At 53.9% G+C, this 136,660-nt stretch overlaps 8 protein-coding genes across 15 annotated transcripts; 2 read left to right on the top strand and 6 right to left on the bottom strand.

Annotated features, from left to right (window-relative positions):
* Positions 1-8,012: 8,012 nt before the first annotated feature.
* On the bottom strand, positions 8,013-21,248 carry SLC4A3 (solute carrier family 4 member 3). Of its 2 annotated transcripts, none has more exons than XM_063093864.1 (22): positions 21,198-21,248; positions 20,702-20,867; positions 19,864-20,144; positions 19,551-19,706; positions 18,944-19,196; positions 17,191-17,339; positions 16,852-17,032; positions 16,262-16,397; positions 15,802-15,985; positions 15,262-15,361; positions 14,644-14,828; positions 13,849-14,074; positions 13,412-13,630; positions 12,863-13,011; positions 12,473-12,667; positions 11,725-11,955; positions 11,289-11,378; positions 10,597-10,763; positions 9,782-10,035; positions 9,300-9,469; positions 8,933-9,106; positions 8,013-8,258 (listed from the first exon to the last, which is right to left on the bottom strand). In XM_063093864.1, exons 1-22 carry the CDS (start codon positions 21,246-21,248, stop codon positions 8,181-8,183), a joined length of 3,795 nt encoding a protein of 1,264 aa, XP_062949934.1. In that variant the 3' UTR covers positions 8,013-8,180. The 2 variants fall into 2 exon arrangements, with proteins under 2 accessions (XP_062949934.1, XP_062949943.1); XM_063093873.1 differs by having other exon boundaries at positions 18,944-19,143; positions 19,594-19,706.
* A 13,098-nt stretch (positions 21,249-34,346) lies between these two features.
* STK11IP (serine/threonine kinase 11 interacting protein) lies at positions 34,347-48,801 on the bottom strand. The gene is made up of 24 exons (XM_063105399.1): positions 48,720-48,801; positions 46,303-46,508; positions 46,032-46,106; positions 45,659-45,754; positions 45,162-45,269; positions 44,960-45,031; positions 43,842-43,968; positions 43,517-43,620; positions 43,291-43,386; positions 43,057-43,098; positions 42,708-42,854; positions 42,429-42,513; positions 41,503-41,850; positions 41,135-41,340; positions 40,724-40,840; positions 40,396-40,573; positions 38,401-38,631; positions 38,180-38,283; positions 37,026-37,123; positions 36,759-36,937; positions 36,475-36,556; positions 36,211-36,281; positions 35,437-35,684; positions 34,347-34,688 (listed from the first exon to the last, which is right to left on the bottom strand). Exons 1-24 carry the CDS (start codon positions 48,778-48,780, stop codon positions 34,539-34,541), a joined length of 3,231 nt encoding a protein of 1,076 aa, XP_062961469.1. The 5' UTR covers positions 48,781-48,801; the 3' UTR covers positions 34,347-34,538.
* Positions 48,802-63,824: 15,023 nt separating this feature from the next.
* INHA (inhibin subunit alpha) lies at positions 63,825-66,577 on the bottom strand. Its single transcript, XM_063115209.1, has 2 exons — positions 66,301-66,577; positions 63,825-64,830 (listed from the first exon to the last, which is right to left on the bottom strand). Exons 1-2 carry the CDS (start codon positions 66,575-66,577, stop codon positions 63,998-64,000), a joined length of 1,110 nt encoding a protein of 369 aa, XP_062971279.1. The 3' UTR covers positions 63,825-63,997.
* Positions 66,578-67,317: 740 nt separating this feature from the next.
* Positions 67,318-87,113, top strand: OBSL1 (obscurin like cytoskeletal adaptor 1). 4 transcript variants are annotated; one of them, XM_063092354.1, is made up of 21 exons: positions 67,318-68,672; positions 70,318-70,587; positions 70,672-70,923; positions 71,067-71,369; positions 71,532-71,828; positions 73,080-73,352; positions 74,512-74,784; positions 75,491-75,763; positions 78,516-78,788; positions 79,502-79,777; positions 79,855-80,142; positions 80,431-80,607; positions 81,215-81,484; positions 81,650-81,922; positions 82,915-83,181; positions 84,130-84,242; positions 84,807-84,963; positions 85,124-85,285; positions 85,605-85,709; positions 86,032-86,301; positions 86,976-87,113. In XM_063092354.1, exons 1-21 carry the CDS (start codon positions 67,661-67,663, stop codon positions 86,981-86,983), a joined length of 5,592 nt encoding a protein of 1,863 aa, XP_062948424.1. In that variant the 5' UTR covers positions 67,318-67,660; the 3' UTR covers positions 86,984-87,113. The 4 variants fall into 4 exon arrangements, with proteins under 4 accessions (XP_062948424.1, XP_062948423.1, XP_062948425.1 ...); XM_063092353.1 differs by having other exon boundaries at positions 80,332-80,607; XM_063092355.1 differs by lacking the exon at positions 80,431-80,607.
* A 422-nt stretch (positions 87,114-87,535) lies between these two features.
* Positions 87,536-93,532, bottom strand: TMEM198 (transmembrane protein 198). The gene is made up of 5 exons (XM_063078659.1): positions 93,457-93,532; positions 92,936-93,140; positions 89,795-90,370; positions 88,502-88,704; positions 87,536-88,142 (listed from the first exon to the last, which is right to left on the bottom strand). The coding sequence occupies exons 2-5, from the start codon at positions 93,099-93,101 to the stop codon at positions 88,005-88,007; spliced, it is 1,083 nt and encodes a 360-aa protein (XP_062934729.1). The 5' UTR covers positions 93,102-93,140; positions 93,457-93,532; the 3' UTR covers positions 87,536-88,004.
* A 488-nt stretch (positions 93,533-94,020) lies between these two features.
* CHPF (chondroitin polymerizing factor) lies at positions 94,021-98,910 on the top strand. The gene is made up of 4 exons (XM_063101879.1): positions 94,021-94,595; positions 95,570-96,143; positions 96,728-96,907; positions 97,211-98,910. The coding sequence occupies exons 1-4, from the start codon at positions 94,282-94,284 to the stop codon at positions 98,468-98,470; spliced, it is 2,328 nt and encodes a 775-aa protein (XP_062957949.1). The 5' UTR covers positions 94,021-94,281; the 3' UTR covers positions 98,471-98,910.
* Positions 98,911-99,848: 938 nt separating this feature from the next.
* On the bottom strand, positions 99,849-121,418 carry ASIC4 (acid sensing ion channel subunit family member 4). Of its 2 annotated transcripts, XM_063109954.1 has the most exons (10): positions 120,463-121,044; positions 105,149-105,293; positions 104,923-105,050; positions 104,561-104,723; positions 103,976-104,032; positions 101,932-102,085; positions 100,693-100,784; positions 100,530-100,609; positions 100,124-100,228; positions 99,849-99,962 (listed from the first exon to the last, which is right to left on the bottom strand). In XM_063109954.1, exons 1-10 carry the CDS (start codon positions 121,042-121,044, stop codon positions 99,849-99,851), a joined length of 1,620 nt encoding a protein of 539 aa, XP_062966024.1. The 2 variants fall into 2 exon arrangements, with proteins under 2 accessions (XP_062966024.1, XP_062966016.1); XM_063109946.1 differs by lacking the exon at positions 103,976-104,032 and having other exon boundaries at positions 120,463-121,418.
* A 7,253-nt stretch (positions 121,419-128,671) lies between these two features.
* GMPPA (GDP-mannose pyrophosphorylase A) lies at positions 128,672-136,312 on the bottom strand. Of its 3 annotated transcripts, none has more exons than XM_063103502.1 (14): positions 136,241-136,312; positions 135,319-135,428; positions 135,121-135,218; positions 133,777-133,880; positions 133,310-133,496; positions 132,905-132,964; positions 131,621-131,751; positions 130,966-130,980; positions 130,499-130,633; positions 130,271-130,368; positions 129,898-129,944; positions 129,590-129,682; positions 129,233-129,401; positions 128,672-128,963 (listed from the first exon to the last, which is right to left on the bottom strand). In XM_063103502.1, exons 2-14 carry the CDS (start codon positions 135,356-135,358, stop codon positions 128,863-128,865), a joined length of 1,278 nt encoding a protein of 425 aa, XP_062959572.1. In that variant the 5' UTR covers positions 135,359-135,428; positions 136,241-136,312; the 3' UTR covers positions 128,672-128,862. The 3 variants fall into 3 exon arrangements, with proteins under 3 accessions (XP_062959572.1, XP_062959576.1, XP_062959586.1); XM_063103506.1 differs by lacking the exon at positions 136,241-136,312 and adding an exon at positions 136,063-136,227; XM_063103516.1 differs by lacking the exon at positions 130,966-130,980.
* Positions 136,313-136,660: the final 348 nt, after the last annotated feature.

The raw sequence follows: 136,660 nt of genomic DNA, 5'->3' as shown, positions 1-136,660 counted from the left end.
GTTCCAGAGGCAGCAGCAATACCAGTGGTAACATCTACCACAAGGGGCTCAACTGGGGCATCTCATGTCCTGTGGCAGCAGCAGCTTTCTCACCAGACTTTTCTGTGGCATACCTATGACTGTGGTTGTGATCAATATTGTTTGTGAGTTAGATTCTCCTACTTCCATGGTGGCTCTGTGAGTGGCTTTTAAACAACCCTATTTCTGCTTTAATCAGCTAAAGCTGGCTTCTGTTGGGTGCAAATAAGAATTCTGACTGATGCACATTCCTGCTGGCTCTCAGATGCAAAACCCTCTGGAAAATAAAAACCTCAGCTTCTACCACAGAACATCCTTATTCTTGCTTAGGGGAAATGATTGGAGGAATAGCCTAAATGCAAACAGAACAGTAGAACTCAACCTAGAAGGGCTTACTGAGAGGGGATGCTGAGAGACCAAAGCCATCACTATCTAAGCTGCTTTCTTAGTTGCCAAATACCTTCCTTGGCAGTTCTGATCCCCCACACAGTGAACGTGCATTTAATTACAGTCCGTCCTGTGAGATGAGCAATTTGGCATTGGGTGGAATACACTATCTAGCCTGACCTTGGGAACAAGACAATCCGACACTGTAATCTTATTTTCCCTTCTCTGCTTCCCACTCCCCCCTCTCCTCCTACACTACTGAAGACTCACTGGCTAGGACAGTTTTTATGTCCTGGTGGCTTTTGTGCACAGAAAAGACCACTCCGAGGTTAACTTGGGTTTTGAAAATTAGTATTTGATTTATTAAATTTATAGATTTAAAAAGTGATAGCTCTTCCTTCAGCTTTTAAAATCAGCTTAGGAATCTTATTATCCTATTTACAAGTCTAGCAAAGATGAACAATCACTCTGAGAGGGTTTTTGATTAGTGCTTAGTCCCATTTACACACTTAGTTAATTAAACCTCTTTAACATTTTAAGTGGCATTTTTAATTTAATATATTCAACTCCTTTTTAAGAACTTCATCTGACTGATAAACCTTGCTAAGTACAAAAGTGATTCTTATAGAGTCAATAAATTCAGCATACAAAAAAACTGGGAACCTTAAATTCTCTTAAATGTCCAAACTATGAGTAAACTTAGAAATATTTCAACTTGAAATCACAAATCTCAATTATTCAAATACAAACATTAAAGTGGAACGTTAAAGGTGGCCTATTATTCTAATAGGCCAATTCTCTTTAAAATTGTGCATATATAAGCTATTAGATGGGTACAAATTTTTTAACTTGAAAATATTAAAACTACAGTTTTGATCCCCTTAAACATTTGTGTGCTTAATTTAAAATTTTCCCAGGGCTACTAAAATGTCTACCCACAAGGGAGATCGTTTCCTTCTCAGCTAACTGAGGTTGCTACTCAACCAGAGATTCTGAGGGGATGCCGACTAGATCCTAGTCGGTAACTCTATGGACCTACCAAGCCCTATTTCCAGTCTCTAACTTCCTAACTTAAAGACAGAAGTGGCTGCACCGTGCCGTCTCTTGGATACTAGAAGTGGATTGCTAATTTCCAAGCCAAAATTGAGTCCCTAACTCCCATGCAAGTCCTACACCTAATTTTGTATTTATTTGAGCCTTAAGGTAAGTAACTGTATATTTTTGTCCATCTGCCTCCAAAGAATCCTCCATTCTTTTCATATGTTTCTTATCTCATAGGACCACACAACTCTTAGATATGAAAACTTTATCTAATTGGATTCTGGGTACTTCTCACAGCTTTGTCTGAGATCCCAAGATCATTCTCCAAAGTCATTGCTCAGCTCTACGCCCTCACCTTACCTACCCACCTCCTGTGGTCTCTGAGTTCCCAATTCCCCTGGGAATGCAAAAGTGGGCTCCCCCAGGATCTATGCTCCGTGAGACCTGGCAAGACTAAGGGGAATAGTTCCTGAGCCCAGTCACTTCGCCAAGAAGTTGTTGGGGGTTCCCACTCTTCCTGAACATGCACTGCAGTGGTCTAGGTCTGTTGGCAGAGCAAGCTCTACACAGGAGATGCTGCAGCCAAATTTCTTATCTCCCAGAAGGATGAGATGGCATAACCAAAGTCACCAGCCAATGCCTGAGCCAAGGCTAGAACCCAGAACTCCTGACGCCCTCTCCTCATGTTCTGGCCACTCAGTGGCAAGGCCCTCACCACAGCAAAAGCAGCTAGCAAGGGAGGAGCTCAGGCATCATGGCCCCAACCAACCAACCAAATATTAGGATGTGCTGTATACAACGCTTTCTGTTACTTGGCAAACAGAAGAGAAATAGGCATGGTTCCTGCCCCCGAGCTCACTTTCTAAAATAAATATGCATACCATGTATCTGTATTTCCATGATAAGGAAAAGCAATAATAAGAAACAACTTTCAACTACAGTGGGAATAGAAGTGGAAATCATCCATGGAAAAGAATATATTGGTTTAGGACAGTGGTTAGAAATCTCCGGGGTTTGGTGGAGGAAGGGAGGAAATGTTTAAAAAAATACCAGCACGAACCTATAGTTCTGACATCCAGACACTGACATTATTTAAAACACTCCAGGTGATTCCAATGCTTCACCAGAGTTAGGGACCTTTTTCCTTTCATCTCCCCAGTTAAGAATCTCTGGCTTAAAATCTTTATTTCTGAAACTTCAGCCCTTTGCCTACCACTGCGACAAGACTTGCCGCGTATAACTACTAACCGTACAGCCATAAACTTAGTACTTTTCCTCTAAATCAACTCACTTATTTTTAACTTATGAATTTACTTTAGCCTCACCCTACACAATACTATCTGCAGAATCATGGGGCTGACGTGTCCATTGTATTTTTCTCTAACACACATGAAAACACATAACTATGAACAATTAAACTATCCAAATGCCATCTAAAATCATCTCACGCACACCACTGGTATTCTGCCCCACTTGCGGAAGCACTGCCCAGAGACATCCCCAGTCTCAGAGAAATGTCACCCAGTTCTGGGCCCTTTCCAGTAGCTTTGAGGATTTGCTTTGTATTTCTTGCCACAACTTGGTTATTAAAAAATATGTGGGCCATGCTCACCTGTTTCAAAACTCTGATATCCTGATCAGCTGCTCCAGCCCTTACAGTCTAGACTAGTTGTCTCCAGAGGAGAAACCATTTTCCTGAGAGTGTGTCCATCCTAACCTCCCACCCACCCACCTCCTCTGCTCCCGACCCTTGAAAAGCTCATGTCTTCCCTTGAGCCCCTCAAGCATGAGGACCACAGTGGTCTCTTTTATAATCACCTGTCATCGCAGATAAGAATGAGCAACTCACCAGCTCACCATTCACCCATGGGCCTGGGGAGAAGGGCTGCAGACCAGCCCCCTCCGCACACACCATCCCCCCACCATGCCACCGTGGAGTGGGCTTCTCACTACAAGGAGATCCTCTGAATGGTTTCAGGAAAGCAGGGACCCAAAACCCACCCCCTAGCAAATTGCTCCTATTGAAAATTCTCCTGACCAAGGCTGGAAGGACTGCACATTTAGTGGGGAGACTCAAAGCAACACTCGGCCTTAAATTCCTGCTAAAGAAATAACGAAACAAGAGCCATTGTGAGAGCAGGTTAGGAAGCATAAAACTCCTGAGTGGTTCTAAAAGTACGCTCCAAAGATCACCAGTATTAGGCTTATAAAGGGGAAAGGTTTTAGAGCTGATCAAAAAGCAGATTTCTGTTCAAGGGTTTGGATCCCCTGACTAGCCAGCTGCCAAAAAAAAAAAATGTAGATTCCTGGGCCCCGGCAAAGACCAACTAAGTCAGAATCTTAGGAATCTTAGGGTGGAGTCCAGGAGTTGGCAATTTTACCAAGTTCCTGAGGTGACTCACACACAGATGGACCCCAGGACATTCTAAGAAACTGCCCCAGAGGAAGAAGTAGGGCTGATCCCGAGAGAGCAGGGGCTGGAGGAAGGACAGGGCTCGAGGAAGGACAGGGCTGAAGGGAGGCCTCCCAGGACTCTGGCCTTGGGCAAAGTGCCTACAAGTTCCCTGTACATGACAGGCCTTCCAAAACCCAGAATGGAGAAGGTGCTCTAGTCCTTCCGTCGTTAGCACTTTGAGGAGCCACAGATGGAGTAGGAATCGGACGTCTAAGATGGACCATGGGGTCTTTCTGCTGGCTCGAGCCCAGAGCCAGCTCTCAGGTGGGCTGGCTCCCCATCCACCCCTATCTTATCTCCTGCAGTTCCTGGGGCCTATGGGGACACTTTCTCTCTCCCCCGCCACTGTCTACTCATCAGCCTGGCACACAAGATGTAGGATCGCCAACATCTCTCTTTCCAGCTGGCTAGAAAAGAAGCCAACAAGACCTCTTTGGGTTTTGACTGTATTGTTACTAACAGGCAGAGAAAGAGCCAGCTATAATTGAAATTAACAAACATGAAGACCAAAACATTCTCAGAATTCTTTAAAAGTTCTACTGGTGTAACCTTTGGTCTTCACTGGATCCTAAATGGAGCGTAGTATGTGACCTCTCAGTCCCTCCTTCTCTGTCACCTGCTCACCCCATGACATCCATGCACGCCAGTGACCAGGCATTTGGGAGGTATTAGGGGTACAGAACAGGCTCAGGCTGGGTCTCTGCCCATCTTATGGTCCAGAGGGAGACTGACCACCTGGGCACACAGTGGGAGAGGGGGCGTGGCAGGTACGCAAGGGAGCAGCAGATGAAAGCCTCGTTTTGACTGTCTGGGTCCTGAGCCCTGTCCTGGGAACTGTGGGCATGACGGAGCTCCCGCTTCTCCTTCACGTCCCTCGGATCTGACTGTGACTCATCCACCACTCAGAGAACATCCCAGTGGCTGTCTGCTTAGTCAGCACTTGATAAAACATTATTCAATAAAAAGAAACAGCTCCAACAAAATTAAAAATAATGCCAGCAGCAGTCTCAAATATTAAATCTTCCTTCCGGAACATAAATCCTACAGATATTTGAGTCTGCTCTTTGGACAAGGGGTGAGTCACGTACCCAATCAAATTCTCTCTCAGGCAATCACATAATCCATTTATCTGGAAACCAAATTCCTCACTCTGCATTCCCTCATTTGCCACACTGGACTCCATCTGCCCTTCAGCGCTTGCCCAGAACCTGCTTTTATCGTCGTTTTCAGCAATGGCTTCATCGCCGTGTGAGGGCAGCGTGGGCTCGAGTGCCCTTGAGTTCTGTTCCACCTTTCCTCTGCTGCTCAGAGTTCCCTATGAAAGCTCCAAGTGTCAACATGCATGATCACTATACGAATCACCTGATCTGATACAAGAAGAGGTGTCATACAGGCTGCTAAATGGGACACATTATTGCCAGGTTGTGTGACCTAAATGAGAAACCAGGGCAATCTGAGCAGATGGCCCACCAGCTCTGATAGCCAGAAGCTGTCACAAGGACATCAGACGTCTTCAGTGAGCTGCATCCTCAGCAAGGAATAAGGAAATGACAGCTGTCCTGTTTGCTCAAAGTAAAAGAATGAGCTAGCACTTTTCTGGGCCTGAAGCAGGCTTGAACTTATCTGGGGATAATGAAAGCTTTAGGAGGTTGCCCAAGAGGTGGCTATAGCTGCCCTGTCCCCACTCCCCTCTCCAGCTTAGACAGCTGCAAGGGGAGGGGCAAAGTGATGACGGGCTGGATGTCCCTATCAGAAGGGTCTTCTGCCCTTCTCCAGGCCACTTCCACTCCAGAGCAGATGGCAGTGGAGCCACTGTTCAAAAGTCCCATGACTATATCTCCTTTTTAGTCGCCTGCTCTGTCATATCCCCCAGGGCTCCTCTCTGTGACTCCCCTGTGCAACTTGAAGGCGGTCTTGGTCAAGTGGCCCAGTCCCTGAGGGGGTAAGTTCAGAGGCCCTGGGAAGAGAAAGTCAGAGGAAGCACGGGGGCTACAAAGGTTTCAGGACAATCTTCCCAAAATGACATGCCCTCTGGTCATCCAGCCCCAGGCCAGCCCGGCTGCCTTTCTATGGGCTGGCTGCACGTCGTTATCCCTGCTTCTTACACAACCGCCCTGGCCCCCACTTCACTCCTTTCCCTCCCATCCCAGTAACCTCTTGGGTTGCTGCAGCAGCCCCTGGTCTTCTCAAACCCTCCACAAGTCCCCACCATAGACGAGGAGGAAGTCCCCTAAGAGGCCCAGCTCTGAGTGTGTCCACTGACACCGCCCTCCCTTGGTGGGGGGTGGTGGGAAAGGCGGTGGGCAAGGCAGTGGTCTATAAAGCTCCAGGCTCTTGGGAGTTACTCATTTCTTTCCACCTCTCCACATTGGGTGACATGAGGTTACATCTGGCTCTTTCACTGACATTTTTTCCCCTAATGTTCTGAGGCCTCAGGGCCTCGTCTTACTGGAGGCCACCCTGACCCACCAGCCAGGACCAGGACTCATTCCCTGTTTCAAAAGCCTCCCTGCCCCCTTGATTTTCATCTTGTGGTTGAGGACCACCCACAGTTCTCAGCCATTTGCCCAGCAGAGATGACTGACGCAACCTGTGCCCACTGAGGAGTAGAGCTTTCCTGGCTCAGGTTGCCATTTCCTTGCAGGGGCTCGAGACAGAGCAGGTTTCTTCCTGTGAGGTCTAGGAATCCCCCAGACCAAACTAGGGAACCTCCCCACATCAAGGCCCAAAAGGGGGAGCAGGGCTCGGGGAAGGAACTGGGATCCCCGTGAGCAAAGCCTCTCAGCCAAGCCATCTGTGTTTGGAATCTGCTCTGCACACCTCTCTGTTGGTTTTGCATCTGACCTTGGCTTCGTTCCTTGGCAAAGTTCTTTTGAACTTCCACCTAACCTTGCTGAATCTAAGGGAAGAGAGATTTTGTCTTCACACAGGCCAGGGGAGTCCGTCAGAGACCGGAGACCAAGGGAGACAGGAGGACTGGCATGAAATGCTTATACCTGTAAGATAATCCAGGACAGCTGGAAGGGCTCATCTTCTTAGGAACACAACAAACAGCCTCACAGTGGCCTGTCCCTTCTCTCCTGACCAGCTTCAGGGCACTAGCTAGCTGTTGACCTAAACACCTGGGAGAAAAATGGCAAAAAGATAAGGGGCAGGGCCAGCTCCAGAGAGAAGGGCTATTGTCAGCCTAAGGGATCCCGGACTCAGCATGCTCAGAGCTACCCAGTCTGCAAAACTGCGGAACTTCCCTGACCCGGCTGGTCTCCCAAGGAGAAACTGAACGCGCTTGAACGGGATCCCTGATCGCAGCGGATCCACCAGGTGGCAGTGCCGCTCAGGGGGACTACAGCCCGCAGTGGACGGGAGCAGCCACCAGAGGGCAACACTGGGACCACCGGCTGTACGCGGCTGGCTGCCTAGCAACTGTGAGGTAACCGGGACTCCCGTTCTCACCCTCCTGAGGCCTTCCAGGTTATTTCTGGCAAAACAGAGACTGTTGCACAAGGAGTGGCCTCAGGAATCCCGGAACTGCCTCTTCTTTTAAGCCAGGAAAATCTAAAATGGTTCAGGGACCCCAAATCCAGCACCGCCCTGGCGTCTAGGGGATTGGGCTGCTGTCCCTGCCTCAGAATGCCAGGGATCAAGAAAAGAAGATAAACACTTTCCACTCCCCTCTGTAGCCGACAACCATTGGAGATGCTCTGATTTCCACAGTGGCTAAAGCCGAGCAAACTCCCCGTCTTCCCTCCCCAACCCTTTCTAAGCAGTGGCTAGATTAATGGGCCTGTGACCTTCAGCAGACCTTGGACGTCCTACTCCTCAGCTGTACTTGAGGGGGCCTGAGGGGGTGATGATAAGGCCCAGTTCTGACCTTCTGTGGTCTTGATTCTCCCCCTTTCCCCCAAGGACTCTGTCTTTGACTCAAACCTCTCCCCGGGTTTGATGACCCTGAAAACAGAATTCTTCCAATTCTTCCAATTCCAAATGGATAAGTATGACTTGAGAAACCAGAGATGGAACCAAGAAAGTGAGACAGACACAAGACAAGGAGTGTGGTTATAATGAGTTCAAAGCCTGTGCCGGTCTGGTCTGTGAAAGATTAGAGGTCACTGGCTAGGTGGACGTCGGGGAGGCCACTCTGCTCGTGGCATCAGTAGTGGCTCCAGGCACATCTCTGGGTTGTGAGTAGCCCCTTGGCCCTGGGGCTGGGCTCTGCCTGGGGCCCAGGTGTCAATCGCTACTATGGTGTCGGGGTCTCTGAGGGGCCCCGTCTTGAGGATCACACAGGCATGTGCAGCTCATTGTACTCATCTTGGCCGTCCTCATCAAAATTTGGTTCAGCATCTTCCGAGTCCAGCTACAGAAGGGAGCAGAAGGTTGGGAGAGATGGAGAAGCAGGCTCGTTCCCTCCTGATCCCCAGTTCCTCCTCTGACCAGCAGCCCTCACTGCTCCCAGCCCTTTTGTGGCCCTCACTGTCTGCAGGGACCATGACCCCGAGCTGAGGCATTTCCCTTGGCCAATACCTTCAGGTCACTCCCCCAGACATTTGGCCCTTCCTAATAATACTATTAATAATGTTAGCAGCAACCACATAGCGAGATGTTTCCTAAGGTCACTTCTAGTTGCTACGGTACCTTTGTACACCATGTTTGAGAGCGATGAACTGCAAAAAGATGTTTGCCTCTAGCTAGCAAAAACAGGGCTCAGGCTGGATTTGGGCTCCACGCCACCCACACTCATCCCTTAGCTGGGTGCTCTGGTTCAGGGCACAACTGGCACAGCTGTCTGCAACAGCCCTGTGCTTAGTCTTGCAACAAATCATCATACTACTGCATTACCTGGATTAGTTTTTAATCCTTCCACAGTCCTCTAAGGTAGAATCTATTGTCAGCCCCATTACAGATGAAAATGAGATTTCAGAAGGTTAGATAACTTGCCTATGGTCACACAATAAGCAGGTGGCCCAGCAGAGATCAGAACCCCCTTGCCCATCCGCCCTGATACTGCCGCCCCGAGCCACCATCCCTTACCGCCTGCAGCTCCCTGTCCTTGAAGAACCGGGGCAGAAGGCAATGCCTCAGAGGCACCGTGAGCAGCAGCAGGAAGGGAAAGGCCAGTGAGGCCGCCGTGGACTTGACCACCCAGAGCAGTGCGATGCAGCCCAGCTGGATGCAGGTGAACAGGTGCATCCGCCACGTCTTCACCTGGGGGGACGGCCATGGGCCTCACCACACAACTCCCCAGCCTGCTCCCACCCACATCTTTGGGCAGTTGGCTCCCCAAGTCCCAAGTTATCTTTCAAATTCATCCTGCCCATCTCCAGCCCAGGGATTCCTCTGGATCCTCTTCCCACCACCCCATTCCGCATCTGCACACCGCCATGCTTCCTGGCCTTACCTTCGTCACGTAGGGCTGTTCGGGATGGTGTTTTGCCGGCATAAGGATGAGCAACAGACGCTGGGACAGCTGGATACCAGACAGTGACGTGACCCCCATATACAGGAAAATCCCAAAGAGCACGGCCAATGGAATCCGGCGCAGCACAGCCCCCATGACGATGGACAGGCCTGGAGGAGGTGACATAGACCTACCTGACCCCTTGGACAGCCCCCGTAAGGATGGACAGGACTGGTGATGACATGGACCCATCTGGCCAATCAGTTTGGCCTCATCACTATGCACAAGAGAACACAGAGCAGGATGGAGAACCAGGAAAGGGCTCAGGGAATGTCAGAAAGCAGTCGTGGGGGTCAGAGGAAGGGATAGACCTGACACACTTGCAGATTCAGAAGGGACCTGGGCCAAGCCTGGGATAGAGAGAGGATTTAAGGCCACAGGGTACAAGAAGGCAGGACTGTAGGGACAGGCTGGGCTCTCACCCACAAGGCTGGCGATGAGCACCCCGGTGACCCGCTGCTCCCGGACCTCCTGAATCTGGGGTTTTTCGCCAGGTGCAATGGCCGTGCGCATCACCGTCAACGCATTCACATGCGTGACTGAGCGGACGGTGGCAGCTGTCAGCCAGGGCAACCCAAACAGCCCACAGAGCCCACCCAGGGAGCCAATCAGAAGCAGGTCCAGGTGGAAGCCCGAGCCTTTGAGCAGCCTCCGCGCCTTCTGGCTGACGATGAGCCTGCAGGGAGTAGGAGGGAGTGGGGGAGCGGCTGGTCCACAGGCCAGCAGCAGGGACAGCACGCGCACAGCACCTGGGCCGGTGGCGGAAGGATGCACAGACAGCAGTTCTCCCCAGGACCCGCCAGCCTCCTCTTTCCAGTTCCCAAATTGAAGTTCTCACATTAAAACAAATTAGAGCCAAATTCTCATACTGTGAATATTTAAAGCACCACAAAAACCAGATGCCAGATCTCATCACGTTATTGTGGTTTAACCAGAATGAGAACATACCGCAAGAGTGTTCTGAGGACTGTCAAGTGCCACCCTGCAAACAGTGGCAGCGACAGACAGGCAGCATGTCAAACCATCAAACCACACCCTTGCCCCAAATCCCACGGCTCCCTCCTCCCCCATCCCTACCAGCTCTCGACACACACTCCCTTCTTCAAGGCCTGCCACAAGCATCCTCGCACCTAGCACCCCAGCTGATAACGAGGTCCCTGCCTTAACCCTGACACCCAGCCAAAGAGCCCAAGAGGCTGGCCCATCCCTCCCCCACCGCCTCCCCCAGTCCTCTCACGCCGTGATCTGTGTCTCCATGAAGATCAGGATGAGGACCAGGAGGGCAGGGACAGCGGCTGCCACCATCATCCAGGGCGGGAAAGGACGAGCACTGCCCAGGGGCGGGATGAACCACGTGCGCTTATGGGGCGAGGTCACCGAGAGCCCTGTGGGCACCGTCAGCTTCTACATGGCAGGAAGGAAGATAGGGCTCAGGGACACAGCCTCCCTGTGCTAGGAAACCCACACAGCAGCTGCTCCCAACAAGCTGTGTCCCCAATACCAGGACTCTGGGGAAGTGGGCTGTGAACAGGTTTGGGGGAAATTAGTTCTGCATCCACCAAACGTCACTGCCCCTCCAAGGGCCCAGTAGAGGGAGGGAAATGAAGTATATTCTCCTAGGGCTCCAGGGCTGCAGGAGATCCCTTGCGGGAAGACCTGTCATTCTGCCTCCAGCCCCACACCTGAATCTCCTGAATTCTTCACTCAGATCACAGCTCAGACCCCTTGGGTAGCCCTCAGCAGGATCACATGGTTGCTTCTGAAACCCCAGCCCCACCCAGGCCCCAGCCAGTGTGGCCACTGGACAACAACAACGAGAGCTGGGCTCCAACCCTGACCTTGACCCTGCGGGCAATGGAAGAGTGTCCTGGTCTCCCTCTCCTAGCCCTGAGGTGAGAACCAGCTGCCATGGGCGTCAGGTGCACTCACCTGTGTGTAGGTGTCCGTAATGGAGTAATCGACCAGGACCATCACCAGAATGGAGATGGGGATGCCAAAGTCCCCGATGATGCGGCGAGCCTTGAGAGAGGCCAGGCCAGGGGAGGAAGCAGAAGGCGGGTAAAGTTCAGCAGAATAACGGGGGGGCTTCGGACCCCCGGCCCTTCCTGGGTCCAAGCCAGAGCCAGAAGTCTCCCACCTGTCCCTCTAAACCCCACCGGATGACAGCCCAGCCCAACCCAGGAGGGCATTCCCTCCTCGATGAAACTTCTCTGAGGCAGGAGCGAGAAGACACCGGGGACAAGGGCTGCACAGCCTCGATTTGGGCCCCTGCGAGGAAGGGTGCAGCCTCTCTGGAGCAGAGTCTGGCAATGACAGCAGGAATTGAGGGGATCCCAAAGGGGTCCCACACCCAGCAGCTACGCACCTTGCCACCCAGAAAGCGGCTGTTCCTGAACTTGCGCAGGAAGAAGGCAATGAAGAAGGTCCCAAGCATGAGGATGAGGGACAGCAGAGCCGTATTGGGCCGGTTCCTCGGGCCGGGTGGGCCCTCGGTGGGGGGCAGGGCGCTCCCATTCAGCTCCAGACCTGTCTCCAATGCCCACTCTAGGGCCCCCTCAGGGGGGTAGAATGGCAGCAGTGGGTGCTCTGTGAATACCTGTGTATGGACAATGAGAACACCTTATCACTCACCTGGGTAGGTAACCTGATTTCATCACCATCAGTTCACCTGGGAGGGAGAGGGTGGCCCCTCACATACCTGAACAGGCAACAGTGACACAGACATCCAGCCACATCAAACACACACACACACACACACACACACACACACACACACACACCTCTCCAAAAGGTAACCCAGGGACAAACAGCTCCTTAGCACTGACAGTGCCCCCATTCCATCACATACCTGTGCAGGTGAATCCTCATTGATGAACCTCCAGCCAGTTGCCTGGAGCCTTAAACTGGCACTCTCTGGGTCTGACTCCCTCCCCTTCAGCTCTGACCTAGCCCAGGGTGTCCCCAACCCCACATACACACACCCACACCCAACAAAGCTCCCTCCTTTATCCCCTTTGGCCCCAATGCTCCGTACCCCACTCCCATGCTCTCCTCCCCAGAGCACCGCCCAGCCCCCATCTCCACCCACCCCCAAGACCTCTCTGGACCTCCACCTTGTAGAGCTTGTGGAAGGTCTCATAGATGAAAATGAGCGAGATGAGGAAGGCGAAGATCTCCTGGGTGAAAGGCGAGATATAGCGAACCAGGAAGCTGCCTTCAGCAGCCACCAGCGCAAGAACGAAGACCACCAGCCAGAGGCCAACCCACACCCGGCCAGTGAGGTACTCCAGGTCCTGGGCTCGGCAGAACTAGAAGCAGAGAGGGAGGGGTGGTTGCCACCGGTGGTCTGCCCTGGACGTCAGTGCCCCATGGGATGGGCAGGGCATTAACTCTGAGGGAGAGGCAGGAGAGACCACATGGACCCATCACCTGGGCAAGGAAGGGCACAGAACGGGAGGGATGGAGCAGGGCGGCCCCTGGGGAGGGGCAGGGCAGGGCTTCACCTTGAAGAAGGCTTCTTCAAAGACAAGGAGTGGCCCAGAGAAGCCGACCACAAGCAGCGGCTGGGCCCCCAGCAGAGAGAAGAGGACACCAAGCACAGCCGTGGACACGATCAGCTCGGACACACCCATCAGCCCCTCGGTCTTCTCTCCTGGGGCAGGCGAGGGTCAGCGGGATGGCCCTAGCCTGGCTCTTTCTACCTGCCCCTCCTTCTCATCCAGCTTATCCTAAACTGGAGAACCCCATGAGAGTAGAGTGGCCCCCCAGAGCAATAGACAGGGTCTCCTCCCCACCCCACCCCTTCCATCCCCCTCTCTGCTAGCCCCCCAAGGTGATCACAGGATCCGCCAACCCTCGTACTTCCCTCACTCCCTCCCATTTTACAGCCCCCCAAAAGTGTGATCACTGGGATCCCCGGACCCAACACCTCCCTTAGGTGGTTCCTAGCCCTTCTAACAATCAGCCCCCTAAGGTGATCACTGGGACACCCTGACCCAGAAACCCTGCTGGTGACATTCGGAGTGGGAGACCGCCCCATCCCTCTGCCTCACCTAGCAGCCCCCCAAAGGTGATGGCAGGGCTGAGGGCTGCGAAGTAGATGAAGAGCACGGCGGCCACACACTGGGAGTGCAGGGCATCTCGCAGGTCACTGGGGTAGCGTGGGTACCGGCGCTTCACATCCCGGACTAGCCCCCCAAACACCGAGCCTGTCCGCAGCAGGGGGTCGTCTTCAGGGGTCACCTCGGAGCCCCCCAATTCCAAAGCCAGCTCTGGGGGAACAAGGGGCTGCTGGAACACAGACCACTCCCTCCTGCTTGGAGGCCCCCAGTCGGCCCTTTCCAGCCTGGGACACACACAGAGACTTGGGGTCAGGATGTGAAGACAGCACAAAAGGCTCAGGGAGTCAGGATGGGGTAAGGTCACGGGCCTATGGCCCTGGGATGGGAAAGTGTATGTGCTGGGGGGACTCAGCCCCCAAGGATCTGACCTTTCCCAGGGGCCACGTAGCCTCCCCGGGTGGTCATCTCGACTTTGGTCTGTTCGCGCTCCCGCCGCTTCCTCAGCAGCTCGCGCTGGAAGGCAGCCACGGAGCGCAGCAGGTCGCGGCCCTCCACCTCGGACGGAGGGATCACAATGCTGCCGTCCAGGAACTCGCTAATGGCGCTCAGGAGGTCCTGCCGGTCGTCCGCCTGGTAGGCAGCCTCATGAAACAGCTGGGGGTGATGGGAGAGCCATGGCTCTCAGGGACGGGCCGGGGGAGTCCGTGGGAGGAAGACTTCAGGGAGGAGGTGTTGGGTCATGGAGTAGAGGCAGGGTCCAGCCATATGCACAGGTCCAGTCCAGCGGTATTGGGTGTCAAAATATTCACACACGTCCCTGCTGGCTGCTGCCCTGAACTAATCTCCAGTGCCCTCTATTCCACTAGGAGCCTCCCGACTTTTCCACATGCAGCAACTAAAGGGGTAAAAGCTGGCATAGCAGGAGCCTCCAGAACCATTCTGGTTGGACACTGCCCACCCTCCTGTCTAAGCCTAGAAGAAGTCACAGCAAAGACCAGCACATTCAGCCCTCCTGTTCAAGTCTCATGTCACAACCAAAGCTTTGGGGTATGGGCTATGTCACCACACCTCCCACAGCCCCAGCCCAGGGTTCCCTTTTCTACCCTGGACCAACAGCTTCCCCCAACACCCTCCAGAGGAGGAGCCTGTATGGGCACCACTGTGGGCAATGAGAAAGACAGGGAACAGGTCTAGAGAGCCCAGTCTGGGCGTGTAGGGCCCACCTTATCAGACATGAGGGTGGCAATGGAGCGCCCGAGCTCATGATAGTCGGTGCTGGTGTGGCTGGGCCCCAGCATCACGAAGAGGAAGCGCACTGGCACAGGGACCTCAAGGACAGATTCCAAGAGCACAGCCTCGCTCAGTCGCACAAAGGCTGCAGCTGGTTGCTCCAAGAAAGGCACACAGCCTAGAGGAAGAATAGGGCGCATGGTGCTGGGCAAAGGGGATCAGACAAAGCAGACCCTGGAGGGGCTATCTGGGTCTATCATGTACAGTTGAGAGGTTGTGCACTGCACAAAGAAACCTCAATCTAAAGAAGCACTATTCACTTAAATATTTATATATTTATTACAATTTACCAACAGATAGAAATTAAGGGTATTAAAGAAGGATTGCTTTTTTCTAATTGGTCCAAAATGGCAGAAAACTGGACAAGAAGCAGGCAGGGTGGTTGGGGAAAAAAGGACTGGGGATAAAACAAGCTGTGAGGGAGAGCAGAGACAAGGTGGGGGCCTGGCTGGAGGCAGAAGAGGCAGCCTCCAGCCACAGCTCAGACAAGCAGGCCACCGGTGGAGGCACACACACTCTCGACCCAGCCCCCAAAGCCCGGTTCTCCTCACCCACAAGCACAACGGTGGCCTCAGCATCTTCCGGGATCTTCTCCAGCAGCTTCAGGCTTTTCCCCCGGTGACCGTCTCCCCCAGGCATATGGTGGGGCTTCTGAGGACGCAGGACTGGAATAGGGCTGGGACCCAGACCAGAGGCCATGGCAGGCCCACCCATCCCTTGCTCTAGCCCTGGTTCTGGGCCCTGCTTTCTCCCTCCCCAGCCTGGGCAGGGGAGGGAGTTAGTATTGGGGGGCCCACATCGGGAGGGGACCAACCTGGGATCTGGACCCCTCCCCTAAGCCTCCCACTACCAGCTCAGCCTTATCTTGCTGTTTTAATGGCTCCTGTGGATCTGCCACATCAACCCATTTAAACCTCCTGTGTCTCCAGGGCAGGGAGCCCTCGAGCACATCTCCTATAGACACCCCCACATGCCTAACACGGTGTCAGGCATCAACCTTCCTGACCTGCTAAATGAAGTCATCAACAACCTCAATTGAAAACTGGATGCCCTCTCAGTCTCCCAGCCCAGGCTGGAGCAAGGCCACGGACCTCCTTGGCGTCGGGGTCGTGTGGCCAGAGCAGGGCTGGCTCCCCCAGGTCATCAGCCATGGCAGGCACCGCACCATCAGGGCCATGGCTGGGGGTTGGGTGATGATTCCCCAGGACTGAGTTCACGCTGGAGTTCGATGGGTTTCGGGGAAAGAAGCCACTGTCCTTGTCATCGTTGGGATGGCTGGGGTTTGGGGGTGGAGGAGAGAGATTGGTTAGGAGGAGAGGCTCGTGGTGAACTGAGGTCATCAGGAGGTAAGAAATTGAGGGTCAGGGCCTCCACCCTTCTGCCTCAGTGTAAAAAAGAACGTCCTAATGGTCAGAGCTGTCGACAGATGGAACAACAAGCTCCCTGACACCTGAGGAATTCAAGCAGGGGCTGGGAGGCATTTGGAAGAATGTGAGCCCCTGGAAGGGCAGCTGAACCCCACAGGCCCTCCCCCGTATCCCACCCCGGCACCTGTGTTTCAGCAGCAGTGTACGCAGGACGCTGGCCCTGTCCTCCGGCCGGATCTGGTCGGACACAATCATGGTCTCCACCACAAGGTGTGCAATGCCTGGCAGAGTGGTTTGCTCCAGGTCCAGGAGGGCCGCTCCTAGGGGCACAGTCCCGTCAGATAGGAAAAACCTCCCCCCCACTGCCTTGCTCCCCAAGGACAGGCCAACGTGCTGGCTGAGCCAAGTGCCCAACACAGCCAGGGGACACACAGTTGCATACCACAGCTGGGGAGAGGGTGTGTGTACACGGAGCACGAGAGCGAGGGCATGGGCCTCCCCACCAAGGAGAGGGAAGGCATTTGTTAATCTACCACATGTGGACTGAATGCCTACTGTGTGCCAGCTACCCTACCAGGCACCAACACACAGCCCTGCCCCTCAGAGCTTATACTCAGGAAATTGGACTTCTCAGCCCCCCCAGGTGGCAGCCAGATCTGGCCTGGGCCCCGGACTCCTGACAGTAGTCCCAGGGAGCTGGGCAGCCTGGCACAGGCAGAGCTCCATGATTGTGAAGAAGGCACACAGCCCCAGACCAGGCCCAAGGGTCCCTACCATGGGCGATGGTCCTCCTGAGCTCCAGAAGACTGCGGAAGGACAGCGAGGCCACGTGGGGCTTCCCCCAGCGCTCCGTCTCCTCCTCCACGTCCTCCTCAAACTTGATCCAGCGGGCCGTCTCCCGCCAGTGGGGCTCCTGGGCACGGTCCAGCATCAGCTCGTTCAGCTCCACGAACACCTGGGGTGGGCACCAAGGGTGAGGGCCTGGGGGCAGCCAGTGAGGACAGGCCAGCATGGGAGACGCTGCAACAGGGCAAGGCAGGGGGAAGGGAGAGGAAGGCTCCAGGGCAGAGGGGGACAAGGAAGCCACAGGCCCACCCCCTTGGGGTCCTGTACCTCGTGAGGCCTCCGGTCCAGCTTCTTCTTCTTCTTCTTCCTGCGCAGGATGGGGGCCAGGCCGCTGGGGCTGCCCCTCCCACCCTGTGTCCGGGACGGCTTCTTCACTAAGTGCCGCCGCACACCAGGGTTGTCCTCCAGCCGGTGACCTGCAGAGAACGTGGGCCTAGCATTCTCAAGGGTCCAGCCCAGGGCCTCGGGGTCACTCCAGCCCCTTGCTCTACGCAAGCAGTCTACTTGTTGGGCCCACAGTCACCGAGGGGCCATGCTGACGGGATCACTTAATCCAACATGGCCATTTCATTAATAAGAAAACTGAAGCCCAGAAAGCGGAAAGGACTAGCCCAAAGTCACATAGGGGACCACCACCAAGCCACAGTGAAAAGGCGGACCCCAACTCAGTCCACAGCCCCAGTTAGACCCTCTAGCCCCTGCCATGGCCACTGCCCCTCCCTCTAGGCCCCGTGGCTGACACCAACCCCCCAGGCACTGAGCCCCAGCACCTTCCCTGTGCCCTCTCTCGACATCCCAGCAGACTCAGATGGGGCTTCTCTCCCTTCCTCCCACCTGCCCCTTCCCAGGCCAGCAGCTGGAGAAAGGCCAGCAGCCCCGTTACTCACAAGCTGGTGACCCTGCCATAGGGCTCAACTGGCCCCGGATGGGCTCCCACAGGCCACAGTCCTCAAAGTCCAGCACAAACATCTCTAAGTCCTCTGAGGCCAGAGATTCTTGAGGGCTGGGGGTTGGAGCCTGCCCAGGGCCCTGGGCCTCACCACCCCCAAACCCAGGGCTCAGTGCCCCGTTGGGCTCTGTGACCTCCTCCAGCAGGCTCGTCATTCCGCCCGGCTGCCCTGATGGCTAAGGCCTCAGCCCCTGCTCCCTCCTAGATCCCCGGCTCTCCGAACAGATAGGAGTGGTCTTTGTCCAGTGCGAGCCAGAGGTGGCGAGGCCTCCCGAACCTGACTCCCCACGTCCCCAAACCTGCTCCCTGCCGCTTCCAGCCCCCAGCCTGGGTCTGTAAACACGCCCTCCCCCGGCCCCCCCATTCTGCTACTGCTGCTGCTGCCATCGGATTGTTCCTGTCCCTGTCCTCAGGCCCTGGCAACTTTCCATGACGTATTGAGTTCAAAGCCCTACCCTTCCCCCCCACCCCACCCACACACAGTGGTACTGAGGAGGAGGAGGGCGGAATTAGTGATGCCCCTGGCCTGGGCACAGAGCCCCGTGGGTGATGACAGGTGGCACAGTAACCAGGGCACTGATAAGATAGAAGGAATGTGCTGAGATCACAGCCAGGCCCGCCCAAGGGTGGTGGGATGGGGGTGAGGACAGCCCTGACACAGGGAGAAGCCAGGGCCTGGCAGAGTGGCTTAGACTCAGAGGCCTGGTTTGAAGGGGATTAAAGAGCGAGGAGATAAAAAGAGTTTGCCCTGAGAAGAGGGACATTGTGGGCGGGAGACATAATAATGTCTTTAAACATCATGTGTAAGAGGGGCTGCCTTATTCTGGGGATGACTCAGAGGGCAGAATCAGGACTGAAGGGCAGAGGTGTCAGGATGGGAAATCTCAGCTCTGGCAATCAGAAAGGTGGCTTGGGGAGGTAGTGAGCTCCCTGTCACTAGCCACATTCCAGCCGACAGGAATACTGCAGAGTGGACTCAGACTGGGTGGGGGAGAACACAGCCTCTCCAAGGTCCCTCGCAGGCTGGGAGCCCATGGGAGTGGGCTGTGGGGCTGGCACAGTGTCACTCACTCTTCATGTCGTCCAGGTCTGCAGAACCCAGCATCTGGGCCTCCGCCTCATCAGTGGGCACCTGCTGCTCCGGACCACCCGGGTTGCCCAGGGCACTGCCTGGGCACAGTCGCTCCCGCAGGTCATAACTGGCCGATGGGCTCCAGGGCCGGCTCTTATCCCCAGCAACTCGAGGGGCCCGGGCCCGGGGGCTGGGGGAGCTGAGGAGGCAACACAGCAGCCTTGAACTTGACAGGGCCAGGTTAGTGTGTTCCTTTACCTTCCCCCAGCTTGGGACAGGCCTGGGCACTAGACACAGGCCCCTGTGGGCAGAAAAGGGAGCTCACCTGGGGGGCCCTCTCCCCATCTCGCTGCCCCCTCCCCTGCTCGTCCTCCTTCCGCCTCCATCCCCACCTCCTCCTCTCTGACAGCTCTCTCCTGGAGAACCCTCAGCCGCTCAGCCCTGCTCCTTTCCTCTTGTCTCCGCTCTTGTTCTCTCCTCCTTGCAAATCATGTGGACAGAGAAGGTGCCCCCTCTCCTCTCCTTCTCTCTGATCCTCTGAGGCCAGAGCTGGGGATACTCCTCAGGGTCAGGAAGGAGGTGACTGTCAGGAGCCTTAGACCCTACGTCTCCGGGCTGGGTCCTGCCGAACGGGGGCTGGGGCCAGTACCTGACGGAGTGCTGGGGGCTCTTGTCGGAACGTGTGCACACCAAGGGCAGGGGCTTGGTGAAGGCCGCCCTTCCGGAGAGGCCTGGACTGTCATCATCACTTCCAATGGAGAACTGCAGACAAACACAGTGTGCCCGGGCCCCTGCCTCAACTTACCACTCGGCCCCCAACCCCCCCCTCAGCCTTACCCAGGCCCCCCTACCATGTCCTCTTCCCCTGGTTCTGCCCCCCTCCCTGACCAGTCACCCCTCCTTCAAGGGGCAGACCTACCTTTGCTTTCTGCGGGGACGCCGAGGATGGGGGCTCCGCAGGTTCTGCCTCAGACTCCCCTTCTTCTTCCTCCTCCTCCTCCTCCTCCTCCTCCTCCATTCCAGCTCCCCCCTCCTCCTGGATGGGAGGGGTCCCCTCAGAGGGGGGAGCAGAGGTTTTCTCCTTCTTCCTCTTCCTCCCAGTGTGCCGGGCAGAGGTGGAAGGCAACCGCCGCAGCTTGTGGGGTGGAGGCAGGCGCGCAGAGAGCGGGTGGTGGGTATGGTGGGATGTGTGCCGGTGAACTGGGGGTGCAGGAGAGCAGGTTGAGGCCCCGAAGCAGAGAAGGCCCCCCCCCCCGCCCGAAGGGCACACACCTTATTCTAACTCAAGGCCTTAAACAAGGATACCCTAGTCCTTCCTCCAGAGCCGGGCTCCCCCCACCACCTGTGTCCATGTTCCTGTCATTCATGAGGCCTGCTAGAGTGGGGGGAGAGGAGTGATGGAGAGGGACGGTCACAAAAGGGAGGCTGGTGGAGAGGACATAATACAGGAAGGAAGAGAAAGGCTGAGGAGGGAGGCAAGCAGGGCCAAAGGGGAAGATGAAGGTCACCACGGGCGGCCTCAGGCCCATCTCCCTACATCTCCCCTGGTCTGGGATCCAGCTCCCCTGGCAGGTGGACAGGCGATGGATGAGGGAGGCAGGATGACTTAACATGGCATGGTGGCCCAGCACAGAGTCCAGCACAGTGTCCAGCACAGGATGGCACTGGGTGACCGAGCCAGAGGTGAGCGCAGTGATGTTGGTGATGAAGGTGATGGTGGTGAAGGCGGCCACACTAGGGGTCCGCAGACTACCCACACTCAAAGTCCCGCTCGCTGTAGCTGCGGCTGGGCTTCTCAGGGTCCCAGGCTGGGGGCTTGCTGATGAGGTCCCCAAACCTGCTCACAGCCAAGGTCTTGCCCAAGTCATCGTCCTCCTCCTCCATATCTGGACTCAGAAAGGGCTCCTCCAAGGGCACCCGGACCTGAAGGCCCAGACAGCCTCTCCTAAGGACTCCTGACCCATGGCCCCACGCCCACCCGCAGCTCCAAGCCTTGGTTGGGGGTGGCGGGCCCAGCAGGCTCCACCTTCAACAGCCCCTCCCCCAGCGTCCGGGTCAGCAGCCCAGAAACCACCGTCTCCAGGCTCCCAGGGCTTGGGAGGAGAGGGGGCTACCGATCTGAAAAATACCAAAAGACCCCCCCTTTCTCTATATCCCCCGGGCCAGCTCCATCCCTGGATCCGGGGGGTCCCAGGGTCAGCCGGAGGACGTCTCTCCCGCTCCTCCGCCCCTGCCCCTGCGCGCGTCAGTCACCTGGGGTAGGGGGGAGGCGCCCCCGGGTGGCGGGATCACTCCGTTGGCCATGGCCGGCGAGGTGGCTTGGAAGGCTGTCGCTCACCAAGGGACCTGAGACCGGGCTGAGAAGAAGGGGGCGCTGCGGGGGCCTACGGGGGAGCCCTGGGAGAGGAGGACGGGGTCAGGACCCTCGCGCCTCCGTCCCGCGCCCCCCGGAGCCTGGTCCCCGCGCCCGGCCCGAGCGTCCATCCGCGGCCCAGCCACGCCCGGGCAGCCGGGGCCCCCGCGGCCGCGCCCCGCCCCGCCCCGTCCCGCGGTACCTGGGGGCTCCGGAGCCTGCGGGACCCGGGCGGCCCGCCGCGCCCCATGTCCCTCCCCGCGCGGTGCGGGTCGCGGCCGCCAGGCTCCGGTCCGGCCTCTCGCCGCGCAGAACCCGGCCGGCCGAGCGGACGCAGGCGCCGGATCCCGCAGCCCGGGGCTCCACCTCCCAGCGCTCAGCCCCGCAGCTCCGCCACCGCCGCCGCCGCCGCCGGGCCGCACAATGGGAGCGGGCGGGCCGTGACTCACCCCGCCCCGGCCGGCGCGGCCCCCACGCGCGGGCCCCGCAAGACCCCACCTGCCCACACGTCCCTTTTCCAGGGACCCCACGCATTGCTGGGGGCGGGTGCACCGACCTAATTCCCACAATCCCCCAAGTTCACTCCCCCACCTTGCTCTCAGCCTCCCTTCCCCTCCAGAGCCTTGGAGGCGACCCCCTCCGCAGACACAAGCCCCTCCAGCCTTGGGAACTGAGCTCATAGACTCCAGGAAGCACCCACCACCTCTCTCCCTGCAGTCCCAACACAGCCCCTCAAAGGCCTGGCTTCTGCCTCCCGGCACCACCCACATTTGACCTTGACACATTACCTACCTTCCCTGGGCCTCAGTTGCCCCATCTGGAGCCAGAGGCACCTGGAATAGGGGTGTTCCAAAGCTCCATCCAACTCTGGTTCTGTGGCCGAGTTTCCACATTTCCTCTCCCTCTGACTCGCAACCCCTGAGGTCATGTCTCATTTTCAAGGACAAAGGTCTTAGGAAGGAGCTATTGGGCTCCAACCTGACCCTGTTCTGGTCTCACTGAAACTGGGCACTTAGCACAACACCATGAGCATAACAGACCCTCGTACACATCTGCTGGAGCCACATCCCTGAATCCTGAGGACAAACATAGGGGGATTAAGGGGAGGGACCAGGGATGGAGCCTATGGGCAGGAGAAGGTAGAAGGGCCAGGCCCAGGAGGAGTCAGAAAGGGGAGTGGAAAAGAGGGAAGAAGGGACAGGGCTCTGTGACCTTGGGCATGTACTTTACCCTCTCTGACCCTGCCCTCATCTGATCTCAGCCCAACCCAAGGAAAGACTTTCTACACGCAGAACCTTCCAAAGGGGAGAAGTGAAGGGACCCCTGCTTTGATTTGTGCTCACAGCCCCATGCTAGGTAGGTCTCAGTTCTCAAGGCCTCGTCTCAGGCATGATAATAGGGGGAGCTATTGTTATTCCCATTGCGGCTGAGGACTGGAGATTCAGGGAGGCTTGTTAACCTGTCATGCATGGTCACAGCTGGGAGTCACTTGAAGGTGACTGCCAGAGCCACAGCCATTTAACTGCTCCAGGCCTCTTCCACTGAAAAGATGTGATGTCCTCCCAGTGTCACAGGGTGTTGAGAAAGTGAACCAAGATGCCAGTGCGGGAGTTGTCGGTGCAGAGACAGAGCGTGAAAATTATGCCCCAAAACTCAGAATGTGAGAATTTGTGTCCGCCAAAATTCCTGTGTTGAAGTCCTAATGCCCAGCACCTAATAATGTGCTCTTATTTGGAAATAACATCTTGCAGATATTAAGATAAAAGCAAATATGACTGATGTCCTTATAAAAAGGGGAAATTTGGGCACAGAGGTATACACAGGGAGAACACCATGTGAAGATCAGAGTTCTGCTGCCACAAGCCAAGAAACTCCCAGAAGCTGGGAGAGAGGACTGGGACAGATTCTTCCCTAGCGCTTTCAGAAGGGACCCAGCCCTGAGGACACCTGGATGTCAGAATTCTAGCCTCCAGAACTGTGAGACATTTTTGTCATTTAAGGTATTCAGTTTGTAGTGCTTTGTTTCAGCAGCCCTAGCAAACTATTACACTGTCCCAATCCTTTTTCCATCTGAGCCAGATAACTTGGTCTCAAGTCTCTACCTGGAGTGTTGTTTTGGTGAGCCTTCACTTCCTTAGAGATACGCAAGAGGCTTGGAGGCTTTATCAGTCAGGAACATTGCAGAAATCTACACTGGATATTGTGGTCTTCAATCTACACTGGATATTGTGGTCCCAGCCCCTCTCTTCTAGCCTGTCAGTGAGATAGCAGCTACTTTAATACTCAGACAGTCTGAGGAGGGTCTTGCCACCCTGGGGACCTGGTGTACTGGGCCCTATACATCCAGTACACTGAGATGCCATAGGGTATCACATGACTCATCCCCCTTACGCCCCACCTGCCCCAGGGAAGATGCTGAAGGCCTCATCTTCTGGGAGCCCTCAGACTCCCATCCATCTCCCAGATGGAGACCCCCCACCCCACAGAGTCAGCAGCTTTGCTCTTTACCTTTGCAAGCACCTTCTATCCGTTACCCCTCTGAGATGATGGAGTAAAATTTTCTCTTGAAGGGCCCTTAGAAACCCACGTTCATCTCCCTTTCCAGTGTGGGGGAGAACCGAGATGCTAATACCCCCCAGTCGTTTCCTTCCAGCTCATCCTATTAGACGTGAGTGTGTGCTTACATTATGCCACTCATGACAAGCTGCCTGCAGTACACCTATAATTGTCAGTCCCCTACGGTGTGTTTCTGATGGGGTCTTCATATCTGTGAGGGGACAAAGAGTGCCCCTCTCATGCACAAGGGATGGCCACTCTGGGTGTGTGTCAGCTCCTAGCTCAGAGCCTGTAGATGCTCAAATGGTGAGATTAAAGGTGACAGCCAAGTCAGAAGCCAGCAACAGGCAGGGTCAGAGCAGTAGCCTCCCCTCCCACCCCTCCCCACAGTCCAGTCTGACTTGAACTTCCCCACCCTGCTTGCTGATGCTCCCAAATGCTTGAGTGGCACATGCAGCACCACCATGGCCTATCCTCTATGTCCAAGGGAGCAGGAGCTGTCCCACCATGCCACCCACATTTGGAGACACAACCACACCATTCTCTGGGTTCCCCATGAATGGGCCAAGAGCCCTCTGGGGTGTATCCCCCACATGGCCATTCCCTGGGATCAGGTCCAACATGTTGGAAACTATACCAGAGTGGTAGATATTTGTCATCTGTAGCCACCCAAATCTTTGAAAACCCTCTCTTACATTTTGGTCATTTCCCACACTATAAGTCCTCTCTTGCCAAGGCAGAAAACTCACATTGCATATAAGATCCAGATTCCCTTGCACATAAGATCCCACCAGTCAAACTTGCCTACACAAGACCTGAATTCAGAAGTGAGCAGTGTGCACAGGGGACTTGACCTTCTGCAAGCATGGGAGAAGGTGGAGCCAAGTGGCACTTCTGGGGGCAACAGTGGCAGAGGTTTTGGTGCCCGTGACAGTAGTGTTTCTGCTACAAAAGCCCTCATGTTGCAGCTGGTCATTATTCCTAGCTCTCTATTCCTCCCAAAAATGCTACCTAACATTCACTACTTCCTTCAATAAATTTCTTTCCATCTTTAAGTGGCTGTTGTTTGCAAGTAGGCATCCTGACTGATAGAATCAAGGAATGGGTCTGAGTCCAGGTCATGGGCTGAGCAGACACCGGCCATCAATGGTGCCAACATCAGGGAGCTGGCAGATGATGTTTATTAACAGGGTAGCCCCTGCCTCTCTCGTGATTATTGTGTCATTCCTCATCAGTCCCATTCTTTGTTCTTACTAACAACAACAACTTCATTATCTTAAATTTAGGTTGTGCTTTCTAGCTTACGAGCCACTTTGACATTCATATTCTTATTGGTTCCTCACAACAACCTCAGAGGTAAAGTATCTTATCCCATTTGAAAGGCAAGGAAAATGAGGCTCAGAAAGTTAAGCTGGATTGCCCAAGGCCCAAGACTCATAGACAGCACAACCTAGAAGTGGACCTAAGGCCTTTTGGCTTCATGTCTAATGATTATCCCCATACGCCATGGTGCACCCCCACACCCACTGACATGATTTGTCCCCTCCCCCAACTGTTAATCCTTCCATGCCATGTGCTCAGACTGAAATATATCACTAACTTCCCAGATAAGTTTCTCAAGGAGACTGCATGTTTGCTACTAGAGTCTGCATGGAAGAGTAGCTAAACATGAGACCTCTGGGGCCAAGCAGCCTGAGTTCACGGCACAGCTCTGCCACCTGATCATTGCATGACCTTGAGCAAGTTTTTTCCCTCTCTGGGACTCAGATTCCCTATCTGTAAAATGGTGATAACAATGAGGTTGTTGATAGGGTGAAAGGAATTCACCTGTGTAAATCACTTAGCACAGTGACTGGCACATGGTAGGTGCTTGATTAATGTTAGCTAGTTTTAATACTACTACAAATCCAAGACACAAGTAGCAGAAAGTCCTCAGATAACGTGCAAAGTGAAAAATGATGAAATGTACATATGAAATAAGTAGAAATTAGCTCACATTTGCAAGAGCAATAAGCCTTGCAGGCAAATTAAAGATGCCAACCATGCAAACTTAAAGAAGGTAGGGAGATCCCGAGTGGCTTTTACACCCACCAGGGTAGACACTGACTCCTTGGCCAATGCACAAATATTTGCACTGGAAACCCTAACTTGGCAGGCTGAAGAGTTTCTGGAATATGGTACAGTATGGGTTCAGCTAGCCCCAGGTTGTCAACTAGACTCTTGCCAAAAGTATCTCCCTGCTCCCCAGAGCAGAACACCCAGTGCCATTTGCTGTTGACAGGCCTTGTGGTGAGTTAGACCTTATTTTTACAAGAGACGTAACATGGCATTGAGAAAGTGTCCGGACTCTGGAATTAGAGATGCTATATATAAAATACCAGTTTAATGCTTGGCACAGGAGAGGTACCCAATAAATGTCATTCTTTTATTTACTATTGTTACTCTGCAGCGGCTTATCCCATCATAATCCACGTGTCTCTCAGTAAACCTGGAGTCCGCTTTGAAACAAATCCAATCCTGTGACAGCACCACTGTCCCTGCAGCTCCAGTCTTACTGATTTAATTGTGGCTGGGATAGCCTTTTGAGATAAGAATCTATGTCCTTTCATGCTCCTCCTGCCCCTACCCGAGAAGGTAACCTGCTCGAATTGTGTTGTTTTGGGAGAATGGGTAGGACAGAAAGAGGAAATAGCCTACAAGCCTTTTTGCCTTTTGTTCATCCAGTGCCAAAGCCTCAGGAAACAGAGGAAGGTTTGCAAAGGAAGAAAAAGGAACAGGATTAGCAAGAGACACAGTGTCTTGGGCAGAAGCTGGGGAGTGGGTGGAGGAGCAGACCTTTGTTCTCCCCAGTCAGCAAAGCAGGAGGTTCCCCAAGATGTAGAAGGGAGAGAAAGGTCAGTAGGTCCTGCCAACCCCATGGGATGGGGGCTTGAAAGAAAAGTTAGGTTGTTTTGCAAACGTTATAAAGTAAAATTTCATGAATACCCAAGTGTGTAAACTGGGACTCACACATTCATTCTAAACTCCATGCCAGGTGCTGTGTATACATTGGTGGGAAAAAAACTGGCATGATCCCTGCCCTTGGGCAGTTTACAGACAACAAACAAGCAAACACATAATTTATAATTATGAAACATAGCAAGTGCCATGAAGAGAAAGCCCAGTTACAGAGAACATTCAGGTGGCAGGGTTAGGGACATCATCTGTAAAGAGGTGACAATTAAGCAAAGACTGAAGGACACAAAAGAATCAGCCATGCAATAAAGGGTGGGTTTGGGAAGTGGAGGAGGGGAGAACATTCTGGGCATATGGAAGAGCTCGGGAAAGACTGTGGCAGGAAAGAACAGGTCTGCCCAGATATCTGGGTAGACCTACCAGGTTGGTGTTTTTCTGATAGGGTGTGATATCCCTGGACATTGGTGTCACGAGAAGGACTGAAGAGTGAACCAGGGTGGGCATTCTAGAAGGCTTTAAGTGGCAGTACAATTTAGGAGAAAGAGCACAAATTCTGTAGAGAGAGAGTCCGAGTTTGAGATCCAGGATCCTCTTGGTGAGAATCACCTTACCTAACCTGAGCCTCAGCTTTCACACTTGTAAAATGGAGATCACACTTCTACAGGGTAATCAGACTGAGTGAGATAATGAAAGTCAATGAAATGATTAGTACAAAGGCCGGCACAAAGTAGGTGCTCAAAAAACAGCCATTATTACAATATTCTCCTGCTGTCGTCTTGCCCATCCTTTATGCCTAGCTCCAAAGTGCCTTTCCCCGCTCCCTCGCTGGACTGTAAGCTCCTTGAAAGCAGCAGCGTGTCTGATTTGTCTTTGTATCTCTCCCCCCCGCATCTTCTCACATACAGCCCGGCACATTTTAAGAGTTCAATAAACGTCTGTGGAACTGAAGACGAGCACAAAAGTAATTATAGTAACTAAGAAACTGAGGAATGTTTTTGTGGAGGATGGAGTCACTGAATCCAAAACGATCAAATGACAAAGGATGGGCCAAGAAAAAACATGCGATGGCTTGCTCCAATCCCCGGAAGAATCTGAGGTTCCCTCCAAAGCACTCTGGGGAAATCTCCACTCATAAACACATGGGCAATAAGATGCAGGCTCTCCCTCTTCTGATTACCAAGAGCATTCCCGGGCAACAGTGCAGCTGGTGATAACTAGTGGGCAGGGGTTTTAACCAGCATTTATTTAATGCTTTATGGTTCACACAGTACTTCCACATACATCATTGCACTCAACCATTTGGTGAACGAGGTAAGTTCCTGACTAGTCTCATCCCCATGCTGTAGATGAGGGGGCAAGGATAAGTTATTTGCTCATAGTTAAATAGTGAGCCACAAAACTAAGGCATAATGCTGGATCCTTTAGATCTAATTCCACCGTGCCTTTTCCTATACCACAACCAAACTACACCAGTCCTTGAGTAGACAGATGTGAAATACCGCATGCACCCACAGACAGGCAAAGCCTAACACACAGAATTGTGGCTGAATTTCCAACTGCAGCTAAGCAATCCGGGCAGGGTCTTCTCAGAAGCTACCATAGCATCTAGTCATTTGAAATGACTCGTTGGCAAAGATGGACCTTCTCCTGTTGAGAGAGATGGGTCCTTCGAGCAGGCCTGCTCCTCCTTTCCAGAGTCTTGGGAATCGATGGTTATGCACTGTTTGGCCACTAACCCCCATAGGGCCTCAGATAAACTTTTTAATGTAATTTTTGAGTCTATAATACATTCAGAGGGTTTTAAATTTTTGAAATAAAAAGTTTTTTTATAAAAAGCAAAAGACCTCAGTACCACCCCAGACCCCTTTCTGCCTTGTTCTTGTCTTCATCTCCCACCACCAATTTCTTGTTCATCCCTCTAGGATTTCTCTACACAAACACAAATAAACGTGAATATATAGCCTATCCCCTCTCACCCTCTGTCTACAGAGAATGTAGCACAGTGTCACGAGGTACGGTTTCAGGTGAGTGGACCCTCTCCCTGCACTGCTTTCCAGGAGCCGCAAGGCCTCCCCCTCTGCGTCCTTCATGCCAACGAGCCCAAGGCCAGACAGAGGCCAGGCAATCGATATGCACTTGCTGGAGGGGAGAGGCCAGGCTGAATGGAGAATTGATCCCTCGGGATGGTCCAGGGTGTGTAAGCGAGTGCATCAGTGGCAAAGCAGTCACCTTCACTCAAGAGTGTGGTAGGGTCTGAGGAGATGCGTCCAGGCACCTGTTCCTGGGGAGACACAGAACTAAAGGGTCAGATGTCTCCTGGAGGGGTAACGGCCTCACCCTCAACCACTCCCTCAGTGGCAACGCCAGCACCTGTCTTCTGGGTCACCAAAGAAAGAGCATCTTTGCACAGAAGGCTGCAGGGAACTTCGCTGCATTTTTAAAGAAAACAAGAATATTCACAGAGATTTCAAGCCCAAAGAAATGGAAAGAAGGTCCTCTTTAAATTTCCCAGCCTCACACTTCTTTGCAGATCACCCTAAATAATTGGAGATTATTCTGCCCCATGTGGAGGTGACCTGACTCGCTTCTGAGGAAGGGCTTACAAATGAGCCAGTGGCCACAAGATGGGAAGGACTTCCTCAGGACCAGCACTGGTTCCTGTTTGCAGATGATGCAAAATCACTGATGGGGAAGGGGGCATGCACACTGCCAAGAAACTGAACTCATATTTTGGGGAAGTTTTAATTAGCTTCAATTAAAAATTCAGGGCAGCTCTGAGCAAAACAGAAGTAGGTGAATTTCTTTCCTGAGCCTCTGCACAGGCCTTTCCAGGCCCCCCACCCTCTGCAGGCCTGCTACTGAGGGATCTGTACCCCACCTAGTATCTCCCAAATGGCCAGTTCTAGGATTTACACTATTTCTTTTTTGATTGGAAAATAATTAATTGCACATATTTGTGGGGTACAGAGTTGAATATCCATACTGTGTATGATGTGTGATGATCAAGTCAAGATAATTAGCATTTTCATCATTACAAAATGCAATCACTCCTTGTGTCTATTAACCAATTTCTTGCTAACCCCTCCTCCTCCCTTCCCACCTCTACTAACCACGGCTCTCTTCTCTACCTCTGAAAGTTGGACACATTATTGTGATGGTTATTTCTTTCTTTTTTTAGCTTCCACTTATGATTGTGAACATGCAGTATTTCTCTTTCTGTGTCTGGCTTGTTTCACTTAAAATAATTTTCTCCAAGCTCATTCATGTAGCTGTGAATGGTAGAATTTCATTGTTTTTTGACTGAGTAGTATTCCATTATATATATATACACCACATTTTCCTTATCCAGTAGTCCCTCGATGGACATTTAGGTTGATTCCATATCTTGGCTATTGTAAACAGAGCTGCGATAAACATGGGAGTGCAGGTATCCCTTCAACATGACAATTTCCATTCTTCTTGGTATATACCCAGTAACAGGATTGCTGGATCATATGGCAGTTCTATGTGTAATTGTTTGAGAAACCTCCGTACTGTTTTCCATAATGGTTGTACTAATTTACAGTCCCACCAACAGTGTAGAAGAGCTCTCTTTTCCCCACATCCTCATCAGCATGTGTTATTCTCTGACTTTCTGACAATAGCCAGTCTAAGTGGAATGAGATGATATCTCAATGTGGTTTTGATTTTCATTTCCCTGATGATTAGCAATGTTGAACATTTTTCCATATACTTATTGGCTATTTGTATGTCTTCTTTTGAGAAATGTCTGTTTAGCTCCTTTGCCCGTTTTTTTTTTGTTTTGTTTTGTTTTTTTTGTCTTTTTTTGTGACCGGCCGCACTGCGCTCAGCCAGTGAGCACACCGGCCATCCCTATATAGGATCCGAACCCACGACGGGAGCGCCAGCGCTGCACTCTCCCGAGTGCGCCACAGGGTCGGCCGGCTTTGCCCATTTTTTAATCAGATTGTTTCTTTTTACTGTTATGTTGTTGGAGTTCCTTGTATATTCTGGATATTAATCCCTTGTCAGATGCATTGTTTGCAAATATTTTCTCCCATTCTATATGTTGTCTTCTCATCCTTGATTGTTTCCTTTGCTATGCAGAAGCTTTTTAGTTTGATATAATCACATTTGTTTACTTTTCTTTTTGTTGTCTGTGCTTTTTTTTTTTTTTTTTTTTTTTTTTTTTGATCTTTATCGTGACCGGCACTCAGCCAGTGAGTGCACCAGCCATTCCTATATAGGATCCGAACCGGCGGCGGGAGCGTTGCTGCGCTCCCAGCGCCGCACTCTCCCAAGTGCGCCACGGGCTCGGCCGTTGTCTGTGCTTTTGAAGTCTTATTCATAAAGTCTTTGCCCAGTCCTACATCCTGAAGTGTTTCCCATGTTTTCTTTTAGGATTTTTATAGTTTCATGTCTTAAGTCTTTAATACATTTTGAGTTGATTTTGGTATATGGTGAGATGTATGGATCTAGTTTCATTCTTCTACACATGGATATCCAGTTTTCCCAGCACCATTTGCTGAAGGGGCTGTCCTTTCCCCAATGTATGTGCTTGATGCATAAGTCAAAGATCAGTTGGCTGTAAATACATGGGTTGATTTCCAAGTCCTTTATTCTGTTCCCTTGGTCAATGTGTCTTTTTATGCTAGTACCATGCTGTTTTGGTTACTATAGCTTTGTAGTGTAACTTGAAGTCAGGTAGTGTTATTCCTCCAGTTTTATTTTTTTGCTCAGGATTACTTTGGCTATTTAGGGTCTTTTGTTGTTCCATATGAATTTTAAGATTCCTTTCCTGTTTCTATGAAGAATGTCATTGGTATTTTGATGGGTATTGCACTTCTTTGGGTATGGACATTTTCACAATGTTAATTTTTCTAATCCAGGAGCATGGAATGTCTTCCATCTTTTTTGTTCTCTTTAATTTCTTTCAGCCGTGATTTGCAGTTCTTGTTGTAGAGATCTTTCTCCTCCCTGATTAAATTTATTCCTATGCATTTTATTCTTTTGGTAGCTATTGGAAATTGGCTTGCTTTCTTGATTTTTCTGCTTGTTCATTGTTGGTGTATAAAAATGCTACTGATTTTTTTTGTATTGATTTTTTATTCTGCAACTTTACTGAATTCATTTATCAGCTCTAAGAGTTTTTTGGTAGAGTTTATAGGTTTTTCTATATATAGGATCATGTCATCTGCAAACAGGGACAATTTTTGTCTTTTCCAATTTTGATGCCCTTCCTTTCTTTCTCTTGCCTGATTGCTCAGGCTAGTACTTCCAATACTATGTTAAATAGGAGTGGTAAGAGTGGGCACCTTTGACTTGTTCCTGTTCTTAAGGGACAAGCTTTCAGATTTTCCTCATTCAGGATGATATCAGCAGTGGGTTTGTTAAATATGACCTTTATTGTGTTGAGATTCTTTCCTTCTATACCTAATTTGTCCAAAGTCTTTTGAAGAAGGGATGTTGAATTTTGACAAATGCTTTTTCTGCATCTATTCAGGTAATTATGGTTTCTATCCTTGATTTTGTTGATGTGGTGTATCACATTTATTGACTTGCATATACTGAATCATCCTTGTAGCCCTGGGATAAATCCCACTTGATCATGGTGCATAATCTTTTCAGTGTGTTGTTGCATTGCTTGCTAATATTTTGTTGAGGATTTTTGCATCTATGTTCATCAAGGATATTGGCCTGTAGTTTTTTTGTTGTCTGATTTTGGTATCAGGGTGATGCTTGCCTCATAGAATGAATTTGGGAGAATGGCCTCAGTTTCAATTTTTTGGAATAGTTTGAAAAGGATTGGTATTAATTCTTTAAATGTTTGGTAGAATTCAGCAGTGAAGACATCTGGTCCTGGCCTTTTTTGTGTGGTTGGGAGATTACTGCTTACTGCCTCAATCTCTTTGCCTGTTACTGGTCTGTTAGAGTTTCCTACGTCTTTTTGGTTCAACAGGACTCACACCACTTCTTCCCCACTCTCCCGCCAGACCAGAACAGGGTCCTGCTCGGAAGAAATTAAGCTTAGAAATCAATTTTTTTATGGAGTTGAGTGGCTTCAATAAATACCGTTTTCTGGGGAAAATGCATACACAAGTGTACACGCATTGAATTCCTGGATACACAAAAAATGGGCAACAATGTTTGACTCTAGAGAGGGGATTTAGGGGGTCAGGAATGAGAGCAACTCACTTTTTACTGTATACCCTCAGGCACAGTATACATTTTTTCATGTGCATGTTTATTACTTTTCAAATAAATTTAAAAATATAAGCTTTTTAAATAACCCCTTCTAATTTTTAAACACTTTAATCCCAAGGATTTAGAGATGTAGTAGGCTGGTCAGGCCAGGGCAACCCTGCCAGACCCTTTCCAGGTGAAAGCCCCCAACCTTGACACAGACTAAACCCTGCTGTCCCCCCCAGTCGGGCCACAAACTGGTCAAAGCCTTAGGCCTGGTGGCCTGACACAAAAAGTGCTCAATTAATCATACTGCCTCATCCAAGAATAGGAACCAAGAACCAGGGACTCTCTACACAGATATGTGAGTGTCACTATTCCCATAGTGTTCATTCGTGGGTGCAAGAAACAGATTCCCACTCAAGCTGGCTCAAGTGGGAGTGCAGGTTTGTCTAGTTAGACCTTTCAGTGGCTTGTACTTGGTTCAAATTAGCTTAAACAAAATTAAAAGGTGAGTGTAGGGGTCCTTTAGCTCACAGAACCTAAAATTGCAGGTGTATCTGCCTTCATGCACAGCTGAGCCAAGGGATCCAAAGACATTGCCAGGATTTGGCTGTCCTCCTCTCTGCATGGTTCCGCTTTCAAGAGAGCTCTCCCCTCATGGTAGTAGCTCCAGGCTTATCCTCTCCACAGCCTTCAGGGAAGAAATTTGCCTGTTTCTTGGTTGCTCTAGCAAAGGGCCAGGGCTCAGACTTAACAGGCCAGCCGGGTCACACAGCACTCCTGAACCAATCACTGTGGCCACAGACACGGGGACAGAGGTAAAGGAGTGGGGTCCACCCATCCAAGCCACCAGGCTGACTGAGGTAGTGCTGCAAGAAGGTGGCAAGAGTGGAAAGCACCACAAGCCAGCCCTCCCTCCACAGCCCAACTCCACACACCTTCTCCCTGCAATGTCCTGAGAGCCTCACCAGTTCCCAAATGAAACTTGAGAAACTGAGGATCTAATTAACCCAGCTATTTGCTTGGCAGCAATTCCATGCCAGGCCACATGACAGGCCACTGCCACCTTGAGGACTGGGTGCTCACAGGTCAGGAGCTCTACTTGATCCCATAAGCTGGGACCAGAGCAGGGTTGGAGACAGGGTCTCACAGTACAAACAAGGCTGTGTGGGGCTGCACATCAGGGAAGAGTTATGGGTGGGGCAGTTTCTGTCAGGTTAGGGGAATGGCAGGCCTTCTGAATGACACATTTAAGTACCACCCAGGACACGTGAAATGGAAACAACTTTATTGATACCTGAGAAAAAGTGAAGAAGAAACATTCCTACTGACCACTTAGCCTGTCCCCTTTGGCCAGATCATCCAGAGGCCAGACCATTTCTCTGGCCCTTCCCTTAAGCCATGGGTCATTTGGGGCCTCACTGGCCAGCACCCAAAGGCTGGAGAAGTCTGCACCCAGAGTCTGGAAGCCAGACCTAGAGACCAAGAGTGGGAACATCTGCAGCATGGCTCCTGAGGTCAGGGCTGGGATCAGTATGGAAGCCTCATCGGTCAAGGTCCAGAGCCTCCTGGGTCAAAGTCCGGAGTCCAATGGAAAACAACTCCTCCCAAGGCTCCCGGATCCAGGCTAGCAGGTCTGTCAGCTGCTCCTGACACACAACACGGAGCGTCCAAAAACTCTCCAGCCGAGACACCTGGCAAACGAAGCAGTTAGCCAGGTGAGACTCATAGGGGGCCTCACCACAGTGGGGACAGGGGATGTTTCAAGGGAGGACTCACTGCCCCTCCTTGCCTCTTCCCTCCCCTGAGCCCGTGTCACTCCTCATAAAAGATCCTGACTCTGAGCTTTGTGAACAGAATCCAACCAAAAACAACTGAAAGCCTCCACGGAGCTTTCACATTTACTATCTTAAGAGTCTCTTTAATCTTCTCTGCTGTATAGAATATAAGTTCTGGAGTCAATTCCAAGGAAGTGCATGGGTTCTATTCCTGGCTCTACCACTTGTGACCTAGGCAAGTTGGTTAACAGCCCCAGGCCTCAGTTTCCTCATCTGTAAAATAGGACCAGTAATAAGTACCTTCTCACATGGTGGGTGTGAAGATCAAATGGCTGGCACACAGCAGGCCCAATCACACAAACAAAGCAGGCAGTGACTCACTAAAGGCCTCCCAGCCAACAAACGGCCATGCCCCAAGTCCAGGACGTTTCCACCGCCTACAGCTGCCTCCCTCTCTAGTGGCTGTTCATCCAAACCTAGTGAGCCCCAGTTCCTCACGCCCTAATTCTCTCTGCATTCCCTCCACCATGCCTCCCATCCCTAAGTTCCATCCTGCCCTCAATTCCTAACCTTCCTAGACCCGCTTCCCACACTGCCCACCCCCCTACCCCATCTCTCTCTCTCACACACACACACACATACACACATGCAAGCGCACACACACCTCATCGTAGAAGACCAGGCGCATGTCCTCCGGGGCTGTACGATAGAGCAGCACCGAGCTCAGGCTGCTGAGTGGCTGCTGTTCCCTTACACACATGGAAGGGCCTGACCCCAATGGAGGGACCTTCTCAGAGGCCTCGCCACATGCTGCTGGAAGAGGGGGCTCTGCCTGGGACCCTGCAGGGTCCTCATCTAACAGGTACAGGGTGGACAGAGTCAGCAACAGGGACACAGGGCAGGTAGAGGGGCCTGGAGGGAAAGAGGCAGGGTGAGGACCACAGTGGAAGACCACAGAGGGGCCTGGATGCCTGGGGACCAGCGTCCCAATGCTGCTGGGGGAAGAGGCATGAACCACACTCTGAGGTGGGCCACCAAGCAGCCTGAGCTCTGGGGGCCAAGACATCCCTTTCCCAAACTCCAGGAATCTCTAGCCTCTAAAACCTCTGAGGCCGAAGCCAAAGGGAAGCTGCCCCAGCCCCACCCCTCTGAGAAACAAGGATCCACCCTTGCCTTCTCTAGGGGGACAAGGCGGAGCAGACCCAGACCATCTGCTCCACTTCAGAAAAAGACTGGACCCGAAAGCAAAGGTTTCAGGAGACTGAGGAGCCAGGGTGGCTCGTGACCCCACCCAGAGAGGCAGAGAACACCCAGGCTGTCACTCCAGGAATTGGCCATTGCTACAAGGGCACTATAGAGGTGCTGGGGGCTGGGACGGTGGCCCGGGACAAGATGGGGTACAGAAACGGGGAGGAACGTCACAGCACAGAGGCCTCACCTTCAACCAGGAACACCCGAAGGTAGAAAAACTGCGGAGCCTCCAAGGAAGAGCTTTTTTCCAGCAAAGGCCTGGGGGGGGACGTGGCAGACACAGGAAGGGGGTCACCTAGGGGGTGGGAAGGAAGCGCCCGACCAGGTAGGGAGGAAATACGAGGGCCTGCGGGAGGTATGGGTGTGAGGCCAGGTGGCAGGCCCAGGCCTGCTCAGCACAGGACCGAGTCTGCGGCCCTGTGGAGAGGGCCATGGCCTCCTATCAACTCACCAGAGCCAGTGCTGTGGGGTCACCTCTTCCTCCGTAGCACTGACACAGTTCCTCCGGGTTGGGGGCAGAGACTGCAAGACACCTGGACAGAGGCAGCCCGGGACAAGGAGGCCTCAGGAGGCTCTCTCCACCTCTATCCCAACATCTGCACACCTTCCCCTTCTCCATATTCCTAGATTTCAGAAACTTCTACAAGGGCCGTGTCCCATTGCCTTTCTGTCTCCTGCTGGGTGCCAGACTGGGGAGGCCGCCCTGAGGCCCAGCCCTGCCTTGCCCTCACTCACCCATGAGCTCCTCTAGGAAGGCCCGGCACAGCTTGGTGTCTCGGGGCAGCAGCACGCAGCTGCCTGCCCCAGCTGCCCACTCCAGCCGCAGGCTCTGTCCTGCAAGGCCCAGCTCTACGCCACTCAGGTCCTGCAGGGGGACAGCCAGGGTCAGCTGCAGCCAGCTCGCCGGGGGCCCACTGTGGAGAGAAAGAGGGCAGAGTGATGGCAAAAGTAAGGATGGAGTGAGGCCCCAACCCTGCCCTGGCCACACCCCAGCTCACTCACCAGATCTCCCCCATCACCTTCAACAAGTAAAGCCTGCAGTCAGATATGACCACGAGGCACAGAGATTCCCCTGTGTGGCCTGCCACTGCTACTGGTGCCTGAGGAGAAGAGGAAGTTGATGAGAAAACAGAAAAGGAACCAGAAAAGAGACCTAGGGAGGCAGGTGCCAGACTGAAAGCTGAGTTATTTGCAAGAGCAGCCTGGGCCTGAGCCCCTCCAATGCTAATCCACCACCACAAGCCCAACAGCCCCTCCACGCAGGCCCGTGGCAGTCTCTCAGCTGGTTCCCTGTCTGACATCTCGCCCTTCCAGGCCACGCTCTACAATCAGCTGGACTGCTCTAAAGCACAAAACTGATCATCACTCCCCTGCTTCCAATCCTTCAGTAGCTCCCGGTTTCCCTGAGGATCACATCCAAACTTGTTGGCAGACACACGAGGCTGCTCCTGCATGGGGCCCAGCCTGCCTCTCAAGCTCCTCTCAGGACACTGGCCCCTCGGCCTGCACCTCCTGGCTGCCCTCATCCAGGCAGGTTCCCCCACCAGCTACTCCCACTCATGCCTCTGTGCACTGGTTGCCTCCTTTACCAACAACATCCCTCGCCTCCCTACTTAACTCAGCCTCCAAGATAGGCTTAGACCCCACCTCACAGCAGTTCTCCTGAGCTGCTCAGGCTGGATTAGATGCCCCTTCTAGGACTTCACCTGATTACGGTGCTTTCAAATTGCCTGGTCATCGTCAGCTCCTCCCAGCAGACTATGAGACCCAGGACAAGACCGATTTACTGTAGATCCTGGTGCCTGGCACACAACAGGTGCTCAACAGAGAGGAGCCAGTCACACCGTGTATTTATGATGATGACAGGAGGCCCCATTCACCGAGCATATGTGCTATGCTGGGCAGCTACCAGACATTACTTCTCATGCCACCACACTGTATGATAGGTATTATTAACTCCATTGTAGAGAGATGACAACTGAGACCCAAATATCAAGGAACGTGCCCACGGCCACACAGCAAGTACCTGGGGGAGGTGAAACTGGAAGCCAGAGCTGGTGGTTCTGGGGCACCTGATCTGACTCAATCTGCTATGATGGAAACAAGTGTGCATCTGGCTGGTTAGGGGCACGGGGCAGTGCCACAGTGGCACAGACCTTGATGCAGCACTGGAACTCCTCCTGGGCATCGGTGAACACCTCGACATCCAGGAAGAGCCGGAGTCGGTGGTCCACGGAGCGGAAGCCACAGTGCTCAGGAGCTGGGGGCAACCATGGGCTGTCAGCCTGTCCCTGGCAGCCCCCGGCTCCATCCCACCTGCCCATCAGTGCCCCTTTCCTCACCAAACCTACCCCTGCCTTGTTTTGCCTATACTCACGGGGACTGAGGTTCCAACTGCTATAGTCACGGTTGATTGGTGCCTGAGGTGGGATGCTGTTGGCCCTGCTGTGGTGGTCACTGTGGCCAGGAGGGTCACAGACAGGCCTCAGGGACTGAGAGGGAGATGGCGATTGCTCTCCCTGTTTCTGCTTTCCATTGGGGGTTCCCCCAGACAGAGACAGGAGAACCACATGGTCACTACCACAGTGTGGACACACAGCAGGAGATTCTGGAAGGAGAGATGGACACAGTCCCCTTAAGCCCCCACACAGCATCATAATCCCCCACCATGTCCATAATGCTCCTGCCACTCTCAGACTCCGCGTGTGCCCACACCTCCAGCCTCACACACCACCATGCCCCAACCCACCTAACTCCAGCTCCAGGAGCAGCTGGTGACTAATCGCTCCCATCCCGGTGAGAGGTAAGCCAACCCATGGCCCCCAACCTCCTCAAAATACACCCCACCTTCTAATTTCAGGCCCTCTCAGATGGGGCAACCTCAACCAGGCCCTGCTCTGGTTCCCTCCCACAGACGTGGGCAATCAAGTACGTCAGTGCTCTAACAGCAAAGGCTGAAAGACCAAAATCAACAGATTGGGAAAGGCAAGGAGGACTCTGATGCCAGACTTGGGTCCCATTCCAGGCTCCACCACGTACTGGCTCAACAGTCATGGGCAAGTCATCTAACTCTCTGTGCTTACTTCCTCCCCTGTCAAATGAGGATGGGAAGAGTATATATCTTACAGGGTTAGCAAGGTGACTGAATGGAAGCAAATCCAGGACACAGGTCAGCAAAGAGGGAAGACACACTCTGAGCAGCTACAATGTGCTGGGCACGTGCTAGATGCTATCCCAGTATTATCATATTTCACCCCCATCAAAACTCTCCCTGTCCCACTTTGCAAATGAGGAAAGACAAGATCAAATAAGGTACACACCCTGCCCAAGACCATATAGCTGGGGTAACAACGGCAGCTGTAACTTACTCGAGACCTTGGTTTGGGGCCAGGCACTATGCTTGGCACCTTATCACCACATATATCTCATAACAGCATCATGGGGTGAGTTCATGCTCTTCTTTGTTCACAAGAGGTTAAGTGAGGCACAAATAAAAGGAGAACGCAGCACAGGGTAGCGTTCATTATAATGCCACCACAGAAGGGACCGCAGAGGCCGCGGAACCCCACAGAACATAGCCAGGGTCCAGAAAGCGCTGCGGGAGGAGGAAGGGGCTGCTTCTGCCACAGACATTGTGCAGCTGGGCCTTCCAGGACCTGTAGCCACTTGGGCAGGTTCAGGGTGGGGAACTAAACCTTGAATCAAACTCAGCTTCATTTTCTGAATAAAATTTAAACCCCTGCTCCAGCTGCTGCCAAGAAGAAAAAAGTGGCTAATAAAAATCATGCTTTTCAACACAGCTGGTATCAAGAATATTTCTTTCTTCTTCAATGTCTTCTTCAAAGACACTGCTTTTGGACTGGTCTACAATGGAAAGATCTTATTTTAAAGAACAGAATAGGGAGAGATGCCACGAGGCACTATTTGATATCAAGCAGCTTACAAGGTCAGTCAAGGAAGGACAAACCAAGCCAACTCCCAAAGCAGCTCACTCAACAGCCCGGCGCATGCCAGGGGCAGCACTACCACCCGACACTGCGGAGAGGGCTCGTTAGGTTTTACGTAGTTTCTGAAGTGTTAGTCAGAAAAAGACAAAAAGCCTTCAAGTTATGAAAAAATAATGAGCTTACGCACAGTTACAGAGGTTGCATTTCCTGACTTTCAGAGGAAAGGAAAAACAGGATACAGTTTCCTCCTTTTTTTTTTTCCTTTCTGTAAATGTAGCAGGCAAGAGGTTTCATTTTTCCTCCAGGCAGAACAGTTGGTCCCCACTCCTCTAGTCCTTTCTCCCTGGGCTTCTTCCTCCACACTCGCCTGCTCAAAGCCATTTTCCTTGCAGTGGGGGCAGAGAGGTCAAGGGCAGGGCTTGTACCTGGATTTTGGAACAGAGGCCTCCAGGCTTCCTCACTGTCCAGTCCCCACCTGGGATCCTCTGACTTGAACTCACGGCCACAACGCAGACACTGGAATCTGGCCCCTTGTGGGTCCCTGGCTTCCCCAAGCTGACGCCGAGCTGTGGCAGTGACTGGGGTCAACACAGCAAGTAGCTCCTGAAAGAGGGCAGGTAGAGAGGTGGCTGTGAGCAGGCCGGCCCCAGACGAACACCTCTTGCAGCCTCCCAACCTCCAGGCCTGGAGCTGCGCCCTCTGGCTCTCCTGATCTCCCCCCCAGCCTCCCAGGCCAGCTCTAGGCCCCATCACCTGGATGGCTGCATGGGCATCAGGCTCCAGCACCAAGTAGCGACGCAGCTGACGCTCAAGGCAAATGTAGGAGAAGCGCAGGACAAGGACTGGGGCCCCAGGGCGCAGATCTGAGCCCTGCGCAGTTAGAAGGGGACTGAGTAAAAAACGGCAGTGGGGGGTGGGGGTGTCAGAAGGATTAGTGTTGTACTGAGTAACTCTGGACTCCATTCCAATGCTGTGCTGACATCCAAGCTCTAGCACCAAGTATCTGCTCCTCAGCCCAGCCTCCCCAGCTGCTTTCAAACATGCTTTGTGCCCCAGAAGCTCCCCCCTCAGCTCCAAGCACCAATGAAAGACCATGAAAACACCCAACCTGGTGCCTGGCACATAACGGCCACACCAGCACCCGTTGCAGGGTCCCCTACTTACCTCCGGCACTGGCTCTGTCTGGGTCTGGGTCCCAGGCTCTACCTCAGCTGCCTCCAGACTCTGCAGCTCCAGCCGTTCCAGGGTTCGAGCTGCTCGGAGCTCCACCTCGAACAGGTGGGCAGAAGTGACCCGGAGGAAACACTCCCTGCCCCGCACACCCGCAGGCCCCTTCAGGGGACACACCAGCATGGGGCGACAGAGCTCCACTGTGGAGAGAGCAAGAGAGGAGCCTGTAGGGAGGGCAAAGTACCCAGACTCTGCACTCCTGTGGGAGGGCCTTGCCCAAAAGGGGTTGGCCCCACCCCCTAGTCCATGCTTTCCTTACTCTCCCAGGGGTCTGGCACCACCTACCCCCGCAGCATGCTCACCTTCCACTTCTTTCTGCTCCTGTTCCTCTTCTCCTTCCTCCTCTTTTTCCTGTTTCTCCATCTCTTCTTCTTCCTGTAGTTCTGGCTCCACCCTAACCTCCTCTGACATTTTCTGTGGTGACTTCTCAGGGCCACCAGCTTCCTTCTCTGGGGGCAAAGGGCCGGGGTGGGGAGCCTCTGGGCCCAGGAAGTCCAGAGGAGGGGTGCTCAGGGCAGGAGTCTTGGAGGGAGCCAGAAGGGGGTTCCCACAGGTCTCCAGGTGATTCCTATACTGCAGCCAGTCACAGCCAAACCGCTCCCGGAAGCTGTTCATGAGCTCCAGTTCCCGGTGTTGTTGCACAAACCACCCTGGGCAGGCAGAGGAGCACAGAGCTGAGTGAGCCCACACCTTGCCACATACACCCCAGGCGACCCCAGCCTCTTTCTACGGGTGCTCCTTAGTGCGAGGCAAGTGGGGAGGGGAGCAGATGAGAAGGCTACAGGCCTCCCCTCAGCAGCACGTCCCGAAGTGTGTTCTAGGGAACAGTGCAGTCACGGTCACATGCAATCCAGAGCTGCGCCTCATATGGTACTTTTGGAGATTCACAATACATGGGAGCATACCTAAGGTCCTGAGATGGCCTGCAGGGAAGACACCTATTTAACTTTATTTAACCTAGCATTTCTCAAACTTATCTGGCCACAAAATAATTTTATTATATGACCTGTGACAAAATTAATCTTCCTTGAAAAACTTTGGAAAATGCTACCAAGGAGCAGTTTCTTCTTTCCCTAAACTAAAAGGAAAGAGGAAAGACTAAGAAACCCTCCACAATGCTCCACCCCACCAAAAAATAACATTTCTCCTACCAGACCTTCACAGTAACTTAACGATTAGAAAGAGCTGGACCAGGGTGAGAGGCGTGAGCGGGGTAGGGCTGACTCACCCACAGGGGAGGGGTCCAGAGTTCGGGGCTCTGGGTCTGTATCACTGGGTTCAGAGATGCTCGCCCGCCTCACACGGACTCGGCTCTGAGATTGGGCAGATGGACAAAGTTCTGTGAAAGCCAGGGCCTCCTACCTTGCCATCCATGGCCACCCACCCGACCTACCAAAACACCCAGCTACAAGTAAAGATAAAGCCTTCCTGTTCCCAGCCCATTGGCAACTCAGACTCCTGTAAAGAGACTCAACCCTAGGTACAAGGGGGCAAGGACACAGCTTACCTTAACCTTATGAAGTGGGCGCTGGGCCACCATGCCGCCTGAGGAGAGGCTGTCACTCAGGTCAAGGCCACCTGAGGTTTCGGTGACACTCCCCACTGGCCAGGACAGAGGTGGGGCTATGGGGCCAAACCCCAAGGATGAGGGGCTCTAGAGAGTGACAACAAGAAGGAGAAAGAGATGGGAGCCAGGGGAGTACCTCTGCCCTGACCAAGCCAGCCAAGAGATGGGACCCTACCTTCCACCAGCCAGGAAGACCCTTTAACTAGCCACCCATCTCCCTTGCCAGCACCTTCCCTTCATGGCTTCCCCCATCAGTCCTTGTTTTCCCACTCCCCCCGATGACACTGACCTGAAAATCCTTTGGTGACAAGACCTCACCATCAAGAAGGAACTGAGCAAACACAAAAGGGGAGAGGAGAGTGTTGGTGTTGGAGCCCATTTCTGGTGAGTGCCAGGAGTAACCACATGGTAAGCAGGGGGTCCGGGTCCTTGTCCCATCACTCAGGGAGGGCAAGAGGGTGCAAGAGTCACGGAGGACTGGACAGGAGAGGGGAAGCAAAGTGGGCACAGGACCATCACTCACGCCAGAAGCAGCATCCTTGGCCTGGGGTGACAAGTACTGGGCGGTGGCAGCTCGGTGTGCAGGGTGGAACCACAAAGGGTTCCCCTCCAGATAGAGCTGAGGGGCAGGAAGAGGAGAATGAGTAGGGCCTGGGGGCCCTCCCTGTGTAGAGGAGGCGCTGCCCAAATCAGCACAGGAGGGCAGGCACAAAGGCGGCTCCTAGGCCCTCGAAGCAGCCACGTCTCACCTTGCGGAGCTCGGCCAGCAGCCACAGTGGCGACAGTTCCTTGTGTCCTTCCAGCAGGTTGTACGCCACATCCAGGTGCCGCAGGTTCCTCAGATGCTCCAGGCCTGGGGTGGAGGTGAGAAGGCAGGAAAGGCATGAAGATGAGTGTGCGGGTGAGTGTGCAGGTGAGTGCACAGGTGCTGGTGCAGCAGAAAGACAAAGCACAGGACCTCAGCCCCACGGGTAAGCCCTCGTGAGGCTCTGGGGACACCTGGTGCCCAGGCCACCTTAAGCCTGACATTCCCCTTTTCCCCTCCACATATGCCCACCATGCTCCGCCACTTACCATGAAGGCTCTGAAGCTCATTGCCTCTCAGTATCAGGGTCCCCAGAGCAGCCCCTGAGGGTCCCATTCTGGGCACCAAGTGTAGGCGATTATAGGAGATGTCCAGATGGTAAAGCTCAGACAAATCCTGGCAGGGGGGTAGGGGACAAGAAAGATTGTCTCCTTGACCAAACTCTGGTCAGAAACCTCTGAGCCCTCTTCTCGACTAGGCCTCAACCTTAGCCTATAAAAACTGCAGACTCTCAGCACAAATGATTTCATCTACCCCCATTCCACATTAGAAGATCTGAACAAACACTGGCATAGTTTCTAACATCTCAAGGCCACATCACTAGGATGGCAACTCCAGCCCCCTTATGTTCCTGCCTGAGAAAATTCAAGGCTGCCAAAAGGACTTATTGTTTGTTCCAGTCAACACCTGAAAAAAGGGCCCCTGACTCCCAGTCCTTATGGGAGGGTAGGGTCCTAACTCCAGTAAGTGCCAGTTAGTTGGTAAACCTAGATGGGTTTCACGTGGGCCAGTCCCCCTTCTGCTTTTTGTAAGTTTCCACTTGCTTGACTCTGCTCAAGCCCCCACCATTCCCCTTCCTTAACTACCACATTCTCCCTTTAAAATACCCAGCCACCTCTGTGCAAAAGTGGAGTTCCGTTCATGCTGGACCTTCTTCCCTATTGCAATAGTTTGTGACTGATTAAAATCTGTCCTTACAAAATTAATTAGTTGTTTATCTTTGACAGGGCGATGGGAGGACACGGGAGAAAGGTTCTTCATCATCATCACAAAAGCTACCATATTCTCAGCAAGGCACTGGGCTAAGTAACATTGGGTACCCTTCACAATCATTTAAATACTACAAAAGCAGGTACTCTCATGATTTCTACTTTACAGGTAAAGAAGCCAAGACGTGAACTAATCTGCCCCAAGTCACGCAGGCATTAGAAAGTGAGACATGAACTCTGGTCTTCCTCAGCCCCCAAACAGTCCCCTACTTCCCAGGATGTGGCTCCACCCAGATGGCAAGAGCAAGGTGGGAGTAAAAGCGGGTCCAGGAGAGAGGGAAAGAGCAAAGCAATCAAAGGGCCAAGGTGCACTGGCCTGCCAGGCTGCTCACACTCACCATTAGGAAGCCCTGGCAGTCCTGGACTTGATTGTGGCTCAGGTTCAAGAAGCGCAGAGCTGATAAGAGACGCTGAGGGGGATGGGAACAGGAAGCAGAGAATCAATCTTCACTACAAGAACACCCCATCAGCCAGCTGATCCTACTCCCTAAAGGCCATCCCTGGCCTTTCCCCAAACCTCCTTCCCTCTGGGGTACTCACCAGGGAGCTGTCTAAGGTGGTCAGTGCATTGTGGCTGAAGTTGGCAGAAAGCAGAGCCAGCCAGGGGAGGGCAGAGCAGTGGTCACCACCGCAAGCTGAGAGGAGCTCCTGAGCGAGCGGACGGTGCTTCATTACTCCACTCTCACCCTCCTCCCCAGGCCAGGCCAAGCTCTACCATCCAATCATTCATTCATTCTTTTTACACTGGGCCCCCTTTGGAGATGCAGACTTAATAAAAGCCCAGATCCCTGTCCCCAAGGAGTTCACTGTGGGGAGAGTGGGGAGGCAGACACCAGAATATTTAACACAATACGCTAAGTGTGGTTATAAATATACAGACAGGCACAGGGTGCTGGGGGAGCACAGGTGAGGGAACGAGGACACTGTCTAGAGGGAGGCAGGAGTCAGGGAAGGCTGCAGAGAAGACAGAACATCAGAGCTTGGTCCTTTATGACTCCCAGGACAGGGTATCCTGGCCTACTCCTCACTCTCCTTACTTCTAATGCCTGGATGCTCTTGCTGCAAATCAGGGTCTCCAGCTGGGAATAGATGCCACGGAGGCCATGCAGGCAGTGGAGGGGGACACCTCGGAGCTGGGGCAAGGCAAGGAAGAGAGAAAGGATGGCAGAATTTCAGAGAAGACAAAGACTTCATCCCCACCTCCCCGGTGGGGAGGAGGGAGAAGACAACAAAGCCCAGCTATGATTCAGGGAAGCATTAAACGGAAGAGAGTGGATATCACATTGCTGCAGAGCAATGGGTACACTCGGGACTAGTCTCCCCACCAAAAGAGGCCACCTCTCTTTTCCCTCCCCAAGTGGCTACCTCAAATCTGGTTTTGCACACCAACATCCTCCAATGTCCCCATACCTCCAGCTGCCGAAGGGACTTGAAGGGAAAAATCTTGATGGGTCCTGGGAAGCCAAGACCAGGGACATGGACCAGCTAAAAGAAAAACACTCAGGTTACTGGGGCTCAGCAGATCTCCCTTTCCTCAGCATCCCTTCCTTTGCACACCACCTGTACTTCAGACATCACCTGAAACTTGGCCCTGCAGACTTCTTCCAGTCCTACCCCACCCCCAGCCTCCACCATTCTTATAGGCTCCTTGCACATCCTACCCCAGCCCCACCCCCAAAACCTTGAGTGAAAGTGTTTTCTGCAGCACATCGAAGAGGAATTGAAGCTGGAGAATGACAGAGGAGTCAGCAGGGTGGGAGGGCAGAGCCACAAAGCCCGTCTGGCCAGGGCCCCATGGCCCCAGGTGCAGCTCAAATACACGGTTCAGCTGCTGCAGTGTGGTAGTCAGTAGGCTCAGTGTGCTACCACCAGACAGGACCGCGTCCCCTGCAGGGAGAGGAGCAGATAGGAAGATACAATGAAAGGGTCTTTTCCTTTACTCTAAGACTTTGTGACCACAAAATACACCCATTCCAATCCATACTGTAGATCTTTCATTACAGGACCAAATTTTCTATCTCCTCCCCAGCTCAAAAGCCTTCAATGGCTCCCCCCATCTTCAAAAAGAGTCCCACCTCTTCAGACTGATATATGAGACTACTTGGCTACATGTATACAACTAACTCTTCCAAATTTTCTTTCACTTTCCCCTTTTTTTTTTTTTTTTTTTTTTTGGCAGTGGGCCAGTAGGGGGATCTAAACCCTTGGCCTTGGTTTTATAACAGTGCACTCTAACCAAATGAGCTAACCTGCCAGCCCCCGAAATTTTCTTTCACCTTCTGCTCAAAAGAGCCTGATCTACTCACAGTACCAGAAATACAGTCAGCTTGGTTCACAGCTCTTTCATTTTCTTATACATCTCCTTCTGCTGCCTGCTCAATACCAACCTCCTCCAGAAAAGCCTTCTCAATAAGTAATACTGCTGAACTTTCGCACTGCAATTGCTCATTTTTACATAGAAGTTGGTTGGATGTTTTATTTTTATTTCTCTTTCTAATTGAAAAATAATATGCACATTTATAGAAACTTCCAAACAATACCAAAATGCTTGTCATAGAAAGAATAATCATTCGTTATAGCACTAAGATATTGCTATTTATTGCCCTCTATGTTAAAACTCTCTCTCTAATGAGACTGTCATCTCTGAGTGCATCTTTTGGTCACCTTGGTATTCATCACTGCACCTAAAAGCTACTACAAGCCAGGCATGGAGGAATTTTTTTAACTTCTTTTTAATAAATAAGGATAGAGTCAAAGGATGTTGCAAAAATAGTACAGAGAGGTCTCCTGTACCCTTCACTCAGTTCCACCAATAGTTACATTTTGTATAACTACAGTACAATATCAAAATAAGGAAACTGATACTGGTACAATGTGTGGATATAGTTCTGTGTGGCTTATGTAAATTCCTGCAAACACTCCCACAATAAAGATACAAAATTATTACATCACACAGATTTCCCTCCTGCACCCTCTTTATAGTCACATTCACACACCCCACCATCCCTAACCCCTGGAGCCATATCAGATTTTTGCTGAAAATTAACAAATCCTACAACAATGCATGAAGGATTTTCTGTGTATTAGACACTAAGGATAGACACAGACATGGTTCAAGGACTCTTCTCACCCTGAAAGAGCCTCACAGTCTAGAAGAGGAGATAAGATGTGTGCATAGTTATTAATACAAGCCAGAAAATAAAACTGCCATACAGAGAGAGTCCACAGATACAATCAAAGGGAGTGCAGAGTGATGGAAGGCAGTTAACATTAAGTGGGTAACACGTGCCAGACTGTGTTACCTCATTTGAACCTCATCAGAATCTCTCAAAGAGAAGCACTATTAACCCCGTCCTACAAACATGAAAATTGAGGCTCAAATAAATTAAGAATCTTGACAGAGCACATAGCTTGTAGGAAGTTACTACTTCTGTCTGATCTTAAAGCCGAGGTTTGTTCTACCACAACTAATGCCAACCACATGTTGAACAATACTGTAGCTCCACTATGCCCAGGTACTGAGGGAAGTGATTAAAATAACAATAGCTACCAATTTTGAGCACTTACTATACTTGCAAACACTGTACTAAGTACTTTATGTGAATTAAAGTTAATCCCCACAACGACCTTAGAGTTAAGTACAGTCATTATGCCATTCTGCTTGTGAGGAAAACAGGCTAAGAAAACGTAAACAATTTGGCCAAGTCTTAAAGAGGATTGAGATTCTAACCCAGGTGGGTCTGACTCCAAATCTAGAGCTTTTAACTATGCTATACCCAGTGCCTTGCTATACAATAATGATTATGACCAGTCCCTGGTCTCAAGGAGCTTATAACTCAGTAATGGTTAATTCCCCCTGACAGTATCAGAGAACGCAGTGGCAACGAAAGTGGCACTGAAGTTCGGCCTTGAAGGATGGCTAGGGTTTAAAATGTCAAAGGCAAAGGGAGCATTACCGAACAAACCCCGGAGGAGTAAAGAAATGAACTCTGACACCTCGTGACCCTACAGTCGTAACCCCGTGACTCTTAGTGCATGTCTCTGGAATGCAGCACCCACAACTCGCCCCAGTACCAGCTCAACCGGAAGTCCACTCACCGGACTCCCGCAGCAGCCAGGCGAGCTTCCACACCAGCGAGTCCCGCGGAGCGGTCGTCATGGCCACGGGACGCTGGGGGGTGGAGCCTAGGAAAAGAGGAAGCGGAAGAGCCTCAGGTGGCCCGAAGTACAAGAAGCCTAGGGCGTCCAAGCAACCGAGGCATCTCCTCAATAAAGAGGAGAGAAAAAGAGTGTCCTCCCGGGTGGCCTTTCGAGGAATATAAGGCCTGGTCAGCTAGAAAGATCCTCCCGTCTGGCCCTCCTACCAGCTCTGCAGTCCTGCGCCTATCGGTGATGAACAGGAAGTCCCGCCCCGGAAGAAAGGCGAGTCGAGGGACGACCGGAAAGCACGCCTCCGCTGCCGGAAGCCACGCCCGAAGTCGTGCAAACTCGCCGGAGGGGGCGGGGCGTGCTGGCTCGGGCGGGGCGGTCTGGGTGCCTTCCCGAGTTGGACCTCATCACACCACGCTCTGCACCACTTGGGACTCCCGCTGGACTCGCAGCGGCCTCTCCGGGCCAGTGAGGAAAACCTGAGTCGTTGTTTGCAGACTTGGCAAGGAGGCCAAGTTTGAAGAAATGGAATTTTCTATCAGTGAGAAAAAAACTCGTCCAAAGCGAACTCTCGTTTTTGTAATTAGAGAGCGTGTCCACCATAGGAAGGAGTTTTCCAGTATCTGTGAAAGAGCTGGGGCAGGTGGGGTGACACCTCTGGGGTCTCTTTGTCGCCTTTTCCAAACTCGTTGATCTTTTTTCTTTCAGCGATACCTGTTTCTCACGTAAGGCGCTGATGACGCTGCGCGTGAATCTAATCCTTTGTTTTTACTGTGTTTTGCCCCCGAATGAGAAGTTGTTATCCCGGATTTTAAAACGAGAAAGCAGGTTCACGGAGGCTAGGTTACTTGTGAAGGTCGTTCAATTAGTAACCCATCGCGCCAAGACTGCCAACGTTTCTTGGTTCCAGTTTCCCACTGTAGCTTTCACCAAGCTCCCTGTCAAATGATGACGTTAACTACTGAACTAGATTAAGTAGAGAAAAATGGCTTTTCACAAGTTCTGGTTTTCACAGAGGATTTCTTTTATGAAGTGCCCCTTTTGTAGAGTGAATTAAAATGAATCGTAAGCCAGTTGAGAGTAGGAATAGGGCCATAGTCGTCTTTATCCCAAGTTGTCAAATTTGAAGGATCTTATTTTCTAAAGACAAAATACTTGAAGTGGCAATGTATGCTCCTAAACACACAATTTAGCGTTCATGGCATGCAATGTGTGATCTGAACCAAAAACCTGAAAGGTGGTTAAGTGAAATAAGTGGAAGTACATTGGGAACAGTATTGGGGCTCAGAAATGATACCCAAGGTGTGGTGCTTTGGCATGCTGAGTACTATGAGCTAAAGGAGATTGAAAGGCCTCAGAAGCAGCCACACAAGCAGAGCCCCTTTCTGACCTCGTGCCTTCCCCTCTCATACCCCTCTTACAAACCAAAATTCCTCTTCCCCAAGGCAGGTCACAGAAATTAGAAACCCCTCTCCCAAGCCAGCCATAAAACCTAGAAATATTACTCTGACTTTCTGCCACCTTTCTGTGTGAGATTTGGCCGTAAAGAAACTCTCTGACCTCCCTTGTCTGATAGTAGATCATAAGACCCCCACGCCAGAAGGGGTCCCGCCCAATACCTGGAAGGAAGGAATGCCACACAGACAAACCAAGAAGAATTTGAGCAGACAGCCTTTGCTGGATTTCCTCCCTCAGTCTGTTACTATTAGATGATACCCTTTTTGTCCAATCACATTTCTACACAGCTGTCCATTCTTCATAGAACCTAAGCATGAAAGTAGACATTTTTTCCTGGGCTTCTGGATCTTAATTCCTGAAGGCTCACATAAAACTTGGATTAAATAAATTTGTTATACTTTTCTCTCGTTAGCCTATCTTTTGTTATATAGGAGTGTCCACCATGATCCTTATGATGCAGAGGAAAAGTATTACACCTTTTCTGCCTCTACAACAGCAAAGCAGTATACACACATAAAGACAGAGTGGGGGCTCACTATACTGTTGTTGAATTATTAATCCCATAACCTGATGATTATTAGTCTCTGTTTATCAATCACCTGGAACCAAGAAGTGCAGGTTCAATCATACTGTAACTGCCAACTCTACCCTTTTAGGCAAGAAACAGATTCTTTTGAAGTTCCCAATATTGCAGTGCCTGAAATCTGTTTCAGCAGTGCCTCCCCAGCCCACAATTACTTTCTGAGAATTGTTTCATTCGTATGGGTAGCCCCTGTAGCCAGGTTTGTTCTGCATCCCCTTGTTTCCCAGAAATGTGAAAGTGGGAAAAAGGCAGAACCAAAGAAAGCTGGACTACAGGGCAAGAAAAAAACCAATTTACTAAGAGAAGCAGCAACAGGAGACTAAGTAGTTCTTATTTCCATTCCCCTTGTGAGGCCCACTCCTCTTTCTGCCCTGCCTGCAGGAGAAGCCTTGGCAGCCTTCCAAAGAATTCTCCTCTGCCTGTTTTTTTTCAGCCTAAGTTAGTTCAAGTATATTTCTGTAAATTGCTACAATAAGAACTTTGACAAAGACAAAACCTTTTTTAAAAAATTAAAGTCTAAAAAAAAAAATTTCATTCACCATAGCAGCCAGACTATATATATATGAGGGTACTTCAAAAGTGGAAAAATAGAATTAAAAGATAATATGAATGTTTCCGTGAACTTTTTGGAGTACTCTTGTACTACACACACACACACACACACACACACACACACACACACACACACACACACACACACACACACACACACACACACACGGGATCTTTTAAAAGTTTATGGAAAATGCATATAATGAAAAAACTATGCATGGATTTCAAAAAATATTTTGCACCAAAATAAACTCATACTAACATAACATATCTGAACAGGATCTAGTTTGAGGCACTAAGAAGCATAAGACATCAGTTTGAAAAGAGCCTTCATAGAGCAACATGAATTCTGCTAAAATTGAAGCAAGAATAAACATCAAATTTATGGTGAAGCTTGGGTGGCAGAATGGTGAAATCATAGACGCTTTATGAAAAGTTTATGGGGACAGTGCCCCAAAGAAATAAGCATTTACAAATGGATACCTTTTTTTAAGAAGAGATGAGACAATGTTGAAGATGAAACTTGCAGCCACAGACCATCCATACCAATTTGTGAGGAAAAAATTAATCTTGTTTGTGCACTAATTTAAGAGGACCGGGCCGGCCCGTGGCTCACTGGGGAGAGTGTGGTGCTGATAATTTAAGAGGACCAACGATTAACACTAGAAATGATAGCCAACACTATAGGCATCTCAGTTGGTTCAGCTTACACAATTCTAACCAAAAAATTGCAATTGAGCAAATTTTCTGCTCAATGGGTGTCAAAATTGTTACGCCCAGATCAGCTGCAGACAAGAGCAGAGCTTTCAGTGGAAATTATCAACTAGAACGATTAAGACCTTGAAGCATTTCAATGAAGAATTGTAACAGGATATGACACATGGCTGGCTTTACCAGTATGATCCTGAAGACAAAGCACAATCAAAGCCATGGCTACCAAGAGGTAGAAGTGGCCCAGTCAAAGCAAAAGTGGACCTGTCAAGAGCAAAGGTCATAGCAACAGTTTTTTGGGATGCTCAAGGCACTTTGCTTGTTGACTTTCTGGAAGGCCAAAGAATGATAACATCTGCTTATTAGGAGAGTGTTTGGGGATAGCCAAAGCTATAGCAGAGAAACACTCAGGAAAGCTCCACCAGGGAGTCCTTCTCCAGCACGACAATGCTCCTGCTCATTCCTGTCATCAAATAAGAGCAATTTTGTGAGAGTTTCTATGGGAAATCATTAGGCATCCACCTTCCAGTCCTGATCTGTCTCCTTCTGACTTCTTTTTGTTTCCTAATCTTAAAAAATCTTTAAAGGACACCCATTTTTCTTCAGTTAATAATGTAAAAAAGACTGCATTGACATGATTAAAATCCCAGGACTCTCAAAGTGGACTAAATGGGCACTTCCAAAAGGGTCTTCAACTTGATGAAGATTATGTTGAGAAATAGAGTATATATTTTTATCTTTTAATTCAATTTTTACATGAACTTTTTGAAGTTCCCTCATATAGATTGTGTGTGTATATATATATGTATATATAGCATATATGAGGGGTCTTCAAAAAGTTTGTGGAAAGATTCATATTATCTTTTAATTATATTTTTCCATGAGCTGTCTGAATTACCCTCGTGTGGGTGCATGTGTGTGTATGCATGTGTGTATACCTAAACCATTTTCAGAAATATGCCAGATCTATATGAAAAAAACAAAAGAACTATAAGTGCATGAAAAATGACCTAAATAAATGAAGAGATATTATGTTCCTGATGGGATGATTCAATATTGTAGTGATATCATTTTAATGCAATTTCAATAAAAATCCCAACAGGAAGATTTTGGAACTTGACAAGTTGATTCTAAAATTCATCTAGAAGACTAAACACATGAGCACAGCCAAGAAATTGGGGGGGGGGGCAGAAACCAACAGGCACTAATGGGGCCTTGCTCTACCAGATAGCAAAATGTCCTGTAAGGTCACAGTAACCAAAGCAGCATGGTACTGACAGAGATAGACAAATACTGATAAATCAATGAAACACATTACAGAAATAATTGTGATCACATGGGACTTTTTTTTTTTTAATATGCATGATAAAATTGACTTTAGTGGGGTAAATAATGGGTTTTGGAACAACTAGCTGTCCATCTGGAAAAAGCTAAGTTCTTTCCTTTCCATGCTGCACATTAGATTCCAAGAGGATTAAAGAGCTAAACATTTTTTAAAAATTAAATCTAAGCACGCCTTTAGAGTTTAAAGTTCAAATTTACTTCTTAAAGAATTATCTTTATTTAAAAGGCGTGCAGTGCCATTTCAAAAATTTTGTCATCAGAAAGTAGCATAATAGGTATAGGTTGCTAATGCATAATTTCCTATTATCATGAATGAAATTGTGTTTTTTCAAAGAAATGCTGTGATATCATGCTCTTAACTCGTAAACACTCTTCTGGGTTTTAGTCCCCAGGAATAACACTCTGCCTAAGATCAGTAATGTGTAGCAGGTCCTTCCAAGCACATGATCAAGACCTCCCAGCACAGCAGTGGATCTGATTCAAGAGAGGCACGGCTCATCCGTCTCCTCGGGCTCCACTCCATGTCGAGAGCTGCCACTGGTAGCTTTCCTGCCATCCTTCAGTTCCCATTTTTGAGGAGCCACTGCAAAATGTTCATGATAAAAGGGATAAGGAAAAGTGTGCTGGTTACTAGCTTAGGCTACAGGGATAAAAAGAAGAGAGAAGAGGGTATCTTCATACGAGAATGACAAAGTCACCTGCAGGAGAATACAGACCTCAGATCCTGGTCCACAGCCTGCTTGTTTCTGCTGCATTGAAGCAGGCAAGACCCAGGACTGTTGCCCACTGGAGAGCAGAAGTCATTTCATCTTTAGGACATGAGTCGTTGTTCTGGGGCTGGACCTCCCCACTCTGATACTACAGCCTCCGACAGCAGATCAGTTGACCGAGACCTAAGCGTTCTTCCAAAATGAAAATTTCACACTTGGGTTTGGGTGAGTGGGGTGAAATTGGATGATCTACTTGTTACATCAACTTGGTATCTTTGTGGAATGGGAAAAGGAGACAGATGGAAGAGAATGAAGAGGTGTGAATATTACCTCCAAAAATAAAGTTCTGTTAAAAGAGTCTGTACTAACAAGGAGTCCATGTGCCCAGCACCCACAGCCCCAAGAGTGAGTGACCAGAGGCAGTTCTTTCTACATAACTTACCACATTTTGTCTCTTGGCTCTGATCAGATCTGGCCACAGACTGGCCTAGGAATTGGCTCAGTCACCCAAGTCAAACACACAGGACATATGAGCAGCACTGGAGGAGGTCTGTCATGAGAACTCTGCATTAGACCGTGACCAGGCAAACTCATCAGAGCCTGGTTCCGGGAGAGACTGAATCAAGGCACATGGGGGAACGCCAGAGAGGCCAAAGCCAAGCTCAACGTGAGATCAGAGAGGCTGGGGCCTGAGAACGGCTGGCTGAAAAGAAAGCAACAAAATAACAATATTCCAGTGACCCAGCAGCAGCTCTGGTCACCCAGCCTGAGAAGACTTTGTAGTTCTGCACAAAATATACTGAGGGATTCTGCGAGTGGCTTTATAGTAAACCTGAGGTCACCTGATAGTGCCTTTAATTCTTTTCATTATCTGTCCTGGAAACCCATGGAATTGTCTGAGAAAGGGGTTAGGAAGGGCTATACAAAACACCAGGATGATGTGCTGAATTCAGGACACAGAAAGGAAAAGGAGGGATGAAAACTGCACTAACCATTCAAACATGCATGAGAAGAGCAGAAGCTGGATAGAAAATAGGGGTAGAGGCAGCTTTGGAAAAGAGAGGAAAACAGAATCTGACAGAGGAAGAAAAAGACCCTGTGTCAGGCATAACCCGCAGAAGACCTGTTGGCAAAGTCAGGTACATGTGTGACACATGTCTCCTACCTCGATGCTCACTGCACACAGGGCAGAGAGAGGAGGGGAAGGGCCCATAGCTAGGAGGGAAGCCGCAAATGGAAGAGCAGTAAGACCTGCAACACGAAACATGGGTCAGTGGGAAAAAGGAAACAAGACGAAGCCGAGATCACAGGGCTTAGGGCCTCAGGGCCAGGGAAAGGGGAAAGGTGGAGGCTGCTTTGGAATCTCAGAGTCTCTGCAGACACACAAAGTCAGAGCAGTCTTTCGTTCCTTTGTTCATTCAGTAAATATTTCCTGAGCCCTGACTATGCCAGCTCTGGTGCTAGATTCTGATAAATAAAGGAGACCAAGGTGTGGTTCTTGTTCTGAAGTAACTGGCCACGTAGCACAAGAGGCAGATACGGACAGTCACATTACAACATTGCACTGGCTTCTTGTTGCTGCTATAGCAGGTTACACTAAATTTAGTTGCTTAAAACAACAAATGTATTATCTTCTGGTTCTGAAGGTCAGAATTCCAAAATGGGTCTCACTGGGCTAAAATTAAAGTGCCAGCAGGGCTGCATTCCTTTCTGGAGGCTCCAGGGGAGAATCTGTATTCTCGTCTCTTCCATGTTAGAGACGCGGCTGGCTTCCATGGCTCGTAGCCGGCTTTTCAAAGCCACTGTGGCTGCCTGTCTGTCTCGGACACTGACTCTTCTGCCTCCTTCAACATTTAAGGACCCTTGTGATTACACTGGGCCCACCGGGATAATCCAGGATAAACTCTGTATTTTAAAGTCAGTTGATTAGCAACCCTAATCCGTCTGCAATCTTAATTTTTCATTGCCATGTAACATACATATTCACAGGCCCTAGGGATTAGGACGTGGATGTCTTTGGTGGAGGGAGTCATTATTCCGCCTACCACAAACATGAGGCATGTCCTGGTAGAGATAGTGCTATGGGAGATGGTTCCAGTCCGAGATGGCAAACTGAATACAGCAGTCCCCCAATCTGTGGTTTTGCTTCCTTCAAGTTTCAGTTACCTGTGGTCAACCACGGCCCAAAAGTATTAAATGAAAAATTCCCAAAATAAGTAATTCATAAATTTTAAATTGTGTGCTGTCCTGAGGAACGTGATAAAATCTCTCACTGTCCTATTCTGTCCCACCCGGGATATGAATCATCCCTTTGTCCAATGAATTCATGCTGTAAATGCTACCCACATATTAGTCACTTAGTACCCCTCTCAGTTATCAGATTGACTGTCACCATATCACAGTGCTTGTGCTCAAGTAACCCTGATTTTACTTAATAATGACCCCAAATGCAAGAGTAGTGATGCTGGCCATTCAGATATGCCAAAGAGAAGCCATAAAGGGCTTCCTTTAAGTGAAAAGGGGAAAGTTCTCAACTTAATAAGGAAAGAAAAAAACTGTATGTTGAGGTCACTAAGATCTACAGTAAGAATGAATCTTCTGTTTATGAAATCGTGAAGAAGGAAAAAGAAACTTGTGCATAGTACATACAGGATTCAGTACTACCCATTGTCTCACTCATCCACTGAGGGTCTTGGAAAGTATCCTCTGCAGATAAGTGGGGACTTGTGTGCATGCTGCAGCCTCTCCCTCTCATCCCAACTCTTTAGAAATAACAGAAATAATTCACTATCACCCTGGACAACAAGGGGAACCCTTGGTGGATCAGAAACCATGGGGAATTCCTGAGAGACATATGGCAGGTGGGAACTGGTCAGAGAAGAAAACCACAGCTCCAGATGTACATAGCAATAGACAGACCCAGAAGATGAAAAAGGCCCCAAGAGTACTCCATGCCCAAAGAGGGCGGGTCCCGGGAGCACGAGCGGACTCAGAGGCGCCAAGAAGGCTCTGATTATTTAGATGCTGCAACAGGTACCACCAAACATGTCAACAACTCCACATCCCCTTCTTGCCTCCTGGAGCCAAGAAACTCCAGCAGGCTTATCTGTCTCCAGGAGGGAACAGTGGATATGAGAGAAAGGACTGTTCCTGATGGCTCGTGACATCTAGGAAGAGAGGAAAGGGAAACACCCTGCTTCAGAAGACCAGCTGCCAAAGTACCTCACCCAGCAGAATATCCCACCCCTGCCAGACAATTACTGACAATAGACTAGGATATACACCACGGAACCCTCTCATACCCATTCACTAGGGAGTATACAGAGAGGGCAAACAGCCTAACAGAGAATCTCAGATAAAAGATAAGCTTCCAACCAGTAATTACAAAACATTTGAAGGAAGTCAGCATTTTGAAAGAGAAATACCAAATCCGACATATTGAAGAATTTTCATCCAGTAAAAATGCTCATAGAACAAGAATAGGACTTTAGAATAATTATGAAAGGATATCACTTTTTTTAAAAAATCAACTGAAAAATTGAACGTGATAACAAAATAACAAAAAGCCCTCAACAGAACGATCAGAATGGGCACAGCTAAAGGGTGCATGTGTGACCTAAAGGACTGGGCAAATACGTCTTTCCAGCACATAGCAAGAGATATGGAAAGTGTTTATTTAAAAAAAAGAAAAGCTATGATATGTAGAGGATCCTTCTAAAACTTTTGATATCACCTAATAAAAGTTCTGAAGTAGAAAATAGAAAGAATGTGAGAGGAAATATTCATATAAATAAAATTTTCAGGAACCAAAGAAAATTATGAATCTTGTTTGAAAGGGTCTACTGTATTAGTCCATTTCCTGTTGTTTCTAACAGACTACCTGAAACTGGTAGTTTCTTTATAAGAAACAAAATGTTATTTCTTACAGTTTTGGAGGCTGGGAAGTCCAAAGTTGAGGTGCAGTTCTAGTGAGGGCTTCCTTCTTGGTGGGGACTCTCTACAGAGTCCCATGATGACACAGAGTGTCACATGGCAAGGGTTAAGCAAGAGTGCACTAATGCACTTCTTCCTCTCCTTATAAAGCCACCAGTGTCCCTCCCGTGATAACCCATTCATTCATTAACCCATTGATTCATGAATGAATCCATTCATGAGGGCAGAACCCTCACAATCCAATTACCTTCCAAAGGCCCCACCTTTCAAATATTATATTCTGATTTATTACCTCTTTATACTGTTACAACAGTTATCAAACTTAAATGATTTTGGAGGGGGACATTTAAACCACAGCACCCACCAAGTGCCAATCAGGATCTGTTTTTAAAACTAAAATGTAGCTCTATCATGATGCTATTTCAGATGCCATGGTAAGGAGAAAATCCTGAAAACTTCCAATGAAAAGGAAAAAAAATAGATGAACTACAAAGCTATGAGAGTAATTTTGACATTCTCTCATTGAAAAACAGGGTGCAAGACAAAAAAGGAAGAGAAGTTTTCAAAGTTCACAGGAAAACTATCTTTGAATTTGGAATTATATACACAGCCCAACCATCATTCAAATGTGAAAATAAAGACTTTTTGAGTTAGGTGGGGACTTAGAAAGTTTATCACCTGCAGACCTACTCTGAAATAAATAATAAAAGTGATTTATCAGCATTTTTTAAAAATCCATTTTTGAGGAAGAATAATAGGCATAAAGCAATGGTGAGCAAATGTTTCAGTAAATTTGTTCAAACTCGAATAGGACAAAGTAGGCAAAAAAGCAGGGAAGGGAGAGGGAGGGGGAAAAAAAGAAACATTAAAAGGAAAGAAATTTCAGGGCCAGCCCGTGGCTCACTCGGGAAAGTGTGGTGCTGATAACACCAAGGCCACGGGTTCGGATCCTATATAGGGATGGCTGGTTAGCTCACTGGCTGAGCGTGGTGCTGACAACACCAAGTCAAGGGTTAAGATCCCCTTACCGGTCATCTTTAGAAAAAATAAAAAATTTTTTTAAAAAAGGAAAGAAATTTCAGAGATGAAAAGTGATTGCCATCTCCAGAATTGTCCTGGGGCCAAGATGCCCTCCTCATCAATGCACTGGATAGTTTCATCTGCTCAGGAAGCACACTTGAAATGGAGGCGAGGTAATGCAATGTGGTGGTGTGTGCACGGACTCTTGAACCAGACTTCTGGAGTCCAAATCCTGGCTTCACCACTTATTAGGGATGTGACTCTGGATAAATTATTTAATCTCTCTGTGTGCCAGTTTCCTCATCTGTGCAAAGCATATAATATCAGTGCCTACCTCATACAATCATTGTGAAGATTACATGAGCTTTTAACATGCATGGCATATAGTTAGTGCTATATAAGTGTTCGTCATATAAATAACAAAATTAACAAAAGAATCGTTTCTTCAGGGTGGGGACTGTGATTGCTAAAGAAAAAAAGGTAATAGAAAAACTGGAAAATAAAGTCAAAGAAGACAGAGTACAAAGTAATAATTGTTGCAGCCCAATACATACTGCACAACACCGCTTAAAAGACTCTTTCTATGGTGTGTGTGTGTGTGTGTGTGTGTGTGTGTGTACGTAAACTCATAGAAATATGTCTGCAGGATACTTACCTCTGTGGAGGAAACTGGAATTGGGAGTAAGAATCAGGAAACTTCAGCTGTGTCTTTAATATTTGAATCTTCACAGTGAGAATGTCTATTTGTTACTTATAAAGTCAAAAACTAGTCATTTTTTTTTTTTTTTTTTTTTTGTGACCGGCCGCACCAAGCGCACCAGCCATCCCTATAGGCCATCCCTATACAGGATCCGAACCCACGGCGGCAGCGCTGCAGCACTCCCAGCGCCGCACTCTCCCGAGTGTGCCATGGGGTCGGCCCAGTAACTTTCTTTTTTAATCAAAATGAAAAAGTGCCAGGAAGCAGTGAAGGAGTGAAAAACGGTGCCATCTGGGAGTTAAGGTAAGAATCACAGAAGAGATGATATCAGAATGGGATCTCAAAGGAGGAGTTGCTAAAGAAAAGATGCTAAAGACATGGCAGCTTGAGAAGAAAACGCTGTATTTGTGGAATGACCAGAATTTGTGTCAACAGAGTCAGGTAGTGTGGTTTGGTGGGGAGAGTAAGGGAGGAATGGGTAGGAGATCAGGCTGTGAGGGTAAGTTTAGGGTCCATTGTCAAGGGCTTTTACTCCACACGAAGGAGGTTGAACTTTGTGTAACAATTTTTTAAGCCACGTAAGTGATAATGATCACATCAGAAGGATTCTTTGGCAGCCATGTGGAGGATGGATGGAGGGACAGAGAGTGACTGCCTCGATACTGGTTAAGGAGACTGCTGAATTGCCCAATCAAGAATTGCAAAATAGCATCTACGTAGGGAAAGAGAAAGGGCTTGATTTAAGAGAGAATTAGGAGGAGGAAGAAATAGTACTTGCCTCTCAGCATCTACCTCACCTGTTGCTGGTAACTGGCCCCTGCTTTGGGGATACTACCTTTCTTCAACTTTAACCCTTGTGCTTTAGGCTCTGGGCTCCGGGAGTGGGACACGTGTACTGACCTAAGATATTAACTCAGGCCACCTTTGCTAGAAGAGCATGTGACCCTAATCAGGCCAGTCAAGCCATCAAGACCTATCCTGGGACTTTTGTAAGCAAACTCCCTCCTGCTGGATAAAGTGGTATAACTAAACATGGCGAGCCTAGAGCTGCCCAAGGCCACTATGGTCCTGGGATGCAGCCAACCCAGGGGAAATGAAACCTTCAGGTGGATCATGATAGCATCTTTTGAGCCCAGAATCGAGCCATACCTTAGCCAACTGCGCCCATGGATTTGTCATGAACCAACGAGCCAGTATTGATGTTTTGGGGTTTTATGTTTTTTGTTTTTTGAGGGTTTTTTTGGTCTAAGCAGTTTGAGTTGTTTTTTTGTTTAAACTGGCTCTGAATTAAGAGTATTCACAGAATGTCCCCAATGATTGCACTGGGAACAGGGAGCATCTTTGAAGTCCACAGCTCTTGGGTTGGCCTCATGGTGAGGATCAAGGACAAAAAGATGTTCATAGCCACAGTCAGGCCCCCCTTAAGGAGAGGTGGACATTCTTTCAGATTTGCTACATTAGCAGAATCTGAGTCCTTAGAGACCCTGGAAGGGGTGGCCCAAACCAGTGACTCCCAGACATTGGGACTTCACAGAACAGCAAAATGCCAAGGAAAAATCTTAGGTTCCAAACCAGAATTGCTAAGTTTTGATTTTGTTAAGTAAAAACTTATAAAACAAACAAACAAACAATCACTACCTTCTGCCATCTCCACAGTATCATAAAAGAAATAAAACTTTCACACACACACACGCACACACACACGCACATGCACACGCACACGCACACGCACACACACACAGAAAGGATAACCTCTGGATAAAGGACAGCCCTTTAAAGTGAAGACATTTGGCTTTGTGAAAGACTCACTGGTTGTACTCACTTTTCTCTCTTTGTCTCAGGCATTGAAAATTTTTGACTTGTAACAGCAGGCTGCTCACTGGCCTAATGCTCCTTAGTACAGTGCCCCCAGCCCTCAAAGCTTATTCACATCCCTGTGACAGAAGTCTAGGTAAAACAGGGTTCTGGGGGCCTGAATGAGGAACCTCAGCCTAACAGGAAGATTAAGGAACCCAGGGAAAGGCCTCACTGTGTGGGCAGGGGGGGATCTAGCCAGGGAAGCCAGACAGGGAGCAAGTGAGATTCAGAAAGGCTTGAGGAAAACTCCCATGCCCACCACTGGCCGAGCAGCCCTTTCCCCAGTCCAACACCTGAGGAGGGACCCCGGATCCCTGAGCCCACAGCAGTTCCATGGTTCCAATGCTGGGTCAAGATGAGGGTTCTGGACATGTTTGTTTCAAAAACTAAAGCAGAATCTTATACATAAGCTTATACTGTGATGGCCAATGTTTCATTAGGCTAATTGATTCTTTGTGTATTGCATAAAATACGTATTTACATACATATATACATAATACAAATATAGTTGTATAGAAATATTGAAAAGAACATTGCTTTGAAAAATGCCAAAGTATGAAAATCATGCAGTAAACATTATTTTATGAAAGTTGTTAATACAATGGATGTGGGTGGCTTAAGTTAAAATGAATGTTCAAATTTTATAATATTTAAATAAAAAGAAAATGCCAATTAAAAATAAAAAAAGATGAGGGTTCTGGGAGAGACTCGGGACTATGAACAGGCAGGTTTCTCCCTTAGAGCAGTGGCAGCCTCCTGGGGGACTTTGTCAACAGACTGGAGCTTGTGAGGAGCGTGTGCGTGTCTGCTCTGAAGGGCTCCTGTTCTGGAGGAATAGTGGCTCATTCAGGTTAGCTCAGGTAGGGGGAGGGTGTTATCATAAGCGTGACATGATGGGATCCTTTCCCCTTTGCACCCTCTTGCTGGGGCAGGCGCTTATCCACCCACCCCATCAAGCAGGGATGGTAGAAGAGAGTTTTTAACGAGTCAGCGACTCTGTTAGGTTACACACTGGAGTTGCGCAATTAATATCAGAAAGTGCTCTCGAGTTTCAGTCTGATGGACCTGAACATCCCAGCCCTACACACACACACACACACACACACACACACACACACACACACACACACACACACACACACACACAGACACACACACACACATGCGCGTGAAAGAGACTGGATGGAATGGATCAGATCGCCTGACAGCCAGGACCCTGGGGTGGGGCTGAGTGAAAACAGCAGGGAGGAAAGCCAGAGAAGAGGTGCTTCCCAATGCCCAATTCTGGAGGCAGAATGGACTGATAGAAAATGCAGTAGAAAAAGAAAAGGACTGTTTTGCACCATACTCTGCATGCACAAATTCACAGAAGAGCACATTTTTTTCTGTCATAGTCTCTGTCTTTCCACCCTTCTGACGTTAAAAGCTGACTTCAGGGAGCTACATAAAGATATATAAGGTGCAACAAGGAAGCCAAAGATTTCAAGAACCAGAATCCCAATAGAGCAAGATCTCACAGAGTCTACACCAAGAGCCAGCAATGGATTCAAAGGAGCCCCAGGACCCTTGGCAATTGAAATCCTTAAGTCTTCATTCTGTGGTCTGACCTTAACAGAACATGCTTCCCTGCCCTTGTTAACTTCTTTCTGACGCTGCCAACTCATACATTTTTTCCTTACTTCCTTCCCAAGCTCCCAAGAGACCCCAAATCTGACCAGCTCTGAATAATGATCGCTGTGGGGCTCCAAAGGCCATGATCTCTGGTCAGGCTGTGAATCACCTGACATTGAGCTAGCTCTCCATCAGCTCGGGCAGATAACGGCAGGAAAGGGGGCTTATGGCCGCCTTGGGTGTAGACACTATGAGTGCAGCAGTTTCCTATAGGTGCTGCACAACAGGCAACCTGGTTGACATGTCAGGTTCGACTTGCATGAAGGCCAGTTCTGTCTCCAGAGTGGCTGTCCAAGGAGCTTCGACACCTTTATGTCATCCCCAAGCACTGTAGATTTCCAACAGATACATACCCAATTACAGCTCTAGAACCCCAGATATCCGAGGTCAAGTGCAGCTGATTGACCTGAGATCCCACAATCCTATGCTCCCAGGGCCCAGACCTCCCCAATGCCGTATCAGAGAAGCCAAGAATGCATGCCAAGTCATATGCACTGTGTTCTTTATTGTCACGTTACCCATGGGACAGGGGTGGGCTGGGGAAAGGAGCCCTCAGGCCCTCAGGCAGAGACGTGGAAGGAGGGGGAGTGGGACACATCTACAAGAATGTATTGAACTCTGCCCATCCTCCCAGCTGATGATGATGGGGGCTTGGCCAGCAGCCATGGGATAAGGAAGTAGGGCCCCCTTAGATACAAGCACAGTGTTGCGTGAGAAGGTTGGGCACTGTCTCATACCTGAAAGAGTAACCTCCATCTGAGGTGGTGCGGACATGTAGGGGCCTCATTGTCCCCGGGAGAGCAGCACAGCAGGGCTGGGGCCCTGGCACAAAGGAAGGGGGCTGACCAGGGGTAGGGGGAACCCCAGGGACAGGCAGGGACAGGTCTGGTGGGGTGGGCAGCCCACAGCCACCGTGACAGTAGTGGAAGATGAAACTGGGAGGATGCACAATCCACCGATCCCAGCCCAGCTCCTGGAAGGAGATGTTAAGTGCTGCTCTGTGGCAGTTGGCATGGGCAGCAGTTCCCTCCGGAGGCCTCTGCAGCAGGCGCAGAGCAGCAGGAGACCAAGGCCAGGATATCGGGGGAGTTGAGCGTCGGACCCTCTCCCCTCCGCTGGGTGGTCTGGCCCGCGTGTGGGCCACCAGGAAGGGTGTGGCCTCAGGCCGGGCTGAGCAGGAACAGAGACGACAGCGCAGCAGCAGAACCAGGACAGGGTGGGTCAGCAGAGGGAGAGCAGAGGCAGCCAGGTGCAGCACAGCCCAGCGAGGGGGCGCCTGGCCCAAGGACATGGGCACAGCCGTGGGACCCCTGGATGACAGTACCAGCAGGCCTAGCAGGGGCTCAGAGCTATTGGAGGCCACTGTGCCCTGCACGTCCAGCCCCGTGTGGAACCACAGCTGGGCTGAAGTCACCTGGCGACTGCGTGTGTGCTGGGATGGCCGGAACACATACGTGAAGAGGCCCTCCTCAACCTCCTGGGCCAGCTCTCCAGCAGTTGGTTCGTCCTCACAGCTGGTACCTGCAGGAGACAGAGGGGAAGGGAGATGGCAGCTTTGACTGGCAGGACCCAGGACCCCTCCTCCTCAACAGGAGGGATGTGGCTTCCACTCAGAAGTGCTAATGATGTGCCATGCCCTCTGCTGAGTGTCCTCCCAGACTTGGGGACTCTCCCTAGTCTTGGAAGAACTTATCCAGACTCCCCGCATTTTTATTTCATCATTAAAAGATTTTTTAAAATACAAGATGTTGCCAACTTCTCTCTGAACTGGTTTTACCAATTAACATTCCCATCAGCAATGTGTAAGATGCCCTGATGCTCTCTACCTCCACAAGCACTTAGAATTAGTAGTTAGATTACATTTTTGTTCATTGGATGGTGTGAAATGAATGGTACCTTGAATGGTGTGCACATGAGTGTCTGTTATATTTCTCTTGCTATCTTTTGGCATGTCAGAAATAGTGTATGATAAATTCTTTAAAATAATTCCATTTTTCAAAGACAGCTTAATACAAAAAAAAATGGAGGAGGAGGAGAGGAAGAGAAAGAGGGGAAGAAAGAAGAGAGGGAAAAAGAGAAGGAAAAGGAGGAGGAGGAAAAGGAGGGGGGATATAACTCAGAATTGAAGGCAGTCCTTTCCGAGAAAGTGCAGTTAGCATCCTTCCCTGACATACACACAGACTATACTAAAAAGTCACAGACCAGCACCAGTTGAAGGGCTGGCAATTGGAGCTATGCTGTTACTCGGCTTCTCTCATTACAAATTCAATTGCAATCAATCCATTTTGCAGATAAGGAAACTGAGTCTTAGAGAGGTGAAGTGACAATGAACTACTAAGTGGTCAGGCTGGGGAATCTGCCTGATTCCAAACCATACCTTTCCCCACAGTGCTGCATGGGGGCTGAAGTGAGGGAGGCAAGGGGTCCTCTCTAAGAGAAAGGTGGGCCAGATGATGAGAAAGCCCACCCGGAGGACAGCTTTATTCATTCAGTCAGTGGAACATGAGACATACACAAGGAGGTAAGACAGGAACTCAAGAGAAGGTAGAACTAGTTTCTCAGAAAAGTCTTCCAACTAATCTTTTTCCTGCATCTCTGAAATCTTCTCAAGTCTTGGCTACCTGGGGCTAAAGAAACAGGGTTTGGGGCAGAAAGCCGAGGCAGAGATAGGAGGAAACGTGGCAAGAAAGGACCCGAGCCCAGACATCTCTGTCTCGAGAGACCCTTGGTCCCCCAGACAGATACCTCCCAAATGCCTCCTATGTGCGATGCACTAGGTATACGGTCTCACTTAATCCTGAGACGTAGGCATTAGCACGCATTTTACAGACGAGGGGACAGAGATTCAGGGAGGTTACTGACTGGCCCATTGTTGCAAAGCCAGCTAAGCAGCAGGGCTGGAATTCAAACCCAGGTCTACCTGGCTCCCAAACCCACACAGTGCCACTTTTGCTTCTCAAAGTCACCCTGCCAATTCCCCACCGTCATTACCTGTGGCTGGGAAAAGGATGGCCTGGGAGACATCCTCCTCCTCCTCGGGCTCAGAGCCCCCGCGCGTGAAGCCTCCCAAGGCATGTCTTCGGGGTAGACGCCTAGCTCCAAGATCCCCACCTTCCCCAGTCACTGCCGGGGGCCCCAAGGCATCCAGAAACAGGGCCCTCACCTTGGCCAGGATAAGCTCCCGATCCAGCTCTGGTGGCCCGTGGCAGCCGTGCCTGCCCTGTGGGGCCAGCAGGAAGAGGAGCAGCAGGGGCAGCTGGGGCACCATAGCTCACCTGGCCCTGCCAACGGGGAACCTGCACTCTGCCCTGTGCCCCTCTGTTAGGGTGTGACCAGGGCCTCTCCACTCTCCCCTCCCCATCCCATCACCCGCCCACTTCTACCCACTCACCCCAGTCTTCCCCAGTCCTTCCCACGCCCTGTAGTCCAAGTTGCCCCTGCCCATGGCATTGAGACCTCCTATCTCTGACGCAGAAGTCTATGGCCCTGAGCCTTATCTCCCACTCCCGCCAGGAATGTGGGGGAGGGGGCTGGGGAGGGCTTTCACCCCAAGTGACCTGACCCACGCAAACAGACATACAACTCCTTCCCCCCCCCCCCACACACACACACACATGCTGTGTGTGAGTCTCACATCCCAGCACCCGGCAAAGAGATGACATCGGGTGGGACAGGAGCCTGGGAGATGGGGTCGGCCAGCTCTTGAAAGTGTCATTTGTCAGAGGGACAGAATGCACAGCCCCCCCCCCCCCACCGTTTGGGGCCCCTTTCAACCAGGCAGCTGCTGGGCCTGCCATGGGGGGGAGGGCTGTGGGGCTAGAACAGGGGCTAGGGCAGGGGGCAGGTGGTCCCGCCTGCTCTAAACTTAGCCTGGAGGAGCCAGTCTGGGCTCGTGTCCTCCAGCTGTGTCATCAGAGAATATTTTTGGGATTGGCAGCTGCAGGCGCCTCTGCCACTCAGGCCCAAGCCTGGCGGGCGGTTGGGGACCTGGCGGCTGGAGGTGGGAGGGAGGAGGAGAAAGAGGCCCAGGCCGTGTGTGGGAGGGGGCTGGGAAGAGAGGCTTCCCAAGAGCAGGAAGCCAGGCCGCGAGCAGAGGAGGCTGCGGGGCCCCTCGCAGGAAAGACAAACAGGAAGGACTGCCCCCTGAGCTCCGGGCTCCGGCCCGGGAATCTCGCCCGCCGCTGCAGAGCCGCAGCTCGGCGCCCAGGGTAAGGAGGCGAGCCGGGAGCGGGCGGCCAGAGGAGAGCTCCGCGGGTCCCCGCGCCGGGTCCCCAGACGCGCCCCGCCTCCCGGACTCCCGCCGCCGCCCGCCCCTCCCCCGCGCCCCGTGGGTCTGTCTGCGGCCGCCGCGATGAAGGCGGGCTCGGGGGATCAGGGGAGCCCCCCGTGCTTCCTGCGCTTCCCGCGGCCCGTGCGGGTGCTAAGTGGCGCCGAGGCCGAGCTCAAGTGCGTGGTCCTCGGGGAGCCGCCGCCCACGGTCGTGTGGGAGAAGGGCGGGCAGCAGCTGGCGGCCTCGGAGCGCCTGAGCTTCCCGGCGGACGGCGCCGAGCACAGCCTGCTGCTGAGCGGCGCGCTGCCCACCGACGCGGGGGTCTACGTGTGCCGCGCCCGCAACGCGGCCGGCGAGGCCTACGCGGCGGCGGCCGTCACCGTGCTGGAGCCGCCGGCCCCCGAGCCCGAGCTCCAGCCCGCCGAGCGCCCGCTGCCGCCGCCGGGGGCCGGAGAGAGCGCCCCGGTGTTCCTGACGGGGCCCCGATCCCAGTGGGTGCTGCGGGGGGCGGAGGTGGTGCTGACGTGCCAGGTGGGGGGCCTCCCCGAGCCCACGCTGTACTGGGAGAAGGACGGGATGGCCCTGGACGAAGTGTGGGACAGCAGCCACTTCGCGCTCCAGCCGGGCCGCGCCGAGGGCGGCCGGAGCCTGGCGCTGCGCATCGTGGCGGCGCGGCTGCCCGACTCGGGCGTCTACGTGTGCCACGCCCGCAACGCGCACGGCCACGCGCAGGCCGGCGCGCTGCTCCAGGTGCACCAGCCCCCCGAGAGCCCGCCCGCGGACCCCGACGAGGCGCCCGCGCCCGCGCCCGTGGTGGAGCCGCTCAAGTGCGCGCCCAAGACCTTCTGGGTGAACGAGGGCAAGCACGCCAAGTTCCGCTGCTACGTGATGGGCAAGCCCGAGCCCGAGATCGAATGGCACTGGGAGGGCCGCCCGCTGCTCCCCGACCGCCGCCGCCTCATGTACCGCGACCGCGATGGCGGCTTCGTGCTCAAAGTGCTTTACTGCCAGGCCAAGGACCGCGGGCTCTACGTCTGTGCCGCGCGCAACTCGGCGGGCCAGACGCTCAGCGCCGTGCAGCTGCACGTCAAAGGTACCGGGGAGGGGCCTCCAGCGCCCGCGTAGCTCTCCTCGCTTCTGCACCCCTCCTCGCTTCTGCACCCCCCCTCGCTTCTGCACCCCCCCTCGCTTCTGCACCCCTCCTCGCTTCTGCACCCCTCCTCGCTTCTGCACCCCTCCTCGCTTCTGCACCCCTCCTCGCTTCTGCCGGGCGCTGCCCAGAAGACTGGGGAGAGGGGAGGGTTCCCGGGAGTACTAAAACACCATTTCCTGCCCACAGGCCCCCACCCCCCCCACCCCCCAGGAATCCGGATTTAGTAGGTCTCCAGGGTACCCAGGAACTTCTTAGCAAACTCCCCAAGCGATTCTGAGGCAGATGGTGGAAATCCACTAAGGAATGTACTAACCTTGAGGGCCCTGCAACTCTTCCCGTCCAGTGGTGTTAAACCTCTTTGTTATTTTACTCCTTGCCTAACTGAATTCGCATCTGCAGCACCAATGTTCGAGACACATAAAAGGAGCATTTTATGGGTGTGAATTACTAACTCTAAATTTATAACTTATAAAGCTAATCAGGGAGAACAAGGGGACTATTTTATTGAATACACACATTTGAAGTGGAGGCTGCATTCATAGCCAAGTCTAGTCTCTGAAGCCCATGGGGAAGGCCCTGCTGCAGGGATCACATTGAGAAACAACAGATTCACAGGAAAGGTAGACTTGAGGGAGGAAAAACATCCTGCAAATTTTGACTATTCTTTTATTAAACTGCTACCCAGGTTTGAAAGAAGAGGAAGGTAAAGGAGTGTAAATTTACATTACAAAGTTGAATATCTAATAAATGCTTTAAATCTTTTAAGTATTATGGTATGCTTAAAATACCAAAAATATCTAATAAATGCTTACATTACTCATAAACAGAAAATTTGGAGGAAAAAAACACACGCCAAGCTCATGATGAAGTTAAAGCTCTCCATAACAGGGTTGCATCACAACTCAGGAGCACACCTTCACTAGTTATTGCCCAACTTTTTCCCTCGGAGGAAAGAAAATTGGCAAATTCTCCCAAGTCCTGCTGGCACGAACCCAAGCGTGTGGCACCTGGACGTTAGTGGTGGCCTCAGTGGTACAGGTTGATGTGTACAGACTCACGAGGCTAGTGCTGACCTGGAGCTACACCAGGAAAGAAAAGCCCAGCAGGCAGGCAAGAGGAGCTTCCCAGAGCTGCCCAAGAAACGTGCTTCTCCAGCAACCCAAGTTAACCCTCTGGTCGTTTCCAACACTGTGTGTTCTTTTTTTGAAATACAGTTTGGAAAATGGTTAAAATGCCTGAAATTCAGCTCAAGACCCCTGCAGAATTTGTAAGGTGCCTCTGAAGGGCCCCAGGGAGGAATATGAAAATTACTTATTTGATCTAACCCCTCCCCTCCCTTTCTCCATTTGCAAATAGGAAGCTGGGGTACAGGAACATTAAAGTGGGCTTGATCAAGGTGATGTGGCTAGTGTTAGGGTCAGAGAATTTAGGCCAGCCACTTTCTTTCCAGTGGTTTTTCTTTGATTCCACAGTGCCTGCTGGCTCTGGGAAAAGAGCAAACGGCACAAGCTAATGTGTGTTTAGGAGTCCTCCTCCTGGTCCGGCCCCTCTCCAGAGCCTTCTCTTGACTCTCCCCTCTTTGCAGAGCCCCGCCTCCGGTTCACAAGGCCTCTGCAGGACGTGGAGGGCCGGGAGCAAGGCATCGCCGTGCTGGAGTGTAAAGTACCCAACTCCCGCATCCCCACGGCCTGGTTCCGTGAGGACCAGCGGCTGCTGCCCTGCCGCAAGTACGAGCAGATCGAAGAGGGCGCTGTCCGGCGCCTCATCATCCACAGGCTGAAGGCGGATGATGATGGCGTCTACCTGTGCGAGATGCGGGGCCGGGTTCGCACCGTGGCCAATGTGACGGTCAAAGGTCTGCTGGCCAGCGGGAGGAGGCTGAGGCTGAGGCAGGCAGGTGCTCAGACCCCGGGCTAATGGGTTCCCATCTGCATCTCAGGGCCCATCCTGAAGCGGCTGCCCCGGAAGCTCGATGTCCTGGAGGGAGAGAACGCGGTGCTGCTGGTGGAGACGCGAGAAGCTGGGGTTGAGGGGTGCTGGAGCCGTGATGGGGAGGAGCTGCCGGACACCTGCCAGAGCAGTTCCGGCCACATGCATGCCCTGGTCCTTCCGGGGGTCACCCGAGAAGATGCTGGCGAGGTCACCTTTAGGCTGGGCAATTCCCGTACCACCACTCTACTCAGAGTCAAATGTGAGGATATGAAGGCTTCTGGACTGGAGGACCAGGGCAGGAGGGTGACCAGAAGCCAGAGCGTGGGTTGGCAAAGTAGATTTAGGTGGAAGGCCTATGAAAGGCCTGAGCAGGGCTCAGATGCAAACCTTGCCTTTTCTCAGGTGTCAAGCACAATCCCCCCGGGCCCCCCGTTTCGGTAGAGATGTTTAAGGGCCACAAGAACACAGTCCTGCTGACCTGGAAGCCTCCCGAGCCAGCTCCTGAGACCCCCTTCATCTACCGGCTGGAGCGGCAGGAGGTGGGCTCTGAAGACTGGATCCAGTGCTTCAGCATTGAGAAAGCTGGAGCTGTGGAGGTGCCAGGGGACTGTGTGCCCTCCGAGGGTGACTACCGCTTCCGTGTCTGCACTGTAAGCGAACACGGCCGCAGTCCCCACGTTGTGTTCCACGGTTCTGCTCACCTGGGTGAGTTGGTCCTGCCAGAGCCTGCCCGTCAGCAGCCTTCCCATCACCTCTCCTCCCTTCCCTGACCCTCAGCCCCTGTCCTCTTATATGCCTTCCACCTGCCAGTCTGTGCCCTCTGCTACCCCTTTTGGTTCTGACAGCTGCACTCTGTCCCTGCCTCAGTGCCCACAGCTCGCCTAGTGGCAGGTCTGGAGGATGTGCAGGTATACGACGGGGAAGACGCTGTCTTCTCCCTGGATCTCTCCACTATCATCCAGGGCACCTGGTTCCTTAATGGAGAAGAGCTCAAGAGTAACGAGCCAGAGGGCCAGGTGGAGCCTTGGGCCCTGCGGTACCGCGTGGAGCAGAAGGGCCTGCAGCACAGACTCATCCTGCAAGCCGTCAGGCACCAGGACAGCGGGGCTCTGGTTGGCTTCAGCTGCCCTGGCGTGCAGGACTCGGCTGCCCTTACCATCCAAGGTTGGTACCAGTGACCAGGGTTGGACCAGAGTGAGCAGATAGGGTCAAGACACAGAAGTCCTGTTGGCAAAACAAAAGGCGGATGCTGTTTCCATTTCTCACATCCGGGCCAGGAGAGTAAGAAGCATCCATGGAGGGCTCAGTTGAGGGCTCAGAGGTTCAGAAGGCTGATCTCAACCCATGTGCAACATACAGAGCATCCCTTATTGTCTTCATCAGCATCATATCCCAGTTCTCTGGAGCACTTTGTGGTTTACAGAATTCTGTCACATTTGTCGTCTCATTTGAGAGATACAGACCCTGGCCCCTAGTCCCTGGCTGCTTCCTGCCCTGTTGTCTAATTGTCAACACTATCATAGGAACATCCTACATGCCAGGTACAGTCCTAACACAATCCTCTCCACAGCCCTATGAGATAGGTTCTTTTGTCATCCCCATTTTATAGAAGGGTGGACTGAGGCACAGAGAGGTTAACTGACTTGCCCAAAGTCACAAGGCTAATGCGTGGTGGCGCTGGGTTATGAATCCAGGCAGTCTGGCTTCAGAATCACACTATGCCACCTGTTCAAACAGGGAAGTGGCCGGCGCTTGGCTCACTCGGGAGAGTGTGGTGCTGATAACACCAAGGCCACAGGTTCAGATCCCTATATAGGGATGTCTGGTTAGCTCACTTGGGAGAGCGTGGTGCTGACAACACCAAGTCAAGGGTTAGGATCCCCTTACCGGTCATCGTAAAAAAAAAAAAAAAAAAAAACAGGGAAGCAGAGGGAATGAAGCTTCCCTGAGGAGGACAGTTGGGGGTGGGGGCTGAAAGTTCATGCTAGCGTTTGCCATCTCATCATTGCTGGAGTTTTAAGAACAATCTAGAAATCCATCAGTGCCCAAGCATGGGGTCTTGAGGTGGAATAGCTGCCAGCATTGTAGGCAGAGGGCAAGGGGAGAAATAACCAGCAACCAAAGCCGCATTCCAAAATGTGATCGCCCATGTCAGAATCACCTGCAGGGCTAGTTTATAATGAGGATTCCTCGGTCCTTGCCAGCTTGGGGTCTGAGAATCTGTGTTTTTAACAGGCTCCCTAGGAATTCTTATGCACATTAAAACCACTGTTCTTAAGAGCTGGTGTGTAAGCCCAGACATATTTTTTAAAACCCCAACAAATGTGTTGACAGCAGTTGTCCCTGATGCATCCACCCCTACACTGAGCAGACACTCTGGAAAGAGCAATGCTTATCATGCTTCTCCCTGTGCAGAGAGCCCGGTGCACATCCTGAGCCCTCAGGACAAGGTGTCGTTGACCTTCACCACCTCAGAGCGGGTGGTGCTGACCTGTGAGCTCTCAAGAGCCGACTTCCCAGCAACCTGGTACAAGGATGGGCAGAAGGTGGAGGAGAGTGAGTCGCTGGTGGTAAAGATGGATGGACGCAAACACCGCCTGATCCTGCCCGAGGCCAAAGTCCGGGACAGTGGCGAGTTTGAGTGCAGAACGGAAGGGGTCTCAGCCTTCTTCAATGTCACCGTCCAAGGTCAGGAACCGGCCTGGAATCCTGCAGCTGAGGCTGATTCCGGGGCCATGCAAGTCCTGTCCCCGCTCTGCCTGCTTGCAGGGGAGGGTTTCTATAAGGCCAGGGGACATGCTTCAGATCAGTCTGCACTTGCTTCTTAACCCTCAAAATACAACTAAGGGAAGGAGAGGTGGGGGCTAACGTTTATTGGGCACCTACTCTGAGCCAAGTACTATGCCAGGTACTTCATATATACACCATTTCATTTCATCTTCACAACTGAATGAGGGGCAATATAGCTCCAGTGCACAGATGAAGGAAATGAGGCTCTAAGAGGTTATGTGACTCACCTGCTTGTTATTACACAGCAAACAAATGTCCTAGTGCAGATTCACATCCAGAACTGCTCCTGCTGCCCCAGGCGGTCACAGTCAAACAGAAGCGTTAAGTGCAGCAGTTCAGTGGTTTTCACGAGGCAGTTGGTGATCAAGCTGCTTCAGGATCAGCCTGGAAGCTTGGTATCAGTGCAAATGCCCAGGCCCCCGAGAATATCTAGAGCCAGAATATTCAGGGCAGAGCCTGGGATCCTCTCTTAACAAATGCCAACTGTCTGGGAGTGCAGCTTGGGAACCACTGGTCCTGCTCATCTTCTCACTCTGAGTGAAAATCCTGTTTCCAACACCACTGCCAGGAGGTCCTGTGGCCCCCACCTGAATGCACCTTGTGACAGGGAGCTCACTATCCACAGGAGATGGCTGTCCCACTGTTGCCACTCCTGCTACTGTCATTGTCCTCCTCCTACCCCTGCTGGGGGCCTCCTTGTAAAAACAACAGCAAGCAGGGCCCTGATGTGGCTTGATAGTCACCTCCCTTCGCCTAGACAAACATGGCTGCCGCCGTATGAACTCTGTGCCTCCCTCCCTCCATGTCTTCACCCAGCCACCTCTGGTCCTCTGGGGTCCCACTGAGCACTCAGGTGCTACATGATCTCCTATCATGCCTCACCGTCATGCCCTCAGTATCCCACATCATTAACTCCGAGCCCCCTACACACCATGGCCTTAACTGTCCCCCAGTGTCCTCCTGTGCGGAGACAGCGTCTCCTGGTCACACAGCCAGTTTGGACTCCCATCTCCCGAGTGTGGGTGTCTGTGTGATCCCATCTCTGCTTCCCACCCAGATCCCCCAGTGCACATCGTGGACCCCCAGGAGCACGTGTTCGTACATGCCATAACCTCCGAGTGCGTCATGCTGACCTGTGAGGTGGACCAAGAGGACGCCCCCGTGCGCTGGTACAAGGACGGGCAGGAAGTGGAGGAGAGTGACGTCGTGGTGCTGGAGAACGAAGGGCCCCATCGCCGCTTGGTGCTGCCCGCCGCCCAGCCCCCAGATGGCGGTGAATTTCAGTGTGTCGCTGGAGAGGAGCGTGCCTACTTCACCGTCACCATCACAGGTGGGGGGCCTGGTGGGACAGGAAGGTGCCCTGTGCTCCCACCGGAGCAGCTGTCACACCCTCACTTCTGGGTCATTATTTCTAGGCCCTGCTACCCTCTCCCTTGCTGATTGGACATCCTCCCTTTCTCCTCGACCCATGGTCTAGTCACACTCAGGAAATGAGTTGTCATAAGTACAGTGGTGATGGCAACACATGTCACCAGGGAAGCTCTGCCTTCTCCATTCTCCTGAAGACCGCCTGACCCTGGGAATGGCAGTTCTACCACAGGACAGGGTCTAGGCAGGTGGTCCCAGGCACTACAGGGGTCAAAAGCTCTCAGAGGCCTGCAGGAGACCTCAGCCCCATCTGGGGACCCAACCCTCCTCTCCCCAGTTCTATCCTTCCTACCATCCCAGTCCCAACCCAGAAAATGTGGAGTGTTTCCCCAGGTGAGGCTGACACTGTGGTTCCCACTGTGCAGCCTCATGTGATTTGGTGACTGTGGTTTTGTCTCCCTGGCCACAATGGCCATATTCATGGGACTGTGTGTCTCTGGCTGTCATCAACTGTCCAAGCTGCTGTGAGACACAGTACAAAGGAGGTCCCTCTTCGTCAACATGTGGTAGAATTTCCAGGAGTAGGGAACAGGCCCAGATCAGGGAGGGCAGCAGGGCACACCGGCCCTAGCCCCTCGTGCCCAGTGGCGACTGTCCCTGTCCTCCAGACGTCTCCTCGTGGATCGTGTACCCTAGTGGCAAGGTGTACGTGGCAGCTGTGCGCCTGGAGCGCGTGGTGCTGACCTGTGAGCTCTGCCGGCCCTGGGCCGAGGTGCGCTGGACCAAGGACGGTGAAGAGGTGGTGGAGAGTCCAGCATTGCTCCTGCAGAAGGAAGACACCATCCGCCGCCTGGTGCTGCCCGCCGTCCAGCTCGAGGACTCCGGCGAGTACTTGTGTGAAATCGATGACGAGTCTGCCTCCTTCACTGTCACTGTCACAGGTGTGGGCCCACCCCAGCTCTCCAGGGTCCCCAGAGGACAGTCCTGAGCCCTGGGGGAGCTAGCCACATATCCCCTAGCTAGCACACTGGTGAGCAGGGCAGTGTGGGCTGTGGGTGCATGTACCAGAGTCCCTGCCAGGAGTAGCGTTGTTCCACCATCTCCTTTACTGATTACTTTTTCTGAGTCGGGTGCTGGCAGTAACAGGTGAGTAACGCAGACACGGTCCCTGTTCTCCGAGACCTGCCCGTCTAGCTGAGGAGGCCACTGTTAACCAGGGGTCGCAAACAGGCAGTCCTGGGGGCCCCAGGCAGCCCACAGATGTGTTTTGTTTGGCCTGCAGAGTCTTACCAAAGTCAGGACAGTTCAAATAACAATCCGGAGTTATGCGTCCTCTTGAAAAAGCCGAAGACCCGGCGGCTCTGGTCCCGCTTCCCCCCATGGCGACGAACAGCTGGCACTGAGTAGCAGCTGCCCCATAATGCGGGGCCCACATTCCTCTGTCCCACCCTCTTTGCTATTCCTTCTTGCCTCTCCCAGACCGCTTCAGCCACTGATCTAACCTACCTGGCCCCTGTGGGCGTTTGAGTTTGCGACCCCTGTGTTAAACCAATAAACACGCAAATAAATATACAGTGACACCTCGTGATAAGTGCTGTGAGGGAAGAGGGCAGAGAGCAGAGCAGGAGAGTCAGGGAGGGCCATAAAGAAGGTCACCACTCCACACACGGGCCAGCCCTGGACCGGGCTCCGGATACTCAGCAGCACGCAGATGGACACAGTCATGTCCCTCCCGCAGCACACACCCTGGCAGGAAAGGCAGACACCTTGCAGGGTCCTAGAATGTGGCTTGTCAAAGGACACCCTAGGGGGCCCAAGGCCGGGGGCTGCCATCCTGGTTGGGGTGGCAGGAAGTGCCTTCAAAGCTGAAACGACTATGAACAAAGCTAAGTGGGGTGCGGGGTGGGCAGGAGGTGAAAGGAGAATATTCAAGGCGGGAAAAGCACAGGGCAACTGTGGAAGTGGTGGCAGTTCGGTGCCGGAGACTTAGGGGCTACAGCTCACAGCGCCAATCCTAGTGTGTATGTATGGGGGTGTAAGGGTGTTGGGGTCATAGAGCCTAGGCAGTTCTGGGTGGCACAGAAGAACCCCGATGGCTGCACTGGAATGACCATCCTACTGCTGGCACAGTCCTATCACCCTCCCCCTGCCCTGTCCTGGGAGTAATGCCCCAGCCAGGCTGAGCTGCTCAGGGCCCCTGCACTCCCTGCACCCCAGATAGCTCAGCCTGGCGCACACAAGCCTCCAATGCTGAAGAAGCCTTCCTGCATGTGTGCTGTCCTGCAGTGAGTCACCTTTACCCTCTCCTGCCCCCAGCTCTGGCCAGAAATAATGGCCACAGCTGCACAAATTCCAGCCCAACCCTGGGCTCCCTACAAAACACCAGACTCTTCACAGGAAGTTCACACAAACACCACCTCGGCTCTAGGCCACAGAATCAAGTCTGACACCAAGCTGAGGTCCCAGGGCACCCCAGTCCCATTGCTGCACGCTACCCTCACCCCACAACCCGTCACCTCTCTCACCCCTCAGGCAGTCTCACTCTGCAATCTCCTGGCCTTGCTGGGCCCCAGATAACCAGCCTGCATCTTCCAAACTCTTAGAGCAAGCTCATTTTGGGGGGTGGGTTGTGTGGGCTCAAGGCAAGAGTGCTCCACAGGTACCTCTGCCCAGGCGCACCCCTACAAAACCCAAGACCAGAAAGTTAGTAGTTCCCCAGCCCAGCCACAAGGGGGCCAAGCAGTAAAGGAGCACTAAAGTCTCCTGCAGACTTGAAGATTTTGGGGGATCAATCCGGGGCATTGGGGTGTGGGCTCACCGCACTGGTCACTGCCAATGTTGACATGGCTCCCTTTCTGTGGAGGAATGAGCAGCACTTGGAGATGAGCTCCCAGAATCAGTGTTTAGCATCCCTGGGGATCACCCAGACAGATGTTGGCAACTCATGCACAGGTGCAAACAGCATTACTGCGTTCCTGCAAGCCTTGGCTGGGAATCCCCACCACTGCCTGCAGAGTTCCCTTTAACAGATGGTGTTTCTTCCTCCTGCCCTAGAGTAGGTGTGGCGAGCTGTAACGTAAGGAAGGTGCTTAATTACTGTGCCCCAGTTCCATCATCTAGAAAATGGGGATAAAACAATACCGTGCTCCTAGGATTGCTGCAAAGGTTAAATGTGCAAAGTGCTTAGGACTGTTCCTAGAACCTTAGGAAGCAGCACGTAAATGCTTGCTGTTACAGAGCCATCATCCTTTATTATCCACAATTCCAAAACCAAAACAACTCTTAAAATCAAAAGGCTCTTTTTAGGTTTGGTATTCGAAGTCATTTCAGTAAAACCTGAACTTAACTGCTGTGATGCTATTTCTCCTCTTTAATTATCCTGCTTGGGGTGAATATAATATATGTGACACGGCAGAGATGTTAATGTGATTGACTGGGGGGTGTCCGAGTCGGGGCTGAGGGAGGTATGTGATCATGATAAATGCATCATTTCTGGAATCCAAAGCATTCTGGATTCTGTAACACCCCTGGCCCCAGGGATTTCAGAGAACAGATTGTGGACCTATTATTTATTATTATTGTTATATTTGCTCCTCTTATTATCATGTGAGTGACAGGAGCTTCATGCTGCCAGTGCCTCTAAGGAAGCTGGCAGTGACTTTGTGACAGCCTGTGGTTGCCCCCACCCTGCAGAGCCCCCTGTGCGGATCATATACCCCCAAGATGAAGTGACCTTAATCGCTGTGAGCTTGGAGTGTGTGGTGCTGACGTGTGAGCTGTCTCGGGAGGATGCCCCTGTGCGCTGGTACAAGGATGGGCTGGAGGTGGAAGAGAGCGAGGCCCTGGTGCTGGAGAGCGATGGGCCCCGCCGCCGCCTAGTGCTGCCCGCTGCCCAGCCTGAGGATGGGGGCGAGTTCGTGTGCGATGCCGGAGACGACTCGGCCTTCTTCACTGTCACTGTCACAGGTGGGCAGTCTCTGGGGCACCCCAAGAGGTAGAGAGGCACAGGCTGAGGGACAGACCCCCAACCATCCCTACTCGCTCCCCAGCTTCCAGCCTCCTCATTCTCAGCCATCAGAGAGTCCTGCTTGCCCAAATCAGCTCAGGACCCAGCAATTAGGATCATTCTTTAAACAAATACTTACTGAGCAACCACGATGTGCTCGGCACTGTTCTAGTTGCTGGGGATACAGTAGCGAACCAATAAGACAAAGCCTTCTATCTTCATGGAGCTTACATTCTAGTGAGGGTGGACAAAGCATGAGTAAAACAGATGGCTCGTCAGGTGTTGGTAAAAGCATTGGAGGCAAAGCAGGGAACAGTAGGAGCTGGGGGCGGGCATAGAATGGGGTGTGCATTAAGGCCCAATAGATCTGGGGTGTGGGTGAGTCTGGATCTACCTCTTTCTGTCTGTGTGATCTTGGGCAAGTCATTTTCCTCTAAAAAGATCACAGGTCCTCATCTGTAAAGTGCAGCCGACAACTGTGCACCCCCTGGGGAGTGGACCAGAGTGACAGAAAAGAACTGCAGTGTGCTTGGCACAGTGCCTGGCACACAGCAAGTGTCCATGGATTGTAGCTGGTACCATTCGCAAGAGCCGTGCTGCCAAGGCTGGTGGGTGAGGCACGGAGAGGCCTGCTAGCCAAGCCTATGTGCCCCTCTCTCTGCCCCCCTGCTAGCCCCACCAGAGAGGATTGTGCACCCTGTAGCCCGCTCCCTGGATCTGCAGTTTGGGGCTCCAGGGCGCGTGGAGCTGCGCTGTGAGGTGGCCCCAGCTGGGTCCCAGGTTCGCTGGTACAAGGACGGATTGGAGGTGGAGGCATCAGAGGCCCTGCAGCTGGGCGCTGAGGGGCCTGCCCGCACCCTGACTCTGCCCCACGCCCAGCCTGAGGATGCCGGGGAGTATGTGTGTGAGACCCGTGATGAGGCCGTCACCTTCAACATCAGCCTGGCCGGTGGGTAGTCCCGCCCAGTTCGGGGCGGGGAGGCAGGGCAAGCATGGGCTGACAGACCCCCTCCTCTCTTGGCTCAGAGCCCCCAGTGCAGTTCCTTGCCCCAGAGGCAGCGCCCAGCCCTCTGTGTGTGGCCCCCGGGGAGCCAGTGGTGCTGAGCTGTGAACTGTCCCGGGCTGGCGCCCCTGTGTTCTGGAGCCACAATGGGAAGCCGGTGCAGGAAGACGAGGGCTTGGAGCTCCAGGCCGAGGGCCCCCGCCGCATCCTCTGCATCCGGGCTGCAGAGCCCCCCCACGCAGGCATCTACACCTGCCAGTCTGGAGCAGCCCCAGAGGCCCCAAGCCTCAGCTTCACTGTTCAGGTAGCTGGTGAGTACAGCCAGGGCAGGTAGCCTGAGAGTAGCACCCCAAAACCTATGGGTTTCCCCACTTTTCTAGCACAACTTGCCCATTCCTTGCCCCAGCTCTCTCATTACCTTTCCGCACCTCGCCTCCCACTGCCCTCCTCGCAGCCCTTGAGCCTCTTCCTCTCAGTGACCCCCAGCTCTGACCCTACAGAGCCCCCCGTGCGGGTGGTGGCCCCTGAGGCAGCCCAGACGAGGGTTCGAAGCACCCCAGGTGGGGACCTAGAGCTGATGGTACACCTCTCCGGGCCAGGGGGCCCTGTGCGCTGGTACAAGGACGGGGAGCGACTGGCAAGTGAGGGGCGGGTGCAGCTGGAGCAGGCCGGGGCCAAGCAGGTTCTGCGGGTGCAGAGGGCACGGAGAGGGGACTCTGGGGAGTACCTGTGCGATGCGCCCCAGGACAGCCGCATCTTCCTCGTCAGTGTGGAAGGTAACAGTACACTCCTCACACCCTTTGGGCCCTGGTACCCCCAAGGACCACCCCCCACCATTCTAAGCCCCTTTATCCCCCTACCCTCGTCTTGCTGCCTCTGGCTCCAGCCAATGCATGAATGACTGATACTGTGATGCAGGCTCAGGGCTCCCTTTTCCAGGAACCCTCAAATAGGAGGAGCCATAACCCAGTAGATAAAAGCAGGGCCTCTGGAGTTGACCCACCCAGCTTCCAGCCTGGATCCTGTTCCCCAGTAGCTGTGTGACGTTAACCAAGTTGCTTAACCTCTCTGGGCCCCAGCTCTGAAATGAGGGGATAGTGCTTATCTTATAGGGCTGTTGTGACAATTTAAATGCTATAAATAGGGTCCATGGTAAATAATCTATTATTAGGGAGACAGGGTAGGATTGAGAGGAGCTGGATGAAGGGAGCGGGGGGGGGTTGGCATCTTGTCCTTTAGGACACCCCCATGGCTGACACACAGTAGGTCCTCATGAAAGGTGTGTTAAATGATGGGAACGAGGGCCTGTACCCTGAAGCAGGGGATGAAAAGAAGAGAAGGGGAAAGACCCAGCACAGCTCACTGCCTGACCCCACCCCCCAGAGCCACCACCGGTGAAGCTGGTCTCAGAGCTGACACCACTAACTGTCCATGAGGGCGATGATGCCACATTCCGGTGTGAAGTCTCTCCCCCAGATGCCGACGTCACCTGGCTTCGCAACGGGGACATTGTCACTCCGGGGCCCCAGCTGGAGATGGCCCAGAATGGTGCAAGCCGCACACTGACCATGCGAAACTGCCAGCTGGAGGATGCAGGGACTGTGACTGCACGGGCAGGGGGCACGGTCACAAGTGCCCGGCTCCACGTTCGAGGTTTGGTCCTGATGGAGACAAAATGCTCTGCACCCTGTCCCTGTACTCCCAGCCCTGGCACTGGCAGCCTCGTCCTTCCACCAAGGGACAGACCGGTGGGGTGCAGCAGAGGCCAGCCTCCAGCCCCCTGCAGGCTCCATGGCCTCCTCTCTTCTTCCCCACCAGAGACAGAGCTGCTGTTCCTGCGGCGGCTGCAAGATGTGCGGGCTGAGGAAGGCCAAGACGTGTGCCTCGAAGTGGAAACAGGCCGAGTGGGTGCAGCAGGGGCTGTGCGCTGGATGCGAGGTGGGGACCCCCTCCCCCTCGACTCTCGCCTGTCCATGGCCCAGGATGGCCACATCCACCGCCTCTTCATCCATGGTGTACTACTGGCTGACCAGGGCACCTATGGCTGTGAAAGCCACCACGATCGCACCCTGGCCAGGCTCAGCGTGAGGCGTGAGTGCCCTGTCTTCTCCTAAGGCATCATCTGCCCCATGGTACAGCCTTTTCTGGCTGTCCCAGAGCCCTTCAGACCCCCACCAAAGTGCCCCTCGCTGCTGAGGAAAGAGCCCTGGCCATCCCAGTCCAGGGGTAGAAACTGAAGCATCCTGCCCAAAGCAAAACTTTTCTTTTTCTAATGTTTACTATTTACCTTGGTAGTCCATGTGGATTTTGCATTCTATTTCATATTTCCAAGTTGTCTTTGCTATAAACATAAATATTATACTCCAAAAGGACATGTGCATGTTCATCCTTCAGTTGTGTGGCCCAGGGATACACATGCCCATTTAAGAAGCAGGGATGGCTGACAAATAGCATCCCCGACTCCCCACCCCAAGCTGGAGCTCTGTATTTAGCTGTGCGACCTCATGCTAGTTACTTAACCTTTCTGAGCCAAGTCTCCTTTAAAATGGAGCTCATCCATACCTCAGTTAGTTGGGAACACTAACTGAGATGACATGAAAAATACCCACACAGAGCTTGGTGAATGGTTGTGGTCGGTGATACATATTCTCTTCTAATTTATTTCATTTGTTTAATCGTTACAATAAACTCATGTTTCAATGATATTCACCTTGTACAATTGAGGAAACTAGGGCCCAGAGAGGTCAAACGGTTTGCCAAGCATCACACAGCACACGAACTATGTGGTAGAGCTAGGTTCCAATCCCAGTGTGTCTGACTGCAAATTCCATGCTCCTTACAGTGTCACCCAGACTCCTCAACCCTCTAACCACCCCTTTCCCCATTTTTGTCCTTTCCTAACCCCAATACACCCCTCCCCCCACCAAGTCTGGTCACTGTGCTCCCTTCCTCCTGCACCCTGCTTCTGAACTTCTTTTGTCAGGGCCTTAGGTTGGGTGCAGGCAGGGCCCAGGGGTGGGTGGGCCCCTACAACCCCTGCCCAGAGCTGGAGCCCTTCCTCTCTCCCCATCTCCTCCCACCAGCGAGACAACTGAGAGCACTACAGCCTCTGGAGGATGTGACTGTCAGCGAGGGGGACAGCGCCACTTTCCAACTGGAGCTGTCCCAGGAGGGTGTGACCGGGGAGTGGGCCCGGGGCGGAGTCCGGCTGCAGCCAGGGCCCAAGTGCCACATCCACACAGAGGGCCATATGCACCGTCTGGTACTCAGCGGCCTGGGCTTGGCTGACTCAGGCTGTGTCTCCTTCACAGTGGATTCCCTGCGCTGTGCAGCAAGACTCACTGTGAGAGGTGTGGACTCTGGGACCACCGCCTGCTTGCTATCCCTCCTGGCCCTACTGACACCCCTGGATGTAACTATTGATCCCACTACCCATGTAGCCCCTACTAACAATGCCTGTCCCAGTGTGGCCCTCACTGACCTCTGCCAGAATGTGACTCCCCTGACCCATTGGCCCTATGTGGTCCCAGTGACTGCCCTGACTGAGTGTGGCTTCGTTGACCACTCCAGTCCCTTGTGGCCACTGACTGCCCCAGGCCCTGAGAACTACTGACCGTGCCACAGTGAGCATGCCTGTGCCAGTGTGGTTCCTACTGTCTGCCCACCTGACCATTCTGTGACCACACCTGCCTGCTGTGGCCCCCTCTGCCTGCCTAAGTGTGACCCCTGTGACCACTCAAGTCCCTCCAGTCCACTGACTGTGCCTGTCTAACTCTACCAGCAACTCTGCTTGATTGTCCCCATTTTTGCTTCCAGCCCCAGCATGTTGCCCACTGACCACACCTGTGCTAGGGTCCCCCCATCACTTCTCTGAACCAATTGTGTCCCCAACTGATCAATATCTCCTACTGTCCCCCTACTCCAGCCAAGCGTGGCTCCCACTGACCAGGCCTGGCTATGGGTGACTCCACTAGCATTTCTGCTCCAGTTTCCACCATTCCCCTCTAGCCCCCAGCATGTCCACCACTGACCACCTTAAAGTATGGCTCCCAGATGGCCACTTCTGCCCCATTGACCCTCTGGCTCTGCTGTGTCCCCCCCTGACCAGCATCCCCCTTAGGCCACTTGTCCCAGCACATCCCTCACTCACTAGTGGCCTCCATTCATCACTTGTCTACCATCATGTGTCCACCACTGACCCCTTGTACCCAAGTGTGTCCTCCTTGTCCTTGCAAGCTGAGTCCCCATCTGCCTTTACCCCTGCTTCCTCTGCACTATCCTCCCTCTCCCACTCCCAGAGATCCCAGTGACCATTGTGCGGGGGCCACAGGACCTAGAGGTGACCGAGGGCGACACAGCTACGTTGGAGTGCGAGCTTTCCCAGGCTTTGGCTGATGTTACCTGGGAGAAGGTCAGAGCCCAGCCCCAGCCCAGACCACTTCGGCATAATGACAACAATAATAATGCCCAAAACAGAAAAAATTAATACTCATTGAGTGGATGTGCCTGGCACTGTGGTAAGACTTACGTTACATTTAATCCTCTAATCCTTACAACACTGTGAGGTAGGCCTCCTCATCACGGTGTTATTTATGAGGAAACTGACGCTCAGTGGGGTGAAATTACTTGCCCAAGGACAGACAAAAGGGACAGAGCCCATATTTGAATCCAGGTTTGCCTGATTACAGAATCCGCGCTCTTGTTCCGTGTGATCGGTACCTGGCTCTGGGCTTCCCGCGCCCGTGGTGCCCCTTCTTGGCCCTAAAGTCCCCAAAGAGTAACACCTTCTCAAAGAGGCTCCTGGCGCGGCCCAGAAGGCATGAGACAGCCCTATCCCAGCCAGGGAACACAAGACATGCATAAAGGCACCTCGAGACCACTTGACATCAACTCAGGGCCCCGCCCCGCCTTCCAGGGCCGCGGCCGCCTGTGCTCAGCCGGGCTCGCCCCGACCCTCTGCAACTCCCGCCCCTAGGACGGGCGCGCGCTCACCCCCAGCCCTCGGCTCAGGCTCCAGACCCTTGGCACGCGCCGCCTTCTCCAGCTGCGGCGCTGCGGACTCTCGGACGCCGGGACCTACAGCTGCGTGGCGGGGACGTCCCGCGCCGGGCCCGTCCGCCTGACCGTGCGCGGTAGGTATGGGGCAGTGCTGGGGCTGGGCACGGCCTTGCACAGGGGGACTGCAGACCCATCCTTCCCTGGGGCTGACCCCTGGCGCTTCTAGAGAAGGGGCGGGGCTTGGGCGGGGCCAAGGCCGCCTCGCCCCGCCTCACGTTCCGGGCTCCGCCCCAGAGCGCGTGGTGTCGATGCTCTCCGATCTCCGGTCGGTGCGCGCCCGGGAGGGCGACGGCGCCACGTTCGAGTGCGTCGTGTCGGAGGCAGAGGCCGCCGGGCGCTGGGAGCTCGGGGGCCGTCCGCTGCGAACCGGAGGCCGCGTCCGCATCCGACAGGAAGGTCTGGCCTCCTTTCTACCCTCTCTGGCCTCTTGCTGCTCCGCCCAGGCTCAAACAGATCCCGCCCCACTAGGATAAGCCCCGCCTCCGGCTCAAATAGGCCCCGCCCCAAACCCGAAGAACCTGGTCTCCGGGCCTTTTCGCCTCCCCCAGCCCCGAGTCCTGTACTGCCCCTCCTCCCTCTCCGTATCCCGGTTCCTCCCACCCCAGCGTACACTTACCGCGTCCCAACCAACCCGGGGACCTGCTCCGGCCCCACCCTCACCACGGACCCTCCCCAGAGGCGGCTCCTGACTCATTAGCGCCCTCCTCACCCCCAGGAAAGAAACGCATTCTGGTGCTGAGCGAGCTGCGCGCCGAGGATGCGGGTGAAGTCCTCTTCCAGGCGGGACCCGCCCAGTCCTTGGCACTGCTGGAGGTGGAGGGTAAGCAAACGGAGCGGGGCCGTCAGGAAAGAGGGCATCACCTTCTGCCCTGGGACTGACCATCTGGCGGCTGGTCCTAGGAAGGCTGCCTCCCTCCCTTCTCCTCCCCTCTAGGGGCTCTCCTGGGGCGGGTCACAGAGGGCAGCGCGTTTCCTGGGGAGGAGGTGGGATGGAGGAGAGTTGGTTGGGTGCACAGAGGAACGGATCGGTGGCATGGAGGGCTGGGGCCAGGAGTGAAGGTCGCAGGGATGCGTCTCTCCTCCTGAGAACCGTACGTGTCACTATTAACTTAAGCCTCCGTCCTTTCACCCCCCACCCCCAGCATTGCCTGTCCAGATGTGCCGTCGCCCCCCTCGCGAGAAGACGGTTCTGATTGGCCGCCGGGCGGTGCTGGAGGTGACTGTGTCCCGCTCAGGGGGCCACGTGTGCTGGTTGCGGGAGGGGATCGAGCTGTGTCCCGGAGACAAGTACGAGATGCGCAGCCACGGCCCCACCCACAGCCTGGTCATCCATGACGTGCGACCTGAGGACCAGGGCACCTACTGCTGCCAGGCTGGCCAAGACAGCGCCCACACCCGGCTGCTGGTGGAGCGTGAGTATAGCCGACTGGCCAGGCGGGAGGGGGTGTCGCGAGCTGGCGGGCTGAAGTTTCCAGGACTTGGGGTGGCATTTAGTTCTGGGATGTGTTGGAGGTGGGGAGTGGGGGAGAGATGGGATAGAACACACCCAAGGCTGAGGAGAGGAGGGAGCCCCAAGTTCTCAACAGGAACTAATGGGTTCAGGGCACCCGTTCTCACCTTTCCACACCCCTGTCGGGGCTCCTCCTCACTGCCTCCTGCCTCTGGACCACGTTTGTCTCTCCTGTACACCCGGTTTCTACCAGTTTTTCTCTTTTTCACCTAGTTACTGATCTGTACCCCCCACCTGTCCCTCACCCCTTCCTGCTGTCTGCTCAGCTGGCTTCTGCCCATCTCTGCGAGTTCAACATCAGCCTGGGCAGAGGGGTCCTGAGCTAGTCCCATTTCTTTCCTTTTCCACATAGAAGATGCTCCTTCCCTGCCTCCCCCCCACCCCAACCCCTGCATTCTCTTCAGATGCCATGCTTTGCCCCACCCCTAACTGACCCTCACCTTCCGCCCCCACAGACAGCCCTGACAGAGGCCCAGAAAGGGTGGGGTAGAGGCTGAGGGTGTCCAGGTTCTGCCAGGAGGGAGGTAGGTGGTATCTACTCTCTCCCCAGACCCACATGGAGTCATTACTCTGCAGGTAACTAGAAGGACCGGACCAAGCCAGGCGGGTGTCCTTGGACTGCTTGGAAGACGTGTGCCCTTACCCTGGGCAGGGGTGGGGAGACAGGGGAATGAGAGGTGCTGGGAAGGAAACAATAAAGTGCAACAGCTCGTGTCCCTGCCTCTCTGTGTGACATGGAAGGGCAGACCTTGCCTGGAGCCCCTGTGTAGTGAGTGACACAGAGGACTGAAGGCTGTAGTGCTTCAGGCTTGGCCTATGGAAATGCCAGCCAGCAAAGATCACCACTCCTGGCAGAGGCCACACAGTTTGGCACATTTATAAAAGATGTAAAACAGGATAGAGTTGGGGGGAGACAGAAGCATGAGGTGTCTGGGGTGACATAACAGACACCAGACATGCACCATGCATTTAAGCCCCTCTCCCTCCAACCCCCTCCCCAACCCAACCCAGAGCATCACCCCCCACCCCCAACCCCTGCCCCTGACCTCATGCTGGTGGCTTTTCAGAGGCCAGGGAACCAGGGTAAGGGGTGCTGCCCTGTGGACGAGGACAAGTACTCTTAGATGAGTTTGGTGGGGTGATAGAGCGATGGGGACGAAGGCAGGCCTCCTCCTCTTAGACATGCAGGAGAGTGGCCCGGGGGACCCCAGTAGTGGGAGAAGAGGCGGGGCCAACCCTGGGGAAGCTCTGCCAATCAGAAGTCAAAGGCAAGGATCTCAGTGTCCCCTCCAAGCCTACCCCGCCCCCCACACACACATATACACACACACAGGTGACACACTTATAACCCTGAGCACATCCCAAAAGGGCTCACACCCCACAACCCACAGAAGCCCCTCAGGAGCTTGGGAGGGGGCTCTCCACTCAGGCCAGGCCTAGCCTGAGACAGATCCTCCCTTCTAGTGGCTGGGCCAGCCCTCTCCAGCTGGGGAAGAGGGACCACCGCCAAAGGCCGCAGGGCCAGACAGGCTGGGTAGTGTCCTGGAAGGCCTCTCTAAGCCGGCAGAGCTGGTGACTGCAGAGTCTAGACAGGCGGGAATACTGCTATACCCGCACAGGGGGGCCAGAGCAGGCTGTCAGTGGCCCCTGGGACCCATACTCATAGTCCACATCTGTGGGCGAGGCCATGAAGGAGCTCAGTGAGCTCCCAGTCTGCCGGTCCCGGAAGCTCTGGATATAGCTCTGTGGGGAGTAAACACAAGTGTGAGTCCCACGGCAGACCCATCCTGAAAGCCACCTTTCCCTGCACCCTCACAAGCTGGACATTCTTGCAGCCTACCATAGACCCAGAAACTCACCACATCCAGAGTCTACAATCCTGAGACCCCACCACATACCATATCTCATTAAAAATGCATACTCAGGACCCCTGTCCCCCAGTCCCAAAGCTGGGCCCACCAGGCCCCTGGTTCAGGGGTTCTGATGGGTGGACAAACACTAGGCCTTCTAGATAGTGACAAGCCCCTGGGGAAAGCCCAGTCTTTCTTAGCCTACTCACTCCTTTCTCCCCAGTTTGGTCAGGAAGGGCTCAAGGTGCTCACCGGGGAGAGGACATCTCCGTTGAAGCGTTTGATGGGCACTGGCCTGCGCCGATAAGCAGGGTCAGGGGGCCCAGGCCTTGGAAGAGCCCGGGGACCTCTGGGGGGAGCCCGAGGGGGTCTTTTCTTCCTCCGCTTCTCCTTGCGCTCTTCCTGCTGCCGAATCCGCATCAGCTGCACACGTCGTCGCTGTCGGCTGATGACCACTGTGGAGAGGTGGCCAGAGAAGGGTCTCAGAGGCCCACGAGCCTCATCTCCCCCCAAGCCCTCCCTCTCTCTCTCTTCCCACCTGGGGGCACCAGGCTTCCAGCTTTGCCTCGTCCATAACCGCCCACCCTCACCCTGTCCCTTCCTTTCCTAGTCTCCCACCTGGTAGAAATCCACCTGATGGGACTTCCTACAGTTGTTGTTTCTTCTGAAGGTCTTTATGGAAGATTCTTATACTTCAGTCACCCTCTCCCCAGCTGTTACTCCTCTCCTAATCCTGAGCCACAAGTGACTCCCCTAGGCCAGCCACAATCATCTTTCAGCTGGACAACCACAGCTGCTTCCTCCCCCATGCTCTTCAATGCTTTCAACACTCAGTGGCAGAATGAGCATCCCAAATGCTAAATTAGGTTATTGCTACCTCCACTTTAAACCCTCCAATGGCATCTTGTTGCCCTTCTAATAAAATTCAGAGTCCTTATCTTGGCCTGGAGGACCGACACAATCAGCCCGACTCCCATACCTCCCCTACCACACTACATTCTTACTTCCTCAAACAAGCCAAGCTCATTTCTTCGCAGGCCCCTGCCCTCGCTGTTCCCTCTTCTCTAGCTCTTGCATGGCTGGCCCCTTATCCTTCAGGTTTCTGCTTACATGTCAGCTCCTCAGCCAGCCTAACTATAATAGCCTCCATAATAAGGTCACTCTTTCCTATTACCTTGCGTATCTCTCCCATATCACTCTGCACAACTGGAATTATCATTTGTTTTCATGTCTTTATTTGTCTTCCCCCTACCCCAAATGTACACCGATAAGGGCAGGGACCTTTTCTTTTTTATCTCTGTTGTATCCCCAGTGGCGGCCTGGAGTGGGGTTGACACAGATCTGATGCTGCGTACATTGTTGTGGAATGAATGGCGGCACTTGGGTCCTATCCTCCCAGACCCTGATCAAGTCAGCTCTCTAACCCCATTGAGGCCTTATACTGCTGGCATGTACAGCTTCTGTACCCCACTCCCCAGACACTCATCCCCCACCCATCCCTGGCTATCCCTGCCTCCCATGTCCACCCTGGCTGTGCCCTCTCACCTTCGGTGTGGGAGTCCCCCTCGGCTGTCACCCGCCATTGCACCAGAACACCCATCAGGCTGAGCAGGGGCCAGAGTGCCAGGAGGGCCCAGCTCCGCCAGCAGAGGGGGGGCACAGGTGCAGCCCGCAGTCTCTCCACCACGTAGCGCCCCAGCAGTAGCAGCTCAGCAAAGTAGTCAGCGGCGGTGGCAATGAGTGCGGCACCAGTCACGGCTGTGGCGAGGGTGGTGAGTGGGCGGGGCCAGCGCAGCGTGAGCAGGGCACAGAGCAGGCCGCCCCCCAGCAGCAGCCCCAGTGGGCCCCATACAGAGCCTGGCTGGTAGTAGGGCGCAGAGCCCAGCAGGGCGGCAGCAGCGAGCAGCAGACCGAGCAGCAGCCCCACCAGGAAGAGGCCCACACTGCGCACCAGCATGGCCACCAGCCCACAGAGCAGCCCGATGCCCAGTGCGATGCCTGCGCTCGCCCCAGCACTCAGCTGCGTCTCCAGCACCCGCTCTCGGTAGCACAGCAGGAAGATGACCACTGAGCCAAACAGCAACCCAGTGAGGAAGAGCACTGCCTTGAAACAGCGGTAACCTGGAAGGGAACAGGGGCTAGTGAGGGGCCAAAATGAGGTCACCGGGCTGGAGGGAGGAGGTCAGAGGGGTCGGAGATATGGGATCACAGGGGAACCAGAGACAAGGAAGCCAAGATCAGAGAATTGGAGGTCACTGGGGTTGGGAAGGCATCAGTGATAGGGCCACAGAGGTTAGGGGAGGTCAGAGAAATATAGTCATTGGGGATAACTGGAAAAACAGACATAATCATTGAAATAATGATTTGGGATCTTTGAGGATCACAGGAGACAGGATAAATCACTGGAGTCAAGAGTGAATCAGTAATAGGGGCATCGGGGTCTTTGGGATCATGGGAGTCAGAGTGGTAGGTCATTGGGGTCACAAGGGGATCAGCAAAAGAGTCATTGGGGTCTTTGGGGAGGGATTGTTCAGAAAGAGGAGGTATTGTGAAGTTAGAAAGAACTTGAGAGATGGGGGTCACACATGTTCAGAAAGATGAGGACTTTGAGGGGTTATGAGGCTTCAGAGATATAGCATCACTGGAAGGTTACAAAGAGGACAGAGAAGCAGGATTATTGGGGAGGAGTTCCAGGAGATGAGGTCTTTGCCAGGCAGGGGGACTGACCAAATGGAATCACGATTGTATTAAAGGGAGAATACTATACTATGTATATACTATATATATAGAATACTATACAATAAAAGTATTCCAAGTGGAACACTGAGGCCAGAGAAATGGGATCATTGAGATCGCAGTGTGAGGAGGGGAGATCAGATGATGGAGTCATAAGGGTCAGAGAGTTAGGAGTAACCATGGATCAGAGTTAGGAGTAATAGAGGGGGTCAGAGGGATGGAAGGTCATGAGTAATAGGGATGGTGGAGGTCACTAGGTCTTACAAGGAATCACAGGGAATCAAGGAGAAAATAGTGGTTATGGAGAAATAAAGAGGTTATAGGGCCATTGGGTTAGAAGTACCTGAAAGGGCGAGGGAGGTGTAGATCCTGAAGAGTTGGGAAGATGGAAGTCAGAGATGGTGGTCAAGGAGTCAGGAAGAGTCAAAGAGAAAGATAATAAAGAGGAGTTTCAGTTCTAGGAATGAGGGGAAGTATCAGAGTCCAGGAGGTCCTGGGGTCAGAGAGAGTAGTAAGTGCATGGACAAGGGCTCAGAGTACAAGATCCTGGGAGCAGGGGCATCCAAGATGGGTAGGATGTGAGGGAAGCCCAGGAGAGGGGATATGAGGCTGCACTGAGCAACATGCACAGAGTGAGTATGGACAGCGCAAAGGGTGAAGTGATACAGACTCCTCAGAGGCCCAGAATGTATCCTGAACCCGTGTGTGTGGTGGGGGCTGGGGAAGGAGGGGGCACTTCCTCCTGCCCACTCTGCACTTCAGCCAGAGTTTGGGGGTGGAAGGGAAGGGACCATCTGGCTCCTACCCCTATCTACCCACCCATTCTCAGGGGAGGCAGGGAGGCTGCAGAACACAAGTCTTGTCCTACTTCTGCTCAGGTTGGAGCCCAAACCTCCCAGCCTCCTTTGCCCCCACTGTTTCTGGTCACTTATAATCTTCCTACTGGAGGCTCTCCTTAGGCCACCAGCCTTATAGAGCTCACTGTCCTCTCTGAAGTTCTGTAACTTTTGGTGTAGAATCACTGGGCACTTACTCCAGGCTGCCACTAGCCCATATGGCACCTTTGTGCAAATTACAAAAAGGTATGCTCTTCTCTAGGCAAAGCAGCTTTGTGTCAATGCCTTGAGTTTAGCAAGAGGAGCATGAGCTGGATTTCAGCCTCCCTCCCCACCCGCCACCCCCTGCCTTGTCTATTCAGCTGAGCTCCCTTGTTCAGTACCCATCTGGTACAACTGTTTTGATTACCGGAGCCTGCCTTGCAGGTGATCTCCATGAGTGTGACTATTTATCAGCCTACATTTAGTATGTACCATAGATACAACTGTACAAATGTTGTAAATTTTTACCAACTTTAAAAAATTTGCACAGTTGTTCTGTACAACTGTCTGATTACCAGTCTGCCTTGTAGGCAATCTACATGAGTTTGACTACCATTCAGCCCACTGTAAAATGTATCATAGATGTGAGTGTTCCAGGAGTTTCTCTCCTGTCAGACAACATGCCCTGGGGTAAGGGGCCATGTTTAATCACCCTGCTAAGTGTTTTCAGTGCCTATTTAGTACAGTGACCCAAAAACATCTTCACCACAATAGCTATTATTTATTGAGTGCCTATTAATTCTCATAACAAGCCTATGTGAGACAAATATCGTTGTTCCCATTGTTCAGATGAGAAAACTGAGGCTCAGAAAGGTCAACATGCCCAAGCCATCACAATTAGCAAGGTGGAGAGCCAGGTTCAAACCCAAGCATGCCTAATTTAAAAACCTGTATTCTCTAGAATCTGGAGTCTAGATGATCCACAAACGTGTGGGATGAAAGAAAGGAGGAAAACAAAGATAGATATTCAAGGTGGTGGGGTGGGGGTTCCGGAGAAGACTTGGGGGACCTCAGAAAAAGAACTCGGGGAAACAGTGGGGAGCCCAGGTGAGGGATGAGATGGGGATCTCACCGAAGAAGCAGTAGACGACTCCAAACAAACAGCACATGATGCAGACGAGGGCCGGCAGCGCCTGGTACCTGCGCTCCAGGGGCTGTTCACAAGGTGCGCCCCAGAAGTCGTCATCTGGCTCGGGAGGCAGCAGCTGGAACCGCAGTGTTTCCACAGTGCCTGGCATAGTGTTGGTAACCAAAGGGAATCACCCTCCCAGGTCAACCTGACACAGAGGAAGTTGGGGTCAAAGAGGAGTCCTGGGTCCGCACCGGGATGCAGGTGGGAGTGGGAGTGGGAGAACTAAGCAGGGACACAGTGGACAAAGGAGTGGTGCCCACATCATGCAGCTCTGGAGGCATCCCTGGAGTGGGAGGCAAAGACAAAGGGAAATAAAAGTGCCTGGCTAGAGGGGGCTGGGTTGAAGTTTAAAAGGGGACTGGGAGGTGGGGTGGGGGGAGATGAAGGCAGTGTGCTGCTGGTGAGGAGGCAGCCAGGAGACTGTCCGTAGGCGGCTAAATCCGGGATTGTCCAAGATCTACCTGGGCTGGAGGCGACCTGAGCTTCTGTGCGAAAGAAGCTGTGCAGAGGCCGGAGGGGCAGGGATGGCGGGACGCCAGAGGCTCCAACTGACTGGGGTCCGGGAAAAAGTCCGCCGTGCAAGGAAGGGGGCTGCGGGGCCGGAGAGACCGTTCTCTGAGCGGCGGCGTCGCCGCTCCCCCTCCAACACCGGCTGGCACTCCAGTCCCACGGCGTCTGGGGACTCAGACTGGGCCTGGGGAAGGGAAAGGAGCAGGAGCAGGGGCTCGGGCCGCCCCAAAGCCGCGGCCCCATGCCCTGAGCCCGCCCGCGGCCTTTGGTGCTGATGGACAGCTCCGGCCTCTGCGCCTGACGTCACTCAGGGCGCACCACCCAGGCAGGGGCGGGCTGCTTCTGACGTCACCGGGACGCACCAACCACGCCGGGGGAGGCAGGGGACTCCGCCCCTAGCGTCTCCCTCTCCCTCACTGAGGAGGGGGCACTTCCGGGGGTCCTTCCCCTTTAACCTCCCCCTTCTCCTCCCTCTCCGGTAGCTGGAGGCGGAGACCGCACCCCGAGGGCGGGGCCCTCTCAGTGACACGTCGGACAGCGGCGGCTGTGGCGCCGAGCGCAGGAACTCCGCACCGCACGGAGCAACGGCTGGAGGGGATCGGAGCGCGGCGCAGGGGACTCGTCTAAGCCGCTGGCTCTGCTCGGCGGGGAGGGAGCGGGCCCGCCCGCTGGGCTCGGGCCCTCCGGATCCGCCCCCTCCCCGGTACCGCCCCCTCGGAGCCGCCTCTGGCTGCTCAGGGGTTGCGCCGGGGCCGGGGGCCCGCGGTCCGGGCGCCATGCGGGCATCGCTGCTGCTGTCGGTGCTGCGGCCCGCAGGGCCCGTGGCCGTGGGCATCTCCCTGGGCTTCACTCTGAGCCTGCTCAGCGTCACCTGGGTGGAGGAGCCGTGCGGCCCAGGGCCGCCCCAACCCGGAGACTCTGAGCTGCCGCCGCGCGGCAACACCAACGCGGCGCGCCGCCCCAACTCGGTGCAGCCGGGAGCGGAGCGTGAGAGGCCCGGGGCCGGCGCGGGCGCCGGGGAGAACTGGGAGCCGCGTGTCTTGCCCTACCACCCCGCACAGCCCGGCCAGGCCACCAAAAAGGCCGTCAGGTAGCGAGCGGCTCCGTCCGCCCCGCCCCGTGGGCACCCGCTCGGACGCGCGCGCGGGGGAGGCTGCCGGGGGCCGGCTCGGGCTCCGGAAGGAAGGGGCTGGACGGCCAGGAAGTCTTCGGGTCCTGATAACTTCCGATGTCCCTGCTGTCCCGGGAGCCGTGGGGCCAGTTTGAGGCCCTCTCTCGGCCCAGTCCCCGCCTCTGTCCAAAACTGGCTTGACTCGATAGTCCCCCAGAGATCCTCTAAGCTCACTTGGTGGTCTGTTAGGGTTAGAGAAATGACTAGTATATAGGGCGAGTGTATACAGAGAGGGACAGAGAAAGGAGAGAACTAGGATTTACCTGTGTCTCTTGTTCCTGGGGGGGTAACAAGGGCCACCTTGGAGTGATATGGAGAAGGAAGGAATGTACCCATCCCATTAATGTCTTGCTGATGAGTTGAAACAATTTTTTCCTAAGTAACTCAGGGTTCAAATTCCAGTTCTGCAACTTCCCTTCTGCCTTACAGTGGGTTACTGGATCCCTTGAGTCCCAGCTTGCCCCTCCCCCAAACACACTCAATACACCCCTATGCCTTATATTCCTTTACATAATTTTTGTGATGTATCTGTGGTATAATAGCGTATTTATATAGAAATAGGTATACACGTGGTGTGCCAAGCATTTGGCTAAGTGCTTTAAATAGATACAACCAGTCCCATTTTAAAGATGATTCAGGTTAAATAATGTACTCAAGACACAGCTTCTAAATAGTGAAATGGGGAATCAACCCACAATATATCTTTCATATCTGCATGGATATTGCCATCTCCCAAATGCAAAGTACTATGTAGGTAAGACCAATATTTCGCTTAAATCATCATGACCCCTAGGAGAGGTGTGATTCTTATCCTATTCATAAGTGAGGAAATAGACCCAGAGCCTGTGTGTGCTGTTGTCTGTTTGGTAACTTTGCGCCGTCTCCTCCCCCAGGACACGCTACATCAGTACGGAGCTGGGCATCAGGCAGAGGCTGCTGGTGGCGGTACTGACCTCCCAGGCCACGTTGCCCACGCTGGGTGTGGCCGTGAACCGCACGCTGGGGCACCGACTAGAGCGTGTGGTGTTCCTGACAGGCACGCGGGGCCGCCGAGCACCACCGGGCATGGCAGTGGTTACTCTGGGCGAGGAGCGGCCCATTGGGCACCTGCACCTGGCGCTGCGCCACCTGCTGGAGCAGCACGGCGACGACTTTGACTGGTTCTTCCTAGTGCCTGACTCTACCTACACCGAGGCTCACGGACTGGCACACCTAACTGGCCACCTCAGCCTGGCCGCCGCTGGTCACCTCTATCTGGGCCGGCCCCAGGACTTCATCGGTGGAGAGCCCACCCCAGGCCGCTACTGCCACGGTGGCTTTGGGGTGCTGCTATCCCGCACGCTGCTGCAGCAGCTGCGCCCCCACCTGGAAAGCTGCCGCAATGACATCGTCAGTGCACGCCCAGACGAGTGGCTGGGACGCTGCATCCTCGATGCCACGGGGGCTGGCTGCACTGGCGACCACGAGGTGGGAAGATAAGCCGCCCCTCTGGGGCCTCCTATCTGTGCACTTAACACCTGAGCGACAAAGTATTGGTGGAGATAATGGCCTGGGTTTCCATACCAGTTCTGTTATTTTCTATCCCTCTGACCTTGGGTAAATAACTAATAAATCTCCTGAGCTTCAATATCCTCATCCATGCCAATGGAAATAATTATTGCTCAGGGTTGTTATAAGGATTAGATGATAACACCAAGATCCAAGGTTTGGTCCTTGTTACCAGCCAGCCACAAAAAAACAAAACAAAAGACCCAAAGGATTAGAAAAAATAAGGGATCCTTGCACATAGTACGTGTTCGTGTTAGTCATTGTTTTATTTGAGCCCCTGAACAAGTCTGAGACAGGATGCATGCTATTTCACAGATGAGCTAGCAGAGGCTTGCCCAAGGTCACACAAACTCACAACTGACAAGGTAGACTTAAATCCACAGAAATCTGACCCCAACTCCACAACAGGACATAGGATGAGGAGATGACACTGGCTATGAGACAAGGGGGAAGACAATTCTATCATTCTTCCCATTATGGACCCCTTCTCTTCCTCTCCCCAGGGGGTGCACTATAGCTATATGGAGCTAAGTCCTGGGGAGCCTGTGCAGGAGGGAGACCCTCGTTTCCACAGTGCCCTGACAGCCCACCCTGTGCGTGACCCTGTGCATATGTACCAGCTGCACAAGGCTTTTGCCCGAGCTGAGCTGGAACGCACATACCGGGAGATCCAGGAGTTGCAGGTATGGTCTGGGTCTGGAGGTGCGGGAGAAATGGGAGGGGAGTCTTAGAATTTTCAGAGATCCCACGGAAATAAAAAGCAGTAGAATCACAAATCAAACCTGCTTCCCAGCCCGCTTCCATAACCCCCTTTTAACTTTTAGGCTCCTTACATCTAGGGAAAGTATAGGGGGGCCCTAGGTGGGCAGACATTGGCAGGGAACTGAGGACCCATCCTGATTGGTACCTGCTGCCTACCCAGTCCCCCAGCTACATTCTGACCTCTGTAGTCTCTACTTTGCTCATGTCCTGTTTCTCCAACCCAGTGGGAGATCCAGAACACCAGCCGTCTGGCAGCTGATGGGGAGCGGGCAGCTGCGTGGCCCGTGGGCATTCCAGCACCTTCCCGCCCAGCCTCCCGCTTTGAGGTACTGCGCTGGGACTACTTCACAGAGCAGCATGCTTTCTTCTGCGCTGATGGCTCACCCCGCTGCCCGCTGCGTGGGGCCGACCGAGCTGATGTGGCTGATGTTCTGAAGGCAGCCGTGGAAGAGCTCAACCGCCGCTACCACCCGGCCCTGCGGCTCCAGAAGCAGCAGCTGGTTAATGGCTACCGACGCTTTGATCCAGCCCGGGGTATGGAGTACACACTGGACTTGCAGCTGGAGGCACTAACCCCCCAGGGTGGCCGCCGGCCCCTCACCCGCCGGGTGCAGCTGCTCCGGCCGCTGAGCCGCGTGGAGATCTTGCCTGTGCCCTACGTCACGGAAGCCTCACGTCTCACTGTGCTGCTGCCTCTGGCTGCAGCCGAGCGTGACCTGGCCCCTGGCTTCCTGGAGGCCTTTGCTGCTGCAGCACTGGAGCCTGGTGATGCTGCGGCAGCCCTGACCCTGCTGCTACTGTATGAGCCACGCCAAGCCCAGCGAGCAGCCCATGCAGATGTCTTCACACCTGTCAAAGCCCACGTGGCAGAGCTGGAGCGTCGTTTCCCCGGAGCCAGGGTGCCCTGGCTCAGTGTGCAGACAGCTGCACCTTCACCGCTGCGCCTCATGGATCTACTCTCCAAGAAGCACCCGCTAGACACACTGTTTTTGCTGACCGGGCCCGACACGGTGCTCACACCTGACTTCCTTAACCGCTGCCGCATGCATGCCATCTCTGGCTGGCAGGCCTTCTTTCCCATGCACTTTCAGGCCTTCCACCCGGCCGTGGCCCCACCACAAGGGCCGGGGCCACCAGAACTTGGCCGCGACATGGGCCGCTTTGATCGCCAGGCAGCCAGCGAGGCCTGCTTCTACAACTCTGACTACGTGGCAGCCCGCGGGCGGCTGGCCGCGGCCTCGGAGCAGGAGGAGGAGCTGCTGGAGAGTCTGGACGTGTATGAGCTGTTCCTGCGATTCTCAGGCCTGCATGTGCTACGAGCAGTAGAGCCAGCACTGCTACAGCGCTACCGGGCCCAGACGTGCAGTGCCCGGCTCAGTGAGGACCTGTACCACCGCTGCCGCCAGAGTGTGCTCGAGGGCCTTGGCTCCCGGACCCAGCTCGCCATGCTGCTCTTTGAGCAGGAACAGGGCAACAGCACCTGACCCTGCCCTGTGCCCCTGAGCCCTGGCACAGCCGCACCCCGCCTAATCCTCCCCAACAACCCAGAGCCACCTGCCAGCTTCGCTGGACAGGGCTGGCTGCAGCCACAGACCCCAGAGCAATCCTTGGGTCCCCTCTCTCTGGCTTTGTGGATCCTTGGGCTCAGGACAAGCCCTGGGGGAGGTGCCCCTGGAGCCACCCCCTTCTTGCCTCAATCCAGTCCCCCTGCCCCCTTGACGCTGCTGATTCCAGCTGTGGCCTCCGTGTATTTATGCAGTACAGTCTGCCTGACGCCAGCTGCGCCTCCTAGGGTTGGGCCCTGGGGGCTGGGCTGTAGATGAGTTGTTGGGAAAAGGGGGAGGTGAGAGAGGAGAGGGGGCTGTCTCCCATCTTCTCCCTTCTGGGCCCCTAATGAAGCTCCCTGCCTCTAATAAACTGGCTGAGCGTGGACTCGTGATTCTGAGTTTTTGAAAGGTAAGCACGGGGGGTGGGGGGAGGGCCGACCATGAGGATGGAGGCTCCCTTGTTCCTGCAGGGGCCTGCATTTCCTTCTACCAGGGACCAAGTCATGCATATGCCCAGCCTTGCACCAGCCCCCAGCACATGCTTGGTCACACATACAGACAGAGAATTCTTTATGCCTCTTTATTCCCAATGTCGTCAGCACTTTATAAAACTAGACTGGAGGGAGAGAGGCCTGAGAAAGCTCCCTTTCCACGCCCCATGCTTGGCCACGGTGTGAAAGGTCTCCTGCCCGCTCCCTGTGGAGGGGACTCTGGGGGATAGGTGGATACAGGGGGAACTGGGAGCTGGGCCAGGCCTGCTGGGCCACCCACTCCCCCTGCCAAGAGGGGAGCTGGGCCCGGAGAGGGTAAGGAAGTAGGACCAGCCCAGCACTCCTGAGTCCTGGGGGCTGCCCTGTCCTGCTGACATTGGGGCTAGGACCCTAGCTGTCCCTGAATCACCCACCCCTATAGCCCCCCCCCACCTTCTACATCTGTACCCCACCCCCACCCTGTCCTCCCTAAATATATACAAATGTACAGAGGGTTCCACCCCTGCTGGGGTAGGCTCCATCCTCCACCTCCCTCTCTCCTTTCCTCCTCCTCCAAGGGGGCCCATGGAATGGTCTCCAGCCCTCCCTGGGCACCAGCCTGGGAGAGAAGAGTGTGGACAAGAAGGACCCTTGGGCAAAGCAGCTGACACCAGGGTCAGGGTTGGGTGAGAGCAGGAATTGAGTCCTGGCCCTCCCAGTGCACACCACCCCCTCTCCTCAGCCCGGTGTGCTCCCGGCCCTCTGTCCCAGGTGCAGGAGGAGAATATGCTTGGGATCCAGGGAGGGGTCCCAGACGCCTGGGTCCTTTCAGACACAGCACCATCCTAGCAGGCGAAGTCTTCAAAGAGACCTCCTGGGGGGCCATGGGGGTGGTGGTGGTTGGGGAGCAGGCTGCTGGCCCCTCCAACCTCAGCACGGCCCCGGCTTGGGCAGGGGCTCTGCAAGAAGAGGGAGTGGGATGGGGAGAGCTCAAGTGTTGCCCCCAGGCCTCACGCAACCAACCTTTCCCTGTCCCCTGGCACAGAGGCTCCAGGGGAGCCCAGGGACCCCCCCCCACAAAGGCTAGTTCAGAAACTGGGGGGAGTATTCAGTCCCTCACCTGCTCCTTCAGTTCCTGCAACCCCAAAGTGGAGATGCCCCCAGTGGAAGTCCTCAGAGGGGTCTTTGGCCGCCGCCACACCCGCTTCAGTCGGTCCCAGGACACCTTGGGGTTCAGGGTGGGGGATAGCAGAAGGCTCAGGAAATTTGGTAGAGAAGGGAGAGCCATGCCAGTCCCAGCATATAGGACCCACTGCCCCAGCAACCCCCCAGCAGGACACCCCATCCTCCTGGCCCATCCTCTTCTCTGACTCCTCAGAGCCTTCAGGCCTTCCAGCCAGACAGGGGACCCTGGAAAGAACCCTGAGCTTGACTTCCCAGCCACACCAGCTCCACCAGGGAGCCTGCACAGCCCCCTCTGCTTTCCCCAAGCCCCACATCCACCATCCACTTCCCTGTTCCCTTGCCTCATAGATGTAGTCGAGTATCTCCAGCAGCGTGAGGATGCTGGCCCCGATGAATAGGCCCATCTGTCCCCCGAGGTCTCCTGGGGAGCAGGAGCACAAGGTCAGAGGGAGCAGGCTGAGCCGACCCACTCCCATGGAAGCTGGGACAGGGGCCAGGTCTCACCCAGCAGGGCTGACAGGCCATAGGCTGCCCGCTGCTCCAGGGCTTCAGAGGTCAGGGCCTCAAAAAAGACGTCTAGGACCAGGAAGTTCTCCCTGCGGAGACAGGAAGCAGGGCATCTGCGTGGAGCCGCTCTTCCTAAGGAGGCAGCTGGCAGAGGCGTCCAGCAGATCCTCATCTAACGACCCCTATGCGAGGAAGCTGATGACTACCCCCTCGGACTCCCAAAGACTGTGAGGGGAGGCAGATGTCCCAGATGTGTGTTAGCTTCATATTCTGAGGGGCAGCAAAGGGCCCAGGAGAGTAAAATAAAACTGGGCCTGAAGGATTCCTTCCTGCCTCCTCTAAAGCAGTAAATAGTGTTCACTTTGCCTCTCTAGAATCTTCAGTAGCTCCCCATTGTCCACTGCAAAATTCCTTGTCTAGACTTTCAAGGCTGCCCACGGTCTGTTCACTGTGCCTTCTTATCCAAACTGCTTTCTTCTCTGCTTCTCTCCACACAGCTTCCCTACTGCTCAGGCTCATCTCTGCACCATCCCACAGTTGTCTAAATGGTATACATCTCCTCTCTCCTCCTCTTATGGACCCAAACCTGGGGTCCTCAGAGGCCCAGCTCATGCCTCCCCTGCTTCCCCTCCCCCACCAGGCCTGAGAATCCACACTGCACCATTAAACATGGGCTCATGCACAAATTGTGGCATGAGTTTTGGGTCATAATCATCTGTTCCCATGGGACCCAGCACTGGGCCTAGGACCCAGACCATGCTCAGCCTTGAGACCCAAGCCTCAATGTGGCCCTTCCTGCCTGCAGGCCACTTTGCTCCTCTGCCGTCCCATCCTGTTCCTCTCCCTCAGCATGGCATTCTCTCAAGGTGCATTTAACAGCTCCCAGTTGCTGGGGAGAAAGACACATAAACAAAAGCTTCTAAAACAATGGAGTACATGCAACCACAGAGCAGAGGTATGTACAGGGTGCTGTGGGAGCTCAGACGAAAGGCATTGGACCAGGCAGCACTTCCCTGGAGGTGGAGACACAGGATGTGACTTGGAGGATGGATAGGGGTTAGAAGAAAAGGACTGTAAAAGGCATTCCCAGCAGAGGACTGCTGGTAAACAAAGACACAGCCCACTTCCAGTCTCTGCCATGCACCAGGCCTGTTGAGCATGGCCTCCACCACACACACACACACACACACACACACACACACACACACACACACACACACACACGAGCATACCTACCGTATGTAGGTCTCGTTGCGGTTGTACTTCCTTGCCAGGTACCGAGCTGAGCCCCTGTTGGGAATCCTGACCATGGAGATTTCTTTCCCGTAGCGGGTCAGGTTGCAGGGGGTAGGGCAGAAACACGGGCCCTCGGAGCCCCCACCCAGGGAGTCTGCAACACAGAGGCACCAACTGCAATGGCGGGGGGAGGGGTGGTCCAGGGGCCCACTGGCTGCAGGGCCGAGGCACAGGGGCTGTCTTGAGGCAGGCACGTCCACGCTGGGGGCCTTTACTGGCCAGCCCTGACACTTCCTAGAGGAGACTGGCTGGGGATCCCCTCCTGGATCAGCTTCAGATTGTCCAAGAAAGCAGGTGTCACCAGAACCCCCCAGCACCCTCCAGCAAGCTTGTCCCTCTGCCTCCCAGCCCCCTGGGACAGGGAGGTCCTCATGGCTGAGAAGGAGGGCAGGGCCCATCCTCCAGAGTGAATCAACTACATGAGGCCCCAGACACACAAGGAGGCATGAAGAGGATGCTGGGATGGATGGATAGATGGATGGATAGATGGATGGATGAATGGGTGGATGGACGGACAGAAGGACAAATGGATGGGCAGGATTCACATGCTCCATGTGTGAGTTTTCTCTGCTTGCTCCATCAGACCCACTCTCCACTCTCCTCCACCCTGCTCTGTGCCCCAGGAGGCTGACCTCGGTGAAATGCACCACCTGCACTCCCTTTTCCTTTGGCTTTGTGTTGGGTTTGGCCAACAGGAGGCCAAACCAGAGGGCGGGAGGAGAGAGATGCCGAGGTATTTCTTTACCCCCCCCCCCCGCTTCTTCACTGCCAGGCTGTAGGTTGGCAGAGGCTGCGTTCCTCCACTCGTGGCCATGCTGCTGTCAGTTGGGCCCCTTGGCAGCCACAGGTCTCTCTCTGGGTTCCATAGCACTCCCTTCCTTTACCACTTCAGGCGTGGGGTAAAGGCTCCCTGGTGTTGCTGGTTCTGTGGACTCTCACCATCACTTGTAGTTCCCTTGTCCCTGCTCACACATCTGTTCCTTCAATGAACACTCTTCAACCACCCCTTTGCTGGGTGTGGGTGGTGTGGAGGACAGAGAAGGCCTGGGTGTGCGATTCTGCCGCCCAGTATCTCAACCCATCCCCAGGTCCCCATCACATCTGGATTACTGCAATGAGCTTCTGGCCCATCCCCTGCTTCAGTCCTAGTTCCCTCCTATCCATTCTCTACATCTCATCAGACTCACCTGAAAATCAGATGGTGTTCCTGCCTTCCCCTAAACCTTTGTTGGCTTCCCAGAGCCTCTCTTCCCTACTCTTTGCAGTCCTTCCCCTGTTCTCTGCCCTCCAACCACACTGACCTTTCAGTGTCCCAGACACAGCACACTCTCTGGCCACAAGTTCTTTAGCACACTCTGTTCCCACAGCCTAGAACATGTCCCCCTTTGCACCTGGCTGACTTATACATGCTTCAAGCCTCAGCTAATATGTCACTTCCTCTAGAAATCCTCCCTGGCTTCCCAGGTTGGGGCTGCATGCAGCCTCCCAGAGGCCTTGTAGCACCCCCTGAGTTTCCCTATGCAAGAACTGACCTAGTGTTGTAATGCCTGCCCACAGCCATGCTGGGCTGTAAGCTCTTGCTCCCACTCTCAATGAACAAATGGGTGGATGAATGAACTGCAGATCAGGGGAGACCTACGGACAGATGAGGTTTGCCTTACCCACACTGATAGCCAGCAATGCATTTTTCCTGAGACCAAGAGAGAAGTCATTTCACTTTCTCAGAGAGGGTGAGCTCACTGGCTGAACCAAGATGAGAAGCCTTTCGCTCCTAGTCTTGGGTTCTCTGCAACTTCCCACTCTGCTGCCTCCACTTACCCAAGTGTCTGCACCTGCAGAGGTCCTCAGAACACACACACCCCCCACCGAGGAGATAAAGCTCAACCCACAGGGAGAGACTGGGAGGAGAGGAGCCAAGACAGTGAGGAGAACAGAGAGATGAAGAGGGTGATGGAGGACTGGGAAGGGAGAAGGCAGCACGGACCCAGTGTGTGGTCGGCACACTCGATGTAGATATTTGGCGGGCAGATGGTTTCATTGCCTGAAAGGAGAGAAGATTATTCCTGGAATATGCAGTCCCTTCCCCTCTCCCCTACCATACATCCAAATGTGGGCACGTACACACACATGCTCACACCTATGCACACAAATGTGCATATTTGAACATGCACATACACAGATGAACTTACGCATTCATTCATAAAAGCATGAAAACGCATACATGCATATACATGCATGAAAGCGTATGCACCCACGCATGCACACACATATACGCACATTAGTATGCATGTGTTTAAGCACATGCACACAAACCCCGCATATACACAAGCACACACATTCACAAATACATATTAATATGCCCATAAGCATATACATGCATGCATTCTCATATGCATATTGTAAAAACATGCATAAAGTCCCAAATACATCTTCATGCACACTTACATGGGGATAAACACACACACATTGTAGATATGCACCTGCCTGTGCACATGAGCAGTGCTCTGCCCTGGAGGTTCTGGAGGCCAGCAGGGTGGTACAGAGGGCTGGCTGGGGCTGGGGTACCCACCTGGCATGTGCACCATCCGGCAGTGGCAGCGCTGAAGCACGGCCTCTTTTTCACAGCGCAGACGGCATGCAGACACACTGTAGGCCGAGTAGCCCTGAAGCTCAGGATCCTTGAGCTCACTCTCTGCCCGGCAGTTGCCCCATGGCTGGGGCAGATAGGTCATCTGCCAAGGTGGGGAATGATGAAGTCATGCCCAGGAGTCCCACCTGGCCCTCCAGTGCCCACAGCCCCAACAGAATCCATGGGGGTGGGGGTGCTGCTTAGGGGCTGGGAGCTTATGGAGGGAAGGTCTGGTCAGCATCTCCTCTGAGCCCAAAGGCCCAGCCCCATGCCCTACCCGGGGCCCAGCTGCAGGTGCTCACCCGTTGTTCCTGGCAGGACACAAAGGTCTGGAAGCCTGGGGACACGCCAAACCCCAGCTGGTGGATGTAAGGCGGCTCCTCTTGGCTGTGTATCTGCACCCGGATGCCAGCCTCAAATGATGTCTCATCTGCACAGCAGAGATGGGGACATGTGGAAACCCATCCCAGGGAGAGGGCCCAGGCCCAAGTCCCCAGGGTGGCCCTTGTCCCTCTCCTGCCTGCATACTTGTCTCCCTCCAGATGGGCAGGTACTCCTCCTGCTGGATGTCCAGCATGATCTCCAGGCCACTGCCCATGCCCCCTGCCCGGCTGGGCAGTGAGCTCTGCGGGTCCGCGTTGAAGGTGTAACACTTTCCATAGCGAGTGTAGACCTGGTGGGGGGAGTGGAGCAAGAGGGGAGGAGGAAGAGAGATGAAAGGAACAGCTCAGACAAGTCCAAGTTTCCCTGTTCCCCACCTCAAGGGCCACCAGACCTGCCCGGACACCTCTGTCCCCTACTCCAGCAACCAATTTACCGCCCAGCCTCTCCTCTGAACTCCATCTTTCCTACGGACATCCTCTTTGAGATAATTCAAAGGCATCTCCAACCTAACAACATTTCAGTAGCAGAACTCTTCACATTTTCCCAAATCCTGCCCACCTCCCCACTCTACTCCCCTGAGTAAAGTGTCTCAGTTTCTCAAGTCAGAATTCCGTGGCGCACTTGGTAGAGTGCTGCGCTGGGAGCGCGGCGACGCTCCCGCCGCGGGTTCGGATCCTATATAGGACTGACCGGTGCACTCACTGGCTGAGTGCCGGTCACGAAAAAACGACAAAAAAAAAAAAAAAAAACAGTCAGATGGATAGTGTTTGGGGCCGAGCCCGTGGCGCACTTGGTAGAGTGCTGCGCTGGGAGCGCGGCGACGCTCCCGCAGTGGGTTCGGATCCCATATAGGAATGGCCAGTGCGCTCACTGGCTGAGTGCTGGTCACGAAAAAGACAAAAAAAAAAAAAAAAAAAAAGAATTCCTGAAATCTCCCTCCCTCATCCCCACATTCAATCCAACAGCTAGTCCTGGGAAATAGCTTCAGAATCCATCGGCTTTCCTTCCACCTCCAGCAATCTCCCTTTCACCAGCATCTCCTAGCTGCTCTCCCTTTGTCCATCCTTGCCCCTCCCCCAGTCCATTCTCCAGGCAGTAGGCGCAGGGCTTCTATCAAAGCGCTTAGATCCAGTCAAGTCACTCACCATCTTCAAACCCAACAATGGCTTCCGATTTCCCAGAGACCGAAGTCAAACTGCTCCCCTAGCCTGAAAGTCCCCACGTGATGTGACCCTCACCTGCTCTCCCGCCACTCCACCCGATCTCTGTGACAAATTCAAACACCTGGCGCTCCTGGAGTCTTTGTTGCTGCTGTTCCCTCTCCTGGAATGCCCCCCGCCCCCCCCCCCACTCTCGGCATGGCTAGCTGTCCATCTTTACAGCCTCAGCTAAAGTGTCACACTCACACACCACACACCCATGTTCAGTGTCACTTCCACCCACCCACGTCTGTTGGTTTACTCAAAGTACTTCTCAAGACCCAAGATGACTTTGTTCATCTCCTTGTCTCCTTGTCCACGGTCCATCTCCACCACTAGAGTGTATGCTGTCCAGGAACAGTGAACCCGTCTGGTGTCCCCAGCACCCAGCCCTGTCTGGGCACAAGGGGTAATAGGCAGTTACTACAGCGCAGAAGCCCATCTCTTTTCCTCTATGGAGAGTTCTCCTGCACGGACACCAGATGGCACTAGCGCCCCGGAGATGGAAGCCGAGGCTCCGGCGGGGGGATTAGCTGCCACCGGGAGCTGCGCCGCAGCTGGGGTGGGGAAGAGGTTGAGGCCGAGGTGGATTTTGGTTCCCCCCTGCCAGGCTCACCCCACAGAGACCAGCCCCCGGGTCAAACCTATCACAGGCAGCACCTTCCCTGGGGAGAGGGGGTCGGCGCACTCAATCACTCCCTGTTCCTCCTCCCCTCTGCTTGAGAACATTTTCTCACTGGTCAAAGCTGGGAGAAATGCCTTGAGGCAGTGTTGAAGGGGAAAGACACCCTAGATGCCTAGCTTCAGAGGGGGGGTGTAAAGGGAGACAGGCTGATGGAGGGCAGTGGAAGTGCGAACTGAGGCATCTGAGTGGGGCAGGGCTAAGTTTCTGTCCCCTGCTTGGTTAACCACCCCGAGTCAGTGCAACCCTGACCCTCCCTTCTCATGCAATTCTTCTATCGCCCAAGTACCCTGCAATTGATTCCTAAAACAAAAACCCGTGCATAACAAGCACCTTGGAGTTTACAAACATGTCAGCATCTGCTGCTGTCTCATTCCATCCACTCAGCAACTCTGGCATCGAGTAGGTTTCACTATTTCATTTATTACAAACGAGGAAACTGCAGACAGGTGAAGTGACTTGCCCAAGTCGCACAGCTAGTGAGTGGGAGAGGTGGAACTCAACCAGATGTAAAGCTCAAGCTGTTCCCACAACTGCTGCTGGCATCCCCCATCCCACCTGAAGACCCAGTTCCTGCCTCAGCCCCATCCAGGTGAAATGAGGCAGGAATGTGCCCCAATGCCTGTTCCCTTCTTTTCTCCTTTTGCTCCTTCCCTTCTGCTCTGCTCCTCTGCAGCTCCCTCATGCTTTCTTCTCCATATCTGCTGCTTCTCAGTTCCTCACCTGTCCCTCCTCTCTGCCCCCCTCCACCCCCCATCTTTACCAGCTTCTGGGTCCTTGACTCCATCTGTGTCACCCCTGTTCCACCTCCCTGCTGGGCAGGAGTGAGTGTTGCAGACAGTTCAGGAGCACACAATATGCCCCCAGGCACTGCACTAAATGCTTAACATGGTGTATCTGATTGAATCCTCACAGCTACTCTATGAAGTTGTTATTATTATCTACCCATCCTACAGATGAGGAAATCAAGGCTCAGAGAATTAGGCTGATCTGCCAAGGTCTCCAAGATCAGTGCTTCTCAAACTCTAATGTGCACACAAATCACCTGGGAATCTTTTTAAAGTGCAGGTTCTGATTTTGTAGATGTGGGGGAGGAAGCGTGGGTTTTGGCCAGGGCTTGGATTCTGTGTTTCTAACAACCTGTTGGCCTGTGAACCACACTTTGAGTAATAAGGTGCTAGATGAAGGGGCACGAGTCCAGCAAGACAGCCTGACTCCAGACCTGTGCTCTTACAACATGTCACTGGAGGTAGTGGAACACAGAAGTGGGCTGGGTGCAAGACTCCTGGGTCCATGGTGGTGTGGGAAAGGCAGATAGCGAGAAGGTAAAAGTATTTGCAAAAATCTCAAAGTACTCAATATTTGGGGCCAAGAAGATGCTGGAATCAGCTCTTGCTGACATAGCCAGTTTTGAGTGTACGCTCTAGTTGAGAGGCTAGACAAGACATGGCTGCCTGGGGGACCCGGGTTATGAGTTGCTCACTCGTGCCCCCTCAGCATTCAGCACCACTGTGGCGGAGCCCTGCCTGTCAGGAAACATCGTGGTCTCTGCAAAGCTCAGCTTCACCATGGGACCGTGAACTCCCTTCTGAGGCAGGAAGTCCTGTTTCCCTCTTGGCATCCCCAGAGCCCAGCAAGATTTGCAGGAGGTATGACATGGGGGGAAAGAAAGTAAACACTATTAAAGAAACCCACATTGTATCAGTTCCTGAGATCGGTACTTTTGATCTATTCTCTCCTTTGAGCCTCCAAGACAACCGCATGAAATAAGTATTGTTGCTCCTGTTTAATGATGAGGTAACTGAAGCTCAGAGAAGGAAAGTGACTTGGCTAAGGGCACACAGCAAGTAAAAGACAGCTGCGATTCAAAGAGAACTGAACCCAATGTCAAAGCACAGTAGGTGCTTATAAAACATCTGATGGGTGTTGAGTGAATGAAGACTCTTGGAGGCTCCTGACCCTGACTGGGATTGGGGCAGCTCCCCTGCCTGCTACCTCCAACATACGCACAGAGACACGTGCTACATGACACTGAGCCCAGCGCTGAGCAGGACAGAGCCAATGCCTGTCACACATGCCTTTGTGGTTGTGCAGAGTGGGGCTGACAAAGGGAGGTGGGTGGATTAGTCCAGGCCTAAGGAATACTCTGCAGGGAATGGACAGGCCAGACTGGCAGGACCCAGTCACCTGCACAGCCCTGGTCAGGCCCTACTGCTGGGGAGAGCACAGCGTTGCCCAGGAGACGGTCCCTGGGCCAGGCAGGCAGCAGCGGGTGGAGCCGCCAGCTCCTAAGTGGCAGAACTCTGGTGGCAGCACAGTCCACAGCCTCTTCCATGGAGACGGCACGGCTGCTCAGCCACAAGGTCCCACTGCCTGTCCACTGCTCCCTCCCTACGGACCTGCTGACCTGCCAAGAGGGGGTTATGTACAGGAGTTGAGAGTCTAGGACCCAATCACAGAAAAGGGAAGGTCCCAGGCCAAGGAGTCCCCTGATGGCAGAGGGGCTATCTCCAGATCACCTACCACCAGCCCTCAGCCACGGGACATGTAGACCCACAGATCCCCTCCACCACCTTCCTTCTGGCCAGCCCAGGTCTCCGTAGATTCTGTTTCCTGATCTCAGTCTGTCTCCCACGTTCTTCTCCACCTCCTGGGCTATCTGTCCTGGGCATCTGATGGATTATCCATCTGGGCTCTGTTTCTCTCTCCCTTGCCCTCTGCCATCCCGTCCATGCCCCTGGTCTCTGTCTTTTTCCCCCATTGGCCTGGATGCCCTCAGCCTCTCTGTTCCTGCCTCTACATCTCCATCCCATTTCCTTTCTTCTCTGTCCATCCTTTAGTCTGGGCATCCAGTCTCTGTCTCTTGTCTTCCTCCTGGACTTTTCCCTGGGCCTGAGGTTCTCCCCCCATCATCAAGCCAGGAACCTCTCCTCAGGTGCCCTCCCCCTCTTGTCCCTATCCCCTCTCTGGGTCTGCCTGAGACGGTGATCAGGGAGAGATCTGTCCAGAGCTTGCTCCTCTGAGCGATGTCTTCTCTCAGCCATCTGAGTTCCATCTATCCACAGCTCCCATTTTTCCAGAAAGCTCTCCCTGGCTGGCTGGTTTGCATTCTTCCCCAACCCTCCCCACCTCCCTCCCTGCAGTCCCACAGCCCACAGGGTTAACAGGCAATTAGCAGGACCAGGGCTCAGAGCTGTGGGGGGAGAGAGCCCTAGGCCTCCAGGAGATAAGAGGCAGCCTGAGCCACCGAGGCCAGGCTAATCCCGGAGCTAATCTGCAGTCTGGGCTTTATCTCCATAGCCTTCTGGGCACCCTGCCTCTGCCAAGGCCCTGGCATCCCCCACACACAAAAAAAACTTTTCCATGGTAGCCCCTTCCCCCCAAATTCCATCAGCTCTCCTCCATGAGGTCTACCTCTATGCCTCACACTTAGCCCCACAATGGACTCCCCTTAACTTTTCAGTGCCCTGGAGCCCAGAGTGGGCCAGTGGAAGGGAGCACATCTTGTTCTGCTCTGTACTGTGACTAGCACCCCAGGGTCAGACAGCTCCTAAGCCCTGGCTTTGCTCACAGGTGGCCCAGTATCCAGGTTCAAAGCCTCCTCCTTCTCAGGGGAAAAGGAAGGAAAACGGCACCAATCCAAAATGTCCAGGGTGTCTGTGCTGTTCAGAACTTCCAGGTCACTTAGTCCAACCCCTCATTGTACAAAGGCAGAAACAGAAGCCTAGAGATGACAAGGTACATAACCAAGGGCACATAGAAAAAAAGGACAAATTCAGGACTGGAACCCAGAGTTCTCCTCTAACCTTGGTCACTTCCCTGGGAGTCTCAGCTCCAGCTCCACTACTGACAGCCTGTGTGACTTTGGTTAGTAAAGTGATTTCTCAACATTTCTGGACCTCAGTTTTTCATCTGTCAAGTGAGGACAGAAATTCCTGCCTGACTTATTTTACAGGGTAGTTGTTAGTCTCAAAAAAGACCACGTACGTGAAAGTGAAGTAATATCCACGGGGCCTCAACATTAGTAACGTGGGTGCTGTAGAGACCAACATGAACCAAGCTAGGGCAGAGATTGACCACTGAGTGTGCTGCTGGAAACGGATACACAGAAGCCTCATAACATGGGGAAAGAGGAACATATCTTGAAGCCTGACAGAACAGGGTTCAAATCCTGCCTCTTCCACCAACCTTGGACAAATGTCCTTGGGTGCGTGATTTAACCTCTCTGAGCCTCAGTTTGCTCATCTGTAATCAGGGAATGGTAACTCCTCCTCCAAAGGTTAGGGGAGAGGATTAGAGCTAAGTTAAAGTGACACGTGGTCGGTGCTCAAGATGGGGGGAGCCCAGCTGGGGAATGGAGCTTCCTGCCTACATGGCGTGGCCACTTTGATCTTGGATCCCCCCACACCCCCCATCCCAGCCTCACAGGGCATCACAAACTCGATAAAGAGATATCTGCAATTCAGGAGCTGCTTAGAGTATGAAGCTCTGTCAAAGTGAAACTCACAGGCTCTGAGATATGGCTCTCCCACCAGATAGAAAGCCCGACTAGTTTACATCCAGGCCTTGCCCTTAAGTCTGAACGATTCAGAATCAGTCACCTAACCTCTCTAGTCCTCCATTTTTCCTCTGTAAAATGAGAATAACAATAGGCATCCTTCAGAGGTGTAATGAGGAAAAGATAATGTACACAAATAATGGCAACAGCTAAGATTCACTTAGTGCTTACTCTGTGCCAGGCACAGTCCTAAACACTTTATATAAATTAATTCCTTATTCCGCACAAAAACCCTATACTGGAGGTACTCCCATTCGTCTCCATTTTACAGTCAACCTAATGGAAGCACAGAGTGGGTAAGGAACCTGACAGGGCCACATAACGTGGAACCTGCCAGGGGACCAGGCAGTCAGGCCCAGAGCCTGTACTCATAGCCACTGTGCGATACACACCTGCACACAGCACCTACAAATAGTAGGTGCTCATGAAATGGCAGGTGTTCAAACAAGATGCACTCGTCCAACACTATTCGTTGAGCCTGTACAATGTGTCAGGCACTGTGCTTGGTGCTGGGGATGCTTCAGAGAACAAAATAGACAGTCTCTGCCCTCAAGGAGTTCGCTGTCTGGGAGCAGAGGCATTCATTCACTCAAAAAGTGTTTATTGAGCACCTACACTCCAGGCATGTCTAAGTGCCAGGTTTACAGAAGAGAGCAAAACACACGCATCCAAAATCACATGAACAGATAGATCGTCATTTCTAGTTGTGAGCCATGCTATGTTGGGGCCACCCAGCCAAAGCGTCTGACAGTGGAACAGGAGTTCGATTTGGGTTGGAGGATCAGGGAGGGCTTCTTTGAGCAAGCCGACTAGCCCACCCAGGAAGGACAGCAGATCATACCACAGTCAAGGTAGAGGAAGAATACACCCCTCCACCCCCACCCTCCCACCCCCTGCCCAGCGGCCCATCTCCCCTACCACAGGATCAACACGGGCCCCCAACCTCCGCTGCACCCCTCCCCGCCACGTGCTTTTCAGTGCGACTTCCTCCCCCAGGTGGGTCTAGGAGGCAATGGTCTCAGTGTTGGTTCAAATGTAAGTGCGGGAGCTGCGGTGTAAGGGAAGGAGATGGTCAAGGCCCTTCGGCTGAGCCCACGGAGCCTCGGAGGGCTTGGGGCCGTGGAAGAACGCAGCGGTCCCGGGCGTGCGCCGCGTTTCCAGGCCTCCAGGACCCAGGTACACAGTCAAAGCTGTTACCCAGGCAGCGACCGCTTAGGCCTTAAACCCTACAGAGTCAATTTTGCAGGCGGGAGTATTTTTAATTGGTAACTAAGTCCTTCCCTGACATTCCCGCCCATCGAAGCAAAGTTACTCGTTAAGAGTTTTGCTCACACCGTCGAGCACACAACCACGGCAGGCGGGAGCTCAGCGACAAGACCGCGAGGGGGGCGCGGGGGGCGGTGGGTGGGTGGGGTGCGCGGTCAGGAACCCCGCTTCCCCGTCACCCCCGCCCCACCCCCTCGTGCACGCACCCTGGCAGCCCCGCCCGGCCCGCCCGCACCCCCCGGGCCGCACCCAGCGGCGGGCGCTCGTCGCCGCCCCCCTGCTCCCTCCCCGGGGCAGGCATCCATCACGGCGCCGGAGCGCCCTCCCTCTCGTCTCCTCGGGCTCCTCGGCTCTCCTCCCTGGGTTTGCCTCATTTGCATTCCCTCGGCTCCCGGCTCTTCGGCAAAGTGACCTCCGCACACAGCAGCGCCAGAGGCTTCCACCGCGGAGGGAGACACCGCCGCCCGCCGCGGCCGGGGAGGGGGCGAGGGGGGCGGGAGCCCGGGGGCTGACAGGGGTCCCGAGGAGGTGGATGCGGAGCTGGGGGTGGCTGGCGGGCCTGGGAGCAGCCGAATGAATGACCTGGTGAGGAGGGGTGCTGGGGGACTCGGGTAGGCTTTGAACCCGCGACCTCAGATCCCCAGCCAGGAGAGAGTGAGACGTGGAAATCAGCACGAAGCCCGGGAAACTGCACCCCACGAACGAAACCCCTGCCTGAGCCCCGGAGCTCCCGAACACCCCGTTTCTCTCCCTTCCGCATCCCCACTGGGGAGGCTCCAGCCCCTCCGGGCCGTCGCCCAGGGGTCCGCAGCCCTCCCGAGGGCCTGCTCAGCCCCCCGTGCCCAGTTGTCCCCGCTCCCCTGGCCCGCCGAGCCGCCTCCCCTCCCCCCGTTTGGTATTTACACCTTTCACACATTTGTAAGCTATTATCCTGTCCACGCTTAGTCACCGCTGAGCCAAGCGCCACGGATTTAGCTCCTTTAATCTTTCCTCCTAAATCAATCCTCCATTTCCCCTTAATCATCCCGTGGCTCCTCTCTGAACTCTCGCTGCTGCCTCGGCTGCTGCAGCCTATGTCTATGTCTCTGGAACTGCTCCCCCTCCAACCCAAAACGGGTGTCCCAAGGGCATGGTGAACGTTTGGAGGGTGGGTTGGATTTCCAGCGCTGCCAGCCCCCAGCCTGGAAGCCAGGGGAAGAAGTGCAGACACACCCTCCCCTTTCTTGGACCACACACAGCAACTGAACCTTCCTGTTTCCACCTTCAGAGTCTCTGTCCTCCTCCTGCCCACCCCCCTCATCTGGGATGGCTCTGGGGACCCTAAGCCTCCACCATGATTTGCCAAAAGAACACCCTGGTAGGTCTTCTCCCCTCTGGCCTCCTGCCCTCGGTGCTGGCTGCTCAAAGGAGGTGGGATGCAGGGACAGCCTGGAAGGGCAGGCAACACTGATCACTCACCCGCCCGAGGCTGCCCTCTCAGCCCGCCTTCAGGGTGGCCGTCCATCTCTCCTTGACCAGCCCCAGGCTCCACCCCTTTCACTCCCCCACCCACCGCAGGACTCGGGGGGCCTCAACCTGAGCAGCCTTGAGGCTCCGCATTCCCAAGGCTCCCCGGGAAGCCCTGCTTCCCCATTCCTGATGCTTTCTGCCCCCCAGCCCGGGCCTGGCAGAGGCGGCCCTGCCGCCAGCCACAAGAGGGAGCAGATTCTTCCCAGGAAGCAGAAGGGCAGGGGTGGGGGTCCAAGATGGAGCACGTGTAGGGGAGAAAGAGAGAAGATGAGAGGGGGACGGGACGTGGGGGCCATTTCTTCAAATGCTAATCAGCGTCTTCCGGCAGTGCCACCAGAAGCTGAGCTGATAATGAGCCCAGCTCGGGGCTGATTCCTGATTAATGAAGAGGCCACAGGGCTGCTGAGTGGGGCGCGGTGGGACACGTCCCTCATGGCTCTCCCCACTGCCCCTCTGTGACACTAACAGTCTCTGCCCTGCTCTGCTGGGCCACGTCACTCAAATCCCCCTCCACCAACTCCACTGCCAAAGCAGCCAGACCAAGAGCGCCCCCTCTAGGAAGGCCTGAGGCGCAGCTGCCAGTACACCGCCAAGAGGACGAGTAAACTGGGTTCTCCAATCTGTGAGCTGTGGGAAGCTCTCAGTATTTTTAAAATCAGGAAAAGTTTTATTAAGATAATCACAATGTGGGGCTTCTTTTGACAAATTGGAAGACCCACCAACACTGGGCTCCCTCTCATAGGGCAACAGTTAGGTGCCGCTGAGGAGTAGCTGCACCCTTCAAGGCTAAGTGATCTTTAGCTCTCCTCTGACCCCACCTTTCCCTGTTGCGTGCCCTTGCTGACCCGACCCGCCTGGTTCCCGAAGGCAAGATCAGCCCTGAACTGTATGTGTTTTTTTGGTTTGGTTTGGTTTTTTATCATTACACATTAAACATTTTTTATGGCCCTTTACCAATTTCTCCCTAACCCCCCCCCCCAAATGTTGAACTAAATCTGCTCAGGGTTCATGCCTCAGGAGAAAATGGGACCAGAGGGGACAGAGGACTGGACAGGGAGTGAGGATCAGAGTTAGGCTCATCTGGTAGATAAGAGACTTGGACCAACCTCAGTGGGAACCCCCTCCCTTCCAGACCCAAGGGGGCAGGCAGCCTGAGACCCTCCGACCCAGTGGCAAAGGTATGGGGTTGAGAGGGAGGTGGAAGTAGCCCCTCCCATGGCCAAGGGCAGGTGGTGAAGGGCAAAGACTATCGATACTGGCCTGGCCACACCAGCAAAGAGAAAGGGCTAAGGAGGAAACTGGGATGGAAGGAAGGGGTGCTGAGGAGCCCCTAATTGGGGGCTGGACAGTCAGAGAATGATAGAGGGCCTGCATGCCTTCCCCTTGCCTCAGAGCTGTCCTGCCTGGCGGCGGGGTGGGGCTGGGAGAGGAGGAACGAGGGCAGGGAGGGGGACTGCCCAGCTGGAAGAGGCCTTGTCTAATTGTGCCTGATTAGTAGAGAGGAAGAGAACAGGGCGAGTGATTAATAGTCACGGCAGTCACCAGCGTGTGGGAAGGAGGGTCGGGAGGGGGAGGGAAGGCTGAGAGCCAAGAGGGGATGGAGACAGTGAGGCGCCCACAGGGGTCTGATCTCTTGCCCCTCTGGAGGCTCCTGGACCCCTGAGGACCCCACAGACAGGGACTGGGTCCTACTCCTGCCTCCTCAGGGATTCTCTACCTCCTCCATGCCTCAATTTTCCGGATAGTAGAATGGAAGAGAAATGACCAAGGTCATGTCCTGCACCTGGGAAGAAAGGTGCCTTTGCTCACATGGTGTTTCTAGACATCCCGATGCCCCGGCACCCAGACACAGACCCTATCCTCAGCTCAACCTGGAACTTCAGCCCAGAGAGTAGACAGCCCGACTTCTGATCACAGCCTGAAGCCACCACCTTATATCCTTTGGTCCCAGAAGTAATTCCCAGCCCTGCCCTACCCAAGCAGTCCGTACTTCATCCCTAGAGCTGCGTTGTCACTAGCCACATGTGGCTATTTGAATTAAAAATTCATTTTCTCTGTTGCACTAATCACATTTCAAATGCTCAATAGCTACATGGAGCTAGTGATTACCATGTTGGACAGTGCAGACACAGAACATTTCCATCATCACAGAATGTTCTGTTGGCTAGCACTGGTCTAGAGAGTGTGTGCACGCTCCTGCACATATGCACACGTGCATGCCTATCTGGGAGGGTTGGATAGAATGGGAATGTTATAACAGCGTGGACGAGGGGTGGGCCTGTGGGTCAAAGGTTGGGAGGGACTAGGTGATGGAGAGTAGCAATGATACCAGTGCATTAGTGCATGGGTCGGAAGCCAGTAAGTGGTGCTGAGAACGGTCAGGTTAAAGATAGCCAGGAGCTGGGGTGGTAGCATTTATAACAGCTGACACTCACAGAGTGCACACTATGTGCGTATCAGGCACTGTGCTAAGCTCTTTACAGACATCTCTTTAATCCTTACAACCCCAAATTTTTAGTTTCTAATATCCTATTTGATAAATACAAAAACTGATGCTCAGAGAGCTTTTTGGCTTCCTAAGGCCGCACAACTTAAAGGGTAGATCCAAGGTTTGAATCCAGATGGCCTGACAGCTCCAGAACCCACACACTTGACCGCTCCAGTGTACAGTCCCAGCTGAGAGGAGGTAGTGAACTTTAGAGCCACCCTTGCATTTTACAGCTAAGGAAATGAAGCCTGGGGAGAAAGAGTGATTTCTGCCTTCTAGGAAGCAGGCAGGCTGAGAGCAAGCTGCAGTGGGGAAAGTAGAGCTGGGGCTTGGAGCAAACGGTGGGGGGAGCAGATGGTGGCAAGAATCGGGGAGGAAGGGAGAGCTGGCTACAAGATGGGAGGGGGTGGTGTGGGGCACATATAGTTGGCCATGAAAGCGGGAGATATAGGTGGGAGTGGGTTGGTGTGAGGCTGATTGAGGAGGAGAGAAGGAAAGAAGGGAAGAGCTGGAGTGAGCTAGCTAGAGGGGAGCAGGGGTGGAGAGGGAGAGAGCACCCCTACCACCCAGGGCCCCCTCATCTGTTTCTCAGTCTTCCCTATCCTTCTCTCCAAATCGTGCCCAGCCTGCCTCATCCCTTAAGACTCTCCAGCTCTCTGCAGCCCAGAGAAGCCTCTCTCTCTTTCTGAACTCAGGCCCTCACTATCCATGCAGCTCATCTGGCAATTAATCCTGGCACCTTAATGACACTGCTTGCGTGGCTGATTACCTCTTGCATGGCTGCTTAAGCTTTTGAGTGTCCCTGTCCTGGCTCCACCATGAGACTGTAGGCTGCTTGAAGACAGGAACTGGGGACTAGAGCTTTCTATCTTTGCTGTCCCCACAGCTCCTAGCAGGAAGCCTAACACATAGTAGGCAGACAGAATTCCATGTTGATTGACTGACTGGGAGTAAATGAGGGGACATTAAGGAGTGTGGGGTGAGAGCGACTGCAGTGGTAACAGAAGCAAGGCAGCAGCATAGGGGACTGGGGGAGGGCACATTACCCGGAGTAAAAATAGGCTGGAAAATGTGACATTTATTAACTTGGATTCCGGAGGAAAGGTCACAGCAGAGTGGGGAGTGGGAAGGAGGAAACAAGGAAAGCAACAGAAAACACATAACAGCCCCTTACCAAAGCCTGTCACTGTCTCTGACTGTATCACCTCCCATCCCCTGGCAGGTTCCCCGCCAATTGGTTCATGCACCCCTCTCCCCCCCATAGACCCCAAATCCCCATCATGGACTCCAAATCCTCACCACAGAGTTGATCATGGACCTTGGGTCATCATCAGAGATCCCATGTCTTCATCTCCATACCCTTTCTCCAATCTTGCCCCTACGAACAACCCTCTCTTCCCCATTGCTGTGGATCATGGGCCCCCATCCCAACCCACCCCAACCCACCCCACATTGCAAACCCTGGTGAATTTGCAGCAGATCAGCCCTAGAATGCCAAGTCCGAAGAAGTACACTTAGTAGCTGGGGGTGGGAGGTGGGAGGTGGGGGGTGGGCAGAAGGGTCTAGGCTGGGTAGGGGAGAGGGAGAGCAGGGACCCCAAAGGGGAATTCCTGTCCCCCAATGCTTGCTCTGCCCCTCCTCCCCTTATTGTCCCACCGCAGCCCCAGAGTTGAGACCCACCAGCTTCTACGATCCTCCTCTCTCCAGCCCCAGGGTACCAGAGGGCCTGTGCAGAATCCACCCTCACTCCTCTCAGTAATCCCCAGGGTTCCAAGGGACTCACCGGCCTCGATCTGGAGGTTCCCTGTTTCTGTATCCTCGAGGCACCTCCTCCTCTCCTGGAGGCCAAGCAGGAACACTCTGCCTCCCTCCCCTTCCTTCTTCACCCCCCTCCGACACTTCCTCCCCTTCCCTTCCACTGAGGTCTCATCACCCTTCCCCTTTCCTGCCCATCCCCAACAGGAGCCTGAGACACAAACTCTCATTCAGGGACACAAAGACCCCATTGATTTCTGCCCAACAGCACCTGCTGAGAATAGGCTCTGCCCACCCCCCAACACTGAGGGGTGAGAATGTGGAATGGAGGAGCCCCATGGATCCTAAACGCCACACTCACACTCCACACCCCCTCCTCCGTGGGGACTCTCCCAGCCCTGACTTTGGGGAGCAGTGATTTTTCCTAGCAGAGGGAGTAGATAGCCAGACATCAGGCCAGTGGCCCCTGACTCATCTCCCAGCACAATCCTCTCCTGTTCCTCTCTTTCTACCTAACTCCCCACAACCAGTGGCAGGAGGCCCCAGACACTGCGGGCATGGTGGGAGCAAGGAACCTAATCGGAGCATGTTACCTGGTGATACTGAGGCAGCGAGTAAGGACCCGGGATGGGGTGGGAAGTCCCATCACTGGGGCGGGCTGCTAGAGGCTGGGCTGGACGGGCACCATGTTGATGCCACGAATTTGCATATGCACTGGGCAGTGGTAGAAAGGATGAAAACACACATGCACACATAACACAATGCTGGGAGTCAACTGTGGACTGGGGACAGGCGTCTCAAGCACCCATGAATAATAGATACCCTGTGACTTTGGGTGAATGGAGCACTGACAGACAGACAGCACACAAGACACACACCCCCCCCCCACATTCACACACCTGATTGTGGGAGGTGTGCCTGGGAGAGGAGCCCAAGCCGACACTCCCCCCCCAGTGACAGTGTGTACTTGTGTTCACACATATGTAGAGATGGCACCAGCAGTCCCCACATGGGGAACTGTGGTTGCGATAGGTGGGGGGGTATCACGAGAGGGGATGCCATCCACAGCATGACCCTGCCCTTGGCAGCTGAGGAAGAGCTGGGATATGGGCATGGAGATGAGTAGATTGCTGGGTGTGTGGGTGTGTGAGTGTGCAGGTGTGCATGTGAGTGTAGTGACAGGGACACTGAGTGTGTGCGAGAGAGGGAGTGTGCAGGAAACTGTGTCCCTAAGCAGCAGGAGTGTGTTTGTGTATGTGTGCATGCGTGCGGGCAGCAATGAGGGTAAGTTATGCACATCAGAGTGAACAAGTGATTCCCAGTGTAAGAGCCAGAGCTGGGCAAGGGAGCAGCAAGAACAGGAGCTGGAGGGGGGGCCAGCAAGCGGGAGAAGCTGAAGGGGCTGCATGAAAGAGGGATGTGTGAGGAAGTCTGTGGGAGGGTGTGCAAGAGACACAGAGACAGAGAAGAGACACTGGCACCCAGTGTACATGAAGACCAGCTCTATCAAGCCTGCCGGCCGGGCCAGCTACCCAATAGGCAGCTCTGAGTCCTTCCCTAGCTGGAGCACCCCAAATACCCACTTCCCACCACCTTCCTTTGGTAGGGAGAAGAATCCAGTAGCCACAGAAGAAAAAAGGAGCAAGAGACAAGTGGGGGTTGCCTGATCTGGCCTTGGATGGTGCATCCTTTCCCTGCAAGCTGACCAGCTCCAGGACCCCTGAGCCCACCCCCAAGGCCCCCCGCCCAAGCCCCCAGACCTGGCCACTGCAGCCGCAGCAAGAGCAAGAAGAGGAGCAGCAGCAGCCCAGGTAAGCCCCTAGGAGCAGCCACCGCTCCACGGCTGGGAGGCCAGAGGGAAACACCAGGCTTGGGAAACCCAAGGCCAGCCTCTGGTGGTGGAAGGCAGGGAAGCCCTATTGAGGATGCCCAGCGCACCAACCCCCCCTCCCGCCAGCCTCTGGCCACCCCAGGCCAGGCAGCCCAGCTGGCAGAACTCACCACGGAGAAGTTGCTGGCGGAACAGTGATGCCCACTGAAGTTACAGCTCTTGAGCATGTCGGCAAGCTGGTGGCCAGTGCGGTTGAGGATGTCTACCATGTCAGGCTCCGGATAGCGCAGGCCGGCGGCACGGTGCCCGTCCCGGTCTTTGGGGGGCAGCCCTGTCAGATTGGCCAGGTGGAAGATGTCAGCATCGCTGAGTGCCGAATGCCGGAAGCGGTTGATGTTGCAGAGGGTGACAGCCGGGAAGCCCGCCACTGGGGCTGGGGCAGCGGGGTCCATCGCCACCAGGTGAGGCCGGGTCAGGTAGCCCCGGGCCAGGCCGGCCGCCTGGTATAAGAAGACAGCCAGCGAGGTGAGTAGGGCCAGTGCCCACAGGGTCCTGCGCAGTCCGTGGGGACCTGGGCCACAGGCCCGGCCCAGCCCATGCAGAGTGCTGGTACTGGCAAAGGTGGCCAGGTCCCGGGGGGCTGCTGCCCCCCGAGCAGCTCCCAGGAGGCTCTGCTCATCCCCTGTCTCCTTCTCCTTGGGTTTCGCATCCTCCTCAGCAAATTTGATTTTGCACACAATCTCGATCGGCATCTGTCCCTGGCTGCTGGGACTGGCCAAAGCCTCCCTGCCCCTGTCCCTCCCTGGCCAGCAGCCTTGGTGCCCTCCGGAGTGGCGGTGGTGACAGCGGCTGCTCTTCTAAACTCAGGGCAAGCGGGAGGAGGATGGGGACAGGGTGGGGGCCCGAGGTGGGGGAGTCACTCCCACTCCCAGCAGCTCCGCAGCCCTGGTGCTGCCTCTGCCGCTGCTGCCTCTGCTGCCGCTTGTCTCTCTCCTCGATCGTCTCCTTGTGGCTTCCCTTATCAGCACCAGCACAGCTGTCAGCCCCTGCGTGTGTCCCTGCGAGCGAGCGAGGGAGCGAGCGCTGCTCCACCACGCCGCGCAGCCCCAGCCGCTCCGCTCAGCATGTGCTCTGGAGCCCACCCCGTGCTTAATAATTCAGGACATGTCAACAGCGTTTCACCGGCGGCACGGGTGGCAGAAGCCAGGCCAGGGGAGGGGACAGCCCCCAACCCAGGACAGGGGTCCTAGGATTGGGGCTGCCCCCCAAACTCTTGCTATGCCCTAGCCACTCATAAGGTCCCCAGATGGCCCCACTTCCAGGCCACCTAGAGAGGAGCTCTGTGCCCAGTGTCCTCAGCTCACTTTGCCACTCTTCTGGACCACACCCCCTGAAGGGTCAGCCAATCTATCACCCACCTCTTGGCCTCCCTGACTCTGACTGTAGCACCCAGCACAGCAACCACTTCTTCCCACTACCCCACTCACAGCAGCTTCCAGAAACTCCTTGAGAAAGCCACTTGTTTGAATGAGGGAGGGGAGGAGAAAGAAGAGGGCAGGCAAAACAGACTGGGGGACAACTGTGACTTCACCAAGATTCTCAGCTTGCCTAAGCTTTGCTCCTGACTTCCACACCACTCTCCCTCATTTTGCCCCCAACCCCAATCTCAGTCACTCATGAGTCTTGGACAGAGGGCACCTGGCTGCTTGCACATCCGTGGCCACTTTGTGTTCCCCAAATGTTTCCCAAAGCCCATGCCACTCCAGTCTTGGGGGAAGGGGTGCTGGGTGAATAGACCAGGGAGCAAAGGATGGGGGGGGCTCTCATATGTAGGGGAGAGGATGTGGAGTGGAGGAGGAAGAGCCCAAATGGGGGTGCTAGAGGCAGGAGGAAGATGTCCTGGGCTAAAAGAGGGAATGCTATTCTAAGGGAACAGGTGCAAGGGGTGCCCAGAGTCTGACAGCGTGGGGCATGGGAGCCCTAGGGAGGCTACTGTCTTCTCTCGTGGAGGGGAAGCAGGCACGTGGCTGTCATCGCAGTTGAAGGTGGGGAGCCCCTGTTGGCTGGCCAGGAGAGTATGCATTGGTGCCCTCAGGGTGGGGGTGGCAAGAATGAGCTGCTTGTGCTCTGGGGACCCATGTGAGAGTGTGAGCCTTCACGGGGGAGGAAGCACTTGTACCCCGGAGGAAGGGGGGTGCTGATTAATCGGGGCGCTAATGAGCAGCAGGGAGAGGAAGCTCGGAGGGGCGGGGGAGGCGGCTCCATCGATCCAAGCCGCGGAACCAGCAGCTGAAAAAAAAAAGTGAGAAGGGAATCGATCTGAGGGAAACGCAGCTGCTGGGGATTAGAGCCTGAGGTTCACCCGCTGCCCAGCGGCCACCCCTCCCCTGCGTCAGGCCTGGCCCCACAGCCTCTGCCTGGCCCCGGGGGAGGGGCCTAGGGATCGCTCCCTCAGGGGCAGGAAGCCACTCTCACCACCCTGGCTGCCAGGCCAGGTCAGGCTTCATCAGGGTCACCCAGCATGGAGCCCACCCAAACACCCAGCTCTGGCCATGCATGGAGCCCTGCTGAGGTTGTCCTGAGCCTTTCAGCAAAGTGGCTTCCTTAAGGTCCCCACAAGCATGGATGAGTCTCGGTTAGCAGGCTCCCCAAGCCAGGAAGATGAGACCCCTGGGGTCCGGTGCTGTGGCTGGCTGGCACACAGCATCCCAGAGGGGAAAGTGGGGTTGGCACTGGGAGCAGTTGCTGAGGACACTCTACTGTTAGTAATGTCCGAGTGACCATAGATAGCCCCCTTCTCTCTGCCCCATGCCCAGGCAACCCTCTCCCATGCTTTCCCCTCCCTGGTAGACTTCCAGATCTCCCCACCACCACCCCCATTCCTCCCCATCTTTCTCTCTCTTCCCCTTTCTCTTAATATTGATTTTTCTTTACTGGGTTTTTTTAAAAAGGTGATTTAATTGCTTTTTTAAGGTTACTTCAGTCTGGGGCCCTGCCAAGAAAATGGAAACTGCCCCCCAAGCTCTCCCCAGCACTCACACTGCCCTGGAGTCCATACATGTCCTTGAATTCCCCTGCCACCCATTGAAATCTCAGGGTCACACTCCCCCCACAACACACTGGCCTCCCTCATGAGCCCAAGTCACACCGTCCTTTCTCCTGAGGGATGGCAGGAAGCCTTCAACCTCTGTAAGGAATGAAGTTAGGTGGTAACTGGGTATGGGGGAGCAGTGGTGGGGAGGACTGTGGGGTAGTGGTGCAAGCAGCAGTCAGCTACAGGCACACCCCCACCATTGTCCCACAGCCAGCTGTCTCCAATTGTCCCAGGTCGCCATCATCCGGTTTCCCAGACCTCCAGGAATCTGGTTATGCTCAGTGGGAGCCCCCCCCCCATCCTTCCAGCATCTCTTGGCCTTTGCCCCCCACTCCTCTCCAGTCTCTTCTGGCCCCCTCCCTGTCTTTCTCTATCCCCTTTGCCTCTGGCCCCATCCCCTCTCTCCTCCCTCTCCCTGCTTCCCTGCCTGCCTCCCTCTCTGCCCGGCTGCAGTTGGGTGATAATCTCCCTCATTTAGCCTCCCGGCTGCTTCCCCGGCTCATTGCCCAGCTGGTCCCTGGGGCCCGGCCCAGCTTCTTCCCCACCCCCACCCCCAGCCCTGCGCCCAAACTCCCCTGTCCCCTCCCTGCTTCCCCCACCCTCTCCCAGGGGACCAGCTGCCCCTTGCAGTGAAACATCAGGACCCATCAGGGCTGATTGTGGCTGGCCAGGACCTGAGCTGGGTGTGAGCAAAGGGAATGGGGCTGTTGGGGACCCTGGGCTGGGAATGCAGGGGGGGTGGGGGGTTTGTTGCAGGGTCAAGATGCCAAGCCTCAGCCAGGGTTCCTCTGCCCTCCAATTGTCCCCATTCCCCAGATTTGTCCCCAGTCCAATTCTCCACCCCCCAGGTGATGAACCGGGCTTCATGACAGTGAGAAAGAGAATGGTAGATGGGCTGAGAAGCAGAGATTGGACTGACATCTGCATAGCCTGACAAGGCAGGGCCTGGAAGTGGGGGCAGAGGGTGAGGGGGTGGCAGGAAGAGCAGGATGGTTCTGGCTCAGGACACCTGGGAGCAGGCATGGAGGTTTTACTTGGGTAAAATGCCCCAAAGGGAGACCCGGAGACCTCCCAGGATTCAACTTGGGGATTCCAAGGGAGCCTCTTCTCACAGCACAGGGGCCCCCAAGCTGAGCTGCATCTGCTGTTTCCTACCATTTGTGGGCCCTAGGATCCCTGTCTGGCTAGCCCCATTCATAAACTACATGACCCCCAAACTCCTAGACAGAGCATTCTCCTAGAAAGAGAGTCCCCAGCCTGCCCCTGCACCCAGGGGACACCCCCTTGTCACCCTCCCCAGCCCACACACCTGGCCCTGGTGTGGGACAAGGGGATGAGCCAGTGCGGGACAGACCTGGGTGGGAAGGGACAAGGATGGGGGGGCCAGGGCCGAGGCGGTCCAGGCCTGACTGGTGAGCGAGCAGTAGTGACAAACGGGCTGTGCGGGGGCCGAGGGGCGGGGGGCGGACGGCGGCTGATTTATCTGGGTTATTTATGCCGCGGACGAGGCAGGAGAAGCGGTTAATGAGAGTCCCAGCGAAGGGGGGTGGGGAGGCCCGGACGTGATCTGTGGCGACTGAAGAGGGTTAGCGTCCCACCACCAGGCCCTGCCCCCACTGTCCGCCAGTGCTCTTTGCACCCCCCACCTCTGACCTCCTAGGGCAAGCCCAGCCCAGCACCCTCCCCTGTGTCTCTTACCAACACCCTCATCCCCTTTCAGGTACTCCCAAGCCCAGGCAATGGGACTGAACGGGACCAGGTCCAAGATGGGGAGCGGGACAGTTCTGCAGGAACTGGGGAGGGGACCAGAAGGGGAGGACAGGAGGAAGAAAGATGAAAAATCCTGGCTGGCCAGAAACTAACAAAGTCTGTGGGGGCTGTGGGAGAGGGTTGGGATGGGAAGAGGCCAGCGTGGGAGTGGGTGAGCAGCCCACAGCCTCGGAGCTGAGGCTGCAGAGAGGGCAAAGGGAATGGGGATACTGATCTGGTGTCAGCCAGGAGCCTTGACGGGGGCCTGAGTGGCAGAGACAGGCTGGGGAGGGAGGGGGGCTGGTCAGAGAGCAGAGAAAGCAGGGAAGGAGGGGGAGAAGGCTTTGCAGCAGCGAAAGCTGCTGGGAGCAGATAAGGCGGCACAGCAGCAGGAGGGATTAAAGCTCTGAGGGGCCTGGGAGGGGTGGGGGGACAGGCAGGGGAGGGTTGAGGGCAACACACCAGGGCCAAGGAGTAGGGGAAATGAGGGCTGCGAAGGGGGCAGGACTTAATCAGGGGCCAAGAGGTGGTCATGGACTGGGAAAAGAGGAAAGAAGGAACTCCCGATCATCTGTTCTGGGGAGGCGGATTTTTCTGCCGTGGACGGAGCCCCCGCACCCGCGCAGGTCATCGGGGCTAAGAGGAGGGACACACTGCTGAGCGTAGGGTACTGGTTGATTATTGGGTGGGAGGGAGTGGCAGGTGCCGGGCCTGGGATCCTCTGAGCTGGTGGCTGAGACTGAGGGCACACAGCGCCCCCTTGAGGTGGTCAAAGGAACACAAGAGTGCCACAGGGAAGAGTCATGGGTGCCCAGCCCGCCGCCCTGGCAAGGATCACAGTGTCAGAGGGGGCTTTTCTGTGGGGAGGAGTATGGGCTTTGTGGAGAAAGAGGGCAGGTGGCCTTGCAGGGCTCAAGCTTCGGACCGGATGCCCCTTACCACCCCCGGCCTCTTGCTCTTTAAGCATCCCCAAGGTGTGCTTGGGGTGGTGAGGCCCTGCTCCCTCACACCAGAGCCCAGGGCAGTACAGAGGTGGCCCTGGTGGCGGAGGGAAGGAAGCCTCGAGGGGAAGGAAGGTGGGGAGAAAGGATGGGGGAGGGGAGCGGGGGTGGCGGGCGGGGCCGGGTAATTGCGTGTTTGCCGGTTCTCCCGTCTCTGCACACGAGGGAGCGTGTGTTGGTGGGTGTAGCTTCGCCTCGAGGAGTATGTGTCTGTTGGCAGAGGTGTCAGTGTGTCTGTCTCAGGGGTCCGGGCTCTCCTTACCCACCCCCCCACTTCGTGTTTTGGGGAGCGCGGCTCTGGGCACACCCAGCTGTGCTCCGTGCTGATGCGGCAGATGTGGCGGGGCCCCAGCTGTGCCTGCTTCCCGCAGAGGGGGAGGGGGCTGCAATCTGCTCCCCCGATAATGGCTGCTAAGTGCCAGGAGGAGGGGATCGAGATGGAGGTGGGACTGGGGCCGGCAGCCCCGCCAAAGGGACAGGAGGGAGATGAGGCCCTCCCCCACCCCACCCAGTCCTGGCCTGCCTCCCCCAAATCTGTGTTCTTGGCTCGGCCTCTCCCCCTCGCTGGCTCCTGAAGCCCATCCAAATTTCTCTCCACACTCAGCCCCTGTCCCCAGCTCTCCTTCCCCATCGCCCCATCCAGCTTGGTGCCAGGGACCCGCCCCCCTCCCCGGCCCCCAGCTCGCTCCCCCTCGCTGATTTTACAGAATAATCTTTTTATGGAAACTGAAAAAAGCGCTAATGGCAGGAGCGCACCCCTCCCCCGCATCCCTCCCCCGCTCATCCCCCACTTCCCACCCCAGTTCCCTCGTTTCTCCCTTCTCAGCCCCTCCCCCGGGCCAGCACTCTCTACCCCTACATGGTCAATAAAGGTTGGATGCAGGGTCCCAGAAGTGGTGGACGAGGGGCTCTCCGCTCCCCCTCCATTGACAGGCTGCTCCCCATCTTGGGCCCTGAGCTGCCCTTCTTAGATGCCCCCGACCACATACACACACACACAACAGTGACTTCCTCAGCCTGGGTACGGGTGGGGGGGGGGAGGTTATGTTACAAAGACTTCAGCTTCACTAGCTCTCCCCGACCCCACTTCAATCATTGACCCTTTCCCCTTCCAATGCCTCTCCCCACCATGTCCCCACCCCCACTGGGTCTAGGAGGGGGGTCCCGGGGGCCAGGGCCTGACACAGACTTATTGGATTTCACGGTGTTTTGCTGAGAAAATAATTAAATTATCATATTTATGATGGAACTGCCATGGCCTCTGCCAACCACTTGGAACAGAAGGGTCAGGGCTGGGGGGAGGAGAGAAAAGGGACCCAGACCCTGGCCCTATGGCCCACTCTTCTCCCAGCCCCTTCTTTGGGGAGATGACCCCAGGCCCAGAATGGGCACTTGAAGCCCCTTCCTAGCCTCACGTGGAGCTGATGGAAGGTCTGGGCTGGAGGCAGGGACCAGAGGAAACAGGCAAGGGGCAGGTTATAGGTCAGGTCTGCTAAAACACTGATTTTTTTCCACAAGATCTCACACAGCCCCAGGGCCCAAGGGGATTGGGAGGTCACACCTAGCCTAGTCCCCATGACACCCTCAGTCCAGCTCCCGAGAAAACGCATCTTCCTAACTGCCAGGCTATGAAGCTATGAAATCCTGGGCTCTGTCCCAGACCCTGGTGCTGGTAACAAGGCCCCAGCACCCTGCTGCCTGCCACCCCTGCCTGCTGCCAGGACCCCCTCCTCCCTCCCACCCACACCCTGCCCCCCCACCCCACATTCTCTTCGGGTAATTAGATTCCTCTCAATTAGCAGATTACGATCATTACCAACTCATCTGGCAACTAAGCTCTGCACCCACAGCTGGGGAAAGGGGGGCACCAAGAGGGGCACATGGGGGTCATGGGCAAACATGAGAGATGGCTGCGAGAGGAGGGCTGAGAGCTCCCAAAGGGCAGGGCCAGAGTGACAGCACGTGGCCCTCCCAGGACACTGTGCTTCTGGAGAGAATGGCACCAGCTCAGGCCTGCCCTGCCTGCCAGAGGAGTAGGACACAGCCATGAGACCTCAGGCGGGGCCGAAACCCCCACCCCGCCAAAAGCCAGGCTGGGAGCAGATGCAGCCGGTAAAGCAGAAAACAGGCCGGGGCTGGGGCTCAGCAGGCAGAGGAGAGCGGGCTGCCGGGTGATTAGCCCCGGCCCTGTGGCTCGCAGTCCCTGTGCCCGCTGCCCAACCAAACCCCTTTCCACTTCCCTTCGGAAGCCTTGTGCTTGGGAGCCTGAGCCGGGCCCAGTGAGGAGGAACAGGGAGACCGGCAAGCAGGGGAGAAGGCGGGCCCGGCCGGCTGGGGAGCCTGGAGGGCCTTCCTCCTGAGCAACGCAAGAGGCTGAGGCAGTGGGAGGGGGAGATTTACCAGGGCTCCAGATTCATTATTCATGAGCCCGCAGCAACGACTCCAATTTAAATGCTAATGTGGGGGGGCCTGACTCAGCTGCCCCCCTTCCGCCCCCACCCCCAGCCCAGGCACAAGCTGAGTCCGAGTCTGTGCTGGCTCTAAGGTTCACAGGGTTTATTAGGGAGTGGGGAGGGAGGCCAGGAGTCCCCCAGGCCACCCACATTGTTCCCGCTGGGTGAAGATCCTGCCTGGCTTCCTCTGGTCCTTTCTGGACAGAGGCTGGCCAAGCAGGCAGCAGCCTCAAGGGGAGCAGATAGGCATTGGGGGGCCTTCTGGCAACCCCCTCAGAGGATGATCTGGTTGGTGAAGCTGCGGCTCAGCTCCTTATGTGGCAGAACAATTGAGTTCAGGATGAGCACCTCGGCAGGGATCCGGACGCGGCAGCCTGCAGCAGGGATGAGGGCACCAGGGGGAGGTCAAGGGAGGGGAAACGGGCAGAGAGCTGGGGCCATCCAGAAGGATCCCTCTCTGCCCATCTGTGCCGCTGGCCTTGCGCCCCCAGTGACTCACACAGGGCCTGGCACACAGCAGGCACTTGGTAAATGTTTGCTAAATGAAGAAACACACACACACAGAGGAACAAATGCTCCCCACAGAACACTGGCCACCACCTGTGGTGGCTTCTCCCAGCCCCAGGCCCCCAGGGAGCCTTACCCAGGATGGTGATGGCAGGCAGCAGCTTCCCATCCTTGAAGAGGCTCTCACTGTCCATGCGGGCTCGGGGGTCATTGGGGTTGGGGTCATTGGGGGTACCCTCCACGCGGGCCCAGCGTCCTACAGTGCTCCCCCATCCCACGATGCTGTGCAAGACACACGTATGCTCCTGCCAAACAGGATGGCACGAGGTGAGTGGGGTAGGAGGGAGTAGGAACAGGAGGGTGTGAGCTGGGGCCAGGGGCAGTGCCCTTGGAGTTCACCCTTCTTCCCTGCTCTGGGGAGTGGGGGGATACCCGGGTCCTCCCTTCACACTCTTGGGATGCCACATGCTGCTGTGGGTGACCTGGAACCTACCTGCAACGTGGCTCCATGGAGGACAATGCTCTCTCGGAGCCTCACACCCTCGCCCACGGTCACCCCCTTTCCGATGGAGACATTGGGGCCCAGCTGTGGGGAGGAACACACACCATAAGCCCTGGAGGAAGATCCCCAAGTCCAATCCCCTCCAAGAACAGATAAGGGGGAAGCAACCTCCTTGAGACCACACTACAGGCTATGACAAAGAGAGAGACTGGAACCCAGAGCTCAGGTGGTGTCTGGACCACCCACCCATCCTGATGGCAACCGACCGTCCCCTCCCTGGGGCTGGGCCCACCACTCACCACAGCTGATGGGGCCACCTTAGCCGTTGGGTGGATGTAAACATTTCCTAGAAGCAGAAGAGAGGACCTGGGGGCAGATATCCCAAACCATTTCTGGATGGGGGCAGGGATTGAGACTTCAATTCTGGACCAGCAGTCATGGTCAGCAGTCATGGCTCAGAGGGCAGAGGGGGTTGGTTGTGGGAGGTTAAAAATGAGGACAGGGGCCGAGCCTGTGGCGCACTTGGTAGAGTGCTGCGCTGGGAGCGCGGCGACGCTCCCGCCGCGGGTTCGGATCCTATATAGGACTGACCGGCGCACTCACTGGCTGAGTGCCGGTCACGAAAAAAGAAAAAAAAAAAAAAAAAAAAAAAAATGAGGACAGAGTGGGTACCTCGGATTCGTGGACCCCCTGGAGTGTGTTTCGCCAGCCTTTCTGGGTGAGTGAACTGGTATCGGCTCAGATAGAGGCGGGAGGCATAGAGGGCTGAGCTGGGGGCCATAAGGAGGGTGGTGCTCAGGGGCCAGCAGGGCCTGTGCCCACCACCCCAAAGTCTGAACCCCCAGGCGACCCAGCCCCCCCAGCAGAGCCATAGAACCCCCCATCTCCAACCCCACATACCCTGCAGACTTGATCTGGCTCCAGATACCATCGGTGAGGTGCACATAGATCTGGCCCTGCCCTGCCAGGGCTGAGAACACATCCTGCTCCAGGCGGATGGTACCTGCCCCTGGCCACAAGCCTGGAGAGTCCTCCCTGGCAGAGAGGAGGATGCTAACATCAGTTCCTTAGCGGGGCCCCAACTATGGGACCAACACAGTCCCTCAGGGACTGGAGTCAGAGGAATACCCCCACCTGTCCAGTTCTGGTCAGGTCCTCTCCAAAGGGCTGCTCACATCCTAGGAACCTCTCCCACCAGGGCCCAGCTCGGGTGCTATCACAAGGGAGCCCAGGCATAGACCCACTTCCCGTCTCTACCCCATGTCCAGAAGACGTTCCCCCATTCTCATTCTCCTCCCCATTCACCCCTCCAAATCCCCCCTCCCGCCACCCTCTCCCTCAATGGATGGAATGAAACACAGACTCACCCCAGAGCAAGGCAGCTGATGAGGGCAGAGACAGTCATAGAAAGAGAGGGAGAGAGAGAGAGATGGTAGAGATGCCAGCTCAGCAGAAACAGAGACAGATAGGCCAGGAGAGATGGAAAGAGAAGCAGAGACATGGGCGGGAGTGAGAAATGGCTACTTGGGGATGAGGCACAAGGTGGGGAGGTAGGCAGGGCAGACTCAGTAAAGGCAGGCGGCCCCTAGAAGGGAACAGCTTTCAGGCCTAGGAGGGGCGACCCTGGGATTGTGACAGCAGGGCTCTGGGGTGCTACACTCCAAGGGGAGCCTGAGAGTACGTGTGTGTGCGTGCACGCATGTCTGCACCCGAGTGTGTGTGCATCCGAGTGTGTGCTGCCTTCTGTTCTGAAAGGCGTCTCTGGGACACTCAGGGCTTAGAGAAATGGACCAGAAGGGGAGTGGGCAGGCGGTGATAGAGGAGGAAGTGGCATGGATAAGGAAGAGGGACAGAATGAGGTTAGGAGGGGAGGGACTCAGGAGGCTCAGCTGGGGATGACAGGTGAAGAAGGGAGAAGGGAGGAGGAAGGTAAGAAGGTTGAGATGGAGCCTGCAGAGACTGGTGTGTGTTGGGGTCTGTGACAGGGGACTTGGGGTTACAGGGCCATGGGGCCTGCCTCACAGTTGCCTATCTTGCTGATTTCGCTGAAACACATCCCGAAGAGGCTTCAGGGCTTCCGGGGAAAAGAGATAGATGCCGCAGTTGATGATGTCACTAATAAATGTGCTGGGTTTCTCCACATAGTGCAGGACCTGAGGACAGAGCAGGCTAGGGATAGTGGAGGGTGGGGAGGACCACTGCCACAGTCCCCTAAGACACTCTGATCTCCAGGCCTGCCCTGCCCCTCCTCCCTGCTGCCAGGGCAGTCTTCCTAAAATACAGCGTGCATCCTGCCACTGCCTGCCTTTAAACCCTGAGATGACTGCCCTTCACCTTCACATCCAAGAGAAATCCAAACTCCATGCCCTCTCCTGCCTGATCCTTCCCACCTCCTAGTGCTCCCAGAACACAACTTCACGCCATTGTATACCTGTGCCTGGAATGCCTGTTCCCACCTCTTCATCTGTAAAGTCCACATTTCAAAACCCAATTGACATTGTCACTTCCTCTGTGAGTCCTCTCTTGCTGGCCCCAGAGATAGCTATTCAGGCCTGTGCCACTTGCAAAGGTTGGCTTTTGACTCTGTCTCTCCCACTACACCGAGTGTTCCTGAGAGGCAGGGACTGTGCCTTTTCAGCTGTGTTTCTCTCACACCTAGCTGGTGCCTGGAACAAAACTATATATATGGAGGAATGTATATATATGTACCTCATATATGCATATGTGTGTGTGTTCATGTGCATGCATATGTGCATGTGTGTTTATATGTATGTTTTATATCAAAGCATAATCAAATAAAAGGGGTGTGTGAAAGTCAGTTAGGCTCAGGGGCAGGGAGTTTCACAGCCCCTCTGCCTGGCCAATTATGTCCCCACCTCCACAACTGGGAGGCATTATGCTATTTGCTGCCTCTATGCCTTTGCACAGTCCATTCCCTCTGCCTGAAAGGCCTTCCTGCCTCCTTCCTCATCTAGACAAATCTAACACAGCTCAGACCTCGCTTCCACCAGGAAGCCCTCCCCACCTCCACCCTGGCAAGACTGGGTTGGGCCCCCCCACCTTTTGTGTTCCCTAACATCCTGTGCATACATTTATTAGAGCACCAAACCCATGGAAATTAACCATTACCGTTTTCCCCTAGCCAGTCTCTCTTAAAGGGATAAAAGACGATCAATTGGGGGAGTGTCCCACTTGTTTGACAAAGCTGGGGCCCACCCAATAGTACTCCAGCATTCTCTAGAGGCCTGGCGTGGAGGATGATGACACACAGAGGAGGCAGCCAGCCAGCCCCCTCTCCACTCTCACCTCATGCGTTTCTGGATTCTCAACAATGCAGCCATAGTTGAGGGATTGTGTCCTGTTAGCCTGAAAGACAGATGCACCTGAGCTGTGACCTGCCTGCTCCAGGGCAGCCACGTCTGTTTTCTCTTTCTTCCTTTCCCTCCCCTATAGCACCTGGCACGCAGCTCCACCACTGACAGGCCTTCAGCAGGGGTGAGAACTGACAGCTGCCCTCCCTCTCCCTATGTCTGAGCAGCCAAAGGGCTCAGGGTCTCCACTGACACTTCCACTACTGCTGGGGCAGTACATCTCCTCCTGACGCCCATTCTGCTCCACCTCCCAGGCTGCTCCTGCCTCCCTGATACCCTACATTCCAGGAACCTCTCTGGATTACCCCTCCTCACCTTCCAGCCCTCCCGGCCCCCTCACCGTTGTGCCAAGGAGTAAAAAAGGGTGAGGCTGGCGTCTGTGGGCATCCAACATAGCATTCAAGGGGAAGTCAGAGCAGACGTCAGCGTTGAGCACAAAGAACGCCTCGGGGCTCCCAGCCAGAATCTGGTCCCGGAAATGGTAGAGACCACCTCCTGTGCCCAGGGGTGCAAATTCCTGCAGGTACCTGTCCCCAGGGACCCCAGAGCCAGTTCAGTGAGACCCAAGGAGACAGATACCAGGAGCTAGGTCACCAGACACCCCACCCCCACCCCTCGCCGTTCCCAGGAGTACTCCTGCCCAAGGCCCACAGAGAAACTCCATAATTCAGGGATTCAGAGATGCCCAAATAAGAATCCTTCTAGTATGTGAGGGTGAACTCTGGCAAATGCCAATTCAACCCACTCCCAAGAACTCAGAGGCCTAGGGCACCCCCCTCCCCTATATATGTATGTGTGCACAAACACCTGACTGGAAGGTTAAACTCCTGCTGGGCAGCTTCTAGGAACTGGGTAAGGGACTCATCGGGTTGGTAAAAGCCAATGAGCAGAATCTCCTGCATCCCAGGGACCTGAGAACAAGGGAAGAAGTTGGGAGAAAAAATACACCAGGTCTTCAAAAAGTTCATGGAAAGATTCATATTATCTTTTCATTCCATTTTTCCACAAACTTTTTTTTTTGGTCTTTTTCATGACTGGCACTTAGCCAGTGAGTGCACCGGCCATTCCTATATAGGATCCGAACCCGCGGCGGGAGCGTCGCCGCGCTCCCAGTGCCGCACTCTCCCGAGTGCGCCACGGGCTTGGCCCTTCCACAAACTTTTTGAAGTACCCTCGTATCTGATAAAAGGGAATGTTGGGGAAATCCCTGGTGCTGGCCCTGAAGTCCAGAGACCACAGTTGCAGGCTCAGCTGTGGGGCCCTGGGGCGCTCACTTTACCACTCTGGCCTGTTTTCCCCTCTGGACAATGAGGACATTAGAGGAAGTCTCAGCCCTAGTCTTTCAATCTTTTTTTTTTTTAATTTATTTATTTTGGGGGGGTGGCTGTCTGAAACAGGGATCCGAACCCTTGACCTTGGTGTTACCAGCACCACACTCTGAGTAAGCTAACCGGCCAGCCCATAATCTTTCAATCTTTTATTATTCCTCCCACCCACCTGAATTAGGACTCACTCTAGGAAAGACTTTGCCTCCCAAGCTGCATTAAGGGATAATCCACCCATTTTTTTTTCTCCATTCTTATTATCTGTCAGTATAAGTTTGAGATCAGCATGAGATCAAGGGCCTGCATTGTACTACCCACCTTACAAACATCACCTCTAAGCTTTGCTACCCCACAATGAGGTCTAATCACCCCCATTTTACAGATAAGGAAACAGGCTCAGAGAGGGTGTAAAATTGCGTCAAGCCTCACAGCAAGCAGAGAGTGGATTCAAACCAAAACCTTGCCTGCCCAAATACCAAAAGCAATAAAGAAATGAGCTCCATGGTGAGCAAGGGTATGAATTCTGTGCTTTACTATTAAGGGTCCCCGTGCTATGGCTTTAAATTGTCTCTGAGATCTCTGCCTGATCTCACTTTCCATACTTTAGAAACAGGAGTGAAATCTGAGCAGGAAGAAGCCAGATTAGGGGAAGACAGCAGGGCAGCTGCATGTACAACTTGAGGGGGTGTCATTCACATTGTCAGCTGTGAATGATGGACTTTGGAGTTATGCCTGGTGGGAAGAGATCGTGGTTGGGAAAGGGGGAAATATGGCATGGAGAAGATGAACAGAAAGTGAGGTTAGACAGGGGAGCCTATGCTGTTACCTGGGCACAGGACTCGATATGGTGCTGGATCATAGGGACCCCTGCCACAGGAAACAGTGGTTTGGGCACCTCAAAAGACAAAGGCCTGAAGCGAGTGCCTGGGAGAGGAGAGAGGAGATTTCAGTCTCCTGCCTCTCTCTGCTCCCATCCCACCAACCACTCAGCCCAACCTCCTCCCCCGTTCCTCTGGCTGCTCACCCTTTTGAGGGCCTCCAATCAAGATCACGGCTTTGAGCATGATGGTGATTGCTACTTAAACCTCAAATCCCAACAGAGAAATTGGGCTCAGATCTCATACCCCAGCAAACCTAAAATCCCAAATATCAACACTTAGCCCTCTCCCAAGATGTAAAACCAAAGTTCAGTATAGTAGTACTTCCCTGGACACAACACCTCACAAATCCCACACGTCTCAGATCCCAACCCAGATTCCAGTTGGCCTTCAAACCTCACAGTGATTCTTCCCAAATTCTCAAATTCGCACTTCACAGTTGGATCTCTAACAGGCTTCCCTCTGCTCATGAACAAATTCTGCAAACTCAGAACTCAGCAGAGAACCCCTTCTTAGACCTCCAACCTCAAAAAACTGAAAGCTCAAACCCACTGATTCTCAAATTGTTGCATCCTCATTCTAAAGTTTAAGCCCTGAATCCCAATAGTGAACCCTCAATACTGAACCACAAACCTTGAGCCCCAGATATTTAACTTCAATCCTAAGCGGGAACCCCAAGTATTGAACGAACACTGATCTGCATTTGATGAGCCCCCAATCCTAGCAAAAACCCTTCATATGCTCAGCCTGAATCCTAAAACTAACCTCTCTATAAGCTGAACCCCGAACAAAAAGACAGTCCCTTGGCATCCTAAACACTGAACCTACCACCCCCCAAGTCCTAATACCATCGGTGCTGAATTTCTGCATTCGGAGGACTGACTGCTGACCTTCTGAACCCCACAACTGACACTGTCCAGTAAACCCTAGCGTCTGGTAGCCAGAGGCTGTGGGACCAGCACAGGAACAGACACGCGGAGCCAGCCGAGACCTCCGAGCCCTTCCTCCGTCTAGGGGCCGTCCCCTGACCCCGACCCCTTCCTCCAGCCATCCACCAACTCCCTTTACCACTAGCTCTCTTTATGCCACCTCGGTCGCCCGCTACTGCTTGCTCCTTCCGCGCACGTGTCTTCTCGTAACTCGCGAGAACTCCTTCGCAGAGCCTGCCGGGAATTGTAGTTCTGAAGATTTTATCCCCCCCCCCCCTTTTCGAACTGTGAGAGAAGGAAAGCGATGGTGGAACCCGGGGGCGGAGCTGAGGGATCGAGGGGGCGGGTCTAAGTGAGAAGGGTGTGGCCTGAGAAGCAGAGGCTGGAACCTGAGATTGGGACCTGAGATGTCCGGGAATGGGCCCAGGGGCAGCAGCCAAAGTGGAGAACTAGGTCACAGGGAAAGGCAGGACCGGAGACGACAGGAGGTGTGGGTGGAGGTGTGACCTGCCTCGGAAGGGGCGGGACCAGAGAGCAAACAGCCACCAGAGGGTGGGGC

Source organism: Cynocephalus volans, chromosome 1 (assembly GCF_027409185.1).
Source record: "Cynocephalus volans isolate mCynVol1 chromosome 1, mCynVol1.pri, whole genome shotgun sequence".
Classification (NCBI taxonomy): domain Eukaryota; kingdom Metazoa; phylum Chordata; class Mammalia; order Dermoptera; family Cynocephalidae; genus Cynocephalus; species Cynocephalus volans.
This window is presented reverse-complemented; position numbering and strand designations above follow the sequence as displayed.

What these genes read in the sequence shown, in the direction of transcription:
- SLC4A3 (XM_063093864.1), bottom strand. Translation starts at nt 21,248, where the DNA reads ATGGCCAACGGAGTGATCCCGCCACCCGGGGGCGCCTCCCCCCTACCC. An exon ending in CAGCGAGCGGGACTTTGAGT is followed by an intron (nt 20,145 to 20,701) that starts GTGGGTAGTCTG and finishes CTGCACCCCCAG; the next exon opens with TTCACCGGCACACATCCCAC. An exon ending in ATGGAGACACAGATCACGGC is followed by an intron (nt 10,036 to 10,596) that starts GTGAGAGGACTG and finishes TACTCCCTGCAG; the next exon opens with GCTCATCGTCAGCCAGAAGG.
- STK11IP (XM_063105399.1), bottom strand. Translation starts at nt 48,780, where the DNA reads ATGACGACCGCTCCGCGGGACTCGCTGGTGTGGAAGCTCGCCTGGCTG. An exon ending in CCACCTTAGACAGCTCCCTG is followed by an intron (nt 45,032 to 45,161) that starts GTGAGTACCCCA and finishes CATCCCCCTCAG; the next exon opens with CGTCTCTTATCAGCTCTGCG. An exon ending in ACCCCACAGCACTGGCTCTG is followed by an intron (nt 36,282 to 36,474) that starts GTGAGTTGATAG and finishes GTCCCCCCCCAG; the next exon opens with GCCTTTGCTGGAAAAAAGCT.
- INHA (XM_063115209.1), bottom strand. Translation starts at nt 66,577, where the DNA reads ATGGTGCCCCAGCTGCCCCTGCTGCTCCTCTTCCTGCTGGCCCCACAG. An exon ending in CATCCTTTTCCCAGCCACAG is followed by an intron (nt 64,831 to 66,300) that starts GTAATGACGGTG and finishes TGTCTCCTGCAG; the next exon opens with GTACCAGCTGTGAGGACGAA.
- OBSL1 (XM_063092353.1), top strand. Translation starts at nt 67,661, where the DNA reads ATGAAGGCGGGCTCGGGGGATCAGGGGAGCCCCCCGTGCTTCCTGCGC. An exon ending in CGTGCAGCTGCACGTCAAAG is followed by an intron (nt 68,673 to 70,317) that starts GTACCGGGGAGG and finishes CCCTCTTTGCAG; the next exon opens with AGCCCCGCCTCCGGTTCACA. An exon ending in CACTCTACTCAGAGTCAAAT is followed by an intron (nt 70,924 to 71,066) that starts GTGAGGATATGA and finishes GCCTTTTCTCAG; the next exon opens with GTGTCAAGCACAATCCCCCC.
- TMEM198 (XM_063078659.1), bottom strand. Translation starts at nt 93,101, where the DNA reads ATGCCAGGCACTGTGGAAACACTGCGGTTCCAGCTGCTGCCTCCCGAG. An exon ending in AGTCGTCTACTGCTTCTTCG is followed by an intron (nt 90,371 to 92,935) that starts GTGAGATCCCCA and finishes GTTCCCTTCCAG; the next exon opens with GTTACCGCTGTTTCAAGGCA. An exon ending in GGGGGACTCCCACACCGAAG is followed by an intron (nt 88,705 to 89,794) that starts GTGAGAGGGCAC and finishes ACCTCTCCACAG; the next exon opens with TGGTCATCAGCCGACAGCGA.
- CHPF (XM_063101879.1), top strand. Translation starts at nt 94,282, where the DNA reads ATGCGGGCATCGCTGCTGCTGTCGGTGCTGCGGCCCGCAGGGCCCGTG. An exon ending in GCCACCAAAAAGGCCGTCAG is followed by an intron (nt 94,596 to 95,569) that starts GTAGCGAGCGGC and finishes CTCCTCCCCCAG; the next exon opens with GACACGCTACATCAGTACGG. An exon ending in GCTGCACTGGCGACCACGAG is followed by an intron (nt 96,144 to 96,727) that starts GTGGGAAGATAA and finishes TCCTCTCCCCAG; the next exon opens with GGGGTGCACTATAGCTATAT.
- ASIC4 (XM_063109954.1), bottom strand. Translation starts at nt 121,044, where the DNA reads ATGCCGATCGAGATTGTGTGCAAAATCAAATTTGCTGAGGAGGATGCG. An exon ending in CCGGATGGTGCACATGCCAG is followed by an intron (nt 104,033 to 104,560) that starts GTGGGTACCCCA and finishes CTCTCCTTTCAG; the next exon opens with GCAATGAAACCATCTGCCCG. An exon ending in GTGTGCCGACCACACACTGG is followed by an intron (nt 102,086 to 103,975) that starts GTCCGTGCTGCC and finishes TCTGTGTTGCAG; the next exon opens with ACTCCCTGGGTGGGGGCTCC.
- GMPPA (XM_063103502.1), bottom strand. Translation starts at nt 135,358, where the DNA reads ATGCTCAAAGCCGTGATCTTGATTGGAGGCCCTCAAAAGG. An exon ending in AGGTGGCCCCATCAGCTGTG is followed by an intron (nt 129,683 to 129,897) that starts GTGAGTGGTGGG and finishes TCCTCCCCACAG; the next exon opens with CTGGGCCCCAATGTCTCCAT. An exon ending in GCCTGCCATCACCATCCTGG is followed by an intron (nt 128,964 to 129,232) that starts GTAAGGCTCCCT and finishes TCCCTGCTGCAG; the next exon opens with GCTGCCGCGTCCGGATCCCT.